Source organism: Nicotiana tomentosiformis, chromosome 10 (assembly GCF_000390325.3).
Source record: "Nicotiana tomentosiformis chromosome 10, ASM39032v3, whole genome shotgun sequence".
Classification (NCBI taxonomy): Eukaryota; Viridiplantae; Streptophyta; class Magnoliopsida; order Solanales; family Solanaceae; genus Nicotiana; species Nicotiana tomentosiformis.
Genome location: NC_090821.1, coordinates 40,592,677 through 40,736,855, shown reverse-complemented (window position 1 = coordinate 40,736,855; position 144,179 = coordinate 40,592,677). Strand labels below are relative to the sequence as shown.

At 39.9% G+C, this 144,179-nt stretch overlaps 1 protein-coding gene across 1 annotated transcript; it reads right to left on the bottom strand.

Moving 5' to 3' along the window:
* Window positions 1-75,091: 75,091 nt before the first annotated feature.
* On the bottom strand, window positions 75,092-75,649 carry LOC138900051 (uncharacterized). Its single transcript, XM_070186755.1, has one exon. It carries the CDS (start codon window positions 75,647-75,649, stop codon window positions 75,092-75,094), a length of 558 nt encoding a protein of 185 aa, XP_070042856.1.
* Window positions 75,650-144,179: the final 68,530 nt, after the last annotated feature.

The following is a 144,179-nucleotide window of genomic DNA, read 5'->3' as shown; positions in this document are numbered from 1 at the left end:
ATATATTTTAAAATTTTTATTTTCTTTCGTTCTCAATTGTGTAAATAAATTTTTGAGATTTTGATGTTAATATCAAAATTTTTATTACAACCAAATTGTTCTAATTAACTTTCTACTATGCTCAATATTTTATTATTCCAACATTATATATGCTTAAATACTATTTTTATTTTTTTAATTTATAAATAATATTTATTTATTCTAAGGTAAGTCCATAATATAAATTAAAAAGAGAAATTTTAATATTAAAAAGCTAAAAAAATAAAAAGAAGATCAAAGTTGATAATTTAGAGGGTAAAATAGGTATTTGGCGATAAAAAGTTTGACAAATTCAGTTGAGTGACCTTCTAGATACTATATGCATAGTTAAGTGATTTTGCTGTTACAAACGGAAGAAAAAGACTTTGATAGATAATATCGGATAGTTGAGTGACCATGTGAGTAATGAGCTCGTGTTTTAGTACCAAAAAGGAAAACAAAATTTCGACATTTAATACTTATTAACTACATTTGATAAGCTAAATCAAACGAACTGTTTCTTCTTCACTTCGTTTCTGAAATGGTCCATATTATAACAGCAGCTAGTACTATTTCTCCTTGAGCTTGAAAATGAAGGTAGATACATGCACATGCAAGTCAATACATGTTGAAAAAGACGTTATATACACGCGGATAACGTAAAGATTTTTACACTATCATTAATTATACGGAAAATGTCAAAATATGTTCTTGTACTATACGAAATTAAGCACATTTGCCCTTCGTTAATACTTTAGCTCAAAAATGCCCTTACCGTCACATAGTTGTCCATATATGCCCTTAGAGTCACACAGTTGGCCCATATATGACCTTTTCGAAACGGAATCCACTCAAACTAATTAGCTCTTTCGTTAATTGTATTAAAGTGTATTACAAACACTATTTCCTTTTTATTAATACTTGTGTTTCTTTACCTTTCTCTTTTTTTTCTTCTTTTTTCTTTTCTTCTCTTTTTTTCCCCTTTTTCTTTCTCCCTTTTCCGATTTCCTCCATTGCTGATGTCTTCTCCATTTTCGTCACCAATTTCACTTCACAAAACTCATGAATTCCACTTACTAAGAAAATTCTCCCATAAGGTAATCAAGTTCCAATTTCACTCGCCCTCTAAATAAACGAAATTAAATTATTCCAAAAATTATGGTTTAAACTTTAAAATAATAAAAATATCTCAATCTTTAACAATACTCAAAAAAACAAAATATTGAAATTATTTTCAGAAGGATAATTTAATGATTAAAAGCCCAAAGTTCAAGTTCTAGTGTTATAAATTTGAGTTGTTAGTCTTTTTTCATCTTTTTTCAGCTGGATATTTTTTATTTTTTTTATTAACTATGTAAATTAGGGGCGTACATGGAACGGGTTGGTCCGATTTTTATCAAAATCAAACCAAACCAATTATATCGGTTTGGATTGTTCGGTTTTGTTGAATTTTTTGGATTTTTTGTTGCATAAATATTATTTCAATCTTACTTTGTTAAATTTTTTAGAACTAAATATATGTTCAATAAAAATTAAAAAATTGACAAACATATGATCTATTAAAATATTCTTATGGGAGAAATTTCTTAGTAATTGGAATTCATGAATTTTATCAAGTAAAATTGGTGATGAAAATGGAGAAGATATCAGCAATGGAGGAAATCGGATAAGGTAGAAAGAAAAAGGAAAAAAAAAGAGAAGAAAAGAAAAAAAAGAAAGAAAAGAGAAAGGTAATGAAAAAAATACTAATAAAAAGGAAATAGTATTTGTAATACACTTAAATACAATTAACGAAAGAGCTAATTACTTTAGGTGGATTCCGTTTCGAAAATGGCATATATGGGCCAACTGTGTGACTCTAAGGGCATATATGGACCAACTATGTGATGGTGAGAGTATTTTTGAGCTAAAGTACTAACGAAGGGCAAATGTGCTCAATTTCGTATAGTACAAGGGCACATTTGGACATTTTTTGTTAATTATAATTTAACCTATTATAGTATATTAAATACTATTTTTATCAAATTATTAATTAATTCAAACTTATCATCTCATAAGTGAGTTGATTATGTAAATATTCTTTTACAATGATTAAACTCATAGTGTGGAAATTGAAACCCCTTTATATATTCTTTCACTTTCTTTTTCCCACAAGGTATGAGATGCTGGGAACAAAACAATAGATGCTTTAAAGCTGATTGAGTATGACAAACCTCTCACATATACAGTAAATTAGCCTTTAATTTGTACTATCTGTCATTATCTTCTTTAGTCTTTATTTATTATCACACATGCACAACAATGACTGCCATTCACTCAACTAGGGCTCTACTCAGTTTAGGGTAATGGGAAGTTTCTCTGTGGTGCTTTTGCCATAATTAAGTTTGAAACCAAAAGACAAATACATATCAAAGAAGAAAAACAAAATACATATCAAAGTGTATGGGCCATTGGATAAGAATCCTAGGTAAACTTATTTTTAAATGCTAATTCATATTTCTTCCCCCTTCACTCTATATAATTCGTTTTTCATTATGTCATATCACGTCTTTTATAAGGATTAAGTTTTATATATTGATAACGTGAATTAAGATTTTCAAATATTAGCAGTAAATTTTCATATGTAATAAAGAGTAACTTAGTTATCATTTTTATTAATTTTTCTATCTAGTAAATACTTTTTGGTGCGTAAAGCTTAAAATTCTTATAATAAAACTTTTGTGTGGTGATACCACTGATCCACAAAATAAGTTTCTCGAAATCGTGTCACTCGAACTGCTTTTCATAAAGTCGTGTCCTCTCTCTCTCACACCCACTCTCTCTCTATATATCTTCTATAGTGTTGAGCTTTGACATTATATAATCTAATTTTAATGAATTCTTGAAATCTATTCTGCGGATTGTATCACATTTTCATTGTTCTCATTCGAAATTCAGGCTAACGCCGTTTGCAAACAAGATAATTGGAGAGAGAGAGAGATTGATTTTGATTGATTAATTAGAGTTTGGCACCTTTATCTTTTCTAGGCTTAGATATACAATGACCTACTTTAACATACTAAATTAATTATACTGTACTAGCGTCATGTTTTTTGATTGGTTTATGGAATGTTAACCACAAATTGGCAGTAAAATACACCATTAATTAGTTAAATGAGTGGGAATATTGAGACGGATCAAGTTGAGAGCATTAATTCTTTTGATAAAATACTGGTTTATGGACAAGGGGGAGTTCACCCAATATAAGGCTTGTCAATTTGTATACACCAATAAAAAAAGAATTCTTGGGATCAGAGACAATGAAGAGGCAATTGTTTTTCAACACGTATTAAGAAAAAATAGTGCTATGTAGTTTATTGTACTTGGCATGTAGTGAGCTCTCCTTATTGGGGCTTAAAGATAAGATTGCGAAATCTTCTGAATTTTGATGCAATTATTGGAGACAAGCACATGAGGGGAACTTCTGATATGCTTGACATTAATTAAATTACTTACATTAATTTTTAATTTATTAACTGAGCATTAATTTTTGAGTCATTCTTCACCTCAATTCATATCTTAAAAGTTGTATTCTCCTTTTGTTTGCTAATGCAAAGAAGAAATGCAAGTGGATCAAAAATTTTAGGCTCTTTCTTTTGTTATTGCACTAGTTAGGGGTTTAACTGGAAAATCGCACCAAGCCGATTTAAAAACCCGACTAGGTTTGGTTTGATTTGGTTTGGTATTAAGGAAAAAAAACTGAACCCAACCGACATATAAATATATAATTATATATATATTTTTAAGATTTTATATTGAATTTTCCTTAAAAAATATTGAAATATTTTGGATCCTCTCATGTGTTAACCTTGAAAGTGTACATTAACAAAAATTATTGTTATACGACTAAGAAAATAACTATCATGTGTTACTAAAAAAATTCTCCCATTAGAATATTTTAATAGATCATATGTTTGTCAATTTTTTCAATATTTACTAAATATATATTCACTTTATCAAAACTTTATCTATAACTTTAACAAAGTAAGATTGAAATAATATTTATGTAACAAAAAAAACCGAAAATCCGAACCAATCTAAACCGATATAGTTGGTTTGGTTTGGTTTTGATAAAACCGAACTAACCCGGTACATGTAGTAATAAGCACACTAAACGCCAAAGTATTTGATTTCGAACTAAAAGTGCTGATTGCAATCAGTCGTGTGTTTTTTCCTTTTTAATTTTATTTTAAACCCATTTAGAAAACTATATACAACTGCTGTTGGTCAAGTATTTTCTCTAATAACATTCCTTATACGAGAATTCTTATCCCATTAATCATGCCATTGTTGACAGGGACGGAGCTACAGTCGTGAGTGCGGGTTCGGGCGAATTCAGTGACTTTTTTCGGAACCCTGTATTTGTATTGAAATATTTACTAAAGCTATATAAATATATACTGCCAAACCCAGTAACAAAAGGGGTCTTGATTCAATGATAAGGGTTATGGGTTCGCTGAAAAAGATGGAGGTTCGATTCCCTCTGAAAGTAGTGTTTTATTTTAAAATTTAGAACCCCCACACACATCAAATTTTAGCTCCGCCTACTGCTGCAAAATTCTTCACTGTATTTTCCGTAGAAACTACACTACACGTCCAATCTCATAGTCATGCCATTGCATGTGAATTCTACTTTCTAGCATAATTCTTAACCTTTTTTTTGTTAGCTTTTATTCTTTTTCAATTCCCTACAGCCTGATGAATCCTTCAGTTCTTGTCTGTATATACTGCGAGACCGTGAGTATATGAATGGCAGGTAGAATATACCTTAGTAGTTGATATATTTTATTATCTGAAAGTAGAGGATTACGTGGTTTATTTTCTACTTTTGGTCTTATATGTGGTGTACCCCATATATACTTATACTGGTCGTACAATATGTAATTGTTGATATTTTATTTACTAATAATTGGTACGTCCACGGTCCAACATGTTCAGATATTTACATAAATTCCTCTCCCCAATCAACATCTAAAAGGTGGAAGCTAAGGTGGTAATAGTGTGCATCCTGCTCAATTATTCAACTTTGATGTAGAACCAATTAAGGACCACTTTTGCTCACAATTGTTTTATAGGAATAGTATCTAATACATGAATCGAGCTAAATTACATCAGTGCCATTTTTTTTTGGGCTTTGAAATGGAACGTCCAATGGGCCATTACAATCGGCAAATTCAGGCCTATATCGTACAGTAATTTGTGACGACATGAAAATATTTAGAAAAGCATACATCTGCATAAAATAGGAAAACTATAAATAGAAAATTAGATTAATGTTGACCAATACATCAAGATTATCATATAAATATTCCGTCAATTGTTGTTAGAGGTGGATCACAAGCGCTCCAATTTAATATAATATCTTCACATAAATAGACGGTCCAATTCATTGTTAATTTTTTAACTGGTATACATAGATTATATACTAATTATGCACGGTTATATATGGAGTATACATATATTATATATTCAGTGTCTATTTTTTAATTTAAGCAATTGGGTGAACGACTATTTAGGTTAATTCTTCTTTAATATATTAATAATTAAATGGGAAAAATGTTCAAAGCATCACGAAATTGCTCAATTTTGTTATTATTACACTTTTGATAATCGAACTCTGGCTTGAAATGGATGGACTTCGAGTGTTTAAATTTTTGAGGAAAAAAGTTTAATTTACCCTTTAATATTTTATTAAGGTTTAAATTTTCCTTTAGTTGGGGTTCTGTTAGATATCTAGGGTAAAAACTAGCCTTTTTTCTCATAACGGAGTTAGTATAAGACCAAAGGTCCAAATGGAGACAAAGTTGCTCAATTTAGTATTATACATGGAGAATACTGAACTATGATTCTTGTTGAATGTGATATAAAACGGACAATGATAACAACAGGGTTAAAAACTAATAAAATTAAACTACTTTGTAAATTGCACTCTCATGCTTGCCTCCATTTATATGTTTATGTTGAGCGGATTTTTTTTTTGTTGACAGAATTAAATGGTGCTTTAACAATATGTGACTTGTATTCTTATATTTTAAATACTTCATTAATTAATGGCTTTAATAATGGAAAACTTTCAAAAATGACTACCTTTTAAGGAGCTTTTAACCATCCGTAGCTATATTTTATATATTTACGTAGCTAGTTTTGGACAATTCGATGTATTTGAGTGTATTGGAATACACTGTTAAGCTGTATTTTTTCTATATTTTTTTTCCATGTGTATTTGAATAAACTATTCAATTATATCCAACCTTATTTGATGTGGCAAGGTTGAATATATTTGACTGTATTTGAATATATTTACACAAAAAAAATGACGAAATGAAGAATACAGTCAAATCCGATCAAATCTCCGGCGAAAAAATAAAATACATTATATTTAAAAAGGAAGAATACAATCAAAACCAATCCGGCGAAATATAAAATACCACTGTATTTACACTAAAAAATGAAGAATACATTCAAGTCTTTTTAAAAATTAACTGTATTGAACTAAAAAATGATGAATACAGTCAAATATCTGACAAGAATACAAAATATATTGTATTTAAAAATGGAGAATACAATCAAACCCCGTCGGATCTCCAACGAAAATCCAAAATACACTTTAGATCTCTCACGAAAATACAAAATACACTCTATTTATATATCGATTTTTCGACGTGAAAGGTAGTGAAGAAGAAAGAGGCGACTTCTTTTTCCGGCGTGAAGAATAGTGGTGGAGGAATAAATCTCAGGTCAGACGAATACACTCAAATGTGAGATACAAAGAAGAAGAAACCATGGTTTCCGGCATCTCTATTGAAACCAGATCTGGTGATGCCTCTGATCTTCCTCCTCCATTATTTTCTCCGTCGGTAATGGATTGATCTCAACTTTATGATTTCAGATCTGCATCTGACGGTGGGTGACAACAATGTTTAAGGGAGAATCGCAGTGAAGGGGGTATACTGTAACGACCCGACCGATCGTTTTGAGCATTTGCACTTCGCTCGGTAGTTTACGGGCATGAGTAGCTTCGTATGATGTATTATGACTTATGTGAATCATCAATTTTGATTTTCAGGTTATTCGAAATCGGATTGGAAGAATGGATTTCATGGTTGAAGCTTTAAATTGAGAGAGTTGACCAAGTTTGATTTTTTGTGAATTTGAACCAGGAACAGAGTTTTGATGGTTCTGGTAGGTCCGTTGGGTTATTTTAAACTTAGGAGCGCGTCCGGATTGTGATTCGGAGGTCCGTAGTGGAATTTACCTTGAAAGGGCAAAATAGAATTTTTGAAAAGTTTGACCGGAAGTGGACTTTTTGATATCGGATTCGAATTGTGATTCCGGGAATTGAAATAGCTTCGTTATGTTATTTGGGACTTGTGCGCAAAATTTGAAGTCATCCCTGATTGATTTGCTATGTTTCGGCACGAGTTATTGAATTTGAAAGTTTAAAATTCATAGATTTTGATTTGAGGTGCGATTCGTTGTTTCGATGTTGTATGCGTGATTTGAGGCCTCGAGTAGGTCCGTGTTATGTTATTGGACTTGTTGGTATATTCGGACATGGTCTCGAGTGGCTTGGGTGAATTTCGGGCGAGGTTCGGATCACTTTCGTTGCATAGTGCATTATTAATGGCTGCTAGTTCTGGTGTGATAGCACCTGCGACTCGTATTGTGTAGGTGCGATGGTCACAAAAGCATTGTTGGAGTCGCAGAAGCGAGAAGAGGCTGGGCCAGGAAGACCGCAGAAGCGGATTTTTGTAGCGCACCTGCATACGCGCAGATGCGAGACTGGAAGCGCAGGTGCGAAAATCTTCGCAGAAGCGGAATTTGATGTCCGCTAGTGCAGTGGTTGCTGGGCAAGGCTATTTTCGCAGAAGCAAAGTTTTTACCGCAGAAGCGATGGTCGCAGATGCGACGATCAATCCGCAAATGCGAAATTGCTGGGCAGAATGTTATAAGTTCGAGGGTTGGTCATTTTTATCACATATTGAGCTATGGACTTCGGAATGGAGCGATATTTGGAGTAATTTTTATCACAAGGAATGGGGTAAGTATTCTCTACTCGGTTTGGGTTATATTTCATGAATCTACCTTCATTTTTGGTGATTGGATTGTGAATTTTAAAGAGGAAATTAGGGGTTTTGGCCTAAAGTTTCATAATATGAAAATTTGAGTTTTGAACATCGAATTGGATTCGGATTTGAGTGAAATTAGTATGGTTGGACTCGTAATTGAATGGGTTGTTGGATTTTGTAAATTTTGTCGGGTTTCAAGGTACGGGCCCGGGTTGAGCTTTTGGCCGGTTTTGGGCTTTTGATTCAAGATTGATCTTTTTTGATCGGGATTGGTTCCTTTAACATTGTTTGATGTACTTGAGTTATTTTTGGTTGGTTTCGAGCCGTTCGGAGGTCGGAACACGCGAGATGGAATTTTGGAGCATCGCTTGGCTTGCTCGGTGTTGGAATTAGCTTGTTCGAGGTAAGTAACTCTTCTAATCTTAGTGCTGAGGATATGAAACCCCGAAATACGTGTTATGTAGTTGGTATTGAGGTGACGCACATGCTAGGTGATAGGCGTGTGGGCGTGTGGGCATGCACCATGTGAATTGGGACTCTGTCGTTTCCATAGCACTGTATAGTGGTCGTACTTTGTTGATATCCGTATTTTCACCCTGTGATAAAGTAGTTAAGCTGTCAATCATGCTAGATATCATGTTTAGGCATTATGCCGATACTGTTTGGACCCATAGTGGTCGTTTCTTATTGTCATCTCACCGATTTTATTGATATTTCATACTCAGTCACATCCATGCATTCATACCATATCTCAGTCTCAGTTATTATTTATTGATACATCATATCATTATTGTCGGGCTAGTTTCATGACATTGTGAGCCCGTGAGAGAGACTGGAGACATTGATGACTGAGTGAGGCTGAGGGCCTAAGTGAGAGTGATATTTTGGGATCGGGCTGCACGCCGCATCATGTTATATTGATTACATTTTATGGAATCGGGCTGCACGCTGCAACGATATATTGATTACATTCTGTGGATCAGGTTACACACCGCAACAAGCTTTATGGCTACTTATATGATTTGGTCGGGCTGCACGCCGCAGCGATATAGTGCTTGGGTTGAAAGGAGCCCCTTCGGAGTCTGCACACCCCCACTGAGCGCAGTCGACTATAAATAGGGATCGGGCTGCACACCGCAGCGGGTATTGTACACCACTAAATGATTGAGTGTGCTCAGCATAGTGAGAGAGAATGCGAGACAGTGAGATTGAGTACTCTGAGAGTGTGAGTACATGAGCTCATTATCGAGATGCATTGCATTTGACATGCATACTTGAGATACATGCATAGAGGTGCATTTCCTTATGCTACCCAGTTTTGGGGACATTTATGATTTTACCTGTATCTTGACATGTAGGCATAGAGAAGTACTTTCCTCATGCTATATGAAAATTATACATCTTACTATTTGTTTAAAGGATTTTTGGAAAAAATCACAGTTTTCAAACTTACTCGTATATTGGCTTTTCGGTAAAAGATTTGGATTTTTATTGAGATACTTGAAAAGAAATGCCTATTTTTCTGGAACTGTGAACGAACTGAGCCTTTTATTTCTAAGATTCTTTTTTTGTTATTGTACTATGCTGTTATGAACTGTTGTGGAATATTGATGTTGGACCCGACCTTTTGTTATCTCGTCACTACTTTCAACCTAAGGTTAGGTTTGTTACTTATTGAGTACATGGGGTCGGTTGTACTCATACTACACTTCTGCACCTTGCATGCAGATGTTGGCTGTTGATGTTGTTGTGTTCGATGGGAGTTGGATTTGAAGATGTACCTGCATCCCGATTGTAGCTGCCTCTTGTTTGTGGTAGCCTTAGATCTATAAAACTATGTTTATCTACTTTTCAAACAGACAATGTATTTATTTTAATTTTCGCTTTGTAAACTCTATTCTTAGAAGTTCATGATTTGTACTACCAGTTCTTGGGGAATGTATCAGATTCAGATAATTTTTTTACTTAATTGCTTTATTGATTGTTATTGTTTAGTGGTTAACTGGCTTACCTAGCGGGTTGGGTTAGGTGCCATCATGACTAGTTGGATTTTGGGTCGTGACAGGTGGTATCAGAGCTCTAGGTTCATAGGTTTTACAAGTCATGAGCAAGTGTCTAGTAGAGTCTTGCAGATCGGTATGATGACGTCCATACCTATCTTCGAGAGGCTACAAGACATTTAGAATATACTTCCCATCTTTCTTTCCTTATCATGTGGCATTGATTCAGCTTGAAGCGTAATCCTTTGAATTCCTTCCACGCATTCGTATGCGCAAATGAGCGCTCGGTATCAGCTGTGCCACAATGACTTTTGATTCCATGGTTGAAGTTTGAGATATAATTTTGGCATGCTGACGATGGGCCAGTCTGGAGGACTTGAGGTCGGGTTTTGACTGTAGCCTAAGCACGGAGATTTCGATTATGTGAGCACATACTTTTGGGGCTTATATGTCCGTTGGTGTCCCTATTAGTGAAAAATGTGATTGGATGACTATGTGGTGAGTATGATGTGAATACGATATGTGTTCCGATTGTTCGAATGTGACGGGAAGAGTTTAATTGAGATGTAGCAAGGACTATTGGGTGTTTGATTTATGTCTTGATTTGGCGTATGACCTCGAGTTATGGGTGTGTTGAAGGACCTCTCATGTTGTTAGTTGTGGATTGATGTAGATTTTCATGTCGTGTTATGAGTTCAGACTCAGGGAGATTAAGTGATTGCTTAGTAGTTGTAGCTGTGAAAGGGTATAAGAGATGTCAGTTTGAGGCTAAGCAGGTGGGTTATCTCCTGTGAAGTGTCCAGAGGTTGTGTGATCCCTATGATATTTTGTAGAGAGTTCTCTTTTACCAGTGAATGATATATGTTGCAATTTGAGTTTGGATCGCTTGTGGAAGTTGGCTTAACTATCACGAGGATGAATGCGAGATTTGCAGATGATTTGAGGTATTATATGGTTTGTGTTACATGAGATTACGAAGGATTTAGTTGAATTTCAGTGCGGGATTCTGGCAGTAATAGAGTATGGGTATCGTGATGTTATCGAGTGTTTTGTTCTGTGGTTTTGAGACAAGTGGGGGAGTCTGCTATCGACGAGTTTATTGCACGGTTATGTGTTGTATTGGTTTCGGTTCGGGGTATAATGGTGAATCAGTTATGAGTTGTAGAGGTCAAGATCGAGGATGACTCGAGTAAAGGTATTTCTGGATACAAGTTGTATTACACTCTATGGGTATATGAGAATCATAAAATAGTTGAGTGGTTATTCACAAAGGATGTAGTGTACATGGATTAGGAATTTGCTCGGTTGCTTAGGAGTGTGGGTTACTCCCTTGGGTGTTGGTGTACTAATGGGGCACAGGTCGTTCGGTCTGTTTGGTCAGTTTAATTGAGATTTGAGTAGAGTGGATGACTCTCGAGAATGGTTCTGATGGATTCACGATTTATATGTATCGATTTGGAATTTTCAAGATTAGTAAATGGCTAGAAACTGAGAGTTACATTGGACAGTGTCGAGACTTGTGGCATTTTTATATCATTAGGGATTATGCATTTCAGTATCAAGAAGGTGAAGGAAACAGTTTTAGGTTCATATAAGGTCTCTTTAGAGTGGGTGTCTCGGGGTGCTTAAGAGGGAAGTCAACGGTTTATGGGCCTTAGGGCGTTGTGGTATTATACTAGGGTCTCATGTGTGGTGAATTTTTGTTTAGGATCGTGGTGTTCCAGCAAGGAGAAGTATCAGTTTGAAGGTAATTTGGACGGGACTTGGAGAAATAGGACAGCGTGGTAGTAGGTTGGATCAGCACAGTAATGGATATAATCAGTTCTTTGGGTACTTATGATGTGGCTAGTCTCCATAGGTGTTTCGTGGCAATGCTCTTGGGTTTTGGCGACTTGCGTGGCTGGGTTGAGTTAGAAAGATTAGGTTTGGATAGCTTGGTTATGTTCAAATGAACTTCAAAGAGTTCTCAATGGTTTTTACCACGGTTCGAGGAGTATATTTCTTACCGGCATGAGGAATATATTGCTTATTGGGTTTTTCTCTAGGATGAGATCAAATGGAAGGTTTCTGACTGATCGGGTATGTATTCTGCTTGTGACTCAGAGTTGATTATGAAATTCTTGTACTCTTCACAGGATGGCATGGTAGATGCGGTGTGTTGTGTGGGATTGAGATTTGTATGTGCAAGGTCACAGTTCAGTTTTGAAGGAAATGACATAAATTCGTAGGCAGCATGGACGGTTGCAGATGACTAGGTAAATGATATTACTAATCGGTATGGCCTGATGAGAGTATACATTTCATAAGGGGCAATGTGTTTTGATTTATGGATACTTCACTGGTATTGCAGCACTCTCCTGGTTGATCGACTACTGATATTCAAATTTTTCCATGTGGCACGGAAGAATTTTAGAAGTATTCCTCGTGGGATGATCGTGTATGAGAGACGTGTTAGACATTCTGGCGGTGGAGTTTGGGATCAAATATGGTGATTCATGTGTTCTATGGATTTGGAGACTGGGAGTTCTCAAGAGCATGCTGTTTTCATGGTTGTGGACTGTGAAGTCATGGACGTAGCTAGCTAGACGGTAGTATGTGTTATGATTCAGTCATTGTGGGCTATCGGAGGATTATTTATCCATGTGTGGGTGCCCGGAGTTGATTTAGGGGTCCATTGGTAGGCCCAATTAGGATGTGTATTCTACACCGAGCCAGATTGGTTGGCTCCATACTGCTATTATTGAGGGATTGTCATTCGGTTGTTGTTGAGCTTATTCGTGTTCTGTTGTGTTCGGTGAGTTACTCTTATATGCTACGAGGAGTTGTAATTCATTGGTTATAAGCACACCTGGTGCAGTTCTATTGGGGCCTTATAGCGGAATTTGCGCGAGAAGGGTATTTGGGTGATGCATGAGTGGTTGCGCATTGTTTATGTTCTTTAGGGTTTGTATGGCATTGTGTCATTTGCTTCTCCATGGTTATGGTAATGCACTATGAGTACTTGATGTCAGATTGTGCATAGTTATTGATTTTGAGCATGGTGGCTGAGGTTTTTCATATGGAACATTGTTTGGATGGGGTCGCGCATTACGGCAGAGTTATATTGATATATGATCCTTTGTGTTAGATTCATGTGTTATGGTTCTATGGTATGTGATGGGTTCTTAGTATTGCGTTGGGGTGGTACCCATCGAGTTTGCGGGGCAGTTCTTTTGTTTGAGTCATTTTCGTGATTGAGTACATTTGGAATGCTGCTTATTGGTGCACGAGTTGCACAGGTTGTGGCTTTAGATAGTATTGGTGTGGCATGCCAGTAAAGTAGCTGGTATTTGATAAGACGAAGTCATCGGATCTAGGATGGGTGCTATCGGATTTGATTGTGGTATATTTGGAAGGATAATATCGAAAGTCGGCTTGGAAATTTTCTATGGTTCTTGTCGAAGGAGAGGGAGTTCCATGACTGGTGGATCTGATGAATGGTTACGAGTTTCTGCGTGTTTTCTTCATCATCGGTAGTGTACGAAGGTTTGAGAATGGAGTCTTTTTTGATATGAGGTTTATTACTAGCATTGGGTTGTTTTGAACAACTACTGTGATTAGAAATCATTGCTTCGCGCATTTGAGCTATGTGGCATTTGAGTTTTGAGTATTTGGGTTATGGTTACGGCTTTTGGTACGACATGTTCATATTCATACAGTATGTAGGTTGGGGGATTCATATCTCATAAGAAATTTCGGATGTTGGAAAAAAAACTGGATTCTAAGGCTTGTGGGCTAGGTTGAATTAAGAAATTTCAGTTATGTGGTGTTATCAGACCTATATGGGATAGGGTGACGTGGGGCCACCCCCGGGTACGTGCATGGTAAGATGGAATAGTGATGTGGTGGCTTGGAAATAACTCCTGGCACGTTCGAGGACGAATGTATGTTTAAGTGGGGGAGGATGTAATGGCCCGACCGGTCGTTTTGAGCATTTGCACTTCGCTTGGTAGTTTACGAGCATGAGTAGCTTCGTATGATGTATTATGACTTTATGTGAATCGTCGGTTTTGGTTTTCAGGTTATTCGGAATCGGATTGGAAGAATGGATTTCATGGTTGAAGCTTTAAATTAAGAGAGTTGACCAAGTTTGACATTTTGTGAATTTGAACCCGGAACTGAGTTTTGATGGTTCTGGTAGGTCCGTTGGGTGATTTTGGACTTAGGAACGCGTCCGAATTATGATTCGGAGGTCCGTAGTGGAATTTGGCTTGAAAGGGCAAAATAGAATTTTTGGAAAGTTTGACCGGGAGTGGACTTTTTGATATTGGATTCGGATTGTGATTCCGGGAATTGGAATAGCTTCGTTATGTTATTTGGGACTTGTGTGCAAAAGTTAAAGTCATTCCGGATTGATTTGCTATGTTTCGGCACGAGTTATTGAATTTGAAAGTTCAAAGTTCATAGATTTCGATTTGAGGTACGATTTGTCATTTCGATGTTGTTATGCTTGATTTGAGGCCTCGAGTAGGTTCGTGTTATGTTATTGGACTTGTTGGTATATTCGGACGGGGTCCTGAGTGGCTCGGGAGAGTTTCGGGCGAGGTTCGGATCACTTTTGTTGCATAGTGCATTGCTGATGGCTGCTGGTTCTGGTGTGATTGCACATGCGATTGGTATTGCGCAGGTGTAATGGTCGCAAAAGTGCTAGTGGAGTCGCAGAAGCGAGAAGAGACTGGGTGAGGAAGACCACAAAAGCGAATTTTTGTAGCGCACCTGCATGCGAGCAGATGCGAGACTGGAAGCGCAGGTGCGAAAATCTTCGCAGAAGCGGAATTTGAGGTCCGCATGTGCGGGGGTTATGGGCAAGGTTATTTTTGCAAAAGCGAAGTTTTTACCGCAGAAGCGATGGTCGCAAATGCGACGATCTGTCCGCAAATGCAGAATTGCTGGGCAGAATATTATAAGTTCGAGGGTCGGTCATTTTTATCACATATTGAGCTATGGACTTCGGAATGGAGTGATATTTGGAGCAATTTTCATCACAAGGATTGGGGTAAGTGTTCTCTACTCGATTTTGGTTATATTTCATGAATCTACCTTCGTTTTTGGTGATTGGATTGTAAATTTAAAGAGGAAATTGGGGGGTTTTGGCCTAAAGTTTCATTATATGAATTTTTGAGTTTTGAACATCGAATTGGAGTCAGATTTGAGTAAAACTAGTATGGTTGGAATCGTAATTGAATGGATTGTTGGATTTTGTAAATTTTGTCGGGTTCCGAGGTACGGGCCCGGGTTGGGCTTTTGGCCGATTTTGGGCTTTTGATTCAAGATTTGATCTTTTTCGATCGGGATTGGTTCCTTTAGCATTGTTTGATATACTTGAGTTCTTTTTTGTTGGTTTCGAGCCGTTCGGAGGTCGGAACATGCGAGATGGAATTTTGGAGCATCGCTTGGCTTGCTCGGTGTTGGAATTGGCTTGTTCGAGGTAAGTAACTCTTCTAATCTTAGTGCTGAGGGTATGAAACCCGGAAATACGTGTTATGTGATTGGTATTGAGGTGACATACATGCTAGGTGACGGGTGGTGGGCGTGCACCATGTGAATTATCTCTCTATCGTTTCCATAGCACTGTATAATGGTCGTACTTTGTTGATATCCGTATTTTCACCCTGTGATAAAGTAGTTAAGCTGTCAATCATGCTAGATATCATGTTTAGGCATTATGCCGATACTGTTTGGACCCATAATGGTCGTTTCTTACTGTCATCTCACTGATTTCATTGATATTGCATACTCAGTCACATCCATGCATTCGTACTATATCTCAGTCTCAGTTATTATTTATTAATACATCATATCATTATTGTCGGGCTAGTTTCATGACATTGTGAGCCCGCGAGAGAGACTGGAGACATTGATGACTAAGTGAGGCCGAGGGCCTGAGTGAGAGAGATATTTTGGGATCGGGCTGCACGCCGCAGCATGTTATATTGATTACATTTTTATAGGATCGGGTTGCATGCCACAATGATATATTGATTACATTCTGTGGATCGGGTTGCCGCAACGAGCTTTATGGCTACTTATATGATTGGGTCGGGCTGCACGTCGCAACGATATAACGCTTGGGGTAAAAGGAGCCCCTTCGGAGTCTGCACACCCCCACTGAGCGCAATCGACTATAAATAGGGATCGGGCTGCACGCCGCAACGGGTATTGTACAACGCCAAGTGATTGAGTGTGCTGAGCATAGTGAGAAAGAATGCGAGACAGTGAGATTGAGTACTTTGAGAGTGTGAGTATATGAGCTCATCATAGAGATGCATTGCATTTAACATACGTACTTGAGATACATGCATAGAGGTGCATTTCCTTCTGTTACCAAGTTTTGGGGATATTTATGATTTTACCTGTATCTTGACATGTAAATAATAAAGAAGTACTTTCCTCATGCTATCTGAAAATGAAACATCTTACTATTTGTTGAAAGGAGTTTTGGAAAAAATCACAGTTTTCAAACTTACTCGTATATTGGCTTTTCGGTAAAAGATTTAGATTTTCACTGAGATACTTGAAAAGAAATGCCTATTTTTCTGGAACTGTGAACGAACTGAGCCTTTTATTTCTAAGATTTTTCTTTTGTTATTGTACTATGCTGTTATGAACTGTTGTGGAATATTGGTGTTGGACCCGACCTTTTGTTATCTCGTCACTACTTTCAACCTAATGTTAGGTTTGTTACTTATTGAGTACATGGGGTCAGTTGTACTCATACTACACTTTTGCACCTTGCGTGCAGATGTTGGCTGCTGATGTTGCTGTGTTCGATGGGAGTTGGATTTGAAGATGTATCTGCGTCCCGGTTGTAGCTGCCTCTTGTTCGTGGTAGCTTTAGATCTATAAAACTCTGTTTATGTACTTTTCAAACAGACGATGTATTTATTTTAATTTCTGCTTTGTAAATTCTATTCTTAGAAGCTCATGATTTGTACTACCAGTTCTTAGGGAATGTATCAGATTCAAATAATTTCTTTACTTAATTGCTTTATTGATTGTTATTGTAATTGGTTAGTGGTTAACTGGCTTACCTAGCGGGTTTGGGTTAGGTGCCATCACGACTAGTTGGATTTTGGGTCGTGACATATACGCACTACTAGAAAACTGCCAAGAGTCGTCCAAAGCATACCGATCGAAATCGGTCGGAAAAAGTATTGTTGACGGACAATTTTGACCCTCTCTTTTAAAATTAATTTATTTATACTTAATAATTTACGATTAATGTTTTGAAAGTATTTTCTATCAATAAATATTTATTTTACAAAATTAACCAGGTATTAGTAGTTTTGAAATTTATAACTTAGTATCAGTATTATGTAATTACAAATACACTTATTATTTTTAGATTATTTACATAAAATACACCACATAGGTTTTCTAATTAATTTAATGGATTATTTCTCAATTTAGTTAAATAGGTCACTATGTTAATAATTCAGAGTTAGTGTCATAATTTTGAAGATAAAGTATTTTACAAATAATTACAATAATTAGTAGTATATTTGATAATTATAATTTTACTATATTTTATTGGAAATTAATTAAGTTCAATTAAATCAATTTTAAAATTGGTTAATACCAAAAGTCTACAATTGCAATTCCTAATTAAAATACAAGTGACTATTTCCTAAATCAATTCCAGCCCAAAGACAAGCCCAATCCGAAAAATACCCAGTCCAAACACCCCATCTCTTTCCATCTTGGAAATCCGGGTCACTCTTCCTAAACCAATCATAACCTGCCACGTCACTTGCCTCTCTCACTCACCAAGAAAGCACAATCAATCTGGACCGTTGATCTATCAGATCAACGGCCCATGTTTTATCCCCATTGTTTCCTCTAATTTTAGAAACTTACCAGACTCAATCTCAGTCGTCCAAATCCAACCATCCAACGGCCGTGACCTTATCACATTTTAATTCTTTAATGCCCAAATTATCAGGGTCGTTGATCAGTAGATCCAAAGGCCAGATCCCATCTCTGTAACGACCCGACCAGTCATTTTGAGAATTAGCATTCCGTTCGGTATTATGACTTGCGTGTGTGGTCGAGTTTGGTTTTTCGGATGTTTCGGGATCAATTTGGAGGAACAATTCTTGTTTTAGAAGCTTGTGAAAAGAGTTGACCGGAGTTTGACTTTTATGTAGACGACTCCGAAATGGTATTTTGATGGTTCCAATAGCTCCATATGATAATTTTGGTCTTAGGAACGTGTCCGGATGTTGATTTGGAGGTCGGTAGGTCATTTCAACATGAATTGGCGAAAGTTGAAAAAAATGGAAGATTTTGGAAAGTTTGACCGGGATTTGACTTTTTTGATGTCGGGGTCGGATCCCGGTTCCAGAAGTTGGAATAGGTCCGTACTGTCATTTATGACTTGTGTGTAAAATTTGAAGTCAATCATAGTTGGTTTGGTGTGAATCGTCATTAGTTTTGGAATTCGAAAGTTCATAAGTTTCTTGGGCTTCAATCGATGCGTGATTCTTGATTCTAGTATTATTAGAGGCAATTTGAGCCTTCGAGCAAGTTCGTATCATGTTTTGGGACTTGTTAATATCCCATAGGGCTCGGGTGAGTTTCGGATGCTTGGATTGTGCCGCGCTCTTACTTGATATTTTGGCGTCGTTTCTTTTGGCATAAAGGGTACCACATTGTTCAAACGACCTTTGATTTGTGATTCTATTGAACCATCGGATCTGTATCGTAATTGTAAAATCATAGCAACAAGAATCATCGCATTCCAAGATCGTATGAGAGAGTTATTCCCATTTCCATGTCGGGAAAGACTGCTTTTTTAGGGTGTTTGAGGGAGCAGAGGCAAATCGCAGGTGTCAAATGCGATTTATAAGTCTCAGAAATACGATTTATAAGTCTCAGGTGTCAAATGCGATTTATAAATCTCAGGTGTCAAATGCGACTTGCATGGAGAGGTTTTTAAAATCGGGGGTTTCACCATTTTTAACATATTTTGAGTAGTAGACCTCGGATTTGGCGATTTTTGAGGGGTTCTTCACGTGTTCGATTGGGATAAGTGTTATATATCCGAAATTGATTTCATTTCATGATTTCATGATAATTTTGGTATTGTTGAACTCATTCCAAATGCGTATCCGGATTTGGTGAATTTTGTCGGGTTCCGAGGTACGAGCCCAGGGTTGACTTTTTAGTTTTTGTTGAAGATTGAAGCTTTATTATCCAAAATTATTTCCTATGAGTTTTATTTATGATTTGAAGTTATTTTGGCTAGATTTGAGCCGTCCGGAGGTTGTTTCACTTGAGAAGGTTATTTTAGAGTATCAGTCTAACTTTTTTGAGGTGAGTATCTTGCCTAACTTTGTGTGGAGGAACTACCCCTTAGGATTTGAGTCATTTGTGCTAATTGTGTCATGTGACGGCCGTGTACACGAGGTGACGAGTATGTACTCGGGCTTATTTGTGAAATTTTGACTGTTTGGGGCTCTTAGGTTCTTATGTTCACTAGGTGTGAAGTTGTTTTAGCATGTTAAATCCTCCATTTACTAAAGTCACCCTTACGCGTCTTATTTGGAATTGATTGATTCATGTTCTACCCTTGTTGCCAATTAAACTCTTATGTTCCTTAATTGAAGTTGTTGCCTCCTTATTGCCTTGTTGTCTTTTCCATAGTTGCTTAACCTTAATAGAGTTATTATTATTTCTTCCCTAATTGCTTAACCTTATTTGAAGTTATTATTATTTCTTCCGTAATTGCTTAACCTTAATTGAAGTTATTATTTATTTCTTTCGTAATTTCTTAACTTTAATTGAAGTTTTGCCATCCGTTTCATTGTTGACGTATTCTTATTTGGGGTCATTGATTCATGCTATCTCTCTTATTGTCGAATTGTACTTTGTGGAATCATTGATATACACTATCTCTCCCTTGTTGAGCTATTCTTGTTGAGATCATTATTCCTTGTTGTGTCTTTTTTTGTGAGTTCATTCTTCCGTTTCTTTGTGTTCTGGAGTTCTTGTGTTGATTTACTTGCCGTACTCTCGTGTTATTATTGTTGTTGCTGTTATACTCAGTGTTGTTGAGCCGAGGGCTATGTGTAGTTGTGGTATTTAAACTGTTTTGAAGAAATATTGTGGCATATGGGCACATATTGTGAAAGTCATTTTATTGTGTTGTTATCTTTTGGCACACGTGGTATTGTTGAGATGATTGTCTAGGGGTTTACACGTGAGTTGTCCGTGCTGTTATTATTATTGATATTTGCACATGCGGCGTGACAAGGCGGGCATTTACTTTATTGTTGCGCATGTGGAGAGACAAGGTGGGCTATGTCAGGAAATGATTTATGATGACTTGTGATAGCCTGGGGGTATGTGGCATCATTTGTGACTTGTGTGTAAAATTTGAGGTCAATCGAACGTGATTTGATAGGTTTCGGCATCGTTTGTAGAAGTTGGAATTTCCTTAGTTTCAATAGGCTTGAATTAGGATGCAATTCGTGTTTTTGATATTGTTTGATGTGATTTGAGGGCTCGACTAAGTCCGTATCGTGTTTTAGGACTTGTTGGTATAATTGGGTGAGGTCCTGGGGGCCTCGGGTGGAGTTCAAATGGTTAACGGATCAAATTTGGAGTTTGGATGATTGCTGAAGCTGGGAGTCTGCTGGTGTAATCGCACCTGCGGAGCTTTGATCGCAGGTGCGAGCTGTGTTGCGCAGAAGCGGCCAAGAGTGGAGCTGGGCAGTGCTCGCATGTGCGAAGAGCTTGCCTGCACCTGCAAAGTCGCAGGTGCGAAGAATTGAGCGCAGAAGCGGAAATGAAGATGGGGGCTGGGTCCGCAGAAGCGGTAGCGTGGCTCGCAGAAGCAAGTCCGCTGGTGCACTGTTATGGTCCACAGGAGCAGAGGGGACTGCAGAAGCGGGTGCTGGATAGCTTCCGCGACACCGCAAAAGCGGATAAGTGGTCGCAGTTGCGATGAGGCCTGGACAGTGTTTTAAAAACGAGGGTTCTGTGATTTTTACCATTTTTAACATTTCAAGCTCGAGATTTGGCGATTTTTAAGAGGATTTTCGGGGGATTTCTTAAGGTAAGTCACTTGTGGTCTAATTTACTCAATAATTATGTTTTCCCATTGATTTTCCCACCTATATTGTGTGGTTTTGAGGTGTAATTTAGGGGTTTGGGGCTAGGGATTTGGAGAGTTTCAATTGGGGATTTCGGTGTCGATTTGGTGTTGAATTTTGGTGAATTTGGTATGGTTGGACTTGTGGTTGAATGAGCTTCCAGATTTTGTGACTTTTATTGGGTTCCAAGATGTGGGCTCGGGGCCCGGGTTTTTTGCTGACTTTTGAATTTGATTCAGAACTTAGTATTTTCTTATGGAATTGATTTCTTTAGCTCGTGTTGGTTGTATCGAACTGTTTGTGACTAGATTCGAGGCATTCAGAGGCCGTTTCGCGAGGCAAGGGCGTGTTGGAGTAGATATTTTCACAGTTTGAGGTAAGTAACACTTCTAAACTTGGTTATGAGGGTATAAATCCCTGAATTACGTGTTATATGATTGGTATAGAGATGACGCACATGCTAGGTGACGGGCGTGTGGGCATACACCATAGAAATTGTGACTTAATTGTTCCCGTGGAGTTGCATAATCAAATAATCATGTCAATACCCCCACACCCTCCACATGTTAGAGAAATATAGCTGAGACTCATGTTCAAATCATACTTAGGCTAAGTGCCGATAGTTTTAGGACCCACAGAGGTCGTGATGCTGTTAAATTACTTGTTTAAATTACAATTATGTACTCAGTCACATTTATCATTGCATATTATATCTCAGTCTCTGTTGCCATTCATTGATACATCATATCATCATGTCGTGCTAGTTTTCATGACGTTGTGAGCCCGAGAGACTGGAGAGGTTAATGACAGAGTGAGGCCGAGGGCCTGATTTTGAGTGATATTCATGGGATCGGGCTGTACGCCATATCATGTTTTATTGATTTATGCCTGGATTTGGCTCATTATAGCGCTTGGGTTGAAGGGGCCCCTTCGGAGTTTGCACACCCTCAGTGAGCACAATTGATATTATATTGAGGGATGGATCTTCCCTGGGCATAGATCTTGCCTAATTATTTTTATTGAGGGATGGATCTTCCCTGGACTGGATTGTCCATATATAGAGTACTGAGTGATTGAGTATTCAGATAGTGTGAGTTCATGAGACTTCCATTGTTGTGCATCCCATACATCATGTACATTGGCATGTAGATATAGAGAGTTCACATTCCTCATATCATTCTGAGTTGATCTATCTTTCTTGTATTGAGTTATCTGTTGAACTTGAAAGCATGCCTACATTTATGTACTGTTAATTCAATATCGAACTGTACCTACTGAGCTCGTCACTACTTTCAATCTAGTTAGTCTTGTTATTTATTGAGTTGGTTGTACTCACGTTATACCTTGCACTTCGTGTGCAGATTCACGCATTTTCGGGCACGACGGTCGTTGATTGCGGACTTCGGACATTTGGAGATCATCGATGTAGCTTTTGGGCATTCGCAGACCTTGACTCTCCTCCCTTATCTTTCATGTTATTTATTTCAGTTTTATTCTATAGACGGTGTACCAGACTATATCTTTTTGTAGATTCTCATGTACTCGGTGACACCCTGATTTTGGGAGAGATTATGTATTGAGTTATGACTTCCTATCATGTTTTTAAAAGATGTTCCTTTAATTAAGCTGTTTTCATATCTTTCAAAGTTTTAAAGTATTGGAAATGTCTGAGTAGTCGGCTTGCCTAGTACTATGATAGGCTCCATCACGACGAGTTTGTTTTGGGTCGTGGCAGTACCTATGTGGTGTACTCATGCTATGCCTTTTGCACATTTTTGTGCAGATTCAGGCACTCGAAGTTTGTTGATCATTAGCTAGCTGATTGGGCATTGCTGTGGAGACTCAAGGTATACCTGTTGTTGCGTTCGAAGGCCTCAGAGTCACCTTCTGAAATTTTATTTTGTACTATTTATTTCTATTCCGGGATAGTTGTACATAGAGATATTCTAGTAAACTCAGTAGAGCTTATGACTTGTACTACCGGTTCTGGGATTGTAAGCTTTGTATAGAAAAAATTATGTTCATGTTTAATAGTTTCTGGTTGAGTTTGCCATTAATTCAGTAAGTATTAGGCTTACCTAGTCCTAAGACTAGGTGCCGTCAGGACATCCTACAGAGAGAACTTGGGGTCGTGACAAGTTGGTATCAAAGCTCTAGGTTCATAGGTGCTAAGAGTCATAAGCGAGTTTAGTAGAGTCATCGGATCGGTACGGAGACGTCTGTACTTATCTTCGAGAGGCTACAGAACTATTAGGACAGTTTCACTTCTTTCATTCCTATCGTGCGTATTTATTGATCTCAGAGTTTGAGCCTTTGTCATTCTATTCTCTCACAGATAGTGAGGACACGAGTTGCAGTTACTGATGACACTGCCCCCAGAGCCGGTGTTGCTAGAGGCCAGGGCAGAGGCAGAGGTAGGGGCCGAGGAGGAGCACGTGCTACAACTAGAGCACCTGTCAGAGTAGCTGTTGAGGAGCCGCCAGTAGCTCCTGTTGGGGGACAGGCACCAGAGGCGCCTGTTGTTGTCCTCGGACTTCAGGAGACCTTAGCACAGTTCCTAAGCATGTTTGGTACATTGGCTTAGGCGGGGTTGATTCAGGTTGCACCAGCTACTTCACAGACCGGGGGAGGATCTCAGACTCCTGCCGCCCGTATTCTCGAGCAGCAAGTCCATGTTGGTCAGGTTCCAGGTATCATGCCGACACAATCTGTTTTTCCAATTCAGCCCGTGGTTAGGGCAGCAACATATGAGGAGGAATAACTTAGGCTTGTGAGGTTCAAGAAGTATTACCCTTCTACCTTCAGTGGTTTGGCTTCAGAGGATGCACATGGTTTCCTATAGGAGTGCCACCGCATTCTCCACACTATGGGTATTGTGGAGACGAGTGAGGTTGTTTTTACTACATTCCAGCTTAAGGGAGCGGCATATTAGTGGCGGCGAACGTACGAGTTGGGTAGCCCGGCCGATGTAACTTCACTTTTATGGACTTGTTTCTCAGAGATGTTCTTGAGATAGTTTGTTCCCCAGACTTTTTAGGATGCCTGGCGCACGGAGTTTGAGCAGCTGTGCCAGGGCACGATGTCAATGTCAGAGTATGCCGTTAGATTCAGTGATTTGTCCAGATATGCACTTGCTTTGGTTTGTACAATTAGAGAGAGAGTCCATAGGTTCATTGGGGGGATCAGTCATGATATTCGGTTCAACATGGCTCGACAGTTGGAGACGGATGTTCAATTTCAGCAGGTGGTAGAGATCGCTCGCCGATTAGAAGGCATGCAGGACCAGGAGAGAGGGGACATGCGGGGTCAGGAGAGAGAGGACAGGGAGGCTAATAAGCCTCGTGGACCAGGAGGATCTACTAGTTAGCTTGGGGCGCAGGTCAGGCGAGTAGAGGGCACCCAAGAGAAGGAGGCCCGACCCGTTGATGTGCTTTCCACGGCAGGCTGAGGCCGTTGCACCAGATGGTGTCGTTACAGGTATGGTTTCGATTTTTATAGAGGAGCATCATTCTTATTTTGAATTGGTTCTGCTTATCAGGGTGAGTCCTCTTACTTGCTTCATATATGGGTGAGTTTAGTGATTTGTTACTCTGATTATGTGTTTTCCCCTATTGGGAGATTCTATAGTGGTAGCTCGTGTCTATCGTGTTGTTTTAATTCATTATTAAGAGCTATGAGACTAGATGTGACTTTTTGTTACCCATTACGGTAGGTTTTGATGTGATTTCTGGGTGATTGGTTATAATTTGTGATTTAGATGCTCTACCGGTGTGGGAGTTCAGTATGTGTTGTGATTTTGTTAGCGGAGGTGAATTAGTGGAAGGTTTTGGTTGGTATGATGGGTATACTACTTGTGATTCAAAGTTGAGGATGGGGTCCTCGCATTTCCATGAGGTTTGTTATGTTTGGACCGGATAGCATGCCGCGGTGGAGTTATAGTAGGATGAGATCCTTGTGGTTAGTTCATATGTTTTGATTCTCCCTTGTGAAATTTAATTCGTAGTTTGCTACTGATATGGAGTTGTGCCTGTCGGGCTTGTTTGATAGTTCTTTCATGTGTTTCCTTGTATATTCAGTCATATTCATGATGTACTTATTGGGTTTTAGCTTGCGAGGTGTGTGCCGAGGCGGCGTTAGATGTGATTTATTGATTCGGGTGAATAGTTGTGAGGTCTTCATGTTCCTTGCATCGTTGTCAGTGTTATGAAGGTTTGGAATAGGGTTCTAGCGAATATGAGGTTATTTGCCGGTGCTGGACTTGATTATAGGTAGCTATGGTGATAAGAGATGTTGTTATGGGCATTTGTATGATGTGTTACATCGTGTGGTTGTACCTGGTGGGTGTAGGCATGAGTTGTTGCAGCTGGTTGAGGCTGATACCGTGTGTCGGTGTGGGAATCAGGTCTTTTGGAAATGATCGGAAGGTGAAAAATTTGGTTCTAAGGTTTATCAGTGCGGGTGGAAGGAATAATTTTCAGTTGAGATGGTGTTGTCGGCCTTATGCTGATTGGGGTGACGTGGGGTCACCCGCGGGTGTATGTATGGTAAGTTCACGCAGTGATTTGATGACTTCAAAATAGTTCTTGGTACGTTCGAGGACAAATATTTGTTTAAGAGAGGGAGACTGTAACGACCCGACTGGTCATTTTGAGAATTAGCATTCCGTTCAGTAGTTTAAGGCCTCGAGAAACTTCGTATTATGTGATATGACTTGCGTGTGTGGTCGAGTTTGGTTTTCCGGATGATTAAGGATCAATTAGGAGGAACAATTCTTGTTTTAGAAGCTTAAGTGAAAAGAGTTGATCGGAGTTTGACTTTGTGTACACGACTCTGCAATGGTGTTTTGATGGTTTCAATAGCTCCGTATGGTGATTTTTGTCTTTGGAGCATGTCCGGATATTGATTTGAAAATCCGTAGGTCGTTTCGGCATGAATTGGCAAAAGTTGGAAAAAATGGAAGATTTTGGAAAGTTTGACCAAGAGTTGACTTTATTGATGCCAGGGTCGGATCCCGGTTCCGGACGTTGGAATAAGTCCGTAAAAGTCAAAATTTGAAGTCAATTGGAGTTGGTTTGCTATGAATCGACATTAGTTTTGGAATTCGAAAGTTCATAAGTTTCTTAGGCTTGAATTGATGCACCATTCGTGATTCTAATGTTGTTAGATGCAATTTGAGGCTTCAAGCAAGTTATTAATATCATTAAATTAGTAAATTGAATGGAAGAAAATGAGAAATTTTGTAATAATCTTTCAAAATGTAAAATGAGAATTGGAAGGGTGATTCGATGTCAGAAATTGATAATTTTGGTATGGTTGAACTCGTATAAGAATGGGTGTTTGGATTTTATGAATTTTGTCAGGTTCTGAGATGCGGGCCCGGAGTTAACTTTTGGGTTGACTTTTTAGTTTTTGTTAAACGTTTAAAGCTTTATTATCCGGAATTGTTTCCTATGGGTTTTATTTATGATTTGAAGTTATTTTGGCTAGATTTGAGCCGTCCGGAGGTTGTTTCACTTGAGAAGGTCATTTTAGAGTATCAGTCTAGCTTCTTTGAGGTAAGTATCTTGCCTAACTTTGTGTGGGGGAACTACCCCTTAGGATTTGAGTCATTTGTGCTATTTGTGTCATGTGAAGGCCGTGTATAAGAGATGACGAGTACGTACTCGGGCTTATTTGTGGAAATTTGACCATTTGGGGCTCTTAGGTTCTTATGTTCACTAGGTGTGAAGTTGTTTTAGCATGTTAAATCCTCCATTTACTAAATCCACCCTTACATGTCTTATTTGGAATTGATTGATTCATGTTCTACCCTTGTTGCCATTTAAAATCTTATGTGTCTTAATTGAAGTTGTTGCCTCTTTATTGCCTTGTTGTCTTTTCCATAGTTGCTTATTCTTAATAAAAGTTTTTATTATTTCTTTCGTAATTGCTTAACCTTATTTGAAGTTATTATTATTTCTTCCATAATTGCTTAACCTTATTATTATTTCTTCCGTGTTTGCTTAACCTTAATTGAAATTATTATTATCTCTCCCAAAATTGCTTAACCTTAATTAAAATTATTATTATTTATTCTGTAATTGCTTAGCCTTAATTGAAGTTTTGCCATCCCTTTCATTTTTGACGTATTCTTATTTGGGGTTATTGATTCATTCTATCTCTCTTATCGTCGAATTGTACTTTGTGGAATCATTAATACACATTATCTCTCCCTCGTTGAGCTATTCTTGTTGAGACCATCATTCCCTGTTGTGTCTTTCTTTGTGAGCTCGTTCTTCTGTTTCTTTGTGTTCTGGAGTTCTTGTGTTGATTTACTTGCGGTACTCTCGTGTTATTGTTGTTGTTGCTATTGTACTCAGTGTTGTTGAGCCGAAGGCTATGCGTGGTTGTGGTATTGAAACTGTTTTGCGGAAATGTTGTGGCATATGGGCACATGTTGTGAAAATCATTTTATTGTGTTGTTATGTTTTGGCACACGTGGTGTTGTTAAGAGGATTATCGGGGGGTTCGCACATGAGTTGTCTGTGCTGTTGTTATTATTGATATTTGCACATGCGTCATGACAAGGCGGGTTATATATGTGGGTTTGCGCATGTGGCGAGACAAGGCGGGAATATTATTATGCGCATGTGGCGAGACAAGGCGAGCATTTACTTTATTATTGTGCACGTGGCGAGACAAGGCGGCTATGTCAGAAAATGATTTGTGATGACTTATGATGGCCTGGAGGCATTGTTATTGTTGATATTTTTGTAGTGGTGTGCCTACCTTGTGTGAGTTATACCTTGTATATTTTGTGGTGATCGTTTCTTATGTGCCATTTATTGTCTCTACTCTTACTTGTTAACTTGAATTGGGATAGAACACTTGCATAAGCATGCACGTAATTAATCACCCATATCGATTTAAGAAGATGAATCCTTATGTTATTGATCATTTACATGTACTCCCATTTACTTGCCTTATGTGTGAGAGTTATTCTATTGGCACGTGAGTTGTCCGTGTGGTCATGAATTGTTATTATTGTTGGAACGTGAGTTGTCCGTGCGGATATTTGATATTGTCACTCCCTTGGCACGTGAGATGTCGATACAATTATTAATTGTAATGTAGGCACGAAACGCCAAGTGATTAGGGTTCATGAGTTGGGACCCGTGAAATGTGACTATAAGGTGAAGTACCTCGGGAAAGTCCTTGAACAAATCTTGTGAGAAAGTGGTTGATCTTATTGAGTGTTACTTGTTTTTCCTTATTTGGTTTCACTGGACTTATACTATATTCAGCTTACTCTACGACGTTATTACCTATTGTGTCTCATTGCTAATTGCTGCTTTTAGTTTCCTATTACCAGCATTGTTTCATTATTGTTATCATTCTTAGCTTTAGATTGATATTATTCCCTGTTAGTTTCACATTCATACTTGTACAAGTTATTAAGTCTAGTAGGTATCTTGACTGTCCCTTGTCACTACTCTACCGAGGTTAGTATTGATACTTACTGGGTACCGCTGTGGTGTACTCATGCTATGCTTTCTGCATATTTTTGTGCAGATCCAGGTACTCAGAGTTTGTTGATCAATAGCTAGCTGATCGGGCATTGTTGTAGAGACTCGAGGTATACCTGTTGTTGCGTTCGCAGGCCTCGAAGTCACCTTCTGAAATTTTACTTTGTACTATTTATTTCTATTCCGGGACAATTGTACATAGAGATCTTCTATTAAACTCAGTAAAGCTTATGACTTGTACTACCGGTTTTGGGATTGTAAGCTTTGTATAGAAAAGAATTCTGTTCATGTTTCATAGTTTTTGGTTGAATTTGCCATTAATTCAGTAAGTGTTATGGTTACCTAGTCCCTAAGACTAGCTGTCATCATGACATCCTACAAAGGGAAATTGGGGTCGTGACAATCTCCCTCTCTTAAACTTAAAGACCAGCCCCCAATACCCCTAACCCTAAATCATTTGCTTCAGAGATCGGCCGCCTCTCTTTCCCCTTTCGTCTTTATTCTGCCAAACTTGCAACCCCATCAATCTCCGAAAAACCTTGCACAAATCTGTGCAAGGTCAAAAATCGACCAAGAAATCATGTTTTTTTTCTTCCTAGCCGTGAATCCCGCCGATACCTTCTCCGTTTTGTCGCTTTATTTCAAAATCCCTCAAATCCGAACCCTAACCTTCAAAGAAGAAACATCAACTCACCCTCGATCTTTCAAATCCATGGCATGTATGGTCATTCGTTCTGTCTCAGTACTATGAAAGTCATCACTTTCTTTCAATTTTCATCATTTAATCTCAAAATCCCTACTCGAAGAAGTCAGACCAAAAGGGTGAAACTTCAACGCGCCAGATCTCTTCCTCCATCTTTTCATCGAAGCGAGTCTGAGACGCTAGCTGGCTTCAATGTTGATATTCGATGCCCAGAGGTCAAATGCAATGACCTCTGGGTATTAGGGTTCTGAGCAGTGGTCTCTCGTGCCTCAACGGTTAGCTTCCCTCCTCTCAGGTAAAATCCCTAATGATTTCCCCTCTGCTCACTCTAATTTCACTCGCCTATGCTTGCATCATCTAGTAGTCGTCATCTTCCACTATTGAATTTGAATTATGCTGAAACTCTAAGCCATTAATGGCACTATAAAAGGTCCTTTCAATGTTCTCACCTAACACACAACAAGAAAAACCTAACATCTTCAACCTACTGAGCTAACACACTCAATAGACACAAAAAGCTATCACGAAATTACTTAGAAAAATCTCGCTTTTAGTTTCGAGTAGTAAATTGAACTAGGGTTCTAATTAGTTTCTGGTTTCTCTCTAATTCTGAGTATTGCACTGGTCGGGTGAGTTCTTGATTCTATATGACTAAACAAGAGCCTTTTGTTTGGTTTGCTGCTCAAGAGGAGGTCAGTATACCTCCACCCTCTCTCTCTTAATTGTTTCATTTGAAAATCCTGAACGTGTTATCGTTTTGCTGATTAACTGCTTAGTTTATAATTATTATTCAGCCTTTAATTGTTTATTTTGGTTCACCATGACTTGTTAATAATCTATGATAAGCTGTTGTGTTTATCTAATGCTAATTAGGTAGCTGTGTGACTCTAATGACCTCAATTTCTATATTGAACAACCTATGTGTTTGAGTTGCTTAATCTGCCTTGATGATTTCTCACATCTGCCTAAGATTTCAGATCTTACTCTAATGTTCTGTTATAAGTCTTCATGATTCATCATGTTATATACTCCTGAGTTCTGTTACTCTGTATTTAGGTTCTGCTATAGTCTTCATGCTCAACATGCAACACCCTTCTATGTTGCTATCCTACACTAAGGCTTTTTTGTCCATCATGCCATACTCTTTCAGTTCTGTTATGCTACACTTAAGGTTGTTGTTGCAGACTTCATATCCATCATGCTATATTCTTTGAGTTCTATTATGCTACACTTAAGGTTGTTGTTGCAGCCTTCATGTACATCATGCCAGATTCTTTGAGTTCTGTTATGCTATACTTAGAGTTGTTATTGCAGTCTTCATTTATCATGCCGTGTTCTTTTAGGTTCTGTCATTCTAAAATTGGAATATTGTTAGATAAATTTAGCTTGGGTATATTTGAAAATACATAGGATAACCCTGCCTCACTAGGTTAAGGCATTAGTATCTGTATCCTAAAGCTGTTACAATTCCAAACTATGTGACTTATTTGTCTGTGAGATGTATGATTCTTGTTGTCTGATTTTTAGCAATCACAACATAAGTGTACCTATTGTTATATGTGCTTAGAAGTCTGATTTTGAAAACCTGTTCAAATGTGTCACTTAATGCTGAATTATAGGGTCTGTTTCTATGTGTCTATTTCTATATTATTCCGCTAAGGAAAGTAGGCTTCTGTGGTAGGAAATGTCATAGTGGTTGGTTTGCATTGAAAGGGTCTCATTAGCATTCAAACCTATAGGGAAGAGTTAGTCATTAGTGGTTAAAGGTATTTGAGAGTACATTTTAACTCTAGGTTGGGCTGCTCTCCCCGACACAAGCATTGCCCTGGGTCTTTAGACCCTTGGGAACTTTGAAGTGTCAGGGGATTCAAAGGGGGCATCGACCTTGAGTAGAACTCTCTCCCTGGCCTTTAATTCATTGACACTTATTGCTCTCTTTGAGTTTGGTGTTTAATGGCAACGAAAGGTATTCAATGCGGATCATTCACTATACACAACCTCCACATTAGCATGATTCCCTTAGCATTAGGTACTATCAGTAACCTCTTCTTTTAATCCTTGCTTAGTATGATTCCCTTAGCATTTAAACATTGTCAATGATTTCTATTTAGTCTTTGTTTACGAATTTTATATATAGATATGTATATAATACTGTTATTCTAATGACCTTCTCTTTTATTTTTGGGTATGTACAATGATTTGGGCCTGTTGAATTCTTTAAGAACTCAGGCCCAGGTTCAGCTCTACTATGGTCCAAGAGTCTACCGTCAATTGCACTATGTCATTGCTCATTGTTGTTTTTCCTGTTGTTATATCTCATTATGTATATGACAAGCATATATTGGATTGAATATTTATACTTATCTTTTAATTCATAAAATAACTTAGGCAAGCCTTAAAGAACTTAGGATTAAAAAAGCCTTAGTTAGCAATTAATTCTATAACCACTAATCACGAGCTTGTTATCAATTCATTATGCCTCGCTAACCTTCTCCTTAAAGATTTTTGAAGCCCAAAGGCTTAACAAAGGTGGCAGCCCTCTTTACAAAGAGAAAAACAGAATTGTCGCAATTTAATCTTCCAAAAAAGGGAATCAACTATTTCGAAGGATTAAGGTGCTGCTGCCCTAAAACAAGGGCTTTCATACAATTTTCTACTTAAAAACCAAGGAAATAAAGTGCTTTAATTTGGCTTCCACTTCACATTTATACAAACGTTCCATCTCTTAAAGTTCTTTTTTTTTCCAAGTATATATATACTAACATTAATTTCCCAAAGGCTTTTCTTTATATCTATCTTTTAAAACCATACTCTTCCTTTATAGATATTATATCCTAATGTTATGGTAAGCTGTACTCTTTTGAACACTAGTTAAAGCTTAGTACAAATAATTAGTCCAAATCTAGTTTAAGTCCTATGAAGCTACTCAGGTAGATTTTAAGGGGTGCCTAACACCTTCCCCTTAGAAGAACAAGAACCCTTACTCATAATCTCACCGGTTAGCAGACCAATAAAGAATATAACTTTTAGTAATTAAATAGGTACCCTAGTATACCTTTAAATATTAGGTGGCGACTCTCTTTCATCAACAACAGATAAACCACAAGTTGAATCTTGTTTTGACTAGTGCAAAATAGGGTGCAACAAGTATAATTTGGTCACAAAAGTCAAATGACCAATTTCAATAAAATATACCGACCACCATCGGTCAGTAAATATTGTCCCACAATATCGAAATACTGTATCATCTAACACATTTCACATTTTGTGATGACCCGATAGGTCATTTTGAGATTTAGCTTCTATTTCTGTGTTTCGAGACCTTGATTAGCTCCGTTTAGTGTTTCTCGATTTGCGTGAGAAGTCTGAGTCTTTTTCCAAAAAAATTATATGTGAAACATTTAAAAAATATGAAGTTTTGTCTTTAAAAATGACTTGAATTGACTATGATCAATATTTTATGTAAACAGATCCGAATCGGTATTTTGACGGTCCCGATGGGTCCGTATTGTAATTTAGGACTTGGGCGTATGCCCAGATTTGAATTCAAAAGTCCCTAACTTGTTTTGACTCATTTTGCCGAAATTTAGCATTTTTGAAAGTTGAAGAATTACTAAGTTTGACCGGAAGTTGACTTCTTAGCTAATGTGTTCGTATTTTGATGTTAAAACTTGCAATAGTTCCGTATTGCTATTTGAGACTTGTCTGCAAAATTTGGTCCAATTAGGAATTGATTTGACATGATTTGGACACTTAAAAGTGATTCTAGTGTTCTTGAGTTTTACTTTGAAAGTTCATTCGTTGTGAGGATTGATTCATAGATTTAAATGTTATTTTGGTGATTTAATTGCGCGAACAAGTTAGTATGATATTATTACACTTGTGTGCATATTTAGTTTGGAGCCCGAGGGGCTCGGGTGAGTTTCATACGTGTTTCAGATGAGTTTGGTTAAGGTTAGAATAGCTGGTGCTGATGCTCTGCTGCAGATCTCGCATTTGCAAGGTCTGGCTCACAAGTGCGAGCCTTGTTTTTGTGAACAATGATTCGCATTTGCGAGCATGGGCTGAATTGGGTGAAACTCGCATTTGCGAGATTTTGTTCGCACTTATGAATGTGGACCTTCGCATTTGCGAAGGAGGTGGTCGCAATTGCGATCATTGACCACCGTTGACTGCTTCACTTTTGCGAAGAGTTTGGTCACATTTGCAAGGGCTCTAGGTTTGCATTTGCGACCAAAATGTCACATTTGCGACGACTGTTCTTCCGAGATAGGCTTCACATTTGCGACCCCTTTCTCGCATTTGCGATATTTGCAATTGCTAACATGACATTGCAATTGCGACATCCGCAACTGGGTAAGAGGGGAAAAATAGGATTTAGCTCATTTCTCACAAACTCTCAACCCCAAACACCCTAGAGGCAATTTTCCAAGACACTTTTCTTCCTAAATGCATTGGTAAGTGACTTTAATCCATTTCTTTTTAATTACCCATTACATTTCATGAGATTTCAACATCAAATTTAGGATTTCCATGGTAGAAATTATGGATTTGGGTAGAATTGGAATTTTTTGTAAAATTGAGATTTAGACCTCGAATTGAGGTCAGATTTCAAAACAAATCACATAACTGGGCTCAGGGGTGAATGGTTAATAGGGTTTTGGTACGAATCTCGATTTTGACCAAGCGGACCCGAGGTTGACTTTTTCAAAAATGTTCTGAATTGAACTTCTTTCATTTGTGGGTAGTTTCTAAATCTTATTTTGAATCATTTGGTCAATAATTTGCTAGATTTGGTTGGTTTGGAGGCTTGTTCAAAAGGCAAGGCCGTGGTTGATTGATTTCTTGAGTGGCGGAGTGAGGTAAGTGTTGAGTCTAACCTTGATTTAAGGGAATTAGGAACCCTTGAACTATATGTCATGTGAATTACGTGCGTAGTGGCGTATATGCGAGGTGACGAGTGTATATAATAAAAATAATTGTTCTCATGTCTTCCTCGTATTTCATGAATTAAGTCACTCTATACCTTAACTGTTACATGCTTTAATTGCCTTCTATGCCGTAGTTTGTTACTTGTCATTAATTATTCTTGTATTACATTGTTCGTTCCTTCCATGGCTCCGTGATTAATTGCTACTTGCCTTAATTGTCTTACTTGCACACCTTAACTGTTATGTACTTGGCTTCTCTTGTTGCTTTTGTATTAATTGTAGCATTCTTTTGAATGGTATGGGTTCCTTTATTATTTTGCTTTCATATTCCCTAGTTGTAGAGGTTCTTGTAAATTAAGCTTTTGAATTAATTGCTTTTATTGACAATATTTGTGGATCGGGTTGCACGCCACAATGATTATGATATGGAGGAATAAGGGAGGATTTTGATATTGATTATAATGATATGGTGGGATCGAGTTGCATGCCGCAATGGTTGTGAATGTGATACTTGATATTGATAAATTATGATACGGTGAAATAAGGGAGGAATATGACATTGATTATGATGATATGGTGGGATCGGATTGCGCGCCGCAACGGATTTTATATGTGATTCTTGATATTGATAAATGATATTATGGTGGAATAAGGGATGATTGTGTATGTACGATAGGATCGGGTTGCGCGCCGCAATGGATTGTATATGTTGTACTCATTGTGTTATTATGTTAGTTTTCAGCCTTTTTATATGATATTTTGAGGTCTGATATTCTAGATTCTCTGGTTGCGAGGATGGATCTCATTTTTATAAATTAACTGCTTTACCGTCATTTCCCATCTCCTTCCCTATTATTATTATTATTATTATTATTATTATTATTATTATTATTATTATTATTATTATTATTATTATTATTATTATTATTATTATTATTATTATTATTATTATTATTATTATTATTATTACTGCTTATAGGTTATTGTAAGTGTCCCACCTTAGCCTCGTCACTACTTCGTCGAGGTTAAGATCGACACTTACAGAGTACATGGGGTCGATTGTACTTATACTACACTCTGCACATCTAGTGTAGATTTCGGAGTCGATCCTAGTGGCGGTCAGTAGATTGCTCGGATCCAGTGCTTGACAGAGACTTGAAGTACAGCTGCACAACGTTCGCAGCCCTGAAGTCCCCTTCTACATTACTCTAGTTATTTATTTTAATTCAGACAGTTATGCTTTCATTCAGACTATTGTTTGTAGTACTTTAGACGCTCGTGTATTCGTGACACCAGTTCAAGGATTTGTATTTGGATATCGCTGTTTATCAGATTTATCTACTTTATTTCAGTTAATTTAGCTTATTGATTTTCATTTGATTTAAATTATTAAAAATGGTTAATAACTACATCTAACATTAGCTTTCCTAGCAAGTGAAATGTTAGGTGCTATCACGGTGCTAAGGGTGGAAATTCCGGGTCGTGACAAGTTGGTGTCAGAGCACTAGGTTGCCTAGGTCTCATGAGTCATAAGCAAGCTTAGTATAGTCTGAAGGATCGGTACAGAGACGTCTATACTTATCTTCCAGAGGCTATGGCATTTAGAAATAATTTCCCTTATTTCCTTCTCTATCATTCGATTTTATTCAATCATTGATGATTGAATCATTCTATTCTTGTTCTCTCGCAGATGGCGAGAACACACACAATATCTGCAGCTGGATAAGAGCCAAAGCCTGACGCTACTACCAGGGGCAGAGGTCTAGGTAGAGGCCGAGGCAGAGGCAGAGCTCAGCCTAGAGCTCGAGTAGCAGCACCTGTAGTGGAGTCTCAAATTGATCATGAGGAAAAGGTCCCAGCTCAGACCATGCCCGTCAGACCAGCTTAGGTTCCGGAGGGATTCATAGCCACTCCAGTGCTTCAGGACACTCTAGTCCGCTTGGTGGGCCTTATAGAGAGTGTGGCCCAGACTGGTGCATTCCGGTGGCACCAGTCGTCTCTCGGGCTAGGGGAGGATCACATACTCTCGCTACTTAAACCCGGAGCAAGCGGCTCCCTTGTATCAGACTCCAGCAGCCCAGCCAGTTGGGGTGGTTCAGCCGGTTGTTGCGGCACAGATGGTGATAGGCCCGCTATGTGTTTTGAGGCCTTTTTGAGGTTGGATAAGTGTACCAAGCTCTTTCATGTTTATTTCAGTGGTCCACCTTATAAGGACCCACATGATTACCTAGACCGTTGCCACGAGGTGTTGCACAACATGAGTATAGTTGAGACCAATGGGGTCGACTTTGTAGTGTTTCAAATGACTGGTTCTACCAAGAGATGGTAGAGAGATTATATGTTGACTAGACCAGCTGGTTCGCCTGCATTTACCTGGAATCAATTTTCACAGCTATGTCTAGAGAAGTTCATTCCTATCATTCTGAGAGAGGATTACCGCATGCAGTTTGAGCGTCTTCAACAGGGTAGTATGACTGTTACCTAGTATGAGACTCGATTTGTGGAACTAGCTTGCCATACCATTATCTTGATCCCTACGGAGAGGGAAAGAGTGAGGAGATTCATTGATGGGCTCACTTTCACTATCAGGCTACAGATGGCCAAAGAGACTATATCTCTTTCCAGAGGGTCGTAGATATTGCTAGATGGATCGAGATAGTTCATGGTCAGGAGAGGGGGCTGGTGTCTGGTAAGAGGCCTCACCATTCTAGTAGTTTTAGTGGTTCCTCATCTAGAGGCAGGGGTACTTTTGGTAGAGGCCATCCTCCCAGGCCATTTCAGTTGGCGCTTCAGACATCCCACAATGCTTCAGAGAGTCGTGGTCCTTATGTATCTCATTCTAGGAAGCTAGCCTATAGTGCACCATTAGCTCCTATCAGTGCGCCTTCAAATCAGAGCTATCACCGTGGTTATCCGGCCTGTTTGAGTCAGCTTCAGCAGCCACAGCAGCAGGATGGATGTTTTGAGTGTGGAGGTACTAGTCATATCAGAAGGTTCTGTCCGAGATTGTTGAGCAGCATGCCACATCAGAGTTCTCGTGCCATGGTCCCGGCACCAGTTGCTCCACCGCCCACATAGCCAACTAGAGGCAGGGGTCAGGCAGTGAATGGTGGAGGTCAGGCCGTTAGAGGTGGAGGTCAGGCCGTTAGAAATGGATGCCTGTCAGCTAGAGGTCATCCAAGAGATGGAGGTCAGAGTGGTGAGGCCCTACCCTGATTTTATGCATTCCCAGCTAGACTTGAGGCCGAGTCATCTGACGCCGTTATCACAGGTATTGTTCTAGTTTTCCATAGAGATGCTTCAGTTCTATTTGATCCGGTCTACTTATTCCTGCGTGTCATCCTATTTTTCTTCATATCTGGTTGTGCTTCGTGATTCTTTGAGTGCCCCTGTGTATATGTCCACTCATGTGGGAGATTTTATTGTTGTAGATCTATTGGGAGTCTTGAGACTAGTATAGATCTCCTACTTCTTGATATGGTGGACTTAGATATTATTTTGGGCATGGATTGGCTGTCACCTTATCATGCCATATTGGATTGTCACGCCAAGAAGGTGACCTTAGACATGCTAGGTTTACCCTGATTAAAGTGGAGAGGGACTCTTGACCATTCTACCAGTAGGGTTATTTCTTATGTCAAGGATCGACGTATGGTCGAGAAGGGATGTCTAGCTTATTTGGCCTATGTTCGCGATTCTAGTAGGGTGGTTCTTTCCATGGATTCGGTACCAGTTGTGTGTGAGTTTCTAGAGGTGTTTCCTGCAGATCTGCCAGAGATGCCACCCAATAGAGATATTGACTTTTGTATTGATTTGTCTCCGGGCACTTAGCCCATTTCCATTCCACCATACCGTATGGCCCTGCCGGAGTGGAAGAAATTGAAGGAGTAGTTGTAAAATTTGTTTTATAAGGGATTCATTAGACCTAGTGTCTCGCCCTAGGGTGCGCCTGTGTTGTTTGTGAAGAAGAAGGATGGTTCAATGAGGATGTGCATAGACTATCGACAGCTTAGCAAAGTCACTATCAATAACAAGTATCTGTTGCTGAGGATTGATGACTTATTTAATCATCTTCAGGGTGCCAAAGTGTTTTCGAAGATTGATTTGAGGTCTGGCTACCATCAGTTGAAGATTAAGGCATCGGATGTCCCTATGATAGCCTTTCGGACTCGGTATGGGCATTATGAGTTCCTAGTGATGTCATTTGGGTTGAAAAATTCCCCAGCAATATTTTTGGATTTGATGAATTGGGTATTCAAGCCCTATTTGGATTCTTTTGTGATCGTATTCATTGATGATATCTTGATCTACTCCCGCAGTCAAGATGAGCATGAGAAGCATCTTTAGATTGTACTTCAGAATCTAAGAGATAGTGAGTTATATACCAAGTTTTCAAAGTGTGTGTTTTGGTTAGACTCAGCCGCCTCTTTGGGGCATGTTGAATCGGCAGAGGGCATAAAAGTGGATCCTAAGAATATTGAGGCAGTTCTGAACTGGCCTAGACCTACTTCAGCTACGGAGATTCGGAGCTTCCTGGGTTTGGCGGGGTATTATCACCGGTTCATGGAGGGGTTTTTGTTCATCGCATCCCCATTGACTAGATTGACCCAGAAGGGTGCTCCATTCAGGTGGTCAGATAAGTGTGAGTTGAGTTTTCAGCAGCTCAAGAATGCCTTGACTATAACTCCGGTGTTGGTATTACCCACATGTTCAGGATCCTATACGATGTATTGTGATGCATCTCATATTGGACTCAGTGCAGTATTGATGCAGGATGGCAGGGTGATTGCATACGTGTCACGGCAGTTGAAGGTTCATGTGAAGAATTACCTTGTTCATGACCTAGAGTTGGCAACCATTGTTCATGTGCTGAAGATTTGGAAGCATTACCTCTATGACGTGTCATGTGAGGTGTTCACGGATCATCAGAGTCAACATTATTTATTCAAGCAAAATGATCTCAACTTTCGGCGGAGGAGGTGGTTGGAGCTGTTGAAAGACTATGATATTACCATTTTGTATCACCCCGGGAATGCCAATATGGTGGCTGATGCCTTGAGTAAAAAGGCTTTGAGTATGGGTAGCCTTGCATATATTCCAACTGGTGAGAGACCGCTGGCATCAGATGTTCAGGCCTTGGCCAATCAGCTCGTGAAGTTAGATGTTTTAGAGCCCAGTCGTATTCTAGCTTGCACGGTCTCTCAGTCTTCTTTGTATGAGCGCATCAGAGAGCATCAGTATGACGACCCCCATTTTCTTGTCCTTACGGAACGGTGCGACACGGTGGTGACAAGCAGGTTACTGTTGGAGATGATGGTGTGTTGCGGATTTAGGGTCAGATTTGTGTGCCCAATGTGGATGAGCTACATGAGTTGATCCTTGAGGAGGTCTATAGTTCCCGATATTCCATTCATCCAGGTGCTGCCAAGATGTATCAGGACTTGCGGTAGCATTATCAGTGAGGGAGAATGAAGAAGGAATTAGTTACATGTGTTGCTCGGTGTTTGAATTGTCATCAAGTAAAGTACGAGCATCAAAGGCTTGGTGGTTCATTTCAGAGGCTTGAGATTCCTAAGTGGCAGTGGGAGCATATTATCATGGATTTCCTTGTTGGGCTCCCTCGGACTCAGAATAAATTCGATGCAGTATGGGTCATTGTGGACAAGTTGACCAAGTTGGCACATTTCATTCCAGTAGCAGTTACCTATTCTTTAGAGCGGTTGTCTAAGATCTATATCCGCGAGATTGTCCGTCTTCACGGTGTGCCTGTGTCCATCATTTCTGATGGAGGTACGCAGTTCACCTCGTACTTATAGAGGGCTGTACAATGTGAGTTAGGCACACATGTTGAGTTGAGTACATCATTTCACCCCAGACGGATGGACAGTCCGAGCGCACCATTCAAATATTAGAGGATATTCTTCACGCTTCCGTAATGGATTTCGAGGGTTATTGGGATCAGTTCTTGCCGCTCGCGGAGTTTGCGTACAACAACAACTACCATTCAGGTATTCAGATGGCTCCCTATGAGGCATTATATATGAGGCGGTGCTGTTCGCCAGGTGGTTGGTTCGAGCCGGGAGATGCTCAGTTGTTGGGTACCAATTTAGTTCATGATGCCTTGGAAAAGGTTAAGATGATTCAGGATCGAGTTCGCACAGCTCAGTCTAGGCAGAAGAGTTATGCCGATCGGAGAGTTTGTGATGTGGCATTCATGATTAGAAAGAGGTTATTGCTCCGGGTTTCACCCATAAAGGGTGCGATGAGGTTCGGGAAGAAGGGCAAGTTGAGCCCTAGGTATATCAGACCCTTTGAGATTTTTTAGAGAGTAGGTGAGGTGGCCTGCAGGCTTGCCCTGCCACCTAGCTTATCAATAGTTCATCTGGTTTTCCATGTCTCCAAGCTTTGGAAGTATCACGGTGATCCGTACCATGTGTTAGATTTCAGCTCAGTCCAGTTGGACAAGGATTTGATTTATGAGCAGGAGCCGGTGGCTATTCTAGTCCGGATTGTCCGGAAGTTGAGGTCTAAAAGTTATCCTTCAGTTAGAGTTCAGTGGAGAGGTCAGCTGTTTGAGGCAGCCATGTGGGAGTTTGAGTCTGACATGCGAAATAGATATCCACACCTTTTCACCAATCCAAGTACTTTTCTATGTCCGTTCGAGGACGAACGATTGTTTTAGGGGTGGAGAATACGATGACCCGATAGGTCATTTTGAGATTTAGCTTCTATTTCCATGTTTTGAGACCTTGATTAGCTCTGTTTAGCATTCTTCGATTTGCGTGCACAGTCTGAGTCTTTTTCCAAAAAATTTATATGTGAAAAATTTAAGAAAATGTGAATTTTTGTCTTTAAAAATGACTTGAGATGACTACGATCAACATTTTGTGTAAACGGAACCAGATCGGTGTTATGACGGTCTCGGTGGGTCCATTCGTGATTTGGAACTTGGGCGTCTGTCCGAAATTAAATTCGGAAGTTCCTAACTTGTTTTGACTCATTTTGCCAAAAACTAGCATTTTTGAAAGTTGAAGAATTACTAAGTTTGACCGTAAGTTGACTTCTTAGCTAACGAGTTCGAATTTTTATGTTAAAACTTGGAATAGTTCCGTATTACTATTTGAAACTTGTCTTCAAAATTTGGTCCAATTCGAATTTGATGTTAACATGATTTGGACACTTAAACCTGATTCTAGTGTTCTTGAGTTTCACTTTGAAAGTTCATTCGTTTTGAGGATTGATTCGTAGATTTAAATGTATTTTTTTGATTTGATTGTGCGAGAACATTTGTATGATATTATTACACTTGTGTGCATGTTTGGATTAGAGCCCGAGGGGCTCGGGTGAGTTTCGGACGTGTTTTGGATGAGTTTGGTTAAAGTTAGAATAGCTGGTGCTGGTGCTTTGCTGCAGATCTCGCATTTGCGAGGTCTGGCTTGCAAATGCGAGCCTCACTTTAACAAACAATTATTTGCATCTGCGAGCATGGGCTGGATTGGATGAAACTCGCATTTCCGAGAGTTTGTTTGCAGTTGCGAATTGTGGACCTTCGCATTTGCGAAGGAGGTGGTCACAGTTGCGATCATTGACCATTGTTGACTGCTTCGCTTTTGCGACCAAAATGTTATATTTGTGACGACTGTTCTTCTAATATAGGGTTCGCATTTGTGACCCCTTTCTTGCATTTGCAATATTCGCAATTGCGAACATGACATCGCAATTACGACATCCGCAGCAGGGTAAGAGGGGAAAACGTGATTTAGCTCATTTCTCACAAACTCTCAACCCTAAATACCCTAGAGGCTATTTTCCAAGAGAAGTTTCTTCCTAAATTCTTTTGTAAGTGACTTTAATCTATTTTCTTTCTATTACCCATTACATTTCATGAGATTTCAACATCAAATTTAGGATTTCCATGGTAGAAATTAGGGATTTGGGTAGAATTGAAAATTTTTGTAAAATTAAGATTTAGACCTCGAATTGAAGTCGGATTTCAAAACAAATCACATAACCGGGCTCGGGGGTGAATGCGTAATATGGTTTTGGTCCGAATTTTAATTTTGACAAAGTGGGCCCGTGGTTGACTTTTGTCGACTTTTTCAAAAATGATCTAAATTGAACCTCTTTCATTTGTGGGTAGTTTCTAAAGCTTATTTTGAATCATTTGGTCAATAATTTTCTAGATTTGATTTGTTGATTGATTGCTTGAGTTGCGGAGTGAGGTAAGTGTTGGGTCTAGCCTTGATTTGAGAAAAATAGGAACCCTTGAACTATATGTTATGTGAATTACGTCCGTATCGGCGTATATGCGAGGTGACGAGTGTATATATGCCGTAAAAATAATTGTTCCCATGTCTTCCTCGTATTTCATGAATTATCTCATTCTATGCCTTAACTGTTACATGCTTTAATTGCCTTCTATGCCGTAATTTGTTACTTGTCATTAATTTTAATTGTATTACATTGTTCATTCCTTCCATGACTGTGTGATTAACTTCTACTTGCCATAATTGTCTTACTTGCACACCTTAACTGTCATGTACTTGGCTTGTCTTGTTGATTTTGTATTAATTGTAGTATTCTTTTGATTAGTACGGGGTTCCTTTATTGTTTTGCTTTCATATTCCCTAATTATAGAGGTTCTTGTAAATTGAGCTATTGAATTGATTGCTTTTATTGACAATATTTGTGGATCGGGTTGCATGCCGCAACGATTGTGATATGGAGGAATAAAGGAGGATTTTGATATTGATTAAAATGATATGGTGGGATCGGGTTGCGCGCCGCAACGGTTGTGAATATGATACTTGATATTGATAAATTATGATACGGTGAAATAAGGGAGGAATGTGACATTGATTATGACGATATAGTAGGTTCGGGTTGCGCATCGCAAAGGATTTTATGTGATTCTTGACATTGATAAATGATATTATGGTGGAATAAGGGAGGATTGTGTATGTACGGTCGGATCGAGTTGCGCGCCGCAACGGATTATATATGTTGTACTCATTGTGTTATTGTGTTAGTTTTCAGCCTTTTTATATGATATTTTGAGGTATGATATTCTGGATTCTCTAGTTGCGAGGATTGAGCTCATTTTAATAAATTAACTGCTTTACCATTATTTCCTGTTTCTTTCCCTGTTATTATTATTATTATTATTATTATTATTATTATTATTATTATTATTATTATTATTATTATTATTATTATTATTATTATTATTATTATTATTATTATTATTATTATAATAATAATAATAATAATAATAATAATAATAATAATAATAATAATAATAATAATAATAATAATAATAATAATTATTATTATTATTATTATTACTGCGTACAGGTTATTGTAAGTGGCCCGCTTGAGCCTCGTCACTACTTCGTCGAGGTTAGGCTTGGCACTTACAGAGTACATGGGATAGGTTGTACTCATACTACACTCTGCACTTGTGCAAATTTTGGAGTCGGTCCTAGCGGCAGTCAGTAGATTGCTCGGATCCGGTGCTTGACAGAGACTTGAAATATAACTGTACAGCATTCGCAGCCCTGAAGTCCCCTTCTACATTACTGATGCGGAACCCAAGACCAAAAGATATATGATGTAAATATGGTAGGAAGTGAAGTAGGACAGTAAGAATTAGTATGGAATTGAAAGATAAAATTACAAAGTTGTGATGACCTGATAGGTCGTCTAGAATTTTAAACTTAATTCTGTGTTCTAAAGCCTCCAATAGCTTCTTTAGGCCTTTCTTGATTTACGTGCGCAGTTCAGGTGTTTTTCCGAAAGGCTTTTATGTTAAAAGTTGATAAAACATGAAATTGTGCTTTAAAAATCTATTTGAGTTGACTTCGGTCAACATTTTGAGCAAACAGATCCGAATCTATGTTTTGACGGTCCCGGTGGGCCCGTATCGTGATTTGGGACTTGGGCGTATGCCCGGAATCAAATTCGGAGGTCCCTAGGTCGAGTTATCGTTTTAGTCAAAATTTTGAAGTTTAAAGGCCTAATGAATCTAAAGGTTTGACCAATGTTTGACTTTGTTGATACCGGATTTGTATTTTGGTTCCGGAACTCGGTGTAGGTTCATTACTTTATTTATGACTTGTTTGTCAAATTTGGTGAGAAACGGAGTTGGTTTGACGTGATTCAGATGTCCAGTTGTTAAAATAGAAGTTCTAAAGTTTTCTTGAAAATTTCATTTGATTTGGTGTTCGATTCATAGTTCTATGTGTTATTTTAGCGATTTGATCGCGCGAGCAAGTTCGTATGATGTTTTTAGACTTGTGTGCATATTTGGTTTGGCGCCCCGAGGGCTCGGGTGACTTTCAGATAGGCTACAGAGTGAATTTGGACTTGGAAAATAGCTAGTGTTCTTCAGTTTCTGGTGCAGGCCTCACACCTCACAATTGCGAGGTCAAGCTTCGCATTTGCGATATGGCAGAATCCCTATCTGGTTCGCATTTGCAAGCTATTTCCTCGCATTTGTGAAGAGTAGCGAGGTATCAATGGTTCACAATTGCGACCAATTTCTTCGCAATTGCTAAGTGCGCTGGGGAAGGCAGTGTCCACATTTGTGATCAAAATGATCGCAATTGCAAAGAGTTCAAGTTCGCTTATGCAAACAAACCATCGCCATTGCGATGGCAGCAGAGGTGTGAGAACTTCACATTTGCGAAGGGTTTTTCGCATTTGCAAACCCTAGGTCGCAATTGCGACATCTGCGCCAGGACTTAAGCTAAGTTAGACGGGATTTCTCTCATTCTTTCAAAATTTCAAACCTAGAGAACCCTAGAGGCGATTTTCCCAAGAGCCCTTCTTTCTCAATTCATTGGTAAGTGATTCTAACCTATTTTCTTTTAATTTTCCATTTTATTTCATAAGATTTCAACCTAAAATCTAGGATTTTCATGGTGGAAATTGGGGGTTTGGGAAGAATTAGTAATTTTTGTAAAATTGGAATTTAGATCTCATATTGAGGTCGGATTTCGAAACAAATTACATAACCGGGTTCGGGGGTGAATGGGTAATCGGGTTTTGGTTTGAATTTTGCGTTTGGACCAAGCGGGCCTGAGAGTTGACTTTTGTTGACTTTTTTCAATAATGATCTAAATTGAACCTTTTTCATTCGTGGGTAGTTCCTAAGGCTTATTTTGAATCGTTTGGTTGTTAATTTGCTAGATTTGGTTGGTTCGAAGGCTTGTTTGAAAGGCAAAGCCATATTTGAGCTTTGAGTTGATCTTTGAGAGCGAGGTAAGTGTCGTGGTTAACCTTGACTTGGGGGATTAGGACTTGTTTGCCTATTTGCTACTTGTTGAAATGTTGGATACAATGTATATGTGAGGTGACGAGTACTTATGCATTGTTGTTGGGTTAAAGCATGCGTGTGGGACTTGTTTCTTGTCATTTCTTTCTTTCTTTGATCATGATATCCATGCTTAGACTGGTTAATTACTAAATTGATCATTCTTTCCGCATTTATGGACTATCTGTGATAATTGAATATTATTTCTGAAGAAGAGATTGGTGTTGTGGAACCATTATTGACATAAGACTTGATCTTGCTTATTCTATATCCCTGTTGTTATATGTTCATTGTTACATGGTAAGGGAGAGTGTTAATGCACGAAGGGTGATACCATGCCATAGTCGAGAGTTAATGCACGAAGGGTGATGCCGTGCCATATTTGAGAGTTAATGCACGAAGGGTGATGCCGTGCCATATATGAGAGTTAATGCATAAAGGGTGATGCCGTGCCGTATCTATTGTTTCATGATGAAATAGAGAGTAAAATCACGAAGGGTAATACCGTGCCGTATTTATCATTGTATAGTGAGATTGAGAGTAAAAGCACGAAGGGTGATGCTATGCCATTATTACTGTTTCATGGTGAGGCTGAGAGTAAAAGCACGAAGGGTGATGCCGTGCAGCTTTATTCATTATGTTTTGTTCATTTTGTTGGTAAAGGTTTATTGACTGATTCTTGTTATCATCTCCTGCTGTAGTTACCGTATCTTGTACCCCTTTCGCATGTCCCCTCCCAATTGTACTTGTTAATTCTTTATTTGTTGTTATTTTGTACATATATTTCTACCTGTACAGGTTTAATTACGTGGGTGTCCTGTCATAGCCTCGTCACTACCTCGTCGAGGTTAGGCTCGACACTTACGGAGTACATTGGGTCGCTTATACTCACACTATACTCTGCACTTCTTGTGCAGATTTTGGTAGTTGTCCCAGCTGTCCGTGAGGCGTATCAGCTTGGATTGGCATTTGGAGACTCGAGGTAGATCTGCTGGCATCCGCAAACCTTGAAGTCCCCTTCCATTTCCCCTATTTACTGTTCTTTTCATTCAAGACAGTTGTATTTAATTCAAATCCTGTTTGTAGAAACTCTAGATGCTTGTAAACTTGTGACTCTAGATCCGAGTTGTACTTAAATATTACGGGTTTTTATGATATTCCGCATTCCATATTGGTTTCATTTCGTTTAACTGTTTTTACTTATTTGAATTGATTAAAAATTGGTTTCAGGATCCTCTAATGTTGGCTTGCCTAGAAAGTGAAATGTTAGGCGCCATCACGGTCCCGAAGGTGGGAATTCCGAGTCGGGACAGAAGCTTACAAGGAGATTAGATCCCAAGATTAGAAGCGCAAGCAACCATGGATATATTAGATCCACAATCTCAAGAGCAGTAATCAAGTAACTTAATTTATCACCTAAGATAGAAGATTACTTACAAGGAGAAACTATCCATGAAGCAATCAAAGACAAGTTCTTGGTAGAACTTAAGGAGAACTCTCCTAAACTCTCAAAGAGATAAGTATATTTCATATAACACTCAAAGGTATGATGATCTTACAATGAAAGAGAGATGGCTATTTATAGAGCCATTTCAACTACTCTTTAGCAAACTAGAAGTATGAAAACAAATACTAAAATGGTCTTCAATGGTTGCTACATGCAATCTTCAACAATGGAGGCCTTAAAGTCATCCAAAAAATCTTATGGAGGCCTAAAAACATAGTCATACCATCTAACTACTTGCCGCACCTTTTAAATGAGTTCACAAGAATAATTCAATTCAATGTTTTCCACCAAGTATGAATGATTGAATCTCTTGTATTGGAAATCTCGGCATATTGGTGCAGTCTTGGTAGAAAGTCTATAATTTTGTCTAGGAGTGTTTAAATTGCACAATTCTTGATTCTTGAAAAATAAGACATATTAGGCTACATTTTTGGTAAGTTTTACAGCTAAATTCATCTTATGCTATTCCACAACTAATTTTGAATTTGACCAATGTGATTCTGTCCAGATTTGTACAGCTGTAGCTTATATGGCCATAACTTGACTTAGGAAGCTCTAAATTAAGAATGGTTTTGCTCGTTAGAATCTAGACTTCAATATATTTAATCATGATGAATTTTGTAGCCCAATTTGATATATAGTTGAACAGATTAATATTTGAATTTGGAACAATGTTCGGATAGTTTTGTGAATGTTAGATAGCATTAAGTATCACTCCTTTGATCCAATTCTCCCAATTATTCAACAAATGTTGCAAGCCTACAAAATAAAATAAAAACACATTCAAAGTAATATATTCTAAAAAAAAAGTACTAAAAAATATATTATTAAGAGAGAGGCTAAATAGTCAATCACAAGTTAATTTATCACCATTTTGATTAAGAATCATGATTATCTCCATTTAGGCTCACTTGAGATACGTGTATAAATTTTGGATTCTCATCCACACCTGTGAATTTCGATCTCATATCAAGTAGCTTCTTTACCAACCCATGCATTACTTCTTGAGCTTTTCTAGCTTTAGCTCTCGTGATTGGTCCAGATGGTAAACATAGATCCTTGATCGCAATTTCGTCGAGCGTGCTAGTATCATTCACCCGATCTTCAAAAGAATACGTCCTCGAATCTTCACCAACATCAAAGGGAGAAAGATAAAATACATTAAAAGTCTCACTTACTTGATCTCACCTGGGAAGTCGATCTTATATGCATTATCATTGATTCTTTCCAAGACTTGGAATGGTCCATCTCCACGTGGATGCAGCTTGGTCTTTCTTTTAGTTGGAAATCTTTCCTTTCTCATGTGTACCCAAACACAATCTCCTGGTTGAAAGGTCACACATTTCCTTCCTTTGTTAGCTTTCGATGCATACTGTCCATTTTTCTTTTCAATTTGTTGTCGTGCATGTTCATGGATTTTCTTCATCATCTCAGCCTTCCTATTACCATCTAAGCTAACCAGCTCTTTTACAGGTAAAGGAACCAAATCTAATGGTGTCAAATGATTAAAACCATATACAACTTCCAACGGAGAAAAGCCTGTAGAAGAATACACTGTTCTATTATATGCAAATTCAACATGAGGTATACAATCTTCCCAACTTTTCAAGTTCTTTGTAATCACAACACGCAATAAAGCATCTAACACTCTATTAACCACTTATATTTGACCATCAGTTTGGGGATGACAAGAAGTAGAAAATAATAATTTAGTTCCCAAATTACCCCACAAAACCCTCTAAAAGTGGCTAAGAAAATTTGCATCTCTATCGCTCACAATAGTTTTAGGAATGCCATGCAACCTAACAACATCCCTAAAGAACAAAGTAGAAACATGAGTAGCATCATTAGTTTTGTGACATGGTATGAAATAAGCCATTTTAGAGAATCTGTCAACAATAATAAATTTGCTATCCATCCCCCTTTTTGACTTAGGTAGTCCTAACACGAAGTCCATAAACAAATCAACCCAAGGTCCACTAGGTACGGGTAAAGGTGTGTACAACCCATGAGGCAAGAGTTTGGACTTTTCTTGCCTACACGATATGCATTGGACACAAATTATTTCGACATCCCTACGCATATGAGGCTAATATAAATGTTCGTGCAATATGTCCAAAGTTTTTTGAACACCAAAATGCCCCATAAAGCCTCCAGAATGGGCTTCTCTTACTAGTAACTCTCTTATAGAACACATAGGAATACATAGTTTATCTTCTCTGAATAAATAGCCTTCGTGTCTATAGAATTTACCAAAAGAAGTATCTCCACATGCTTCAAATATTTGACAAAAATCATGATCTTTAGCATACAATTCTTTAATATGTTGAAATCCCAACAACTTAGAAGTAAGAGTTGACAGAAGGGCATACCTACGAGATAGTGCGTTAGCAACTATATTTTCCTTACCTTGCTTGTATTGAATCACGTAAGAAAATTCTTCTATAAATTCAACCCAGTTGGTATGCCTTCGGTTGAGCTTTCCTTGGCCTTTAAAATGCTTCAAAGATTCATGGTCTGTCCGAAGAACGAACTCCTTAGGCCAAAGGTAGTGTTGCCATGTCTCCAACGACCTCACCAATGCATAAAGCTCCTTATCATATGTTGAATAATTCAATGCAGATCCTCCAAATTTTTCACTAAAGAATGCAATTGGCTTTTGATCCTGCATTAGCACAACACCTATCTCGATTCCTGATGCATCACACTTAACTTCAAAAGCTTTGTTAAAATCTGGAAATTGTAATAATGGAGCAGAATAAAGTTTTTCTTTCAACAAATTAAAGGCATTCTCTTATTCATTCCTCCACGTAAAACCCCTATCCTTCTTTATGACCTCTGTCAATGGTGCTGCAATAGAGCTAAAGTCCCTAACAAACCTTCGATAGAAACTAGCTAAACCATGAAAGATCGCACCCCGGTCACAGATTTTGGCATTGGCCAATCCTTGATAGCCTTTACCTTTTCATCATCTACCTCAATTCCTTTACTACTGACAACAAACCCAAGAAAGATTTCCTTATCTATACAAAATATGCACTTTTTCAAGTTAGCATATAATCTTTCTTTTCTAAGCACTTTCAAAACACATTTTAAATGGTTTACATGTTCATCAAGACACTTACTATAGATAAGGATGTCATCAAAATAAACCACAACAAACTTTCCAATATAAGAACGTAAAACATGATTCATTAAACGCATGAAAGTGCTAGGTGCATTAATTAATCCAAAAGGCATCACCATCCATTCATACAAACCATGTTTAGTTTTAAATGTAGTCTTCCATTCGCCACCAAGTTTCATACGAATTTGGTGATATCCACTTTTAATATCAATTTTAGAGAATATGCATGAGCCATGTAATTCATCAAGCATATCATCTATTCTAGGTATGGGATGACGATACTTTATCGTTATCTTGTTAACGGAACAATCAACACACATTCGCCAAGTTCCATCCTTCTTTGGCACTAAAAGCACTGGCACTGCACATGGACTCATACTTTCATGGATGTGTCCCTTTGCTAAAAGCTCCTCTACTTGCCTCTACAACTCTTTTGTCTCATCGGGGTTGCTTCGATAAGCCGGCCTATTTGGAATAGACGCTCCCGGGATGAGATCAATTTGATGTTCAATTTCTTGAATTGGTGGCAATCCAATTGGAACATCCTCAGGAAAGATATCCTTAAATTCCTGTAAAAGAGAAGAAGCAACACTAGGCAAAGGAGTGGTTAGTTCATTAGCGTTCAAATAAGATCCCTTATGCAAAAGAACCACAATGTGTGACCTAGATTTGTAAGCACTCATACACTCTCTGGATTTTGCATATAGGCTTATTTTACTCTCTTTTAGCTCATCTTCTTTTTCCTCACAAATGTTTTTCATTTTCTCTCCCTTCTTTTTTTCTTTCTCATTGGGTCTCTCAATTTTTACAAAATCATCTTTTTTTGTCTCTCATTTATTTTTTTCTCTTTTGTTTTTCTTATGCTCTTTTTTTTTTCTCTCTTTCCCCTTATTCCCATGAGAATCTCTTAACTTCATTTGATTTTCAAAAACTTGCTTCGGTTTTAAAGGTGAAAGTGTCACCTTTCTTCCATCATTTTCAAACTAATATCTATTCTTGTAACCATCATGCATTACATTCCTATCAAACTGCCATGGTCGGCCGAGCAAAATATGACATGCTTGCATAGGCACAACGTTACACAATACTTCATCACTATACTTCCCGATGGAGAATGGCACCATCACTTGCTTACTCACCTTCACTTCTCCACTATCATTCAACCAATGCAACTTATAAGGAGTAGGGTATTTTAAGCAATGTAAACCCAATTTCTCAACCATAGTTGTGCTTGCTACATTAGTACAACTACCCCCATCAATTATCATGGAATAAAGTTTTTCCCTTACCTGGCACCTGGTGTGGAAGATATTTTCTCTTTGCACAAGAACATCATCCTCCTTTATCTGCAAACTCATGAATCTCCTTAGCACTATCACTTCACCAATTAGAGGTGGCTCAACAACACTACCTTCTTCACCGTGAGGTGCGCTGTCACGACCCAAAATCCTAACCTTCCTTGATGGCACCTAAAGTGGTACTAGGCAAGACGACATTATGAAATAATTTTAACACTTTTAACAGAAAATGAATTAAAGTAGTTTAAATAATTAAAGTTCTCATAAACAGGGATAAAACCTATAACTCAACACGGAATGTCCCAACTATCGGGGTGTCACAGAGTACATGAGCATCTATACATCATAAGTCGGGAAAATACTGTCTATGATAGTCTGAAACTCAATACAATAAGAGGAAAGATAGGGAAGGAGAGACTAGGTCTACGAAATGTCGGGAAGCTACCTTGGAATCTCCAAAAGATCAACTGTGCGATGGAATCAACACCCGCCGTGTCCGAAAATATCTGGATCTGTACACGAAGTGCAGTGTGTAGCGTGAGTACAACCAACTCAAAAAGTAACAATACTAAATAAAGAACTGAAAGTAGTGACGAGCTTCACAATTATAGTCCAATTACATTAATTTCAACATAGGAAGATAAGCATGCTTTAAAGTTTGACAATTAAGACCAAAACAATTGATTCATGTCAAGTTCGATTGAAAGAAAAGATAATACCTCTCAAAAATTTTAGGACAGTGATATAAGACAACTGGAATGCAACAATAATGAAGTTAAATGCATCCTCACAGAGAAAAAATCACTCAGTCCTCCCATTCACTCCAACCTCACAATCACTCATGCCTTACAATCACTCATGTCTCACAGTCACTCATTCCTCTCAGTCACTCAGCATTCGGCACTCGGCACTCGACACTCGTACTCAGTAGGTACCTGCGCTCACTGGGGGTGTGTACAGACTCCAGAGGGGCTCCTTCAGCCCAAGCACTATAACAAGCCAATCACGGCATATATCAATGAAACATGCTGCAGCGTGCAACCTGATCCCATAAATATCCTCACAATCAGGCCCTCGGCCTCACTCAGTCATCAACCTCTCCAGTCTCTCGGGCTCTCGGAAGTCATGAAAATCAGACCAAACAGAAATAATATAATGTATCAACAAGGAACAATTGAGTCTGAGATATGATATGCAAATAAAACTGTGACTGAGTACAAAACAACAAATTAGCAGATAATTTAAAATGTACATGACCTCTGCGGGTCCCTATAGTGTCAACACATGGTCTAAACACGATTGCTAACATGATTTGAAGTACAATTTCTCTAATACGTGGAAAATGTATGGATAACAATAGATTATTCAACTGCACAGTTCCATGGAATTTGGCCGAGCCACAATTCCTACGATGCACGCCCAAACGCCCGTCACCTAGCATGTGCGTCACCTCAAAACCAAACACATGACACAAAATATAGGGTTTTGTACCATCAGAACCAAATTTAGAACTGTTACTCTAAGGCCCCGTTAAAATTTCCTAATGATTTAATATTTTAAAGTGCGACAACGGTATTCGGTAATAACGTATTCGAGTATCAAAGGAGACCTATGGGGTGGAACCGCATTATTTTGACTTCAAAATTGTTTCAATGATGTCGTTTCTTCGCGTATATAAGGTATCCCATTTAGAAAACTAGCTCCAAATTCAGTTTTTATTCATGCATTAGATCCTTATTGAAATTACGGAGCCATAGCAAAAAGAATCGTCAAATTCGGACATCGTATGAGAGAGTTATGCCCATTTTCGGGAGAAATAGAAAAGATTTCCCATCGCCAACACCCAGGATAGCGTGGGGCGCTAGCCCTGGCACTGCGATTTTTGAGGTTATGGAAATTGGGCCACAGGTAGCGCCCCACGCTGCCTGTGATGCCCAAAATGCTATATACTCATTCGGGGTTCATTTTACCCCATTTTGCTTGACCGAACTTTGAGGTTTTCCTCCACTCTCTCAAGACCTCCAACTCCCCCCATCTTCAAGGTGAGTAATCCCTACTAATTTGGTGTTTCATTCCATCAATTCCACCCTAAAACTAACTCAATCCTCCATAAAATACATAGATCTTCAAGAAATTTCTTCAAGAACTCAAACGAGGGTTTTTGCAAGATTTCTTCCAAAAGGTAATCCTACACCCTTAGACTTACATGTATGGATATATTATGAGAATATGAGTATGAATTAAGTATTGGAACCTATGGTATGGTGATTGAAAGCCATAAATTTCCAATTTAAATACATAACCATTGTAGAGATTGAAAGGTGATTACTTGATGATACTTTGTTAGTTGAGGGTGGATGGATGGTCATGTATATGATGTTTGGAGTTATGGATTGTTCAAGAATGATGGTAGGATAAATTATTGGTAAATGGTAGTAATTGGATGAACTAATTTTATGGGTAAGAGATGTAGAGATTCATGCCTACTAGGTGTTTGATAAAATGCATAAATGGTCTAAACTATGGAATTTGTTACTAATATTGGTTCCATTGGATGTTGTCATTGTAGATTGAAGTTGCTTAGTATAGTAGATCGTTGTAGAATCATTAAGAGAAGGATTGATGTATGTATGGCTAAACCCCCTTCTTCTTAGAATCGAATTCCACGGTGTTCATGTAATTGAAGTAAGACCTTGATCATTATTGAATTGGCTATTCCTAATGTGGTTGTGTCGAAGGATATATGTTCAATATTTATTTAAATGTTTTTATCATGTCATCTTGCCATTTGAGGATATGTTCAAAATGTGGAATATGTGTTAGAAATGTTATGACTTCATGTCAAGATCGAAATAAAGGTTGTTATGCAAAATTACATGAAAAGCCTCTATGTGCCTAAGATTCCCAATTTGTTGTGTTATGTGAACTTACTGTCTTGAATGGAAGCCTTATTGTTGTTGATAATGATTATGATAATGATATTTGAATGTGGAAAATGGACTGAAATTATGAAAACTGGCCAAGTGCCAAGAATGATTTTATAATCGTGATTACTAGTGCCAATGAATTGAAAGAATATGAAAGAATTATGATGTGAGATAATTAAAATTGTGGTTATGGTTGATGTCTCAAGTGAGATGGCCTAACCGATCGGGCCGTGATCGGACGCCATGCCGCACACATGGTGGTAACTGTGCTGGAAATGATAATTGAAATTATAGATATGGGTGTTGTCTCAAATGAGATGACCTAGCCGATCGGGTCGAGATCGAACCCCGTATAAGAACACGGTGGTATTGTGGATTGTGGCATATGGCACAAAAGATTACCCAACCTAATAAGATGGAAATTAACTTGAGAACTTATGTGAACCTTACTTGATGTTTTAGTATTGTTTTAAAGCTTTTATTGCCCTTTGTATTATTGTCCATTCTATTGAGACGGTGTTTTAGCTTTACATACTAGTACTATTCGACGGTACTAACGCCTCTTTTGCCGGGGGCGCTGCATCTTTAAATGGATGTAGGTGGTTACATAGCATACAATGTTGATCGCAGTTAGTGTTACATCATCATCTTCTCAGTAGACTCGGTGAGCCCCATTTCATTCCGGGGTCATGTATTGTACCTTTTGTTTATATTATGGTCACTTTTGAGGTATAGCCGGGGACTTGTTGCCGGCACCATCTTTACTCTCTTTTGTATCTTTAGAGGATCCGTAGAAACTATGTGGGTTGTATATGGGTGTTGGGAATGTTGAACTAGTTATGTTGTGTTTGATCACTTGTTCCATTCGAACTATAAGAAATATGTATTTTGAGACTTAAAGGCGCAATAGCTAATCAAATGATTAGCATCGTATGTATGAACTTTTTGCTGTATAATTTATGAAATCATGTCTTTTCTTGATTATGGGTGAATTAGGGAGAAAGAATCTAACAGGCTTGCTCGGCCGGGTTTACTCGGTTGAGCGCCGGTCGCGCTCCTCGGTTTTGGGGCATGACAAATTTGGTATCAGAGCCTAAGGTTTTAAAGTGTCCTAGGATGTCTCGGAGCCATGTCTAATAGAGTCCTTACTATCGGTGTGTTGTCGACCACATCTATAATTTGGATGCTACATGGGCATTTAGGAATAATACCCTTTTTTGATCTTCTGAATCGTGCGATGAAACTGGTTGTGAAAATGTTCTTCCTCCAACTCGTGCTTTGAGGTTCAAGGTAAATTTAAATGCTCTTTTGGTTTATTCCTTGTAATGTTGTCATGTGACATGGCGAATGGGTAAAGGCCTGAATATTAAACAGATGGCACATGTATCATGTTGAATGAATAGTATGACCATATGAGACAAGTATATAGTACCATGAGCATACTTTATAGGAGAAGGGTTCTAGAAGTGATTACCCACCTCCAAAGAGGCATTGACCTGATAAATGAGACCTAAGCTTAACTAGTACATGTGGATAGTGTGGGAACCATGTGTATGATTCAAAGATATAAATTTGTTACATAGGCACGTGATATATGAAAGGCATGGCCTGGAGAGTAATGATAAATGTGTAGGTCTCTCACGGGAGACAAGAAGTTATGAAATGAGAGTTAAGTGAACCCACAATGAGAAGACCCTAGCACTATGAATGTTATAAAAATCCCAGGAATGTGCGAAGTGATGTTTACACTCCAAAAAGGATATTGACACGAGGGATTTGGATCCCAAGCCTATGTGGCTGAATAAGAGTAGAGAACTTATGAGGTTAATACCATGGGGACTTAAATATCCCTAATATTCAATCATATACAAGAGGACTAGAGATGTGAAACATGTGTCCATCCAATTGCTAAATTCAAGACTTGTATCAAAATGTGAAACATTCACCCCAAGTGGGGAGGGAAGGGCCATGGTGAGGCTACTTAAGTGCAATAAAATAAGAGTAGGGCCATGTAGCTATGATGTTTGGATATTTTTTGAAGACAAGTGTAGTCTAGAAAAGAGATAATGGGTAACGTGATTCTCTGAAAGGATATGCTAATGATAGACAACTAGCACCCCAATAAGGTGGAAGGTTAAGGAAGGTAAATTCTCCATACATGGCAATGTGAATGACAGGGTCAACGATCCTAGAAACTAAGAGTATGTTTATAAAGGGATTTATACTTATTAGAGGGTCAGGAACAATGGAACCTAAGGAAGTACTACAGATCAAATTATGAAAGGCTTGCGAGTTCTTAGAATGAGTTAATCACAGATTTGCGAATTAGCTAAAGTTCCAAGGCTTTAAGAAATACGGAGTGAGTGGGAGAGATAAATGTGATGTGATAATAACCCAAGAGCGCATCTGGACTTGATGGAGAGTCTCTTAAGAATCTTACAAGCAAGGAAGTGTTAAGTGATACATGGATGAACACACTTTCCCACGAATATCCCAACAAGTGTCGAGAGGCGAGCAGGATGAATTTCCAACTAAGGGAAAAGACCACGTAGCGTATGGAAGAGCGCATAGCTATTCACTAACTGGGAAGAATGAGGCAAGAAGAATCAGAAGAAAATCTATAAATTGAGATGGTCATGGTTATCGCAAAATAGTTTGTATTAGAATGGTGGACTCGCCTAGAGCACAAGTGTTAATAGAAGATATAAAGGATCATCTGTAATGCAGCCGACTTGAGTGACGCCAAATATCAACTAAAATATTTAGAGGGAGTTCATGTCTACATATTACTTTGGAAAGTGAAACTACAGGTGATGAAGTGGTGGTATGATAAACCTCACAAACCAGGCACAATGATACTACGAGTTCATGGGAGGCAGACAAGTGTGTGGCACAATAAGGCTGCCAACTATGAATTAAGGGCAAAATGAATGGGAACGAATGCGCCAGTCACAAAGGAAATATAGTACCAACATATTGTCTAGACTAAAGGGGAAATGTTTGAAACATATTAAGAGAGGATGAACACTTGTTACGAACCAAACATGTTTAACATGATAACTCTTAGGCTGTAATACCAGGAAACACTATTGATGACTACAATACGGGGAATAAGGTGAGTTACTCATCGAGGATGGAATCAGGTGGACTAAGTCCTACACTTATAAGGATAACAAGAAGTCGTCGTTGAAGAATTAAGGAGGTTCTCAAGTTTCAGAAAAGGCCCTGTTTGGGCCAATGACTTTTGTTGAAGTGAATATATATGAAGGGTATTGATATGTGTTTTGGGAAGTGTTTAGCAGTAAAGAGGAATCGTGAGAATGTTCACCAGGGAAGTAAAGTGGTTTCTTAAAATCCTATAAGCCTTATAATGAGGAAAGAGGATGGCTAAGAAAGGTCTGAGCATGATGTTACTTCATATATTGAGGCAATGCCATGCAGGTTGATGTTATCAGGTGTGCGCGTAAGCTAGTAGATGTTTTTCATTTGAAACAGATGGTCCCATAAGAAAACTGACCTAGTAATGTCTTTTATTGAGAAATTTGAAAAAATAAGTTGCAAGTACTAATAAGATTGCAACCGTATCAAGGAAATTTTTGTAGAACTCAATTCCTAGGAGGTTATATGTAAGAGAAATGTGATATAGATGTTCGACTAATGATGAAATATGGAAAGATAATCATTTATGCCTCCAGGAAACTCAAGAATCATGAGACAAATAATCCAACAAATGACTTAGGACTTGTGGCTGTGATTTTTACATTAAAGGTTTGGCGTCGTTAATTGTATGGGGTCCAGGTGGACATATTCACGGACAAAAAGATCCTTCGATATATTTGCAAATAGAAAAAAATGAATCTAAGGTAGAGAAGATGGATTGAGTTCCGAAAGGATTACGACATCAATATTCTATATCATCCGGGGAAGCCAATGTTGTGGCGGATACTCTTAGCCGGAAATATATGTGCAGTTTGGCTCACTTGGAGGCATGTCAAAGGCCGTTGGCCAAGGAATTTCATCGATTGTCTAGTTTGGGGGTTCGTATTGCGGACTCTAATGAAGGAGGGGTAATTGTACAAAATAGGGCCGAATCATCGCCTGTTTTGGAAGTCAAAGAGAAGCAATACAATGATCCATTTTTGGTACAATTGAAGGAGGTGATTCAAAAACATAAAACTATAGCTTTTATCTTGGCATGTGTGATGCTACACTAAAGAACCAAAGGGCGTCTATATGTTCCAAATGTAGATGGTCTCCGGGAAAGAATCGTGACAGAGGCTCACACCTCTAGGTATTCCATGCACCCGGGTTCTACGAAAATGTATCATGATCTTAAGGAAGTCTACTGGTGGAATGATATGAAGAGGAATGTAGCGGACTTTGTGGCAAGATGTCCAAATTGTCAGCAATTGAAGGCCGAACACCAAAGGCCCGGTGGTTTGGCACAAAACATAGAAATTCCAATGTGGAAGTGGGAAATGATTAATATGGACTTCATGATAGGATTACCTCGTACTCCTCGTAAGTTTGACTCAATTTGGATAATTGTGGATCGACTCACGAAATCAGCACATTTCTTGCCGGTTAAGGCTACCGATACAGCGGAACAATATACTCAGTTGTATATCAAAGAAATAGGCAGGCTGCATGGTACTCTGGTTTCTGTCATTTCTGATCATGGAGCACAATTCACTGCTAATTTTTGGAATAAATTTCAGCAAGGTTTGGGTACTCAGGTGAATCTTAGCACAACCTTTCACCCGCACGCTGACGGGCAGGCAGAGCGGACTATTTAGACGCTTGAGGATATGTTGCGTGCTTGCATTATAGACTTCAAAGGTAGTTGGGATGGTCATTTATCACTCATAGAATTTGCCTACAACAATAGTTATCATGCTATCATTCAGATGGCACCATTCGAGGCTTTATATGGACGAAGATGTAGATCTCCCATTGGGTGGTTCGAAATTGGAAAAACAGAGTTGATAGGTCCAGACCTCGTGCATCATGCTATGGAAAAATTTAAAATCATTGAGGAGCGGTTGAAGACTGCTCAGAGTCTTCAGATGTCCTATTCAGATGTTCGTCGTATGGATTTAGAGTTCAAAGAAGATGATTGGGTATTCTTGAAGGTTTCTGCCATGAAAGGTTTAATGCGATTTGGTAAGAAAGGAAAACTGAGACTGAGGTATGTCGGACCGTACAAAATCATTCAGAGGATTGGTGAGGTGGCGTACAAACTTGAGCTACCACCTGAGATGTCGTTAGTGCACCCAGTATTTCATCTGTCTATGTTGAAGAAAGTTGTTGGAGACCCGACACTCATTGTTCCAGTAGAGACTATTGAGGTTAATGAGGAATTGACTTATGAAGAGATTCCAGTTTCTATGATTGATCGGCAAGTCCGAAAGTTGAGAAATAAAGAAATTACCTCCGTGAAAGTGTTATGGCAAAACCAGCAGGTTGAAGAAGCCACATGGTAGGCCGAGGAAGAAATCAAGAAGAAGTACCCTTATTTGTTTGAATAGCTATGTAATCGTTCTATGAAATTGTTCCCTGTGAATTACATATCATTTCTACAGCTTATGCTAAGGGTGTTCCTTTTCTGGTAATATATTTTGCTTTTGAAGCCACGACTGGTGTTGTTTTCATGTTTTATTGCGTCATTGGATTATGTATATGTTGTAGGATTGGTTTCTGAGATTCTCTGACAGGTGAATAGGCTTAGTCACAGGGAGACTCTAGCGAAATATTTGGAGTTAGTAAAAATTGGGAACTATTGGAGTGTGGATGAGGATTTAAGTCACATTGGGTGTCTATGGCGAATTCTAACCCTTATTCGAGGACGAATGATCTTAAGTAGGGGAGAATGTAAGGCCCCGTTAAAATTTTCAAATGATTTAATATTTTAAAGTGCGACAACGGTATTCGGGAATAAAGTATTCGAGTATCAAAGGAGACCTATGGGGTGGAGCCGCATTGTTTTGACACCAAAAGTGTTTCAACGACGTCATTTCTTCGCGTATATATGGTATACCATTTAGCAAACGAGCTACAAATTCAGTTTTTATTGAATAATTAGATTCGTATTGAAATTATGGAGCCATAGCAAAAAGAATCATCGAATTCGGACATCGTATGAGAGAGTTATGCCTATTTTCGGGAGAAATAGAAAAGATTTCCCATCGCCAGTGCCCAGGATAGCGTGGGGCGCTAGCCCTGGCGCTGGTATTTTTGAGGTTCTGGAAATTGGGCCACAGGTAGCGACCCACGCTGCTTGTGACGCCCGAAATGTTATATACTCATTCGGGGTTCATTTTACCCCATTTTTCTTGACCGAACTTTGGGGTTTTCCTCCACTCTCTCAAGACCTCCAACTCCCTCCATCTTCAAGGTGAGTAATCCCTACTAATTTGGTGTTTCATTCCATCAATTCCACCCTAAAACTAACTCAATCCTCCATAAAATACTTAGATCTTCAAGAAATTTTTCAAGAACTCAAACGAGGGTTTTCGCAAGATTTCTTCCAAAAGGTAATCCTACACCTTTACACTTACATGTATGGATATATTATGAGAATATGAGTATGAATTAAGTATTGGAACTTATGGTATGGTGATTGAATGCCTTAAGTTTCCAATTCAAATACATAACCATTGTAGAGATTGAAAGGTGATTACTTGATGGAATTTTGTTAGTTGAGGGTGGATGGATGGTCATGTATGTGATGTTTGGAGTTATGGATTGTTCAAGAATGATGGTGAGATAAATTATTGGTAAATGGTAGTAATTGGATGAACTAATTTTATGGGTAAGAGATGTAGAGATTCATGACTACTAGGTGTTTGATAAAATGCATAAATGGCCTAAACTATGGAATTTGTTACTAATACTGGTTCCATTGGATGTTGTCATTGTAGATTGAAGTTGCTTAGTATAGTAGATAGTTGTAGTATCATTAAGAGAAGGATTGAGGTATGTATGGCTAAATCCCCTTCTTCTTAGAATCGAATTCCACGGTGTTCATGTAATTGAAGTAAGACCTTGATCATTATTGTATTGGCTATTCCTAATGTGGTTATGTCAAAGGATATATGTTCAATATTTATTCTAAATGTTTTTATCATGTCATCTTGCCATTTGAGGATATGTTCAAAATGTGGAATATGTGTTAGAAATGTTATAACTTCATGTCAAGATCGAAATAAAGGTTGTTATACCAAATTGTATGAAAAGCCTCTATGTGCCTAAGATTCCCAAATCGTTGTGTTATGTGAACTTACTGTCTTGAATGGGAAGCCTTATTGTTGTTGATAATGATTATGATAATGATATATGAATTTGGAAAAAGGGACTGAAATTATGAAAACCGGCCAAGTGCCAAGAATGATTTTGTAATCGTGGTTACTAGTGCCAATGAATTGAAAGAATATGAAAGAACTATGATGTGAGATAATTGAAATTGTGGTTATGGTTGATGTCTCAAGTGAGATGGCCTAGCCGATCGGGCCGTGATCGGACTCCATGCCGCACACATGGTGGTAACTGTACTAGAAATGATAATTGAAATAGTGGATATGGGTGGTGTCTCAAATGAGATGACCTAGCCGATCGGGTCGAGATCGGAGTCTGTGTAAGAACACGGTGGTATTGTGGATTGTGGCATATGGCACTAAAGATTACCCAACCTAATAAGATGAAAATTAACTTGAGAACTTATGTGATCCTTACTTGATGTTTTAGTATTGTTTTAAAGCTTTTATTGAACTCCTGACTGCTTCCCCTTTGTATTATTGTCCATTCTATTGAGATGGTGTTTTAGCTTTACATACTAGTACTATTCGACGGTACTAAAACCCCTTTTGCCGGAGGCGCTGCATCTTTAAATGGATGCAGGTGGTTACATAGCAGACAATGTTGATCGCAGTTAGTGTTACATCATCATCTTCTCAGCAGACTCGGTGAGCCCCATTTCATTCCGGGGTCATGTATTGTACCTTTTGTTTATATTGTGGTCACTTTTGAGGTATAGCCGGGGACTTGTTGCCGGCACCATCTTTACTCTCTTTTGTATCTTTAGAGGATCCGTAGAAACTATGTGGGTTGTATATGGGTGTTGGGAATGTTGAACCAGTTATGTTGTGTTTGATCACTTGTTCCATTCGAACTATAAGAAATATGTATTTTGAGACTTAAAGGCGCAATAGCTAATCAAATAATTTAGCATCATATGCATGAACTTCTTGCTGTATAATTTATGAAATCATGTCTTTTCTTGATTATGGATGAATTGGGGAGAAAGAATCTAACAGGCTTGCTCGGCCGGGTTTACTCGGTTGAGCGCCGGTCGCGCTCCTCGGTTTTGGGGTGTGACAAATTTGGTATTAGAGCCTAAGGTTTTAAAGTGTCCTAGGATGTCTCGGAGCCGTGTCTAATAGAGTCCTTATTATCGCTGTGTTGTCGACCACATCTATAATTCAGATGCTACATGGGCATTTAGGAATAATACCCTTTTTTTGATATTCTGAATCTTGCGATGAAACTGGTTGTGAAACTGTTCTTCTTCCAACTCGTGCTTTGAGGTTCAAGGTAAATTTAAATGCTCTTTTGGTTTATTCCAAGTAATGTTGTCATGTGACATGACGAATGGGTAAAGGCCTGAATATTAAACAGATTGCACATGTATCTTGTTGAATGAATAGTATGACCATATGAGACAAGTATATAGTACCATGAGCATACTTTATAGAAGAAGGGTGCTAGAAGTGATTACCCACCTCCAAAGAGGCATTGACCTGATAAATGAGACCTAAGCTTAACTAGTACATGTGGATAGTGTGGGAACCATGTGTATGATTCAAAGATGTAAATTTGTTACATAGGCACGTGATATATGAAAGGCATGGCCTGGAGAGTAATGATAAATGTGTAGGTCTCTCACGGGATACAAGAAGTTATGAAATGAAAGTTAAGTGAACCCACAATGAGAAGACCCTAGCACTATGAATGTTATAAAAATCCCAGGAATGTGTGAAGTGGTGTTACACTCCAAAAAGTATATTGACACGAGGGATTTGGATCCCAAGCCTATGTGGCTGAATAAGAGTAGAGAACTTATGAGGTTAATACCATGGGGACTTAAATCTCCCTAATAGTCAATCATATACAAGAGGACTAGAGATGTGAAACATGTGTCCATCCAATTGCTAAATTCAAGACTTGTGTCAAAATGTGAAACATTCACCTCAAGTGGGGAGGGAAGGGCCATGGTGAGGCTACTTAAGTGCAATAAAATGAGAGTAGGGCCATGTAGCTATGATGTTTGGATATTTTTTGAAGACAGGTGTAGTCTAGAAAAGAGATAATGGGTAACGTGATTCTCTGAAAGGATATGCTAATGATAGACCACTAGTACCCCAAAAGGTGGAAGGTAAAAGAAGGTTAATTCTCCATACATGGCAATGTGAATGACAGGGTCAACGATCCTAGAAACTAAGAGTATGCTTATAAAGGGATTTAATACTTGTTAGAGGGTCAGGAACAATGGAACCTAAGGAAGTACTACAGATCAAATGTGAAAGGCTTGCGAGTTCTTAGAATGAGTTAATCACAGATTTGCAATTTAGCTAAAGTTCCAAGGCTTTAAGAAATACGGAGCGAGTGGGAGAGATAAATGTGATGTGATAATAACCCAAGAGTGCATCTGGACTTGATGGAGAGTCTCTTAAGAATCTTACAAGCAAGGAAGTGTTTAGTGATACATGGATGAAAACACTTTCCCACGAATATCCCAACAAGTGTTGAGAGGCGAGCAGGATGAATTCCCAACTAAGGGAAAAGACCATGTAGCGTATGGAAGTGCTTATAGCTATTCATTAACTGGGAAGAATGAGGCGAGAAGAATTGGAGGAAAATCTATAAATTGAGATGGTCATGGTTATCACAAAATAGTTCGTATTAGAATGGTGGACTCGCCTAGAGCACAAGTGTTAATAGAAGATATAAAGGATCATCTATAATGCAACCGACTTGAGTGACGCCAAATATCAACTAAAATATTTAGAGGGAGTTCATGTCCACATATTACTTTGGAAAGTGAAACTACTGGTGATGAAGTGGTGGTGTAATAAAATCAACAAACCAGGCACAATGATACTATGAGTTTATGGGAGGCAGACAAGTGTGTGGCACAATAACGCTGCCAACTATGAATTAAGGGAAAAATGAATGGGAACGAATGCTGCAGTCACAAAGAAAATATAGTACCAACATATTGTCTAGATCAAAGGGGAAATGTTTGAAACAGATTAAAAGAGGATGCACACTTGTTACGAACCAAACATGTTTAACATGATAACTCTTAGGCTGTAATACCAAGAAACACTATTGGTGACTACAATAAAGGGAATAAGGTGATTTACTCATCGAGGATGGAATCAGGTGGACTAAGTCCTACACTTATAAGGAAAACAAGAAGTCATCGTTAAAGAATTAAGGAGGATCTCAAGTTTTAGAAAAGGCCCTATTAGGGCCAATGACTTTTGTTGAAGTGAATATATATGAAGGGTGTTGATATGTGTTTTGGGAAGTGTTTAGCAGTAAAGAGGAATCATGAGAATGTTCACCAGGGAAGTAAAGTGGTTTCTTAAAATTCTATGAGACTTATAATGAGGAAAGAGGATGGCTAAGAAAGGTCTGAGCACGATGTTACTTCACGTATTGAGGCTATACCATGCAGGTTGATGTTATTAGGGTGTGCACGCAAGCTAGTAGATGTTATTCATTTGAAACAGATGGTCCCATAAGAAAACTGACCTAGTAATGTCTTTTGTTGAGAAATTTGGAAAAAAAAAGTTGTAAATACTAATAAGATTGTAACCGTATCAAAGGAAATTTTTTAAGAACTCTATTGCTAGGAGGTTATATGTAAGAGAAATGTGATATAGATGTTCCACTATTGATGAAATATGGAAAGATAATCATTTATTCCTCTAGGCAACTCAAGAATCATGAGAAATATAATCCAACAAATGACTTAGGACTTGCGGCTGTGATTTTTACATTAAAAGTTTGGCGTCGTTAATTGTATGGGGTCCAGGTGGACATATTCACGGACCAAAAGATCGTTCGATATATTTTCAAATAGAAGAAATTGAATCTAAGGTAGAGAAGATGGCTTGAGTTCCGAAAGGATTACGACATCAATATTCTATATCATCCGATGAAGCCAATGTTGTGGCAGATACTTTTAGCCAGAAATCTATGTGTAATTTGGCTCACTTGGAGGCATGTCAAAGGCCATTGGCCAAGGAAGTTCATCGATTGGCTAGTTTGGGAGTTCATATTGCGGACTCCAATGAAGGGGGGGGGGGTAATTGTACAAAATAGGGCTGAATCATCGCCTGTTTTGGAAGTCAAAGAGAAGCAATACAACATTTTTGGTACAATTGAAGGAGGGGATTCAAAAACATAAAACTATAGCTTTTCTCTTCGCATGTGTGATGCTACACTAAGGAACCAAGGGCGTCTATGTATTCCAAATGTAGATGGTCTCCGGGAAAGAATCATGACAGAGGCTCACACCTCTAGGTATTCCGTGCACCCGGGTTCTACGAAAATGTATCATGATCTTAAGGAAGTCTACTGGTGGAATGATATGAAGAGGAATGTAGCGGACTTTGTGGCAAGATGTCCAAATTGTCATCAAGTGAAGGCCGAACACCAAAGGCCCGATGGTTTGGCACAAAACATAGAAATTCCAATGTGGAAGTGGAAAATGATTAATATGGACTTCGTGATAGAATTACCTCGTACTCCTTGTAAGTTTGACTCAATTTGGGTGATTGTGGATCGACTCATGAAATCAACACACTTCTTGCCGGTTAAGGCTACCGATACAGCGGAACAATATGCTTAGTTGTATATCAAAGAAATAGTCAGGCTGCATGGTACTCCGGTTTCCGTCATTTCTGATCATGGAGCACAATTCATTGCTAATTTTTGGAATAAATTTCAGCAAGGTTTGGGTACTCAGGTGAATCTTAGTATAGCCTTTCACCCGTAGACTGATGGGTAGGCAGAGCGGACTATTCAGACGCTTGAGGATATGTTGCGTGCTTGCATTATAGACTTCAAAGGTAGCTGGGATGATCATTTACCACTCATAGAATTTGCCTACAATAATAGTTATCATGCTAGTATTCAAATGACACCGTCCAAGGCTTTATATGGAAGGAGATGTAGATCTCCTATTGGGTGGTTCAAAATTGGGGAAGTAGAGTTGATAGGGCCATACCTCGTGCATCATGCTATGGAAAAATTTAAAATTATTAGGGAGCGGTTGAAGACTGCTCAGAGTCGTCAGAAGTCCTATTCAGGTGTTCGTCATATGGATTTATAGTTCAAAGAAGATGATTGGGTATTCTTGAAGGTTTCCCCCATGAAAGGTTTAATGCGATTTGGTAAGAAAGGAAAACTGAGTCTGAGGTATGTTGGACCGTACAATACCATTCAGAGGATTGGTGAGGTGGCGTACAAGCTTGAGCTACCACCTGAGATGTCGTTAGTGCACTCGGTATTTCATGTGTCTATGTTAAAGAAAGTTGTTGGAGACCCAAAACTCATTGTTCCGGTAGAGACTATTGAGGTTAATGAGAAATTGACTTATGATGAGATTCTAGTTTCTATTATTGATCGGCAAGTCTGAAAGTGGAGAAATAAAGAAATTACCTCCGTGAAAGTGTTATGGTGAAACCAGCAGGTTGAAGAAGCCACATGGGAGGTCGAGGAAGAAATCAAGAAGAAGTACCCTTATTTGTTTGAATAGCTATGTAATCGTTCTATGAAATTGTTCCCTGTGAATTACATATCATTTGTACAGCTTATGCTAAGGGTGTTCCTTTTCTGGTAATATATTTTGCTTATGAAGCCACAGCTGGTGTTGTTTTTATGTTATATTGTGTCATCAGATTATGTATATGTTGTAGGATTGGTTTTTGAGATTCACTGACAGGTGGATAGGCTTAGTCACAGGGGAGACTCTGGCGAAATATTTGGAGTTAGTAAATATTGGGAACTATTGGAGTGTGGATGAGGATTTAAGTCACATTGGGTGTCTATGGCGAATTCTAACCCTCATTCGAGGACGAATGATCTTAAGCATGTGAGAATGTAAGGTCCCGTTAAAATTTCCTAATGATTTAATATTTTAAAGTGCGACAACGGTATTCGGGAATAACGTATTCGAGTATCAAAGGAGACCTATGGGGTGGAACCGCATTATTTTGACATCAAAAGTGTTTCAACGACGTCGTTTCTTTGTGTGTATATGGTATCCCATTTAAAAAACGAGCTCCAAATTCAGTTTTTATTGAAGCATTAGATCCGTATTGAAATTCCGAAGCCATAGCAAAAAGAATCGTCAAATTCGGACATCGTATGAGAGAGTTATGCCTATTTTCGGGAGAAATAGAAAAGATTTCCCATCGCCAGCACCCAGGGTAGCGTGGGGCGCTAGCCCTGGCACTGGGATTTTTGAGGTTCTAGAAGTTGGGCCACCGGTAGTGCCCCACGCTGCCTGTGACGCCCGAAACGCTATATACTCATTCGGGGTTCATTTTACCGCATTTTTCATGACCAAACTTTGGGGTTTTCCTCCACTCTCTCAAGACCTCCAACTCCCCCCATCTTCAAGGTGAGTAATCCCTACTAATTTGGTTTTCATTCCATCAATTCAACTTAAATCTAACTCAATCCTCCATAAAATACATAGATCTTCAAGAAATTTCTTCAAGAACTAAAAAGGGAGTTTTTGCAAGATTTCTTCCAAAAGGTAATCCTACACCTTTAGACTTACATGTATGGATATATTATGAGAATATGAGTATGAATTAAGTATTGGAACTTATGGTATGGTTATTGAAAGCCATAAGTTCCCAATTTAAATACATAACAATTATAGTTATTGAAAGGTGATTACTTGATTGAATTTTGTTAGTTGGGGGTGGATGGATGGTCATGTATGTGATGTTTGGAGTTATGAATTGTTCAAGAATGATGGTGGGATAAATTATTGGTAAATGGTAGTAATTGGATGAACTAATTTTATGGGTAAGAGATGTAGAGATTCATGCCTACTAGGTATTTGATAAAATGCATAAATGGCCTAAACTATGGAATTTGTTACTAATATTGGTTTCATTGGATTTTGTCATTGTAGATTAAAGTTGCTTAGTAGAGTAGAACGTTGTAGTATCATTAAGAGAAGGATTGAGGTATGTATGGCTAAACCCCCTTCTTCTTAGAATCGAATTCCATGGTGTTCATGTAATTAAAGTTAGACCTTGATCATTATTGAATTGGCTATTCCTAATATGGTTGTGTGGAAGGATATATGTTCAATATTTATTCTAAAAGTTTTTATCATGTCATCTTGCCATTTGAGGATATGTTCAAAATGTGGAATATGTGTTAGAAATGTTATGACTTCATGTCAAGATCGAAATAAAGGTTATTATGCCAAATTGTATGAAAAGCCTCTATGTGCCTAAGATTCCCAAATTGTTGTGTTATGTGAACTTTCTGTCTTGAATGGGAAGCCTTATTGTTGTTGATAATGATTATGATAATGATATTTGAATCTGGAAAAAGGGACTGAAATTATGAAAACCGGCCAAGTGCCAAGAATGATTTTGTAATCGTGATTACTAGTGCCAATGAATTGAAAGAATATGAAAGAACTATGATGTGAGATAATTGAAATTGTGGTTATGGTTGATGTCTCAAGTGAGATGGCCTAGCCGATCGGGCCGTGATCGGATGCCATGCCGCACACATGGTGGTAACTGTGCTGGAAATGATAATTGAAATTGTGGATATGGGTGATGTCTCAAATGAGATGACCTAGCCGATCGGGTCGAGATCGGACTCCGTGTAAGAACACGGTGGTATTGTGGATTGTGGCATATGGCACTAAAGATTACCCAACCTAAAAAGATGAAAATTAACTTGAGAACTTATGTGATCCTTACTTGATGTTTTAGTATTGTTTTAAAGCTTTTATTGAACTCATGACTATTTCTCCTTTGTATTATTGTCCATTCTATTGAGATGGTTTTTTAGCTTTACATACTAGTACTATTCGACGGTACTAACGCCCCTTTTGCTGGGGCGCTGCATCTTTAAATGGATGCAGGTAGTTATATAGCAGACAGTGTTGACCGCAATTAGTGTTACATCATCATCTTCTCAGCAGACTCGGTGAGCCCCATTTCATTCCGGGTTCATGTATTGTACGTTTTGTTTATATTGTGGTCACTTTTGAGGTATAGACGGGGCCTTATTGCCGGCACCATCTTTACTCTCTTTTGTATCTTTAGAGGCTCCGTAGACACTATGTGGGTTGTATATGGGTGTTGGGAATGTTGAACTAGTTATGTTGTGTTTGATCACTTGTTCCATTCGAACTATAAGAAATATGTATTTTGAGACTTAAAGGCGCAGTGGCTAATCAAATGATTTAGCATTGTATGTATAAACTTCTTGCTAAATCATGTCTTTTCTTGATTATGGGTGAATTGGGGAGAAAGAATCTAACAGGCTTGCTCGGCCGGGTTTACTTTGTTAAGCGCCGATCATGCTCCTTGGTTTTGGGGCGTGACAGTTACTTACCTCAATCCGAGCAAATTTCTAGTCCAACACACCCTTGCCTCACAAAACTGCCTCTGAATGCCTCGAATCTAGCCATAAACAATTCGATATAGTTAATACGGGCTAAAGGAATCAACTCCACAAGAAAATGCTAAGTTATAAATCAAAAGTCAAAAATCGACTCAAAAGTTGGCCCCCGGGCCCACGTCTTGAAATTCAATAAAAGTCATAAACCCCGAAAGTCCATTCAATCACGAGTCCAACCATCCCAAATTTATCAAAATCCGACACAAAATCGTAACCCAAATTCCCAAATCAAACTCTCCTAATCCCCTGCCTCAAAATCTCAATTTACACCTTAAATATACACCAAATAGGTGGGAAAATCAATGGGGAAGCAAGATTATTGATTGAAAATGTGCACAAGAGACCTACCTCAAGAATCCCTTCGAAAATCCTCTCAAGAATCGCCAAAACCCGAGCTCAAAATGTTTAAAATGAAGCAAAATCGCGAACTCTTGTATTTAAGTGTTCTGTCCAGCACTTCCGCTTCTTAGGAAACTTAACCGCTTCTGCGATGTTGCATAAGAGACCACTCACTCGCATCTGCGGCTTCGTCCGCTCCTGCGGTCTCTCACTCTGTTCCTGCGGACTCGCTTCGAGCCTCCAAGCCGCTTCTGCGGAACCCAGCTCCCCTGCCCAATTCCACTTTTGCGGTCCCCTTGCCGCATCCGCGGTCACGCAAGTGCGGCAAATCCCTCGTACATGCGGCCACCTGCACACACCCCTCCAAACTCGCCCCTACGCTACTTAGCCCGCACCTACAAGCTCACACCTGCGATCAAAGCTCCGTAGGTCCCGTTAAACCAGCAGAGTCCAGCTTCAGCAATCTCTCAACTTCAACCATTGATCCGTTAACCATCCAGAATAAACCCGAGGCCCCCAGGACCTTAACCAAACATACCAACAAGTCCTAAAACCTCATACGAACTTAGTCGAGCCCTTAAATCACATCAAACAACTTCAAAACACGAATCGTACCCCAATTCAAGCCTATTGAAACTAAGGAATTCCAACTTCTACAAACGATGTCGAAACCTATCAAATCACGTTCGATTGACCCCAAATTTTGCACACAAGTCACAAATGACATTACAGACCTACTCCAACTTCCGAAAATCGAAATTCGACCCTGATATCAAAAAGTTCACTCCCGGTCAAACTTTCCAAAAATCCAACTTTTGCCATTTCAAGCCTAATTTCGCTACGGACCTCCAAATCATAATCCGGACACGCTCCTAAGTCCAAAATCCCCTAATGGAGCTAACAGAACCATCAATACTCTATTTCGGAGTCGTTTACACATAAGTCAATATCCAGTCAACCATTTCACCTTCAAATTTTAACCATAAGACTAAGTATCTCAATTTATTCTAAAACCTCTCCGGACCCAAACCAACTACCCCATCAAGTCACATATAGAAAATGAGCATTAAATCTCACATATAAATCCTCACACGGAGCCATCTGAATGCTCGAGTGGTAGCTGTTGTTGTAGGCAAACTCTACGAGCGGCATAAATTGATCCCATGAACCCCCGAAATCAATGACACAAGTACGTAGCATGTCCTCCACTATTTGAATAGTGCGCTCGGACTGTCCGTCCGTCTGAGGGTGGAATGTTGTACTCAACTCAACCTGGGTGCCCAACTCTCCCTGTACCGCTCTCCAAAAGGGCGATGTAAACTACGTGTCCTGATCTGAAATGATGGACACCGGCACACCGTGAAGGCGAACGATCTCGCAGATGTAAATCTCATCCAACCACTCTAAAGAATAAGTAGTCCCAACTGGAATGAAGTACGAAGACTTGGTCAGCCGATCCACAATCACCCAAATAGCATCGAACTTCCTCGAAGTCCGTGGGAGCTTAACTAAAAATCCATGGTGATCCGCTACCATTTCTACTCTGGAATCTCTAGCCTCCGAAGCAATCCGCCCAATCTCTGATGCTCATACTTTCCCTGCTAACAGTTGAGGCACCGAGCTAAAAATCCCACTATATCTTTCTTCATTCTTCTACACCAATAATGCTGCCTCAAGTCTTGGTACATCTTCGCGGCACCTGGATGAATAGAATACCGTGAACTGTGGGCCTCCTCGAGAATCAACTCACGTAGCCTATCTACATTAGGCACACAAATTTGACCCTGCATCCTCAATACCCCATCATCCCCAATAGTAACATCTCTGGCATCACCATGCTGAACCGTGTATATAAGGACAAGCAAATGGGGATCATTATACTGGCGCTCTCTGATACGATAATATAAGGAAGATCGAGAAACCACACAAGCTAGAACCCGACTGGGCTCCGAGACATCTAATCTCACGAACTAGTTGGCCAAATCCTGAACATCAACTGCAAGAGGTTTCTCACCAACAGGAATGAATGCAAGGCTACCCATACTCACCGCCTTTCTACTCAAGGCATCGGCTACCACGTTAGCCTTCCCGGGATGATACAAAATAGTGATATCATAGTCCTTTAGCAGCTCCAACCATCTCCGCTGCCTCAAATTTAGATCCTTCTGCTTGAACAAATGCTGAAGACTCCAATGATGTGTAAACACCTCACAAGACACACCGTAGAGATCATACCTCCAAATCTTCAATGCATGAACGATGGCAGCAAACTCCAAATCATGAACAAGGTAGTTCTTCACATGGGGCTTCAACTAACACGAAGCATAAGCAATCACTCTACCCTCCTGCATCAAGACACATCCAATATCAATCCGAGAAGCATCACAATATACTATATAAGAATTAGAAGCTGAAGGTAGAACTAGAACTAGAGATGTGGTCAAGGCAGTCTTGAGCTTTTGAAAGATCTCCTTAGACTCATCCGTCTACCTGAAAATAACACCATTTTGGGTCAATTTGGTCAAGGGCGATGCAATAGACGAGAAACCCTCTACGAAGCGACGATAATAATCGGCCAAGCCGAGAAAGCTCTGAATCTTCGTGGCTAAGGACAGTCTGGGCCAACTCTAAACTGCCTCTATCATCTTCGGATCCACCTGAATCCCCTCACTGGACACCACGTGCCCCAAGAACTCCACTGAACTAAGCCAAAACTCATATTTGGAGAACTTAGCATAAAGCTTCTTCTCCCTCAACCACTGCAACATAATCCTTAAATGTTGAGCATTCTCCTCCTGGCTACGAGAGTATACCATGATTTCATCAATGAACACTATGAAAAACGAGTCAAGATAAGGCTGAAATACATTGTTCATCAGATACATAAATGTTGTTGGGGCGTTGGTCAGCCTAAAAGACATCACGAGGAACTCATAATGACCATAACGGGTCCTGAATACTGTCTTTAGAATATCCGAGTCCCGAGTCTTCAACTGGTGATACCCAGACCTCAAGTAAATCTTAGAGAACACCCTCGCTCCCTGAAGCTGGTCAAATAGATCATCAATGCGCGGCAAAAGATACTTGTTCTTGATTGTAACTTTGTTCAACTGCCTGTAATCAATGCACATCCGCATAGTGCCATTCTTCTTCTTCACAAATAGGACTGGTGCACCCCAAGGAGACATACTGGGTCTAATAAACCCCTTATCAAGAAGTTCCTGAAGCTGCTCCTTCAATTCATTCAACTCAGCTGGTGCCATACGATACGGAGGAATAGAAATGGGCTGAGTGCCCGGCACCAAGTCAATCCCAAAGTCAATATCCCTTCCAGGCGGCATGCCCGACAGGTCTGCTAGAAATACATCCGGAAAATCTCGCACCACCAGAACATAATCAATAGTAGGAGTATCAGCACCAACATCCCTTACGAAGGCCAAATAAGATAAACAACCCTTCCCAACCATCCGCTGTGCCTTCAAATAGATCAAACATAGTCTAGATAACCTCTCCACTCAATCATTATCAACCCCGGTATCACTAACATCACGGTCTGAGCGTGACAATCCAGAACAACATGATATGGAGACAACCAATCCATACCCAAGATCACGTCGAAGTCCGCCATACTAAGCAATAAGAGATCAACTCTGGTCTCTAATCCCCCAATAGTCACTACATACGACCGATATATACGGTCCACAACAATAGTATCGCCTACTGGTATAGATACATGAATAGATGAAACTAAGGACTGACGAGGCATATCCAGATAATGAGCAAAATACAATAATTCATACGAATAAGTGGAACCAGGGTCAAATAATACAGAGGCATCCCTGTGGCTTACTAAGACAATACATGTGATAACTATATCGGAAGCAACAATATTTGTCCTGGAAGGAATAGCATAGAATAAGGCCTGGCCTCCACCTGATCGGCCTCCCCCTCTTGGGCGACCTCTAGCTGACTGAGCCCCACCCCGAGCTGGTTGGGCGGGTGGTGAAGTAACTGGTGCTGAAGTCGCAGCTTGACTCCTCTACTTCACTGGACCTCCTGGGCGACGAGGACACTACCTCCACATATGCTCAAACTCCCCGCACTCAAAGAAACTCCCCGGTGCTGGTGGTGGGGACTGAAGGGAGCCCCGAACACCAGGATAACTGCTAGAAGGACCCGGTATAGATGAACCCTGAGTCGATGGAGCACGGGACAAACTCTAAGCTGGAAGGGCACTGAGAGATGATTGACCTTGATGAGAACTGTTTGAACCATGGCTGGATAATGCACCACGGTGAACTGGACGAGACGTTTGAGCGTGCCTATAAGTACGACCCCTGCCATGGTAGTACTGACCTCCAGAAGGAACACCGGTGAAACCAGCCGATCCATGAGGCTGCTTGGCCTCCCTTTCTCCATGCTCATGGCCATGGACCATCTCTATCTACTGAGCAATGTCAACCACTTCATCACAAGTAGCACCAGACACCCTCTCCCGAGTCATAAGAAATCGTAGCTGATATGTGGGGCCATCAATGAACCTCCTAATACTCTCCGTATCAGTGGGAACCAACCAAACTGTGTGATGAGCTAACTCAGAAAACCTCATCTTGTACTGTGTCATAGACATGCCCTTCTGACGGAACTGCTCAAACTGTCTATGCAGCTCCTCCCTGCAAGACTGTGGCACGAACTTCTCCAAGAAGAGAACAGAGAACTCCTGCCATGTAAGCGGTGCTGCACCGACCGACCTGCATCTCTCATAAGCCTCCCACCATCTGATGGCAGCCCCTGTGAACTGAAAAGTAGTAAACGAGACCCCACTGGTCTCCAGAATACCATCCATGTGAAGAATCCACTGGCACTTGTCCAAGAAGCTCTGAGCATCCTCTGACTCAGCACCACTAAATGATGGAGGCTGAAGCCTCCCAAATCTCTCAAGTCTCATTTGCTCATCATCATTCATAACGGGGACCACTTGGTCCTGAGCAGCTGCAACCATCTGGTTGTACTCACGCTACACCCTTCACTTTCTGTGCATATCCAGGTATTTTCGGACACGACGGGTGTTGATTCCATCGCACAGTTGATCTTTTGGAGATTCCAAGGTAGCTGCCCGACATTTCGCAGACCTTGTATCTCCTTCCCTATCTTTTTGTTTATTGTATTGAGTTTTAGACTATCATAGACAGTATTTTTTCGACTTGTGATGTATAGATGCTCATGCACTCTGTGACACCCCGATAGTTGGGAACTTTTGCTTTGAGTTTTGGGTTTCTATCCCTGTTTATGAGATCTTTTATTATTTAAACTACTTTAATTCATTTTCTATTAAAAGTGTTGGAATTATTTCATAATGTCGGCTTGCCTAGTACCACGTTAGGCGCCATCACAACAGGTTAGGATTTTGGGTCGTGACATGCGCCAACCAAATCATCTCTATCGTCATCCTCACTCTCCACATCCGTCTCAAAGCTCCCATCAACTTTTAAAATCATTGTCCTTATATTAGGACATTCAGAAGCAATATGCTCAACCTCATGACATTTAAAATATTTAGTATCTCTGTTTCTAGTATTAGTATGGAATAAATTAGTACCTTGAGCTTTTTTTTCCTTGATTTTTTCTTGTTTAGGCCTTTGGACAGCTCTATCATCTCCTGGCTTACTCCAATTTCCCCTCCAAGAAGTGTTGCCCATATCCTTTGATTTTTCCCAACTTGGACTAGGAGTAGGCTACTTGTTTTGACCCTTGAACTTGAGCTGCCTTTAGAATTTTACAGCCATGTGCACAAGTTCCTCCATCTCCACATAATATTTTAAGTCTACAACATTTGCAATTTCTCTATTCAGTCCACTAATGAGCCTTTACATAGTTACCTCACGATCCTCTTCAATGTTGGCTCTAATCAGGGACATCTCCATCTCTTGCTAATACTCCTCAACACCTTTTGTACCTTGGTATAAGGTTTGAAGCTTCCTATGAAGATCTCTATAGTAGTGTGAGGGAATAAATCATTTTCTCATAATAGATTTCATCTCTTCCCAAGAAGAAACCGGCCTTCCCAAATTTTTACTTCTATTCACCACTATCTTATCCCACCATGTTGAAGCGTAATCGGTGAATTCGATAATTGCTAATTTTACCTTTTTCTCCTCCGAGTAATTATGGCAATCAAACACCTTCTCAACCTTTCTTTCCCAGTCTAGATAGGCATCTGGATCACTCTTCCTTTGAAAGGAAGAGATGTTCATCTTAATACTACCCAAATTTCTATCAACCCCTTCTTCATTCCTAAGTCCCCTTTGTGGTCTTCCTATTCTTCTACCCCCTCTTTGACCATGTCCTCCCATATAAACATAGTCATTATCACTATCTTCTTCAATGACATCGAAGTGTTCTTCACCAACCCGTGGTTGTGCATGTGGTTGTTCTTGCCTCCTTTCGTTCCCTGGGACTCTTCTCCTATTTTCATTTTCTTCCAGCCTCTCTTCCATATTATCTAATCTCATACTCATCCTTGAAAATTCTCGTTGCATTGCTTGAATAGCAACCAATATATCTAGATTGGCATTTACACTTCCTGTGCTTTCACCACCATTGCATGCGTGCGACATGCTTATACAAAAAGAAAAAGTTAGGGCCTCATAACACTGCCTCACGTGTTTACACTCACTCAATGTCACACAACCCTCGTGTTTGTCCCTCAATAATTTTGGCTTTTTTTTTTAAATCTCTCCACTCATACCTTTTACTACTATAGAGTTTTCCTTTGTAGTTCTGCCAAGTAACTAAATCTGGACGACTCCAAAAGAACATTTCTATTGTAGAATTCTAATATAAAGAGCTCACATGTTGACAAGAGAAGAAACAATGATGCTAAAAAATAAAACTAAGGGAACAAAAAAATTCAACAAGAATAGCTGAATACACAGGATTGACTATATGGATTTAATCATAACTTAAGCTACATGACTAAAATGATTTAATTCAGAGAGACAAAAAAGATCACAATAGGTAGTATTTAAGTAAAATACTACTTGTTGAATAAGAAGAATAGATGACAAAAAAATCCAGAAACAAAAGACTGCTCTAGATTATAGTATTTTTGGACATATTTTTTGTTTTTTTGTTTTTCAAATAAAGAGATCAAAACTTGAACTAATATAAGATAATATAATCAACTAGGCTCTAATACCAAATGATGCGGAACCCAAGATCAAAAGATATATGATGTAAATATGGTAGGAAGTGACATAGGATAATAAGAATTAGTATGGAATTGAAAGAAAAAATTACGAAGCTTACAAGGAGATTAGATCCCAAGATTAGAAGCGCAAGCAACTATGGATATATTAAATACACAACCTCAAGAGCAGTAATCAAGTAACCTAATCTATCACCTAAGATAGAAGATTACTTACAAGGAGAAACTATCCTTGAAGCAATCAAAGACAAGTTCTTGGTAGAACTTAAGGAGAACTCTCCTAAACTCTCAAAGAGATAAATATATTTCATATAACACTCAAAGGTATGATGATCTTACAATGAAAGAGTGATGGTTATTTATAGAGTCATTTCAACTACTCTTTAGCAAGCTACAAGTGTACATGCAATCTTCAACAATGGAGGCCTTAAAGTCATCCAAGAAATCTTATGGAGGCCTACAAACATAGTCATACCATCTAACTACTTGTTGCACCTTTTAAATGAGTTCACAAGAATAATTCAATTTAATGTTTTTCACCATGTATGAATGGTTGAATCTCTTGTATTGGAAATCTCAGCATATTGGTGCAGTCTTGGTAGAAAATCTATAATTTTATCTAGGAGTGTTTAAATTGCATAATTATTGATTCTATAAAAATAAGACATATTAGGCTAAACTTTTGGTAAGTTTCACAGCTAAATTCATCTTATACTGAATTAATTTTTTGCCACCCAGGTTCTGTGTTATTTTTTCATAACTAATATAATTTTTCAAAAAGATTTGATGAAGTTCCCGACTGATATCGGTCGGTATTAGTTGTCAAACATATATAGATTATTATTATCTACGATCTACGATCTACATATATATATATATATATATATATATATATATATATATATATATATATATATATATATATATATATATATATATAGGATGGATCTATTAGATAATTAATTAAATATTAAATATTACTTATTTAAAAGCAATTTTGATAAATTGATTTTATAATTAAATTATTTTAAAAAAAAATTAAAATGAAAATACCGATTGATTTAGATCGGAAATGTTGTAGTCAAACGGTCAATTGGTCATTTAAATGTACCGACTACAATTTTTGGCCGAAGTCGGCCGAAAATCTTTAATTTAGGGCTGCAAGAGAGGGTTTCTTCTCCATTTCTCTCTTTTTCCTTTCTCTCATTCTCTCTTTCAAAGGTGCGATTTTACCCAAAATCCCACCCAAAATCAACTCATCACTCCCTTCTCATACATAATCAAAGCCCCCCTTCGTCTCTCCCCGCCCGCCGTCGCCGCCACCATTGCTCGCCGGCCACCACTGCCGCGCCACCACTGCTCGTCACCTCCGCTCACTGCCATTTTCACCCAAAATCATACCCCTCTCCTCTCTTTGAAGGTTAGTTATCTGTATTTGTTAATTTTAGTTATTTAAATTCTTTCAATTGTATAAACTAGGGTTTACTCTTATTGATTTTGGGATTTTGGGATTCTTTCAATTGATTTTTAATTCTTTAGATTTAGGGTTTACTCTTATTGATTTTATTTATGATAGCATGTAATGTACTTGGCTTAGCTAATTTAGAAGATATTATGTTAGAAGGTTATGATTATGCTTTGCTTAGCTAATTTTTATGTTTTCAATTTTATTGATTTAGGGCTTACTAAATTAGATTTAGGGTTTATTAATTATGGTTAATACTAAGTGATTTAGTCTAATTGAATGGCTTAACTAATTCATTGTTCTAGCTAGTAACAATATTGTATTCAAATTAATAAGTACTCAAGTTATTTAAATTTACTAAATTGTTACTAAAATTTATTATGTAACTTAAACTATAAATTAATTTGAATACTTAATTAATTTAACATTCAATTTATTTGTTCATTGTTTAGATGAAATATCGTAGTTGGATGTATAATAGGAATTATCTTAATCGTCAATTTTTGAGGGAGAAATTTATAGAAGGGGTTAATGAATTTATTAGGCATGCAATGTCACTTGAACCATTTCAGTTTGGAGGGATGATTAGGTGTCCTTGTGTGAAGTGCAAGTGTTTGCATTTTTTTTTGGCATCGAAGAATGTTAAGACTCATCTTTATAGAAAAGGGTTTATGGATAATTATTTTGTGTGGACTAATCATGGAAAGGTTGATGGTAGTGATGGTGTATTTCATAACTAGCCACAACCACAGAATCAACTTCAACAACACATAAGTTACACAAACTTGAGGATACAAATTGGAATTACCTTTGTTAGCATACATAGACATAAGAAGTAAGTTGAGTGCCTTATAAAAAGCCCTATCTGTCATAAGATTTTCTAACACAAATGAAATGCATATTAGGTAAAAGACAAAGAAATCAAACCCTTTGGAGTAACTCTCCGGGCTTCAATATCTATTTATTTATTTAGCAAAATAAAAATTGTTTTGAGTAACATCCACCATTAGTAAAAAGTTGGTAATTTGTAACAAATATACCACTATCTAATGCTTGGAGACGCGAACCGTGAAGCAAAGAGGAGTAAAGAATTATAAATTCTACAGTCTTTTTGTAACGACTCGAACGGTCATTTTGAGCTCTAGCGCGTAGTTCAGCGGGTTGAGGCCCTGAGCAGCTTCACTTCAGGTATTATGACTTGTACGCATGATCAAAATTTAATTTCGAGAAGTTCGGAGTTGATTTGGAAAGAAAATTCTCATTACGGAAGCTTTAAGTTGAAAAGATTGACTAAGGTGTGATTTTTGAGTAAACGACCTCGGAATCAGGATTTGAAGGTTTCAACAGGTTCGCATGATGATTTTGGAATTGGGCGTATGTCCAAATTCAGTTTTGGATGACCAGTGAGTGTTTCGACGCCTATTATGGAAGTTGGCATTTAGGAAGCATTTCATAAATTTGAGTTGAAGTGAATTTAAATGTTATCAATGTCCGTTTAGGATTTTGAGTCTGGGAATAGTTTCGTATGGTGATTCTGGTATTGGGAGCACGTCCAGATATGGATTTGGAGGTCCGTAGGTCATTTTGAGGTCATTTGGAGAAAGTTGGAATTTGAAGGTTTTTGAGAAGTTTGACCGGGAATGGACTTTTTGATATCGGGGTCGGATTCTAATTCCGGAAGTTGGAGTAGGTCTGTAATGTCAAATGTGATTTGTGTGCAAAATTTGAGGTCAATCGAACATGACTTGATAGGTTTCAGCATCAAATGTAGAAGTTTAATAGGTTGGATTGCTGGTTCTGGTATGATCGCAATTGCGATGTTTAGGTCGCAAATGCGGCCATCGCATTTGCGAGGAAGTGTTCACAATTGCGAACCTGGGCTGCTGATGGAATGGATCATATTTGCGACAATATGGTCATTTTTGCAAAGCCTGAAGAGTTCGCATTTGCGAACTCTGTATCGCATTTGCGATGAAGGCCAACTCTGTCAGGGGTCGCATTTGCGATGCTTTCTTCGCATTTGCGAAGGTCGAGCCAAGGGCTTTTTATTCCGAGACTTGCTCATTTCCCTTATTTCCCACTTGGACTTAGGTGATTTTTGAGAGCATTTTGAGAGGGGGTTCCATCATCATAAAGAGGTAAGTGAATTCTTCTAGTTGCGAGTTAAATACAAGGTTTATATATGAATTTAGACATGAAAATTTATAGAAATTTGGGATTTTGAAGAAAAACCTAGAAATAAGTATTTTTTGATTTTTACCGCGAGTTTGGGCATGGAATTGAGAATAAATAATATCTTTGAGTTTGTAATGTTATGGGTAATGTTTATCTTCAAATATTTTTAGAATCCGGGCATGTGGGCCCGAGGGCTGCTTTATCAATTTTTTGAGCGAAGTTGGAAATTATTATAAATTGATCAATTATGAGTATTAGAGTATGTCTTGATTGGGTTGCATCTTATTTGACTAGTTTTGGATCGACGGTCATCGGGTTGAGGTGTTAGGGCGGCGTTGGAGTCGGTTTTGGAACATTAGAGTGAGGTAAGTCTCCTGCCTAACTCTGTGAGGAGAAAATTACCCCTAGGTGTTGTATATTGATGTGTCCTACTTGTTGTGGGGGCCACGTACGCGCGAAGTGATGAGAGCCCGTACGTAGCTACATTCATGTTATTGTCCAGGTAGGATTAGGTTCACATCATGCTATAGCTGTATTATTTGAGCAGTCTCTCGCCTATTAAATTCCACTATTTTACATTACTACTTGAGACTAGACTTGCTATTGTTGAGACTTCACGAGTTCATGATTAGTCACCGAATAATTTTACTCCTCTTACGACATGTTTCTGTGGTATATATGTTTCATTGAAAGGTTTTTGTTAAAGAAATTACAACTCACACGTTTATTTGTGAGTGGGGTCAAGGACCCGTCAAAGCCTCTTATTCTTATGGGATCGGGCCGTTCGCCTCGGCAGGATTTGAATTCCACTTCTTATGGGATCGAGCCATTCGCCTCTGCAGGATTTATGTACCACACTCTCATGGGAGCGGGCCGTTCGCCTCGGCAGTTTAATAGATATATCTATGGTTCGGGTCGTTCGACCCTCGGCAGTGCACAGTTTAAATATTTATTTTGGATCGGGCCGTAAGCCTCGGCATTTCCTATATCACATTCCCATGAAATTGTGCGTAAAACTTGGCAAGAAGCCAGTGTATCTGTAAATTCCGGATTTGAATTATGGTAGCCACTTGATGAGTTTCACTATACCTATATATATGCTTCGGTTAAGGAGGGAATTTCTAATGAAGAGCTTGAGTTCCTCGTAAAGAGAGGGGATTTATACCATGTGATTTATATTTGTCTATTTCACTTACTTACTCTGCCTCATACTTGCTACCTTTTTACTGTACCTTATGTTGTTGGACCACTAGTGAGTGTTGATGTCGACCCCTCATCACTAATTCTCTGGGGTTAGGCTAGATAGTTACTGGGTACACATTACTTAAGTACTCATACTACACTTGCTGCATATTTTTGTGCAGGTACGTATATGTCTAAAGACCCTGTGAGAGCAGAGGCGTGTGTATATGCGGGGACCTAGGTGAGCTGCATTCCTTTTGTCGACCGCAGCCAGCATTCTTCTTAAGAGTATTTATATTTTTCTATCCAATTTGTATTCCGGCAGTTATTGTATTTTATTATTATTATTTTTTTTTTAGTTAATACTCATGCACTTGTGACACCGAATATTTGGATAATTATGGGTTGTTCAGTATTTAAATTGTTAAAAGTATTATTATTTACTTTGTAAATCCCCATGCTTTACTATTTAAATTGCAGAAAAAATATAATTTCAAAAATAATAGAATGAGAACCAAATTAAGTATATATTATTGGCTTGCCTGACAGTGGTGTCCGGCGCCATCATGACCTTAATGAATTTTGGGTCGTGACAACATGATATCAGAGCACTAGGTTCACGTAGGTCTCACGAGTCATGAGCAAGTCTAGTAGAGTCTTGCGGATTGGTACAGAGACATCTGTACTTATCCTCGAGAGACTACAGGGCTGTTAGGAGAACTTCCCTTCTTGATTCCTTATCATGTGATTTGATTCCTTTGAGGCTTATGCCTTTATTTTCTTCCTACTCATTCTTGTACGGTGTTGGGCACTCGTGTCAATTGGGCACCAAGGAGTTGCAGTGGTACTACAGACGTGGAGCAGGATGTTTCTCCCTGCATATCTGATTGGGCTATTGTTGTCGCCTTGCGGAAGGCCGTCCTATCATTTCAGCTCAGCATCAGTGTTTCCTATGGTTTTGATATTTGAGCATTGATTGTTATGACGATTCATGCGTTGTTATCACACCATGTTGGTGTAATGGTAGGGTTCTTGTTTATGTGACGAGGCAGTAAATGACTTGTAAGGAGGTTTACTCAGTGCATGATTCAGAAGTTCAGCATTTTATTTCCGGCGGAGGAAAGGCAATCAGGCTAGAAATGTTTAGATTTGGGTTGATGGAATAATGGTACTTGGTATTTTCGAGCGCGGTAGAGTTCTCAATTGTGATGCGGTGTCATCGTCCTTGTTGAACGCGTTAAGGTTCACCGATGTTATGGCCTTCTTCAAATCGCCTTTAGGGTAGGGTATTGTGAAATAGTGCCGGGGAAGCGGCTGTCAGAGATCGTAGTGTGCAGTGGTTCAGGATTGAATCGGTGTTCCGGGTGTTGAGGTATCAAGGAAGACGATCTTCGGGGAGGTTTAAAGTTGGTGGCTATCTATTGGTTCAAGTGCTACGGAGATAGATATTGATTTAAGGAAACAATTGGGCAGTGAAGGATGAGGAAGGACATGTGGGAGGTGTCTGGTAGTGGATAAATCTAGAAGGCCAAGTGTGAGAAACACAAGTCGAGTAGTCGTTCAAAGGAGAGGGTTCGACCAGAGCGGGAGAATGGAAGAGTGGCATATGGGTTCTGTGGTAGGATAGCTGCACGCCTTGAGGAAAGTTAGAGTGATTTGGGATTCATGGTGGACAGTGACTAGGTCTACGGGCGTAATTTTGGAATATTGGCTTCCATGCGGAAGAAGGTTGGATAGGACAGAAATGAGTTGCTTGATATGAAGAAGGATATAACATGAAATTGGAGTGGAATGTATTGTCGCACCTTTAGTTGATGTCCGCGAGGAGTGAGAAGACTTGTACAACTGGTGAATGAGCACGAGCTCAGAATAGTTTAAGGATTTCATAGTAAGAGTACTCAGTGCAGCTTCGTTGGAAGATAGTGGCATGTAATTTCCACAAGTGGTTTATCTCTTGTGACCAGGTTAGCGGTCTTGTGGTGTTGACATAGCTTCTATGAAGGATTCTACTGGCTATTCGGTAAGAGGTCGGATATGTAAATGTGGCTAGTGATTCAGAGCGTTCATGAAATGTTAACAGAAGGATTTCGAGGAATTTGGTGGGTTGATTGTGCAAGATCATGTTGATGGGGGAGAAGGAATCTTGGTGGGTTCCAGAGTTATGCAATGGTAGCTTCAAGCTAAATAAGAGAGCCCCACCGCCTACGATTAGATTGCATGGTTTTCTATTTGTGGGGGTTTATGGTTATCAGTATATTGGTGGGTTATTACGACTAGGGAAATAGGACATCAATGGTGATTTGAGCAGAGGATTTGAGGAATATGTGCTACAATGGGCCTTATCAATTTATGATCAGGCTTTGGGAGGACTCAAGATTTGTGCTTCGTGTAGAGGTGATTTACAAGAAAGGTGATTCGGCTAGGTGTCTCTTTGAGACGGTGTTCATATGCTAGCAGGGCCTTGGAGTTTATTATATTTGGGACCGAGTCAGAGTGGGTGACTCTCGACAATGGTCCTAGTGGATTCAAAAGTTAAAGTGCGGTATCTAAGGATTTTGATTCCGTAGTATGGCTGAGTATCGAGCTTTTGCAGCAGGTTATGAAAAAGGGCTTGGAGTGTTTTATGTTGTCTTCGGTATGCGATGTATCATTGGAGGAATAGGAGAAAATAACTTCGGATTCATAGGGGAATTATCAGAATGGGTGTACCCTATTAGTGGTTCATGAGTTATGATGAAATTCTTGTACTCTTGCGTATTGGCATGATTAAGTGCAGTGGGTAGCATGGGGATTGGAAGTTGAGGATCAAAGTTGCAGTTCGGTGTTGATAAGAATGTCAAGAGCTCGGATGAGCAGGGAAGAATTCAGATGTTTAGAGTGAGCTGGTATTGCCTTTAGCGTCACCCAAGGTCAGTGTCTCGTGTAAGGGGATTTGTGTTCTGATTTGCGGATTCTCGATTTGATTTACAGCCTTAGTATGACCGTTGATATGGATGTGCAGACTTGTTACTTGGTGCAGAAGGTCGTGGGAGTGTATCCCACGGGAAGATTGTATAAGTATGACATGTAATCACTGGATTGATTAAAGATTTAAAACCAAGTATGGAGATTTTTGTACTATCGCTAATGTGAGAGTTTTGGCCTGGAAGACGCTCTATTCATTTGGTTGCGGACTGTGGGTGTTTTTGCCGGATTGACGGTTTTTCTTGTGTGTCATGGGGAGAAAAAGGGGTTATTGTGGATCCTTGAAAGGTTATTAGCTTAGTGCGGTACGATCAGAATAGACTTGAGGTCCGTGGATGGATCTAAGTATGAATGTGGGCTCTATATCAGGCCGGATGTGTTAATTTAAGCATAACGTTGTTTTCGGAGGGGTCTCCTGGCCTTGGATGTTATTTCTGTCATCAGCTATTTCATGTAATACTCTATTGTGCCATGTGGGTTGTGAGACGGTTTAATTATTCGCACTCGTATTGAGATCCCATGTAGTTTGTGGTATTATGTGAGCAGGATGGCTCCCGTGATGTAGACCAGATATCGCACCTTAGTTGTACTTGAGTTTTATAGCGTATGACGCTACCCCTATCCGCAAGATTTGTATTATGCACTTGGCGTGCTTATGGTTGATATTCAGGCATTTTGTGAGTATAAGCATTACGGCTCGATGTGTGTTTTTGTTAGATTATTATGTGTGGATCAGGTGGCACACCGCCACGGGTATATGGTTGGATCAGGTGGCACGCCGCCACAGATATGTTGTTTGGATCGGGTGGCACGCCGCAACGGGTATCATGGTTGGATCAGGTTGCATGTCGCAACGGTATCATGTGTGGATCGGGTTGCACACCGCAACAGTGTGATGTTGAGTACAGTTTCCCATTTCTATTAGGCAGAATAGCCTGACAAACACTTTTACATATTTCCGTTTGTTATCCCGGTCCCTATATTCAATAAAGTTTCATCGAGACACTTATAATTGTTCAAAGTCAATATTTTAAACACCTTTGACATTGCGTGTCTCTCAATCACATGATGCTAGAATCCACATCATATAAAATATGCTACATCACCTTTTCTTTTTAGTTTTACATGAAAAAATAAATAATACCATCACCTTATCCATCACTGTCATGCCACCAGATCTGGTGAACACCATGAACACTCCCATTTTCAGTTCCTCTATAAAAAACCTTCTTCCAGCACTACCTAAATCCTGTCGGCGTTCAGCAAGGCAGTTATAAATATCACTCAAAACTTCTCTGCTGACCAAACCCTTTAGTCACTCTCTATGATTAGTGGATTTTGTCCCTCGTCCCTTTTTTTCCTTATAACTATACATTGATAGTGCTCACGGTCCCTCAAAGTTCCACCATGTGCGGCGGCAAACACTAGTGAGCCTGTTCAAACATCAAAGGAATCGCACTTCCGCGGCGTTCGGAAGCGGCCATGGGGGCGGTAAGCGGCGGAGATTCGCGATCCATGGAAAAAGCCTCCATTCCTTCACTCATCACTTCTCGTCCCTCTTCCATTAAATCACGCTTCTAGAAAAAGGATTCCTAATATTACACTCCATCAGATTTGGGTAAATTTAACTTCATACATATATAACAACAACCATAATAAAAAATAAAGATTTCTATCAATCAAATTGCACGATTTTATATTGAAAACAAACATTGACAAAGCAAAAAATAATGGCAAACAAAGAATTAACTAGATCATGCAAAAGGAAATCAGATCTATCAAAGCTATTTTGAAAAGAAAAAGAAAAAGAAATGGGGAAGGGGCTGGGGAAAGAACGAGAAGGGGAGAAAAAAGAAATGGAGCAAAGGGCAGGGGGAAGAACGAGTAGGGAAGAAAAAGAGAAAGAAATTAAATGGGGGATGGGCTGGGTTAAAGATGGGAAGAGGAGGAATAAAGAGAAAAATAACAGGGGAGGGAGGGGATAAACTGAGAAAGAAACTTACAGTATGTTTTTTTAATTTCTTTTATTTTTTTCGTTTTTATTTTAATCATTTTTATTCTAAAATTTTATATTCACGCTCCTTGAAACTTTGATAAACACAGGGACCGGGATGACAAACATGAATAAGTACAAGTATTTACTAGGCTATTCTACCTATCTATTATTGTGTGTTTTGCTTCTCGTTTTTCGAGGAAGGCTTATAATATCTTTTCGGTTGTTTAAATTAGTTATGTGGGTTGTGTAGTTCTTTCCAGAGTTTATTCCATTATGTATCATATTCGAGTTTGTAGCTTGTTGGCACATTATGGCATTATATGAGACTTTTGGCAGTGTCTGAGGTGGCTTATTGTCTGAGCAGTTTGTACTAGGTGAGATGAGATTATTGGACCTGGGATCAGTGCGATCAGATTTATATGAGGCACATTAAAGAGTAAATATCGATATTCAGTCCAGAATAAGGTAATGATTCTTGTCGGGAGGAGATACTCCATGAATTATGATTCGGCAGGTTGTTATGAGTTCCTACACATCTCTTCTGTCGTGGCAGTATTGTGAGAGTTGGAACGAGACTTATATGCTTCATGAGGTGTGTTGTGGGCATCAGATTCATGGAATTTTGGCTATTGTTGTCAGAGGATGTTATTATGGTCATGTGAATAATGCAATGCATGGTGTGAATTCGGTAAGAGTATACAATCATGTATTAGTACATCATTTTGTGATTGATAAGGTTTCGTATGTTGGGAACGGACTTGGTAGAGAATTTCCGATGTTGGAATTTGGCTCTAAAGCTAATTTGACTAAATAAAAGGGAGAATTTTCAGATTTGCTCAAGCTAATGTGCTTAACTGAGTTGTGGTAGCACGGGTGGGTGCACGAGGTGTTAAATAATGATTTCGGACAACTCCAGAGTAGTTCTTAGCACGTTCGAGGACGAACGCATATTTAAGTGGGAGAGAATGTAATGACTCGACCGGTCATTTTGAGCACTAGCACGTCATTCAGCGAGTTGAGGCCCTGAGCAGCTTCACTTAAGGTATTATCACTTGTACGCGTGGTCGGAATTTAATTTAGGAAAGTTCGGAGTTGATTTAGAAAGAAAATTCTCATTTCGGAAGCTTTAAGTTGGAAAAATTAACTAAGGTGTGATTTTTGAGTAAACGACCTCGGAATCAGGATTTGAAGGTTCCAACAGGTTCGTATGATGATTTTGGACTTGGGCGTATATCCGGATTGTGTTTTGGATGAACCGGGAGCGTTTCGACGCCTATTATGGAAATTGACATTTTGGAAGAATTTCATAAATTTGAGTTGAAGTGAATTTCAATGTTATCAATGTCCGTTTGGGATTCTAAGCCTGGGAATAGCTCTGTATGGTGATTCTGGTATTGGGAGCGCATCCGGATGTGGATTTGGAGGTCTGTAGGTCATTTTGAAGTCATTTGGCGAAACTTGGAATTTGAAGGTTTTTGAGAAGTTTGACAGGGAAGGGCCTTTTTGATATCGGGGTAGGATTCTGATTTCGGAAGTTGAAGTAGGTCTATAATGTCAAATGTGACTTGTGTGCAAAATTTGAGGTCAATCGGACGTGATTTGATAGGTTTCGGCATTGAATGTAGAAGTTTTAAGTTCTATGGTTCATTAAGCTTGGAATGCGGTGCGATTCATGAATTCGACGTTGTTTGATGTGATATGAGGCCTCAAACAAGTTCGTGTTATATTTTTAGACTTGTATGTGTGTTTGGTTTGCAGCCCTATGGGCTCGGGTGAGTTTCAGAGTGGCTTCAGAGTGTTTTGCTAAGAAGTTAGACTGCTGGTTCTGGTATGATCGCAATTGCGATGTTTTGGTCGCAAATGCGGCCATCGCATTTGCGAGAAAGTGTTCGCATTTGCGAACCTGGGCTGCTGAGGGAATGGATCGCATTTGCGAAAATATGGTTGCTTTTGCAAAGCCTGAAGAGTTCGCATTTGCGAACTCTGTATCGCATTTGCGATGAAGGCCAACATTGTCAGGGGTCGCATTTGCGATGCTTTCTTTGCATTTGCGAACCCCCTGTCGAAAATGCGAGATCTGCGATTGGAGCCAAGGGCTTTTTGTTCCGAGACTTAGCTCATTTCCCACTTAGACTTAGGCGATTTTTGAGAGCATTGTGAGAGGGGGTTCCATCATTATCTAGAGGTAAGTGATTTCTTCTAGTTGCGAGTTAAATACAAGGTTTATATATGGATTTAGACATGAACATTTATAGGAATTTGAGATTTTGAAGAAAAACCTAGAAATTGGTATTTTCGGATTTTGACCACGAGCTTGGGCATGAAATTGAGAATAAATCATATCTTTGAGTTCGTATTGTTATGGGTAATGTTTATCTTCGCAAATGTTCAGAATCTGGGTAGGTGGGCCTGAGGGTTATTTTATTGATTTTTCGAGCGGAGTTGGAAATTGTTATAAATTGATTAATTATGCGTATTAGAGTATGTCTTGATTAGGTTGCATCTTATTTGACTAGTTTTGGATCGACGGTCACCGGGTTAAGATGTTAGGGCGGCGTTGGAGTCAGTTTTGGAATGTCGGAGTGAGGTAAGTCTCCCGTCTAACTCTATGAGGGGAGAATTACCCCTAGGTGTTGTATATTGATGTGTGCTACTTGTTGTGGGGGCCACATATGTGCGAGGTGATGAGAGCTCGTACGTAGCTACATTCATGTTGTTGTCCGGGTAGGCTTAGGTTCACATCATGCTATAGATGTACTATTTGAGCAGTCTTTCGCCTATTAAATTCCACTGTTTTACATTACTACTTGAGACTAGACTTGCTATTGTTGAGACTTCACGAGTTCATGATTAGTCACCGAATAATTTTACTCCTCTTACGACATGTTTCCGTGGTATATATGTTTCATTGAAAGGTTTTGGTTAAAGAAATTACAACTCACACGTTTATTCGTGAGTGGGGTCAAGGACCCATCAAAGCCTCTTATTCTTATGGGATCGGGCCGTTCGCCTCGGCAGGATTTGAATTCCACTTCTTATGGGATCGGGCCATTTGCCTCGGCAGGATTTATGTGCCACACTCTCATGCGAGCGGGCCGTTTGCCTCGGCAGTTTAATAGATGTATCTATGGTTCGGGCTGTTCGACCCTCGGCCGTGCATAGTTTAAATATTTATGTTGGATCAGGCCGTACGCCTCGGCATTTCCTATATCACATTCCCATGAAATCGTGCGTAAAACTTGGCAAGAAGCCAGTGTATCTGTAAATTCCGGATTTGAATTAAGGTAGCCACTTGATGAGTTTCACTATACCTATATATATGCTCCGGTTAAGGAGGGAATTTCTAATGAAGAGCTTGAGTTCCTCGTAAAGAGAGGGGATTTGTACCACGTGATTTATATTTGTCTATTTCACTTACTTACTCTGCCTCATACTTGCTACCTTTTTACTGTACCTTATGTTGTTGGACCACTAGTGAGTGTCGATGTCGACCCCTCGTCACTACTTCTCTAGGGTTAGGCTAGATACTTACTTGGTACACGTTGCTTACATACTCATACTACACTTGCTGCATATTTTTGTGTAGGTACGTATATGTCTAAAGGCCCTGTGAGAGCAGAGGCATGTGTATATGTGGGGACCTAGGTGAGCTGCACTCCTTTTATCGACTGCAGCCAGCAGAGTCTCCTTCAGAGTTTTTACATTTTTTTTGTCCAATTTGTATTCCGACAGTTATTGTATTTTATTTTATTTTTCCTAGTTAATACTCATGTACTTGTGATATCGGATTTTGGGATAATTATGGGTTGTTCAGTATTGAAATTGTTAAAAGTATTATTATTTACTTTGTAAATCCCTATGCTTTATTATTTAAATTGAAGGAAAAATATGATTTCAAAAATAATAATATGAGAACCAAATTAAGTATATATTGTTGGCTTGCCTGACAGTGGTGTCCGGCGCCATCACGACCTTAATGAATTTTGGGACGTGACACTTTTAGCTAAGATAATATAGGCAATGAAAGACAACTTTTTGTCACTCTTCTTTATGCTACTATAGAAAGGTATATCTGTACACAAAGTGTAACGACCCGATCGGTCGTTTTGAGCCCTAGCGCACCTTTCAGCGGTTTGAGGCCTTGAGTAGCTTCACTTAAGGTATTATGACTTATACGTGTGGTCATAATTGAATTTCGAAAAGTTCAGAGTTGATTTGGAAAGAAAATTCTAATTTCGGAAGCTTTAAGTTGGAAGAATTGACTAAGGTGTGAATTTTGAGTAAACGACCTCAGAATTGGGATTTGAAGGTTCCAATAGGTTCGTATGATGATTTCGGACTTGGGCATATGTTCGGGTTGAGTATCGGATCACCCGAGAATGTTTCGGCCCTCAGTATGGAATATTTCAGCGTTTGAAGTGAGATTTTAATGTTCTCAATGTACGTTTGGGGTTCCAAGCCTTGGAGTAGCTTCGTTATGTCAATTATGACTTGTGTGAAAAATTTGAGGTCAATCAGACCTGATTTGATAGGCTTTGGCGTCGTATGTTGAAGTTTGAAGTTCTAAAGTTCATTAAGCTTAAATTGGGGTGCGATTCGTAGTTTTAGCATTGTTTGATGTGATTTAAAGGCTTGACTAAGTTCGTATGATATTTTAGGACTGGTTGGTATATTTGGCCGAGGTCCCGAAGGCCTCGGATGGATTCCAGATGGTTAACGGAGTGATTTTGGCCTTATGAAAAGGGCTAGTGGAAGCATATCTGGTGTAACCGCACCTGCGATGTTTTGGCCGCAGGTGCGGAGCCGTAAAAGTGGCACTGTGGCCGCAGAAGCGACCTTTGGACTAGTTGGGATGGCCACAGATGCAAGTGTATTTCCGCATCTGCGAGGGGTGCTCCGCAGAAGCAAAAAATGAGAGGGACAGTTGGGTCGCAGAAGCGTTGGGGTATCCGCACATGCGGGAGCACAAAAGCGCGTGGTTGGCCGCAGAAGCGGTCACGCAGAAGCGAAATGTTGTCTGCAGAAGTGGATTTCGCCTGGCTTGGAGGGAACCACACCTGTAATGGATTTTCCGCAGGTGCGACTGGTGTCTGCAGGTACGGAAAGTCGCTTGGCAGTAAGGTTTTATAAAAATGGGACTTGGCCCATTTTTCTTCGATTTTTCACTTGGTTGAGACGATTTTGGAGAGCTTTAAGGTGAGATTTTCATCAAGCAACACACAGTAAGTGATTCCCACCTATTACAAGGTAAATACATAGTTTGTATAAGGATTTAAACATGGAAATTAGTAGAAATTGTAGAGTTTTTGTAGATAACCTAGAATTTGGCATTTTTAGAATTTGACCACTAAATTGGACATGGAATTAGGTATCAATTATATATTTGAGTTCATGCTGTTATGGGTAAAGCTTATCTCCGAGGATTTTTGAAATTCTGGTGCGTAGGCCCAAAGGTATATTTTTATAGACTTTTCGAGCGGAGTTAGGAATTTGTTTCAATTGATTAATTTTGGGTATTAGAATATATTATGACTAGTTTGCACGTTGTTTGAATAGTTTTGGATTGACGGGCTTTGGTTTGAGGTTTTAGAGAGGCCTTGGAGCCGGTTTTGGAACTTCGGAGCGAGGTAAGTCTCCTGTCTAACTTTGTGAGGGGGAAACTACCCCTAGGTGATGTATTTGTTATGTGTTACTTATTGAGGGGGCTACATACGCACAAGGTGACGAGAGTCCGCGCGTAGCTAGATTCATGTTATGTCCGGGTAGACCTAGGCTCACACCATGCTATAACTGTACTACTTGAGTTGTTTCATGTCTATTAAATTCCTTTATTTTTATGATGCGGCTTGAGAATAGACTTGTGTAGAGTAATGGACTTGCCATCGTAGAGATTTGACGGGCTTCATGATTAGCCGCTATATAATTTTACTCTCCTGAAATTCTCCCGTGTTATGCGTTCTCATCGAAATGTTCCCTTAAAATCTATAACTCACACGACTATTCGTGAGTAGGGTCGAGGACCCGTCAAAGCTTCTTATTCTAATGGGATCGGTTCGCCTCGGCAGGATAGATACATCTATGGTTCGTGCCATTCGACCCTTGGTAGTGCGCACACTAATGGGATCGGGCCGTACGCCACAACACGATTTATGTACCACACTCTCATGGGAGCGGGCCGTTTGCCTCGGCAATAAAGTAGATGTATCTATGGTTTGGTAATGTTATGATGGATCTGGCCATACGCCTCGTCATTTCTGTGAAATACTATCATGAAATCATGCGTAATAATGAGAAAGAAGCCAGCTTATCTGTGAGCTTCCCCTAATTGAGCTATGACGACCTACCTGGTAAGGTCCACATTATATATACTATGATTGATGAGGTAACTACTTGCTGAGAGCTTGAGATATCTTTGAGAAAAGAGCTGTACCATGTATTTACACCTGTTATTTTTGTTTACTTATTCTGATTCACATATGTTTACTCCTAATACATCTGTCTTACTGGACCTCTAGTAAGTGTCAATGTCTACCCCTCGTCACTGCTTCTCTTTGGTTAGGCTAGATACTTACTGGGTACGCGTTGATTTACGTACTCATGCTGCACTTGCTGCACTTTTTGTGCAAGTACTTATATGTCTGATGGTCTTTTGGGCGCAATTGTGCGACTATTGCGGGAACTTACCGTGAGCTGCTTTTCATGTTACGCTCAGCAGCCTACAGAGTCTCCATCAGAGTTATTTATATTTTTTCTGTCTAAATTTGTATTCTAGACAGATGTTGTATTTTATTATACCTCCTAGTTGATGCTCATGCACTTGTGACACTAGGTTTTGGGGGTTCCTAGTTTTGTTAGTCGTTGCAGATCGCATAGTTATTAACATTTTCCCCTATATATTCCATTTTATACTATTTAAGTAATGGAAACTACGATTTCAAAATAATAAAATGAGTAATTAAATAATTCAATCATTGTTGGCTTGCCTGACGACGATGTTAGGCGCCATCACGACCCATAGTGGATTTTGGGTCGTGACAGCTTTGTATCAGAGCATTAGGTTCACTTAGGTCTCACGAGTCATGAGCAAGTCTAGTATAGTCTTTCGGATCGGTACGGAGACGTCTGTACTTATCTTCGAGAGGCTACATAGCTGTTAGGAGCACTTCCATTCCTTATTCCTCATCGTGCGATTTGATTCCATTGAGGCTTGTGCCTTTAGTTCCTTCCTATTCAATCTTATGCGACGCGAAGCGCTATTATCAATTGGGCGTTGAGGAGTTGTAGTGGTACTACAGATGTGGTGTAGAGTATTTTCCCTGTGTGTTTGGGCAGGCTATTATCGTCGCCTTGCGGAAGGTTATTCTTTGTTCCAGCTCAATATCTATATTCTCTATGGTTTCGAGACTATGCACAGATTGCTATGATGTCTATGCGTTGTTATCGCACAATGTTGGTTCAATTGTAAGATGCTCGTTTATGTGTTGAGGCAGTGAATGGCATGAAGAGAGGATTTCTCGGTGCATGATTAAGGGGTTAAACATTTAATTCCCTATGGTTTGGTTGTTTCGCGTGGAAGGGATTTTGGTCAGAAGCATTTTTGTGCTTCGCGAACGTGAGGATGCTTCTGCGTTCGTGAAGAAGGCACGCCTGTGCAGAATATAAGTTTAAAAAATGAGGGTTTTGAGTTCATAACACAAAATCGATTTGGGAGCTCGGTAGAAGGCGATTTTTGAAGAGATTTTTCACGTGGGTGTTTGGGGTAAAGTGATTCCTATCAAGTTTTGGATAATTTCCATAATTTTGCCTTTGATTCCATCATTAAATTTGTGATTTGGGATGGAAAATTGGGGAAAATGAAGAAGAGTTCTTAGGCTAGATTTTTGAGATTTTGAATGGGACTTTGATATCGGATTTGAGTAAGTTTGGTATGGTTAGACTCGTGGTTGAATGGTCTTTCGGGTTTTTTTGATTTTTTTCAAATTTCGATACGTGGGCCCGGGGGACGACTTTTGAGCCGATTTTTGATTTTGATTAATAACTTAGCATTTTCTTATGGAGTTGATTCCTTAAGACCGTATTGATTATATCGAATTGTTTATGCCTAGATTCGAGGCATTCAGAGGCCGTTTTGCGAGGCAAGGGTAAATTGGAGTAGAGATTTGCTCGGATTAAGGTAAGTAACAGTTCTAAATTTGGTTCTGAGGGTACGAAACCCCGTATTACGTGTCATGTATTTGGTTTTGAGGTCAGGTAAATGCTAGGTGACGGGCGTGTGGGCGTGCACCGTAGAAATTGTGACTTGGTCAAATTCCATGGGACTGTGTTGTAAATAATCTGTTGTTATCTGTTATTTCTCCATGTATTAGAGAAATTGAACTACAAATCATGTTTGGACTACGCGTGTGCATTGTAGGGACCCACAGAGGTCGTGTACATGTTGAATTATTTGCTAAATTGTTGTCTTATACTCAGTCACAATTTATTTGTATATTACATCTCAACCTCTATTATTCATTGTTGATGCATCATATCATTGCTACCTGGGCTGCTTATTATGATTTCTATGAGCCCGAGAGACTGTAGAGGTTGGTGACTGAGTGAAGCCGAGGGCCTGGTTGTGAGATATTATACTATAGCACGTAAGTTGTTCATGCATCACGTGATTTGTCCGTGCGGATCCAGATATTATGATACATTACGTGATTTGTCCGTACAGCACGTGAGTTGTCCGTACAGATCCAGATATTATATTATAGTACGTGAGTTGTCCGTGTAGCATGTGAGTTGTCCATGCAGATTATAGAGCTTGGGCTGAAGGAGCCCCTCCGGAGTCTGCACATACCCCAGTGAGCGCAGGTACCTATTGAGTGCAAGTGCCGATTGCTGAGTGCTGAATGCTGAGTGATGAGTGAATGGGAAGGTTGAGCGACTGTGGCCCTGAGAGGATGCATTTGATTTCATATTTGTTGCACTTAGTTTCCATGTATTACTGTCTTGATAATTTCTGAAAGATATTACACTCTGTTCAGTTGAACTTGACATGAAATTACTGTTTTGGCCTTAATTGTCGAACTTGAGAGCATGCCTACTTTCTTATGTTGAAATCACTATAATTGAACTATAACTGTAAGGCTCGTCACTACTTTTAGTTCTTTATTTAGTATTGTTACTTGCTGAGTTGGTTGTACTCACACTACACCCTGTACTTCGTGTGCAGTTCTAGGTGTTCCTGGACACAGTGGGTATTGATTTCCGCGCCCAGTTGATCTTCTAGAGATTTCGAGGTAGCTGCCGGCGTTTCGCAGACTTTGTTTCTCCTTCCCTATCTTTTCACTTATTGTATTTGGTTTTAGATTTTCATAGACATTATTTTTTTTCCGGACTTGTGATGTATAGATGCTCATGTATTCAATGACACCCCGATGTTGGGAATTTTCGCGTTGTATTTTGGATTTTCTATCCTGTTTATGAGAAGTTGTTATCATTTAAACTATTTTAAATCCATTTTCTGTTAAGTTTTGGAGTTATTTCATAAATGTCGGCTTACCTAGTACCACGATAGCCGTCATCATGACAGGTTAGGAGTTTGGGTCGTGATATGAAGCATCTGCAAAGAATACTACTTGCTACCCGATAAGAGGTCGAGTGTGTGACTGTGACTGATGATTCAGAATGTTCACAAAAAGCTTAACATAAGACTTCGAGAAATTTGACGGGTTAATGGTGCGGGATCATGGGAAATAAGAAGAAGGAATCATTGTGGGCTCTACATTATGTGATGATAGCTTAAAGCTAAGTGGGGGAGCCCCACTGTCTACAATTGGATCACGTGGTTGTTGGCTTGTGCAGCTTCTGGTTATCGGTGCATTGATGGATTATTTGTGACTAAGAATGGGAAACATCTGGTGTAATTCGAGTAGAGAAATTGATAGATGTGTGCTATATTCCGCCCTATCGATTCATGTGCAGGTTTTGGGAAGACTGATAGTGTATGCTTTGTGGATGTGATGTACAAGGAAAAGAATTCAGCCAGTTGCTTCTTTGAGAGGGTGTTCATGTGCTCGCAGAGTGTTAGAGTTGGTTAGATTCGGGATCAGATCAGAGTGGGTGCCTCTCAACAACGATCCTAGTAAGTTCAAGAATTAAGGTGCAGTGCCTAAGGATTTAGGGTCTGTTGTGTGGTTAAGGATCGAGTTTTGGCAGTGGATTACGAACGGGTCTTGGAATTTTCTATGTTATTATCGGGTATGCGGTGCTGTATTGGAGTAAAGGAAGAAATAGCTTCAGATTTGCAGAAGGTCTTGCAAAAATGGGTGTACTAGTTGGAGATGCTATTGTGCGCTTGAAGTGTATGAGATGATTCATGGGTATTGAGACGATGAGATCTCGCGATTCGGGTCACTCGGAATGAGTGCTATTATTATTTAAGATAGCTCAATAGTATATTGAAAAAAGTTGGTCGGTTAGTAATGGTTGAATCGGGATGGTCGTGGAAACGATCAGTTCCTTCATTGTGTAAAGTTATATATGTGGTTTGTGGTTGTACGTGTGGGCTGGGCAGCCCCCATGATCTGATTGAATTAGGAGGTATTGAATTTAAATGGCTTTGTTGTTTAAATGAATTCCGGAAGAGTTATGACGGTTTAGATCACGATTTGAGGTTGTATTTCTTACGATTTGAGAATTCAGTTGCGTGTTGCATGGGTTCTTCGAAAATGAGTTAAGTGAAAGGCTTCTAGATAATGAAGTGTTAATTCTACTGGTAGTTCAGGAGTTATGATGAATTAATGTATTATCGCGTATCGGCATGATGGGTGCAGTGGGCGGTATGGGAATTGGGAGTTTAGGATCAAGGTTGCAGTCCGGTGTTGATAAGAATGTCATGAGCTCGGATGAGCAGGGAAGAATTCAAATGTTTAGAGTGAACTGGTGTTACCTTAGTGTCGCATGAGAATGGCGTTTTGTAGAAGAGGCATTTTGTATTGATTGCGGATTGTGATTTGCTTTACAGAATTAGTACAGTTGGTGGTATGGATATGTGGACTTGGCTACCTGGGCGGAAAGTCGTAGGAGCGTTCCCCACGGGGAATTGTATGAGTGTGACATGCTAGTCACTTGATGGTTAAAGATCGAAACCAAGTATAGAGATTTTTGGTACTATCATTAATGTGAGGGTTTATGCCTGGAAGTCACTCTATTCCTTTGGTTGTGAACTGTGGGGGTCATGCCGGATCAAGACGGCTTGATTATTCACACGTGTTGAGGTCCCGTGTAGCTGGTGGTGTCATATGAGAAGGATGGCTCTCAAGATGCATGTCATTTATCACACATTAGTCGTGCTTGGGTTTTGTGGCGTATTGCGCTATCCGTCTCCCCAGAGTTATATTTCTGCACTTGGCGTGATTGTAGCCGATATTTGGTATTCCGTAGGTAGAAGCATTTTATCTTGATGGATATGTCCTTATTTATTGTTATGAGTGGATCGGGTGGCACGCCGCCACGGGTACGTTATTTGGATCGGGTTGCATGAAGCAACGGTATCATATTCGGATCGGGTAGCATGCAGCAACAGTGTTATGTTGAGTATGGTTCCCTATATCTATTCCTGCATATTTTGTTTCTCATCCTCTGAGGAGGGTTCATAACCTTTGTTCGACCGTTCTATTCGTTGCGCGGGCTGGATAATTCTTTTCCAGAGTTCGTTCCTCCTTATGTGTCACATTCGGGATGCAGCTTGTTGGCACATTGATGGCGTCATATGAGATCCGAGTCGGTGTTCGAGGTGGCTTACTGCCTGAGCAGCTTGTACTGGGTGAGACGAGATTATTGGACCTGAAATTTGCGTAACCAGCTTTATATAAGGTACCTAAAAGGGGAAAATATCATTATTCAGTTCAGAATGAGGTGATGGTTCTTGTCAGGAGGAGAGACTTCATGAATTACTGATTCGGCAGGTGGTTATGAGTTTCTACACGTCTCTTTTGCCGTGAAAGTATTGTGAGAGTTGGAACGGGATTTATACACGTCATGTGATGTATTACGGGCACCGGATTGGTGAAATTTCAGCTATTGCAGTCGGAGGATGTTATTTTGTGCAACCGACTTACGTGGTGCATGGTGTGATTTCAGCATAGATGCATGATCATGTTTTGGTACAGTGTGTGGTGATTGGTACGGTGTTCGTGTGTTAGAATCATGCCTTGTAAAGAAATTCAGAATTTGGAACTTGGTTATAAAGCTTGTTAGCTAAGGTTATAGGGTGGATTTTCAGTCTGGCTCAAGCTAGTGTGTCCAATCAGAATGTGGTGGCACGGGTAGGTGCACAAGGTGTTGTACAATGATTTTGGACAACTCCAGAGCAGTCCTTAGCACGTTCTAGGACAAACGTAGGTTTAAGTGGGGGAGAATGTAATGACCCAACCGGTCGTTTTGAGCCCTAGCGCGCCGTTCAGTGGTTTGAAGCCTTGAGATAGCTTCACTTCAGGTATTACTACTTATACGTATGGTCGGATTTGAATTTCGGAAAATTCGGAGTTAATTTAGAAAGAAAATTCTAATTTTGGAAGCTTTAAGTTAGAAGAATTAACTAATGTGTGACTTTTGAGTAAACAACATCGGAATCGGGATTTGAAGGTTCCAATAGGTTCGTATGATGATTTCGGACTTGGGCTACGTTCGGGTTGAGTATCGGATCACCCGGGAGCGTTTCAGCGCTAAGTATGGAAGGTTGATATTTTGAAAGATTAAGAAATTCCTATGTTTGGTTTGAAGTGGGATTTTAATGTTATAAATGTCCATTTAGGGTTCCGAGCCTTGGAGTAGCTTCGTTATGTCAATTATGACTTGTGTGCAAAATTTGAGGTCAATCAGATCTGATTTGATAGGTTTCGGCGTCGTATGTTGAAGTTTGAACTTCTAAAGTTCATTAAGCTTGAATTGGGGTGTGATTCACGGTTTTAGCATTGTTTGATGTGATTTAAAGGCTCGACTAAGTTCGAATGATGTTTTAGGACTGGTTGGTATATTTGGTCGAGGTCCCAGGGGATTCTGATGGATTCTAGATGGTTAACGGAGTGATTTTGACCTTGTGAAAAGGGCTGGTGGCAGCATATCTGGTGTAACCGCACCTGTGAGGTTTTAGCCGCAGGGGTGGAGCTGGTGAAGCGGCACTATGGCCATAGAAGCGACCTTTGGACTAGATAGGATGGCCGCAAATGCGAGTGTATTTCTGCATCTGCGAGCTAGCAGATATGAGGGGAGCTCCGCAAAAGCGGAAAATGAGAGGGGCAGCTGGGTCGCAGAAGCGTAGGGATATCCACACATGCGAGAGCGCAGAAGCGCGTGGTTGGTCGCAGAAGCAAATTTTGCATGGCTTGGAGGGAACTGCACCTGCGATGGATTTTCCGCAGGTGCGGAGCCGCAGGTACGGCCAGAGTCCGCAGGTGCGGAAAGTCACTGGGCAGTAAGGTTTTATAAAAACGGGACTTGGCCCATTTTTCTTCCATTTTTCACTTGGTTGGGGCGATTTTGGAGAGCTTTAAGGGGAAATTTTCATCAAGTAACACAAGGTAAGTGATTCCCACCTATTACAAGTTAAATACATGGGTTGTATAAGGATTTAAACATGCAAATTAGTAGAAATTGTGGGATTTTGTTAGAAAATCTTGAATTTGGCATTTTTGGAATTTGACCACGAAATTGGACATGGAATTACATATAAATTATATATTTGAGTTTGTGGTGTTATGGGTAAAGCTTATCTCCGAAGATTTTTGAAATTCGAGCGCGTAGGCCCAAAGGTATATTTTTATAGACTTTTCGAGCGGAGTTAGGAATTTGTTTAAATTGATTAATTTTGGGTATTAGAATATATTTTGACTGGTTTGCACGTTGTTTGAATAGTTTTGGATCGACGGGCTTTGGTTTGAGGTGTTAGAGAGGCCTCGGAGCCTGTTTTGGAACTTCGGAGTGAGGTAAGTCTCCTGTCTAACTCTGTGAGGGGGAAATTACCCCTAGGTGATGTATTTGTTATGTATTACTTATTGCGGGGGCTACGTATGCACAAAGTGATGAGAGTCCGTACGTAGCTAAATTCATGTTATGTCCGGGTAGACTTAGGCTCACACCATGCTATAGCTGTACTACTTGAGTTATTTCATGTCTATTAAATTCCTTTATTTTTATGATGCGGCTTGATACTAGACTTGTATAGAGTAATGGACTTGCCATCGTAGAGATTCGACTGGATTCATGATTAGCCACTATATAATTTTACTCTCCTGACAAAATTCTCCCGTGTTATGCGTTCTCATCGAAAAGTTTCCTTAAAATCTATAACTCACACGACTATTCGTGAGAGGGGTCGAGGACCCGTCAAAGCTTCTTATTCTAATGGGATCGGGCCGTTCGCCTCGGCAGGATAGATACATCTATAGTTCGTGCCGTTCGACCCTCGGCAGTGCGCACACTAATGGGATCGGGCCGTATGCCATGGCAGGATTTATGTACCACACTCTCATAGGAGCAAGCCGTTCACCTCGTCAATAAAATAGATGTATCTTTGGTTTGGTAATGTTATGATGGATCGGGCCGTATGCCTCGACATTTCTGTGAAACACTATCATGAAATCATGCGTAATAACGGGAAAGAAGCCAGCATATCTGTGAGCTTCCCCTGATTGAGCTATGACCCTACGTGCTAAGGTCCACATTATATATACTCCTATTGAGGAGGTAACTACTAGCTGAGAGCTTGAGATATCTTTGAGAAGAGAGCCGTACCACGTATTTACACCTGTTATTTTCGTTTACTTACTCTGATTCACATATGCTTACTCCTACTGTATCTGTCTTATTGGACCTCTAGTAAGTGTCGATGTCGACCCCTCGTCACTACTTCTCTTGGGTTAGGCTATATACTTACTGGGTACGCGTTGATTTGCGTACTCATGCTACAATTGGTGCACTTTTTGTGCAGGTACTTATATGTCGGATGGTCTTTTGGGCGCAACGGCACGACTATTGCGGGGACTTACCATGAGCTGCTTTCCATGTTACGCTCCGCAGCCTACAGAGTCTCCATTAGAGTTATTTATATTTTTTCTGTCTAATTTTGTATTCTAGATAGATGTTGTATTTTATTATATCTCCTAGTTGATGCTCATGCACTTGTGACACCAGGTTTTGGGGGTTCCTACCTTTGTTAGTCGTTGCAGATCACGTAGTTATTAATATTTTTCCCCTGTATATTCCATTTTATACTATTTAAGTAATGGAAACGACGATTTCAGAATAATAAAATGAGTAATTAAATCAATCAATCACTGTTAGCTTGCTTGACGGTGTTGTTAGGTGCCATCACGATCTATAATGGATTTTGGACCGTGACACAAAGTAACCGAAACTTTTGACATTTAACCGAAACTGTCTGCTTGCACTTTGAAATTTATATTTACCAATACTACTCTCTGATATCATTGTATCAAGAATCAGTATCAAATAGCTTCTCAAAACAAGAAGCGAAAATCAAATATTATTGTTTACGACGGTTCAACTCTAGTGAATCAAATTGTTTAACCAACTATGCAAAATGATATACTGAAATGATGAGCTTATATGATGTCAAACAATTTAAGAATATCTACTAAAGAAATATTGGCCAAACAGAACTGCCTCAGAATTTTGTTTTTGTATTCTTTTATTAATAAAATTTGAATGAAAAATGTTGCTCGATATAGTTGATGTGGAGTTATTGAATGCAACATGGTGCTCGAAAGATAAAGCAAACAAAATTGAAGCCCTGCTCCTTTGATTTATAAGCAAAAGAACCTATAGGAAGTTAGCTTCATTATCATAACCATAAATTGGGAAAAGACCCATGGTAAATTAACCAATTTATAACCAGGTACTCTCAATAGTAAAAAAAAAGGAACATGCATATGCAGAATGATGTGAAAATACTGGAATGCATATATAGAAAGCCAAAATTATAAAAGTGAAGACTCAAAAGAAATACATACCCTTGAACTCCAATGATCGGTAACAACAAAAGTAAATAGCAGAGAGATAATTATTACCTTTGTAAGTGAAGAAAATGAAGAATAAGTCTAGATGGGGCCATGGGGGACTCTGAGCATAGAATATTCGAGATGAAGAACATAAAGAGAATTTGAGAGAAACGAAAATTCCAAATAGAGAATGAATGAGGTGGCTGTTGAAATCTGTAACGACCCGGCCAGTCATTTTGAGAGTACTAGCCCCGAAACCCTATTTGTTTCTCATGCTATTTCATTTTTGGATTTTATGACTTGCCGGGAGGATTTGTTTTTGGTTTTGGAGTGAAATGGGACACATAGTCCCTAAGTTGGGAGTTTAAGTTCTAGGAATGACCATAGTTTGATTTGTATGAAGACGACTCCGAAATAGAGTTTTGACGATTCCAATAGCTCCGTAGGGTGATTTTGGTCTTAGGATCGTGTTCGGATGTCAAATTGGAGGTCCGTAGGTTATTTTAGCGTCAATTGGCGAAAGTTGGAAAATGGGAGGATTTTTAGGAAGTTTGACCGGGAGTGGACTTTTTGACATCGGGGTCAGATTCTAATTTTGGAAGTTGGAATAGATCCATAATGTCAATTATGATTTGTGTACAAAATTTGAGGTCAATCGGACTTGATTTGATAGGTTTCGGCGTCGGATGTAGAAGTTAAAGTTTTAAAGTTTATTAGGCTTGAATCGATGTGCAATTCATATTTTTAGCATTGTTTGATGTGATCTAAAGGCTTGACTAAGTCCGTATGATGTTTTAGGACTTGTTGGTAATTTTTGGTTGAGGTCCTGGGGGCCTCGGGTGTGATTCGGGTCATCGTCGGATAATTTTTGGACTTAGAGGATTTCTGGTGCTGGGCTGGTTCTGGTGTCTTCGCACATGCAGTGGGGTTGGCCGCAGGTGCGGTCTCGCATAAGCGAGCTTTGAGTCACAGATGTAGGGGCGAAGAGGATGGCCAGTGGTCGCAGATGTGACGTGAAGGCCACATAAGCGGAATCGCTCCTGCGGATGAGTGATAGTAGAAGCGGATGAGTATGCGTAGATGCGCACCCGCAGAAGCGGAAATGGGCGAGGAAGCTGGGACCGCAGAATCGGCTGGGAGCCCGCAAAAGCAAGTCCACAGGAGCAGATGAGGAGACCATAGGTGCAAGGTTAACCGTAGAAGCAGATAAGTTGTCACTTCTGCGACGCCGCAGATGCAGCTAAGTTTCCGCAAAAGCGGAAGTGCTGGACAGAACACTTAAATACAAGGGTTTGCGATTTTGTCTCATTTCAACATTGTGAGCTCGTGTTTTGGTGATTCTTGAGAGGTGTTTCAAGGGATTTCTTGAGGTAAGTCTCTTGTACTTATTTTTGAACAATAGCCTTGTTTTCCCATTGGTTTTCCCACCTAGATTGTGTGTGTTTAAGGTGGAATTTGGGAGTTTGAGACTAGGGATTTGGAGTGTTAAATTTGGGGATTTGAGAGGCGACTTGGTGTCGGATTTTGGTAATTTTGGTATGGGTGAACTCGATATCGAATGGGTGTTCGTATTTTGTGACTTTTACCCGATTACGTGACGTGGGCCCGGTCAACGTTTTAGGGCAATTTTTTGATTCTTTGCCAAGTCGTAGATTTATGATTTAAATTAGTTTCGTGTAGTTGTATTCATGATATATAATTGCTTTTGGCTAGATGTAGGCCATTCAGAGTCGGAAAATCAAGGGAAAGGCATCCTTATCGATTGATTGAGCGAGATTTGAGGCAAGTGACTTGTCTAACCTTGTGTGGGGGAAATCCCCTTATGATTTGGTACTGTTGTAACAATTGCGATATTTGAGCGCCGTGTACGCGAGGTGACGAGTGCGTACATGGTCTAATTGTAGAAATTTCGGTTCTTGCTGAGTTGTCTTCTTTTAAATCCCTTAACTGAGTTGCCTTAACATATGTAGTGATCATGTTTAGCCTAGTATCGCATGTCTACGTGCCTTAACTCTTACTTGAAATTTTTGCAACACGCTTAGTTGAATTAACTATTTCCCTTGATTTGAATTAAATCTTTAGCTGTAAGATTTCTTCCTGTAAATTCGTTGTTCCTTCGGTTATCAGCTGCATATTTACTTTGGGACTATGAGGCGGTACCTCGGGAGATACCCCCGTCTTTCATATTTACTTTGGGACTACGAGGCGGTACCTTAGAAGATCCCCCTGTCGTGCATATTTACTTTTGGGACTACGAGGCAGTACCTCGGGAGATCCCCCTGTTGAGCATTTACTCTTGGGTTACGAGGCGATACCTCAGGAGTGCCCTTGTTATTTACCTCTATTTTTTGTACTGTTATTTTCCGAAACTTCTCGTTGTTTAAATTCTCAGTCATTTCAAAATATTATTATATCTTCTGCCTTGCTTATTTTTAAACCAGTAGGGCCCTGACGTGACCTCGCCACTACTCTACCAAGATTTGGCTTGGCACTTACTGGGTACCGTTGTGGTCTACTCATACTATACTTCTGCACATCGTTTTGTGCAGATCCAGGTTCTTCTCACCAGACCAGATACCAGTGAGTTGGATCGCACGTGGAGACTTCAAGGTGTATCTGCCAGTGTCCGCAGACCTCGGAGTCCCCCTATATCATTATTATGTTGTTTTCCCTTATTCTCTTTAGACTTGATGTATAGAGATACTTAGTATTTGCTCTTAGAAGCTTGTGACTTATTTCTACCGGATTTTGGGAGTTGTAATTATTTAAATCGCAGTTTCTAACTATATATCATGTGTAGAGATTTGAGTTCATATTGTTATTCAGTTATTCCGCAATTGTTAGGCTTACCTAGTGTTAGAGACTAGGTGCCATCACGATATCCTACGGAGGGAAAATGGGGTTGTGGAAAGTTAGTATTAGAGCATTAGGTTCATAGTTGTTATGAGTCACAAGCAGGTTTGGTAGAGTCTCGCGGATCGGTACGGATACGTCTGTGCTTATTTTCAGGAGGCTATGGAATTGTTAGGAAAAGTTTCACTTCTTTGATTCCTTATCGTGCGAGATTTTGACTTCGAATTCTAAATTTCTGTCTTTCTATTCTCTCACAGATGGTGAGAACTCGTACAACTGGATCGGATGACCAGACACCCCCGCCCCCTGCTAGAGCCGCGAGAGGCCGGGGCTTGGGTAGAGGCTGAGGACATCCACGTGGTGCAACCAGAGCACCCGCACGGGCTGCTACAGAAGAGCCACCAGTAGCTCCCGTTGGAGGGCAGACACCTGAGATGCCTGTTACTACACCAGACCTCGAGGAGACTCTAGCCCAGTTTCTGAGCATGTTCAACACCTTGGCTCAGGTAGGATTGATACCACTTGCTCCTGCCACATCTCAAGACGAGGGAGGAGCCCAGACTCCCATCGCCGGTACCCCAGAGCAGCGAGTTCAGGTCGACCAGGTTCCAGAGATTATACCGATGCAGCCGTTAGCTCCAATTCAGCCCGATATTAGGGCAGGAGCTTCTGAGGTAGAGCAGCTCAGGCTCGAGAGGTACAAGAAGTACCACCCTCCTACTTTCAGTGGCTTGGCGTCAGAGGATGCCCAGGGTTTTCTTGAGGAGTGCCACCGTATCCTCCGTACTATGGGTGTTGCGGAGACTATTGGGGTTTCTTTCACTACGTTCCAGCTTAGAGGAGCGACTTATCAATGGTGGCACACATACGAGTTGGATAGTCTGGCTGAGGCAGCTTCACTCACTTGGACTCAATTATCAGATATGTTCTTGAGGAAGTATGTTCCCCAGAGTCTCAGAGATGCTTGGCGTGCAAAGTTTGAGCTGTTGCACAAGGGTGCTATGATCGTGTCAGAATATGCGATCCGATTCAGTGATTTGGCCAGGCATGCACCAGCCTTGGTTGCTACTGTTTGAGAGCGGGTTAGTCGGTTTATTGAGGGGCTCAACCTCAGTATCAGATTGAGCATGGCCCGAGAGTTAGAGATAGATATTGCATACCAGCAGGTAGTAGGGATTGCTAGGAGGTTAGAGGGTATGCTGACTCGGGATAGAGATGAGAGGGAGGGCAAGAGGTCTCAAGAGTCTGGCACTTATAGTGGTACTCGTGCCCCAGATACAGCTCGTCAGAGCATAGGTTATATGGGTTTCCATGTTCATTCAGCGCTCCAGCCGCCAGCGGTGCTTCGGCCACTACTAGGCCCCAAGATCCTTATTATGCACCGCTAGTGTCTAGTTTGCCTCCTGTATGGAGTGCTTTCAGTAGGTAGTCCAGTCGATCAGGCCCGAGCCAGCCGCAATAGCCACGTCCTCCGAGAGCTTGTTTTGAGTGTGGTGACACTCGTCATGTGGTGAGGGATTACCCCAGATTTAGGAGGGGTACACCTCCACAGATTCCTCAGGCACTGCGTGCTCCACCAAGTCCTCAGGCTATGGTTACAGCACCAGCTACCACTCCACCTGCACAGCCAGCTAGAGGTGGAGGTTGGACACGTAGAGGTCACCCTAGAGGGGGAGGCCAGGCCAGATACTATGCCCTTCCTGCTAGGACAGAAGCAGTTGCATCAGATTCTGTTATCACGGGTATTGTTTAGGTCTGTCATAGAGATGCATTAATCTTATTTGAACCACACTCCACTTATTCCTATGTGTCATCTTATTTTGCCCCGTATTTGGGTGTATCTTGTGATTCTCTGAGTTCACTTGTTTATCTATCTACACCCGTGGGTGATTCCATTGTTGTTGACCATGTGTATCGGTCATGTTTGATTGTTCTTAGTGGTTTTGAGACCAGAGCCGATTTAATATTGCTTGGTATGGTGGATTTCGATGTTATTTTGGGCATGGACTAGTTGTTGCCCTATCACGCTATCCTTGATTGTCATTCCAAGATGGTGATGTTGGCTATGCCAGGTCTACCGTGACTAGAGTGGATTGGTACCTTAGATCGTGTTCCTAGCAGGGTTGTCTAATTTCTTAAGGCTCAACAAATGATTGAGAAGGGGTGTGATGCGTATCTGGCCTATGTGTGGAATGTTGGTGTTGATACTCCTATCGCCGAGTCTGTTCCGATAGTGAGGGACTATTTAGATGTATTCCCGGTGGATCTTTCGGGCATGCCGCCCGACAAGGATATTGACTTTGGCATTGATTTGTTACAGGGCACTCAGCCCATTTCTATTCCACCTTATCATATGGCCCCAACAGAGTTGAAAGAATTAAAGGAACAATTGCAAGAGTTACTCGATAAGGGCTTCATTCGGCTCAGTGTGTCGCCTTGGGGGTGCTCCTATCTTGTTTGTGAAGAAGAAGAATGGTTCTATGCGAATGTTTATCGATTATCGCCAGTTGAACAAGGTTACAGTTAAAGGTGTTAACCGGACGGGCTGGTCCGAACTGGACACGAAACAAATAGCCCGTCGGATTATTATTCCGGGCTGGTTAATGGGTTGGGGTTCCAGGCTGGTAGTGGGCTGGGATTTTTCGGGTTTTGGTGGGCCCGTCCGGGTTCGGGCTTAACGGGCCCGGACCGGGCTGGGTTACTTTTTTTTTTAAAGTACATTTTGTTTTTCTTATTCAATGTTATTGATACTTAATTGTTTGCAAACTTTTAAGGCTTAGAATTAAACTTTATAGTTTAAAGTTTAAAGTTTTAAATTTGAAATTTGAATTTTAATATTTTAAAATTGAAGTTTGAAAGTAAGTGGCTACTGAAAATTATTTAATAAGACCAATAGGCAATACGTAAGGATCAAACTTCGAAAGTTTTCAGTTTATATTTTCATTGAATAATAAATAACACTTCAAATTAATTTGCAAGTTCTATTTTGATTTTTGTTTTTGAACTTGCAAATTAAAAGTTTACAACAATTATAAAACATAAAGAGTAAATCACATGCTTTGCATCATTTTTGTAAGTTTATCCATGTCAACATGAGGTTCTTGATTTACGGCATTGCTTGAATCAGAACTATAAACCATTATATCTCCAATTTTTTGGTTCTCCGCTTCATCTACCTCTTCATGCCCTTGATTTTGTCATTCTGATCTTATTCAATCTATGAAGCACACTAGAATTTCCAAAGCGTTGCTGCCCAATGAATGATGAGTATATCCTAGTTACTGCCTTACTTGGCTAAATGCGCTCTCTGATGCGACTGTTGAAATCGACACATTTAGCACGTCTCGAGCCATGGCCGAAAGAACAGAAAATTGATTTGAGTTGCTCCTCCACCAACCCAGTGGAAGAAATTCCTTTGTGCGGGGCTCCGGTGACTTTTGCAAGTAGAATTGGAGTTCATCAATGTTCCTGCTACTGGTTTGTTGATGTTCTCCTAGTGCAAACCAAATCAAATAATCTTCAACACCATCATTATTCTCCAAAGCACCGGATGCAGATGTTGAAACTGAACTTGAAGGAATATTTGCATCTACAGCAGCAGAAGCATCAACAATGTTAGCATAATAATTATATTAAGTTTGTAAATGTTTGTATAGATCATAAATACAAGTTTCAATATCAGGGGTTTCAATTGGTCCAATATCCATATAAACCTATAAATTAGTGATTAATTGGCGACAAGTGGCCATTTTGGTAGAAGAGTTTAAAATAGCACCAATTAGGTAAATATGGGGAATTGGGTAGAAATATTTTTAAAATTTTTCTAGCATAGATTCAACAACAGAAGTATATCCTTCTTTCTTTTTCAAATTATGGAGTAAAAGAGAAATTTCAGCAATATGAACTAAACCATTTGCAATAGTAGGATAATAAGCTCTAGAAAACTCAAGTGTAGCCACATAAAACTTTTGTAAATCTTTTACAACATATTCAGTGACATCCCAAGTTCTTGATGTTAACAAACAGTTAGGATCGGTACAGTGAGAATTAGCAACTTCAGTTATAGGCATTCTATATTTATGAAACATCTTAAGAATAAATAAATATAATTCCACCTAGTAACTATTTCTTCAGGCATGAGTCTTGGTTTTAGTCCATTTTGTACACATTTTTTCTTAAATGCATTTAATCTAGCACTTCTATTATTTCCTTGAATTACACCAACAACTCTTCTAACTAAAGTGATCTCATCTCTAAATAATTCAAGGCCACTCTTCACAATTAAATTATAAATATGACATGCACATCTAACATGAAATATTTCAGGAAGTGGTGGGTGTAGATGCAATTTTAATATTGTAATAGCAGCATTATTGTTAGAAGCATTATCAAATGACATACCCAAAACTTTTTCTGCAAGATTGTAAAATATAGCAACTTCATGGATATTATTACTTATAAATGCACCAGTATGACTTTGATCTTCAACATATTTAAAAGCAATAATACGTTTTTGCATACAAAAATTAGCATCTATCCAATGGTATGTAATAGTCAAATAATCATTTCCATTAACAGCACGACCAATATCAGAAGTAAGAGAAACTCTACAAGAAAGACTGGCGAATAAATAACGGATATATGTCTGATATTGTCCAAAAGCCGAAAGATATCAGCTCTACAAGTACTTATAGGAATACCTTTAAACAAATTCTTTGAATATAAGTAACAAGATATGGTGAAGCAGCAAAACTAAAAGGTAAACAGCCTAAAACAATCATTTTAGCTAATTCTTCCCGATCTTTCGCTATATCGTATTTACCCATTAAACCACCAGTACCCGAGTTAAGTTTTTGTTGCCTGCCTTTCTCATCAATACCCGATGCAATAGGGTGGTTATCTACCATGTGCCTACGAAGTTGACCCATTCCCCCTGCCTTACTTCCGATCTCATATTTATAAACTTCCTTAAAAATTTGACATCTTACATAATTTTTATCTTCTTCTAGTCTTTCAAAAAAACTCCAACACTTACTTCTTAATCTTCGATTCCTCTTCATAGGGAGGGGAGGCCTACCTGTATTACCACGACCTCCACCCCTAGTATTTTGAGTTTGACTAGCATTACTAGGTGTAGCTGGTAGTGTTTCAAGATTATCAGGTGATTGAATATCATCTGAATTATCATCTATACCATAATTTTCTTGAAGTCGCTCATAATCTACATTTAAATTTTTAGGTGAACTTTCAGAAATATGTGTAAAGCTACTAGAAGAACCAGCACCACCTCTTGATTTTTTAGAAGTTTTACTCTTACTACTATCACCCCTACCAGTACACGCTTTTTTGGCAGCTCTAAATATATCCATTATGTAAAATTAAATTAAGAAATTAAATTAATAATTTTAAATAATAAAATAAAAATATACACCAAAGAAGAGAGAGATGGAATGAGTGTACCGGAATTCCGGATGCCGCACTAAATTTGATATAAAACTTTAGTTGATAGACTGATACTTGATATTTGATGATATTGAATATTGATACAACACTTCACTTGAATACTTGCTATTTGATAATTATAATTTTGTAGTGACTAACGTAAATATTTGATGAAACTTAAAATAATAAGTAATTGAGAATTTAAGAGCAATAAGCAATATTAACAAGAGAGAATTGAGAGAGAATTAGAGTAGTAAGAGAGCAAATTGTGAGAAAAAATGAAGAAGGGGGGCTATTTATAGTTTTTAAAAGGTTAAAATTATAATTTATCAATTATTAGGGGTGGGGGGCTATTTTCTTAAGGGGGTAGGCCGAAATGGGTATTTTTGCAAAAAATGGCCGTTGCCCAGCAGTCATTTTTGAATTTGCCCGTTGGCAACGGTCCAGAAATTAAAAAATATATTACGACGGTAACCGGGCTGGACCGGGCTGTAGCCCGGTAAACACCCGGTAACGGGTAACCGAGCTAACTGGGTTTCGAGGCACCGATTACCAAAATGTGTACGTTCCCGCCCGACTCCCTGCCCAACCCGTCCCCAACCCCTATCGTACTGGGCTGAACCGGGTCAAATCGAGATGTGATTAGGCTGGCCTGGCCCAATTAACATGCTTAGTTACAGTGAAGAACAGGTATTCATTGCCACGTATCGATGAACTATTTGATCAGCTTCAGGATGCCAGAGTGTTCTATAAGATTGACTTGCGTTCAGGCTATCATCAGTTGAAGATTCGGGAGCTAGATATCCTGAAGACTACTTTTAGGACTCGGTATGGTCATTTTAAGTTCCTTGTGATGTCTTTTGGGCTGACCAACACCCCAGCATCATTCATGCACTTGATGAACAGTGTATTTCAGCCCTATCTTGACTCCTTCGTCATTCTGTTTATTGACGATATTCTGGTGTACTCCCGGAGTCGGGAGGATCATGAGCAGAACCTGAGGACTGTGCTTCAGACCTTGAGAGAAAATTGCCAGCAGATAAAGTATGAGCATCAACGACCAGGTGGATTGCTTCAGAAGTTAGAGATCCCAAAGTGGAAATGGGAGCGTATCACTATGGATTTCGTTGTTGGGCTCCCACAGACTCAGAGGAAGTTTGATGCAGTTTGGGTGATTGTGGATAGATTGACCAATTCAGCTTAATTCATTCATGTGGTTACTACCTACTCTTCGGAGCAGCTGGCTCAGGTTTACATTCGCGAGATTGTCAAGCTTCATGGCGTACCGGTATCTATCATTTCTGACCGGGATACACAATTTACATCACGGTTCTGGAGAGCCATACAACGTGAGTTGGGTACTCGTGTGGAGTTGAGAACAACATTTCACCCTTAGACGAACGGACAATCTGAGCGTACTATTCAGATATTGGAGGATATGCTTCGTGCGTGTGATTGATTTTGGGGGTGCTTGGGATCCGCTCTTGCCACTTGCGGAGTTTGCCTACAACAACATTTTTTAGTCGAGCATTTAGATGGTGCCGTACAGGCTTTGTATGGTAGATGGTGCCGATCTCCCGTGGATTGGTTCGAGCCGGGTGAGGCTAGACTATTGGGTACAGATTTGGTTCAGGATGCCTTGGAAAAGGCTAAATTAATTCAGAATCGATTCGTATAGCCAAGTCCAGGTAGAAGAGTTATACAGATCGGAAGGTTCGCGACGTTGCATTCATGGCTGGGGAGCGGGTCTTGCTCCGGGTTTCGCCCATGAACGGTGTTATGAAGTTTGAAAAGAAGGGAAAGTTGAGCCCTAGGTATATCAAGCCTTTTGAGATTCTTGAGAGGGTTGGAGAGGTGACTTACAGACTTGCACTACTACCTAGTCTCTCTGTTGTTCATCCAGTATTCCATGTTTCCATGCTCTGGAAATATCACGGCGATCAGTCTCATGTTTTAGACTTCAGCTCAGTCCAGTTGGACAAGGATCTATCCTATATTGAGGAGCCGAGGGCCATTTTGGACAGGCAGGTTCGAAAGTTGAGGTCAAAGAACATCGCTTCTGTGAAGGTTCAGTGGAGGGGTCATCAGGTCGAGGAGGCGACTTGGAAGACCGAGCATGATATACGCAGACGTTATCCTCATTTTTCACCACTTCAGGTATGTCTCTATACTCGTTCGAGGACGAACGTTGTTTTAAGAGGGGGAGGATGTAACAACCCGGAAGGTCGTTTTGTGAGTACTAGCCCTGAAACCCTATTTGTCGCTCCCTCTATTTCATTTTTGGGTTTTTTGACTTGCCAGGAGGATTCATGTTTTTGGTTTTGGGGTGAAATAGGACACATAGTCCCTAAGTTGGGAGTTTAAGTTCTAGGAATCGACTGTAATTTGAATTGTGTGAAGACGACTCCACAAAGGAGTTTCGACTATTCCAATAGCTTCGTAGGGTGATTTTGGTGTTAGGAGCGTGTTGGGATGTCAAATTGGAGATCCGTAGGTCATTTTAGCATCAATTGGCGAAAGTTGGAAAATGAGAGGATTTTTGGGAAGATTGACCGGGAGAGGACTTTTTGATATTGGGGTCGGATTTCGATTTCAGAAGTTGGAATAGGTCCGTAATGTCAATTATGACTTGTGTGCAAAATTTGAGATCAATTGGACTTAATTTGATAGGTTTCGGCGTCAAATGTAGAAGTTAAAGTTTTAAGGTTCATTAGGTTTGAATCGATGTGCAATTCGTATTTTTAGCATTGTTTGATGTGATCTAAAGGATCGACTAAGTACGTATGATATTTTAGGACTTGTTGGTATTTTTGGTTGAGGTCCCGGGAGCCTCGGGTGTGATTCGGGTCATCGTTGGATCATTTTTGGACTTAGAGGATTTCTGGTGCTGGGCTGGTTCTGGTGTCTTTGCACTTGCGGTGGGGTTGACCGCAGGTGCGGTCTAGCATAAGCGAGCTTTGAGTCACAGATGTGGGGGTGTGGAGGATTGCCAGTGGTCGCAGATGCGATGTGAAGGCCGCAGAAGCAGAGTCGCTCCCGCGGAAGAGTGATCGCGAAAGCGGACAAGTGCTTAGGAGGCCTGTCCACAGAAGCGGACGAGTATGCACAGATACGCACCCGCAGAAGCGGAAATGGGCGAGGAAGCTGGGAACGCAGAAGCGGCTGGGAGCCCGCAGAAGCGAGTCCACAGGAGTGGATGAGGAGATTGCAAATGCGGGGGTAATCGCAGAAGCGGATAAGTTGTCGCTTCTGCGACGCCGCAGATGCGACTAAGTTTCCGCAAAAGCGGAAGTGCTGGACAAAACACTTAAATAAAAGGGTTTGTGATTTTACCTCATTTCAACATTTTGAGCTCGGGTTTTGGCGATTATTGAGAGCATTTTGGAGGGATTTCTTGAGGTAAGTCTCTTGTACTTATTTTTGATCTATAACCTTGTTTCCCCATTGATTTTACCACCTAGATTGTGTGTGTTTAAGGTGGAATTTGAGAGTTTGTGTCTAGGGATTTAGAGACTTAAATTTGGGGATTTGAGTGGCAACTTGATGTCAGATTTTGGTAAGTTTTGTATGGGTGAACTCAATATCGAATTAGTGTTCGTATTTTGTGACTTTTACCCAATTCCGTGACGTGGGCCCGGGTCGACTTTTTAGGGCAATTTTTTGATTTTTGCTACGTCGTAGATTTATGATTTAAATTAGTTTCTTGTAGTTGTATTCATGATATGTAATTGCTTTTGGCTAGATTTGGGCCATTCGGAGTTGGAAAATCGAGGGAAAGACATCCTTATCGATTGATTGAGCGAGATTAGAGGTAAGTGACTTGTCTAACCTTGTGTGGGAGAAATCTTCTTATGATTTGGTACTGTTGTAACAATTGCGATATGTGAGCGCCGTGTACGCGAGGTGACGAGTGCGTACACGGGACAATTGTGGAAATTTCGGTTCTTACTGAGTTCTCTTCTTTTAAATCCCTTAACTGAGTTGCCTTAACATATGTAGTGATCATGTTTAGCCTAGTATCGCATGTCTACGTGCCTTAACTCTTACTTGCAATTTGTGCAACATGCTTTGTTGAATTATGTGTTTCCCTCGATTTGAATTAAATTTTTAGCTGTAAGATTTCTTGCTGTAAATTCGTTGTTCCTTCGGTTATCTGCTGCATATTTACTTTGGAACTACGAGGCGGTACCTCGGGAGATCCCCCTGTCTTGCATATTTACTTTGGGACTACAAGGTGGTTCCTCGGGAGATCCCCCTGTCGTGCATATTTAATTTTGGGACTACGAGGCGGTACCTCGAGAGATCCCCCTATTGAGCATTTACTTTTGGGTTACGAGGCAATACCTCGGGAGTGCCCCTGTTGTTTACCTTTATTTGTTGTGATGTTTTTCTGAAACTTCTCTTTGTTGAAATTCTTAGTCATTTCAAAATATTATTATATCTTCTGGCTTGCTTAACTTTTAAACCAGTACGGCCCTGACCTGACCTCGTCACTACTCTACCGAGGTTAGGCTTGCCACTTACTAGGTAACGTTATGGTGTACTCATACTACACTTCTGCATATTTGTTTGTGCAAATCCAGGTTCTTCCCACCAGACCAGATACTAGTGAGTTGGACCGCACGTGGAGACTTCAAGGTATATCTGCCAGCGTCCGCAAATCTCAGAGTCCCCCCTCTATCCTTATTATGTTATTTTCCCTTATTCTCTTTAGACTTGATGTATAAAGACACTTAGTATTTGCTATTAGAAGCTTGAGACTTATTTCTATCGGGTTTTGGGAGTTGTAATTATTTAAATCGCAGTTTCTAACTATATATCATGTGTTGAGATTTGAGTTTATATTGTTATTCAGTTATTCCGCAACATTGTTAGGCTTACCTAGTCTTAGAGACTATATGCCATCATGACATCCTATGGAGGGAAAATGGGGTCGTGACAAAATCTACCTTATGTTTGAAGTGTCAAAAATACCCTTGGTCGACCACTTTGGCTTTTCTATATAACAGAAACATAGTTGTTGGTAAAAGTAGTAGGTCGGTGGGGAATAACGTTCAACATCCTAGATACCATGAAATGGTTGCGGATGCTTTTGGGATGCACTTCGAGTTTGAACCCCATGAAAGTGTTGAACCAGCTCCTAACGAAGTGGCAAAATATTTTTATGAACAGTCAGAGGCCGCTAGTCGTTCACTAGGTGAAAGGAGTATGCACTCTCAATTGTCTGTTGCGGTTAGATTATTAAGTATCAAATCAGATACCTATATTTTTTCAAGCGGGAATGGATTCTTTCATTGTCCTTATGAGTAAACTAGTTGACCCAACTTTCAACATACCTAATGATTTCTATAAGGCTAAAAGATTGGTTTCTAAGTTAGGACTCTCGTCTATGAGAATCGATTGTTGTGAAGATGGTTGCATGTTGTATTATAAAGGTGATGCAAATTTAGAAAGTTGTACATTTTGTGAAAAACCTCATTTTAAGCGGGTTTCAACATACCTAATGATTTCTATAAGGCTAAAAGTTTGGTTTCTAAGTTAGGACTCTCGTCTATGAGAATCGATTGTTGTGAAGATAGTTGCATGTTGTATTATAAAGGTGATGCAGATTTAGAAAGTTGTACATTTTGTGAAAAACCTCATTTTAAGCGGGTTTCTAGTGGGAAGAGGGTTGCTGTAAAATAGATGCATTATTTACCTCTTATTTCTAGATTAAAGAGGTTGTACGCGTTGATGAGTTCCACTCCTCATAGGAGATGGAACTATGAAAATAGAAGGCCGCCCGATGTTATGTGTCATCCTTCAGATGGGGAAGCTTGGAATCATTGATAGGACGTATTCAAATTTTTCTAGTGAACCGAGGAATGTTCGGTTGGGTTTGTGTGTTGATGGTTTCACGCAATTTTCTATTTCTGTAACACCGTATTAATGCTGGCGAGTCTTTATTACGCTGTATAATCTTCTGCCTAAAATGTATATGACTAGTCCATATATTTTTTTAAATTGTGTTATTTTCGATCCCCACAATCCAAAGAGTTTGATTGATTTATATTTGCAACATCTAATTGATGAGCTAAAACAGTTGGGGTATGATGGAGTTGAGACACATGATATATCAACTAAGCAAAATTTCAACTTGCGTGCTAATTTAATGTGGACCATTAGTGATTTTCCTTCGTATGGAATATTGTTTGGGTGGATGACTGCTAGAAAGTTAGCTTGTCCTTACTGCATGAAAAATGGTAAAGCGTTCACTTTAAGACATGGCTGAAAGAAGTCATGGTTTGATTGTCATCGTCAGTTCTTGCCAGTTGATCATGAGTTCTGAAGGATGAAGAATGCATTAAAAAAGAATACAGTTGAACATGATTTGTGTAACGACACGACTGGTTGTTTTGAGAATTAGCGTTCTGTTCGGTAGCTTAAGGTCTCGAGCAACTTCATATTATATATTATGACTTGCGTGTGTGGTCGAGTTCAGTTTTCGGATGATTCGGGATTTATTTGGAAAGATGAATCTTGTTTTAGAAGCTTAAGTGAAAAAGTTGAATAAAGTTTGACTTTTGTGAAGACGACTCTGGAATGGTGTTTTGATGATTCCAATAGCTTCGTATGGTGATTTTGGACTTAGGTGTATGTTGAAAACGTCTACAACACACCTCAATAAGAGATATGACACGGTCGTATGCAATGATAATTGCCCAACTAAGAGTCGGGGTCGAGTCTACTGGGAGTTATGATGGGAGTTAGGAGTATATACTTGAAGCAAGCAAATGGGTTATCCAAGATTGCACTTCCACAACAAAGTTTTCTTTTCTATTTCTACTTTTACTCTAATGAATATAAGATAAACAAAATAGATTATAAATAAATATTTTTGAGGTTTTTCCAATTGGATTAAAGGCCTAGGGATGTGACCATAACCTAGGTGTTTGCCTAATGGGATAATGACGCTAATGTTTGTTTTGTTGATTGGGGTGTCTTATAGCTCTCAACTCTACGTTACCCACTTAATACCTCTCGGTCAGAGAGTCATTTTGCCCAATTTGGCTTTCTCAAGCCCAAATGGGTATCAACCAAAACAGTTGATAAGAGCTCAAGTCGGGTTATTACTATCTCTAGGTTTAACCCTTTAATTAGGTTAATCAATCTCTCAATTAATCCAATTCCTTGTTAGCTAAGTTATCCTAGACTAGGTCTCTCTTTCTCAAGTAGAGACTAAGTCAAATAGGCATGAATCAATGTTTGCAACCATTAATTCTAAAATTGAAGCATGAACTAAGCTAAATAATCAACATCCAATCATAAACAAGCACTAAATTAGATACTCATAAGGTTTACACACTAGGGTTGGGTCACGATCCTAGTAAACGTCTAGATACTCATAATGGAAATTGCAGAAAATATAGAAGAAAAGCTACTTAAACTCATAATGAAAGAGTACAATGATGAAATCTAATGTTAAAATACCAAAATAATGTAAAACTTCCTAAAGTAGTAAAGAAAAATGGCTACAACACCTTTAGATGTTCAAAACATGACCTAATTTTGTGAAACTCGCCTATTTATATAGGGCCAAAAATCTTGGACAAAAATGCCCCTTAGGAGGTTCTGCGGCCACACAATTCCATGTGCGGTACGCAAATATATTCAGCTAGCAGGAAGTGGAGTTCTGTGGCCGCACATTTCTGAACTGCAGCCGCGAGGCAATCTTCTGCGGCCGCACAATTTTGGATTGTGGCCGCGAGGCAATCTTCTGCGGCCGCACATTTCTTGTGCGGTCCGAAATTCACAAAGGCTCCTGGACTTGGTCTTTTTGCATACTCTCTGATCTTCGACTCTTAGTCCAGTTCTGCTGCCGCACAATTAATGTGCGGTCCGCATATTGCTGAAAGTTCATCTAAATTTTTCTTCTTGGTTTGCGGCCGCACATGGAATTCTGCGGTGTGCAATTTCTTCTGCGGCCGCAAAATTCCTTCTATGGACCACACATTTGTGCTTCTGTGCCCTTTATGGTCTTGTGCTTTGGAACACTCCTTTTTGAGTTAGATTTCATCTCGGGAGACCAAACTTCCAGCATTCCTACAATTTTGCATAATTTCATTAGTTTCGGCAATACAATTCAATACTTTCGGATTAAAACAAAAGCTAAAAGGTGCTAATAAGCAGTCAAAATCTCCACTTATCAACTCCCCCAAACTTAAGTCTTTGCATGTCATCAAGCAAATAAATTAGTTCCCACCTCCAAAAGTTAAGGTTCATTTCAGCGATTCAAAGGTGAGCCATCCACACATCAGTTGGTACCAACAATTACCGACACTACTAATGTATTATCAACAAGGAGACAAGTTAAATATTCATGCACATATAGTTCTAATGTGACATTTGAGCTTCAAGAATTGACTTTACTCGTCAAGGACTCTTGCTCTATCATGTAGGTCATGGTGGACTCCAAACTATTCCTCCTCTGCTTTCCATTTGTCAGGCTCACTTAAGAAATTTAGCACTCAATCCAAAGATTTATGAAAGGTTCACTTATCTCTCTTAAGAGAATGCCACAAGTACATCTTCAATTACTATAGGCTTGCCCCTCATGTAGATCGCCACTAATGTAAGCTCACTCGCCTTGAAATCAAGTAGGACTTCTTTTGGGATGTAATGAAGGCTTTTGTATTAGGGTCGGATACAATATAGGTGAGTGGCTACACCTTTCCTTAAGCGCTCCATCTTTCATTTCTCGGCTCACACTTTGACACTTCTTAGAGGCACTTTCTTTTCACTGGGGACAAGAGAGACTTAACATCACTCTTTCTTGTTCATTTCATTCTTTTTAATTTTTGTTTTTTTCTTTTGATTTCTCCATGTTTGGGATCATTACCTCTTTTTGGATCCATTCAACCCTTCCACTTATTCACTTTTTTCATTTTTCTTTTTGTCCTTTTCTTTTCTTGCCTTCTCTTCTCAAAGAAATCATTTCTTTTCTCTTTTTGTGCCTTGATACCTTTTTCAAGTTCCTCGTCTCTCCCCCAAACTTACGTTTTAAGCCATTTATTTCATGAGAGTGTTACGGAAAGCTCGGGTGCCAAGAGAGTGTCATGACCAAATGGGTAATGGCTTGTAACATGGTTATCAAATGAGAATGGCTAGAGGCTCAAAGGGTTGTCTAGGGATAATGACATTGATTGACAATAAAAAAACTCAAATGTCCCAAGGAGAGCCTACAATCACTTCTCAATCCAAGCAAAACTTAGGATTTTTCCTTGAAACACATTTGGGGCAAGTTCTAGACCCTTCGCACAGATACTTAGACTAGTGACAATTCATCTCACCCCTCACGCAATCGGATTGTTAAAGAGGACAGAGTCAAGGGCCCACAACGACCACATTTAAGTTTAAAGATCACTATGATCCAATTAAACCACTCGATGATTGCCAAAGTCAACACAAGAGTCACAAAGTCACTAACTAGAGCTATTTCTTTCAAAAACCTTGTCCCTAACCATAAACACATTGTTAAGTGTGTTGGTACCAAAAGAAGCATGGTTGACTCTTCGAGTATGACTTAATTAGGTCTGTTTATTCATTACTACTACTATTATTACCTAAACACAAAAATGGACTCATTCTCTTAAGAAGGTTGTCACGCCATCCATCGTTGGGACGAGTCACCCGGTTCACACAACAACTACCTTTGGAAAGAACCGTGGCATTATAAAAACCAAAGGCTTATTATCCACTAAAACATAAAGCGAAGCTACTAAATCAAACAAAGAAGCTACTAAATCCAATAAAGAAGCTACTAAATCAAACAAAGAACTAGTAAAGAAACAAAAATAAAGAAGCTAATAAGCAAAAACTATTGAAGGTAGAATGAATATAACTAATGAGAGAAAGAGAGAGAGAGAGAATATATACATAATAATAAAAGAGAAAATAATATCAAGTTATTACAGGCCAAATGTCTCAGAATGTATCAAATATAATCTATAAACTCCACCCCCCGAATAAAGATAAACATTGTCCCCAATGCTTAACAAAATAAGAGTAAAAGAGGGGAAAGAGTGAAGAAAACTCCCTATGGCTCCTTGGACATCTCTGCGTCCCCAGCAATGTCACCGCCCGTAGGCTCTTCCAACTAAATCTCATCATCCTCAACTATGGGTGTGGCTAGGTTGGTGAACATCTGTCGTTGCCTCGGCAGTGTCGGCAGCAAAGTATGGCTCCTTAGACTGGCCAGCTGGTGCAACCGGTGCTGTCGGTGATGTAGGATCTGGGCCTGAATGGTTTGGGTCAATCAGCATGTCAAAGGGGAGATCTCCAGCTGTAGCAAGCCTGGTCACCTGTCTCCGGAGCTTGTCCACTGACTTCTTGCTGGCTTGGGACTTTCTCATCTTCTTTACTTCTATTCCCAACTCTTCGATCACTGATCCGTGTTGTACCAAGGTAGCCATAATAGTGTTCTGTTTCTTAAGGAGCTTCTTCAATGTCTCTTCAACTGTCGGGGGAAATTGAGGTACTTGAACAGAAGACTGCGATGCAACAATACTGGATAAGTCAGATAGCTTTGCAGTGGCTGTCTGCATCTAGTTGTTGAGACTCGCAACACAGAAAGTGGGGCAGTAGGCATAGGCACTGGCTTCAAAACCGAGGTGGGAGCTGTGGCAGGAAGTGCAGTAGGGGTTATGGATGATGGCGGAGGCATAACTGCAGCACTGGAGGAAGGCTCAGCTGAAGTGGATGGAACATCAACTGCCTCAACAGCTACAATAGCTGGCTCATCAGACTGGTCCGCGGTGGTTGGAAGCTGAACTTTCTTCTTTGGATTTTTCGCATCCATCAGTGAATACCAAGTAAAAGGCTTATTCGGCCTCACCTTTGTGCCATAATCCCTCAATTCTACCCTTGCATCCGCGAGATATTCTGTAATAGTGTTGGGATACGGGTAGGACGAGTCATCTTGCCGAGCAATCACTAAGATGTTAGCCAAAATCATGTCCCCCCACATTGATAGGGTACCCAGCCATAATAGAAGCAACCAGAACTGCCCGAGGAATGGAAGGTATGTCTCATTCTGGCTCGGGTCCAGTTTGCTGCGGAAAAAGGTTTTCCACCCCTTCACTTCGAAACTCAGAGTGCTCCGATAGATAGGAATCCTAGTGGCAATCCATAGAGGTGGTGACCCTGGTGCTGCTAGAATCTCCGCTAACCAAGGTCGGGCTACGTCTCCCAATGCATACTTCTCCAAATATTCTTTTGGCTCAACATCTTCGAAGCCCAAGTGTGTGTTGAGTGTATGTTGATCAAATCTCACTTTTAAGTTACGTACTTTAGTCACTTTTGTCCTCTATTTGATGTGAGCCACATTTGCATAGAATTCCCGGACCAGGTACTCTTTGGCATCCACTACACTTTGAGTGAACCATATCCACCCCTTGCATTCCCTGAACTGTCTTAACACTGCTGGGTTGTACCTCTCCAATTCTTTCAATCGAAACTGTCGCTTAAGAGTTAGCGACCTCACTGGACACCATGTACGAAAGCTGGTGAATGCAGACAAGCTGACAAATCAGTCCTCCTAAACCGCTTTCTTCTTTGACCTTTCAAGGCCGGCAGCTGTAGCATCTTCCCATCTTCCATCATCGGGGATATCTTGAACTGGTGTAACCTGTGCCTCATGGATAGGTGTAGCCGATGGCTCAGAAGCCTGACTAGCACTCTCCGAGTCCTCGAAAGTGCTATGAGATGAGGATGGCTCGTCCCTCAGTTGGTATATCCCTGGCAGCCTCGACTGTATGACCGGATGCTCCTAAACAGTTGCTGAGTTGCCCTCGGATGCTTCCCTATACGGGACATATGAGCTCGTCTCGGAGAGATTTGCACCTCTGTTGGTGGTATCTTTCTTTGTAATTGTATTTTGTTGGCCAAGGGGTAGGGCACTCTTGCCTAGACCCCGAGAAGGTTCACCCCCCCCCTCTTTAGATGTGTCGCCTCGTCCCCTAGATCGAACCATTATCTGTATGAAGCAAAGGCGATTGTTAGTTGCAATTCAATGTTCAAACATACCCAGGAGGCATACAATTAAGAAATAAACTAGAAGACACAGTGACGGTACACAGTCAAAGCATGCTTGCAGGAAACAAGATCTGAGGTCCGCACAATTTTCTTGCAATCGCAGATTTGGACTTGCGGACCGCACAAATTTGTCTCGCGGCCGCAAAAGTGAAGTGATATCTGCATAGTTTCACTTGCGGCCGCACCTCTGAATCCACAAAAGTGCCAACTCTTTGATGATAGAGACTTGGCTGATGTGCGACCGCAACCTATTTTTTGCAGCCCGCACAATTAGACATGTGGCTGCATAATTGAGTCAAAAAGTGTGGACTCTCTGATGACAGTAAACAGGCTATTTTGCGGCTGCGATGGAAAATATGCGGTTCACATGTTTTATATTATGGCTGCAGATCCCTTCTTTCACTATGTTGCCCTAAAATCACAATCTGCAGACTGCACAATTTCAGGTGCGGCCGCAGAATTCAAAACTACGAACAGTCCAATTTTTTTCTATCTAGGTTTTGCAATTTTTGTGCAAATTTTGACATGGCAACAACATAGAGGTATGAAAATATGTTGACCTAGTCCCCATAGAGCATGTATTAGTTAACCCACTACAGATTTACCCTCATATGAATGCACAATTGAATTCTATTGACAAATGGCCTAAAAATGACAAAAACTCTACAAATTAAAAGAAAACGATTAGCAAGAAATTGAACTATACTAGATGAATGGGTGTGATGAGTGACTAAACAAAGATGTTGTATGTGTGTACAGATAGATTTACCAAGAAATTTCAATAGAGTATTGTTTTTTTGCTCAGAGAGGGAAAGAAAAAATGTATAGTAGCCTGTATTCCTCTATTTATACTACTTGGTTTTGCTAAGGGAAGGAAGGGCGAGTGTGGCCGCACAATTCATGTGCGGTCCGCACTCTGTTACCTAGTGACCTTAACTCAACACCTCGTCTGCGGTTCGCTCAATTTTGTGTGTGGCCGCAGATTTCATGTTGCGACTGCAGATTTCTTTTTCCGGTCGCACATCGACCTTTTCTATGACATACTAAACTTCAGAGAGTTGACATTTTCCACCTTTCATTTGTGCGGTCCGCAAGATATAGCAACTCCTCTCTCGATTCAGTCTCAACCTCACAATGTGAATCAATTTAAGCTCGGTGAGGATATGCAAGAGCTCGTAGTGGATTGGTATTTAGGAGAACCTCTCTCGATTATCCTCCTAACTAGGTCTAAACATTAATTCAACTAGCCTCTTTTGATTGCTAAGAAGAATTAATGAATTCAACCAACAAGATAATGTAGAGATATCACAAGTATGTCTTTCTCGATTACATGAACATGTGAATATAGATGCAATAATTAAAACGCCCAAACCAATTCAATGCATAAAACTAGAGTTATAATCCACAAACAAATATCAAAACACCAAATCCACCAAACCCTAAAGAGAACTACTCCAAAGATATGGAATAATTCATCACAAATATAAAGAAAACATAAAACGAACCAAACTCGTCTTGAGTGAGGATTAAATGATGAATCCCTTGTGCTTTCGCTTCTTCACCTTCTTTCTAGCCTCATTAGGTCTTAGATGTGTCAAAAGTCCATAAAATTATGTTTTTACATGTATTTATACTAAGTAGGATCAGGCCCAGACGAAAACACCTTTTCCTGCGCGAACTGGGATAATAACTCTGTAAATATTGCACAGGTGCGCCGCATGGTGCGACGCACCACGCAGGGCAGTTGTGGGAAACTTCAGAGAGCTTGTTCTAACAGGCTTCGGGAAATTTCGGCAGCCGCGGTGTGCCACGCGCCGCCCCACGCGCCGCGGCTGTGGAAGTTTCTTAGAGTCAAGCTTTTTCCTTGATTTTTGATATCCAGATGTAGTCCTCGACCCTCGAACACGATCCCGGCTTAATCCCTTGGGATTTTACTCAGACTTCAAAGCTCCAAATCACTTGAATTAGCTCCATAGCATATACATCACTAGAAATCACTCCTACAAGGCATAAAACACACAATAAGTGCAAAATATTGGCGGTTAAAGCTCAAACTTAATTAAAGTGCAGTAAATTAAAGTGTAATAAGCGACTAAAACATGAGATTATAGCCTACCATCAACACCCCATACTTAAACCATTGCTCGTCCTGGATCAATCAAACCACACTTTATATAGACACGACCTTATTTAGCAACTCCCCTAACTCATTAAACCAAGAATATTTGAAAGCACATTAGTGTAACATCCTCGCCTCAAGATTTGACTCAAAATCACCACGCATTATTTATAGCTTGCTCACTTACTCTAACACAGAGGTCAACGACATTACCTTTCCTTCATGAATCAAGTGCCCTCACAACAATAGAGAGTAGTTCCACACACCATCAAATTTAACAATAATTAGGAACTCAATATAGAAAGAATTCACTCACTCTCAGAAATAACATTCATATGCCACAAAAGATGAACCATAGGCTTGCCCGTAGTGTACTACTCAACTAATCGAGCTCATTCAGTCAAGGATCAAATAGGACTATAATTGGTTGTAATGTAGGTTGCGGGACGGGTAGGATATATTTAGGTATAAGAGTGACTACACCTCCTTAAGCACTTTAATACATACAATTTAACATTCAAAACCCCACACTTATGTCAAACCATACTCCACCTTAACATCATTATACATTAACTCCCACTTCTTTAAGCACCATTACAGCAAGAGTTACCACTTATCATGGAATATTTTGCACAATCATACAATATTTTTTTTCCCTTTTCAATTCAAGTGGCTTTTACTTTTTCAAAACACTCCACCTTTCTCCTTATTTCATTAGTTCCACTCAAAAGCCAAACCAACTACCCCACACATCAACTTTACAAAGTTCATAAAAAATTTGAGTGCTCACGAGAGGTACAAGGTTTGAATAGATGGTCAATTCAAACAAATGGGTGGGGCTTGTAATGTGGTTGCCAAAGAAACAAGATTATAGGCTCAAAGGGGTTAACTATGATACATAACAATTAGGTGGGTAAGAGCATATAACTAGTTCAATAAAGAAATGCCTAAATCACTTCCAAGACCGAACAACACTAATATTTCGCTTTGCAGACACACGGGGCAAGTTCTAGACATCAAATACAATGCACAGAATACACAAAACCTCTCACACATGGCACATAACTCACTCCAGATTGGATTATCAAGACACTCTAGTCAAAGCAGTTAAGCAAAGTTAAGATCATACAATTTAAGGTACTTATGCAAGAGTTAAAAACTAAAGCACTCACTATTCTCAAGGAAAAATAAATTCAAGAGACATTGCTTCCAATTCAAATCCTAATACAAGGTTTCCTACTATTCTACAAAACCAAAAACTAACTACACCCAGTTCAAACAAAACCCTTGGAAAAGAACCGCGGAACAAATAAAAACCAAGGAGGAATTAATACACTACCTAACAAAATAAAATCTTTTTGTGTTTCCCTTTCAACTTTAGTCCCTCAAGAAACCCATCGAATGATATCCATCATCGGGAAATGTCAAAAATTTTAAATTTTTATGGCTTTTATCATTTTTCTATCTCTAACTACTAAAACAACAAAGCTAAATAACTAACACAAATACATACAACATACAATTTTCCCCACCCCACACTTTAAGTTGTGGCATGTCCCCATGACACACAATTAAAAAGCATAAGGTAAAGGAAACTTCCCTGAATTTTCAGTTGGGGTCTGAGTCGAAGTCGGGCTCCATTCCGCACGCCCAAGCCTATGCACACATCCATACAGATAGCTTCTTCTCAACCTTCTTGGGGTACACCCCACACTTTTCTTTCACTACAACCTTCTCTTTTGAACCCTTCACCTTCCACTCAACACTTGCAGCTGGCTTCTCCTTTATCACCCCCGTCTCTACATTCATCTCGAATGTCACAATCTCTTCACCCACTCTAAGCATGAGTCTTATATCATGTATATCTAAAATTGCTCAACCCGTTGCTAAGAATGGTCTTCCTAAGATTAGGGGTATCTCCTTGTTCTTCTCCATCTTCACCACTATAAAGTACACTGGAAATACGAACTTATCTACCCGAACTAAGACATCTTCCACTATCCCCTCAGGTATTATAGTTGTTTGGTGTCATGACCCAAAATCCACCTAGTCGTGATGGCACCTAAACCAACCCGCTAGGTAAGCTAGTTAACCACTAACCAATTCCAATAACAATTAATAAAGCATTTAAGTAAAGAGAATTGTCTGAATGTGAATATGATATATTCCCCAAGAACTGGTAGTACAAATCATGAGGTTCTAAGAATAGAGTTTACAAAGCGGAAATAAAATAAATACATAGTCTATTTGAATAGTACATAAACAGAGTTTTACAAATCTAAAGCTACCATGAACAAGAGGCAGCTAAAGCCGGGACACAGGTATATCTTCAATCCAGCACCCGTCTAATAGAGCAACATTAGCAACCAACATTAGCACGCAAGGTGCAGAAGTGTAGTATGAATACAATCGACTCCATGTACTCAAAAGTAACAAACCTAACCTTAGGTTGAAAGTAGTGGCGAGCTTGTACCAAGGTCGGGTCCCAACTTCAATAACCAACAATAGTTCATAACAACATAAAACAAGTAATACCAGAAGTAACTCAACAATCAAATGCTCAACAAAAACATGATTTCTGAAAATAGTTCTCCCTTTCAAGTACTTCAATGAAAACCCAAATCGTTTACCAGTGTTACCAAAAATATGAATAAGTTTGAAAATAATAATTTTCCCAAAATCCTTTCCATAATAAATAAGATGTTTTATTTTCTTTCTAGATAACCAGTGTAAAACAAATGCATCACTATGCCCATCTGTCAACATGTGTGAGAAATCATGAATGATGTGATACCGTACAATGTGAGGAAACAAATACATGTCTATGCTTGTATGACATGTGTGCATGTCAATGCAATGTAACTCAGAGATGAACTCATGTACTCACACTCTCAGAGTACTCAATCTCGCTGTCTCAGCATTCTCTCTCACTATGTTCAAGGCTCAGCACACTCAATCACTCAACGCTGTACAATACCTGCTGCAGCATGCAGCCCGATCCATATATGGTCATAAGGTTCGTTGCAGCATGCAACCCGATCCACATATATATAGTCGTCTGCGCTGACTGAGGGTGTGCAGACTTCGGAGTGGCTACTTCAGAGCATGCGCTATATTGCTGTGGCGTGCAGCCCGATCCAATAATTAATATATATATATATATAGCCTAAAGGCTCGTTGCGGTGTACAACCCGATTCATATAAAATATAATCAATATAATATGTTGCGGCATGCAGCCCGATCCCAATATGTCACTCTCACTCAGGCCCTCAGCCTCACTCAGTCATCAATCTCTCCAGTCTCACTCACGGGCTCACAATGTCATGAAACTAGCCCGACAACAATGGTATGATGTATCAATAAATAATATCTGAGACTGAGATATGGTATGAATGCATGAATATGACTGACTATGAAATATCAATGAAATCAGTGAGATGACAGTAAGAAATGACCACTATGGGTCCAAACAATATCGGCATAAAGCCTAAACATGATATCTAGCATGATTGACCGCTTAATTACTTTATCATATGGTAAAAACACGGATATCAACAAACTAGGGCCACTATTCAGTGCCATGAAAACAACAAAGTCCCAATTCACACGGTGCACGACCACACGCCCGTCACCTAGCATGTTCGTTACCTCAATACCAATCAGATAACACGTATTTCGGGGTTTCATACCCTCAGCACTAAGATTAGAAGAGTTACTTACCTCGAACAAGCCAATTTGAACACCGAGCAAGCCAAGCGATGCTCCAAAATGCCATACGGATCAAACAACTCAAATATATCAAACAATGCTAAAGGAACCAAAAACTACCCCTTCCTTCCCTTACCTCCGAACAGCTCAAAAACTAACCAAAAACAACTCAAATATATCAAACAATGCTAAAGGAACCAATCCCAATCGAAAAGATCAAATCTTGAATCAAAAGCCCAAAATCGGCCAAAAGCCCAACCCGGGCCCGCACCTCGAAACTCGAAAAATTTGCAAAATTCAACAACCCATTCAATTACGAGTCCAACCATACTAGTTTCACTCAAATCCGACCCCAATTCGATGTTCAAAACTCAAAAATTCATATTATGACACTTTAGGCCAAACCCCCCAATTTCCTTTATAAATTTCACAATCCAATTACCAAAAACGAAGATAGATTCATGAATTATAACCAATACCGAGTAGAGAACACTTACCCCAATTCATATGGTGAAAATTGCTTCAAGAATCGCCTCAATCCGAGGCCCATAGCTCCCAAAATGTAAAAATGTCTAAAACCTTCGAAATAGAGTACTATATACACTGCCCAGACGTCCTCTTTCACGAACGCAGGAAAACCATCGTGTTCGAGATGAATAAAACTCACACTGCCATAAAAGTCTCTACGCGTTCGCGATGCACCCACGTGAACGCGATGAACACTGCTTCCAAAGCTTCGCGAATGCAACTAATTTTACGTGATCGCATAGAAGAACACTCAAATTCTCAGCTGCCAACCTCAACACTAAGGGAACATGATCCTCCATGCGCGAATGCGAAGAGGACTTGCCCCAACTCTACGCGAACGCAAGACATACTTCACGATAGCGAAGAAAAATTTTCTTCTGCCATCAAAATACACTACGCGTTCGCGACACTTGCCACGCAAACGCGATAAAGAACTGAGTCACCAGAAAACAGCAGAACACAGCAGTACCAAAATGAAGAAAAATGATCCGAAATCAATCTGAAACACGTCCGAGCCCCTCGGGACCCCTTCCAAACATACCAACAAGTCACATAACATAACACAGACCTACTCGAGGCCTCAAAACACACAAAACAACATCGAAATGATGAATCACACCTCAATTCGAATTCAATGGACTTTGAAACTTCAAACTTCCACAACCGATGCTGAAACCTATCAAATCACGTCTGATTGACTTCAAATTTTGCACACAAGTCACATTCGACATTACGGACCTGCTCCAACTTTCGGAATCGGAATCTGACCCCGATATCAAAAAGTCCACTCCCTGTCAAACTTTCCAAAATGTCAACTTTTGCCATTTTGAGCCAAATTCAACCACGGACCTCCAAATCACAATCCGTATGCGCTCCTAAGTTCGAAATCACCCAACGGAGCTAATGGAACAATTAAAACTCCGTTCCAGGTTCAAATTCACAAAAGTCAAACTTGGTCGACTCTTTCAAATTTAAAGCTTCTAGTTGAGAATCATTCTTTCAAATCAATTCCGAATAACTTGAAAACCAAAACCGACGATTCACATAAGTCATATTATATCATACGGAGCTACTCATGCCCTCAAACAACTGAGCGAAGTGTAAATGCTCAAAATGATCATTCGGGTCGTTACATCCTCCCCCACTTAAACATACGTTCGTCCTTGAACGTGTCCAGAGTTGTTCTCAAAGCCATCAAACCGCCGTATAACCTTACCATGCACATACCCGGGGCTGATCCCACGTCACCCTATCCCATACAGGTCTGATAACACAACATAACTGAAATTTCTCAATTCAACCTAGCCCACAAGCCTTCAAATCCAATTTCCAACATCCGAAATTTCTTATAAGATCTGAATCCCTCAACCTGCACACTGTATAAGTCTAAACAAGCTGCACCAAATGCCATAATCATAACTCAAAACTCAAATACCACATAGCTCAAATGCTCGAAGCAAAGATTTCTAATCACAGTAGCTGCTCAAATTAACCCAATACCAGTAATAACTACATATCAAACAGAGCCTCGTTCTAAACCTTTGTACACTACCAATGATGAAAGAATCATGCAAAACTCATAATCCTTCATCAGATCAACAAGTCATGGTACTCCATCTCTTTTGGCAAGAACCATAGTAAATTTCTAAGCCGACTTCCGATATTATCCTTCTAACCTTGCTGACATCAATTTCGATAGTATCCATTCTAGGTACCATGACCTCATCTCATCAAATACCAGCTACTCTACTGACATGCCATACCAACACTATCTAAATCCATAACGCGTGCAATCCGTGCACCAATAAGCAACATTCGAGATGTATTCAATCACAAAAATGACTCAAATAAGAGAACCGTCTCGCAAGCTCGATGGGTACCACCCCGACGCAATGCTAAGAACCCATCACACACCGTAGAACCATAACACACAAATCTAACACCAAGGATCATATCTCAACATAACTCTGCCGCAATGCGCGACCTCATCCAAACACTGATCCATATGAAATACCTCAGCCACAATGCTTAAAGTCAATAACCACGCGCAATCCGACATCAAGTACTCAAAGTGCATTACCATAACCATAGAGAACCAGATGACACAATGCCACATAAAACCCGAAAGAACATAACCCATACGCCATCAACCATGCAATACCCAATTACTCATCTCGCTCAAATTTCGCTATAAAGCCCAAATAGAACCACACCAGGTGTGCTTATAACCAACGGATCACAACTCCTCGTAGCATAGAAGAGTAACTCATAGATCATCTCAAAATACAAATAAGCTCAACAACAACCGAATGGCACATCCCTCAACAATAGCAGTATGGAGCTAACCAATCCGGCTCGATATAAAATACACATCCTAATTGGCTCTACCAATGGACCCCCAAATCGTCTCTGGTCACCCAAAAATAGATAAATAACCCTCCGAAAATCCACAATGACTGAATCATAACATATACTATCATCTGGCTAGCTTCGGCCAAAACCTCACAGTCTTCAACCATGAAACAATCTGCTCCTGAGAAATCCCTACCTCCAAATCAATAAAACACATGAATCACCATATCCGATTCCATCTCCACTGCCAGAATGTCTAACACATCTCTCATACATGATTATCCCACGAGGAATACTTCTAAAAATTTTCCGTGCCACATAGCAAAATTTGAATATCAGCAATCGATCAACCAGGAGAGTGCCGCAGTACCAGTGAAATATCCATAAATCAAAATACATTGCCCCTTCTGAAATGTATACTCTCATCAGGACATACCGATTAGTAATATCATTTGCCTAGTCATCTGAAACCGTTCATGCTGCATATGAATTTATGTCCTTCCCTTCAAAACTGAATTGTGACCTTGCACATGCAAATCTCAATCCCACACAATACACCGCGTCTACCATGCCATCCTGCGAAGAGTACAAGAATCTCATAATCAACTCTTAGTCACAAGCAGAATACATACCCGATCAGTCAGAAACCTTCCATTTGATCACATCCCGGAGAAAATTTCAATACGCAACATATTCCTCACGCCGGTAGGAAATATACCCCTTGAACTATGGTAAAAGCCATTGAGAACTCTTCGAAACCCATTTGCACACAACCAAGCTATCTGAACCGAATCTCTCTAACTCAACCCAGCCACGCAAGTTGCCAAAACCTAAGAGCATTACCACGAAACACCTGTAGAGTCTAGCCACATCATAAGTACCCAAAGAGCCGATCATACCCATTACTCTGCTAACCCAACCTACTACCACGATGTCCTATTTCTCCAAGTACCTTCCAAATTGGTTTCAAATATATACTTCTCCTTGCTAGAACACCACGATCCCTAACCAAAATTCACCACACAAGAGGCCCTAGTATAAAACCAGCACGCCCTAAGGCCCATACGCCGTTGAATTCCCTCGTAAGCACCCCAAAGCACCACAACCGAGATACCCACTCTAAAGAGACCTTATGTGAGCCTAAAATTATTTCCTTCACCTTCTTGATACTGAAATGCATAATCTACAATGATATAAAAATGCCACAAGTCTCGACACCATCCCATGCAAATATCAGATCCTAGCCATATACCAATCCGAAATTCTCAATTTCTATATATAATTCTTGAATCCATTAGAACCATTCTCTAGAGTCATCTACTCTACTCAAATCTCAATTGAACCGACCAAACTATAATAACCCGGCCGGTCATTTTTAGAGTTATAGCCCTGATCCCCTATTAACTGCTTCTCCCATATCTATTTCTGCTATTGTGACTTGCCGGGAGGTTTTATTTTGGGTTTTGGAGTGATTTGGGACACTTAGTCCCTAAACAAAAGCTTAAGTCTTAGGATTTTGATCGTAGTCGGAACTGTGTGATGATGACTCTGGCATGGAGTTTCGTTGGTTCCGTTAGCTCCGTTGGGTAATTTTGGACTTAGTAGCATGTCCGGATTGTGTTTTGGAGGTCTGTAGCTTATTTAGGCTTGAAATAGTGAAAGTCGAAGATTTGGACCAGTAGTGGAAATTTTGATATCGGGGTCGGATTTCGATTCTGGAAGTTGGAGTAGGTCTGTAGTGTTGAATATTACTTGTGTGCAAAATTTGAGGTCATTCGGATGAGATTTGATATGTTTTGACGTCATTTGTAGAATTTAGAAATTTCAAAGTTCATTAAGCTTGAATCCGTGCATAATCCATATTTTTGATATTTTTTGACGTGATTTCAAGGCTCGACTAAGTTTGTATGGTGTTTTAGGATTGGTTGGTATATTCGGTTGGGATCCTGGAGGCCTAGGGTGTGTTTTGGATGCTCAACGGGTCATTTTTGGACTTAGGGAGTTGGCAGATTTTTTGGTGTTATTGCAGACATTTTTCTTCATCGTGTTCGCGAGGGAGATCTAGCTATTGCGTAGGTCATCTGAGAGGTCAGTTAAAATTGCTCTTCGTGTTCGCGAAGATGAAGACGCGATCGCGTAAGTTTATAAGGCAGTGCACCGCGAACGTGTGGGCTAGGCCGCGTTCGCGAAGAAGAAGTGAGGCAGCAGTGGAGTTTGAGTGTTACTCTTTGCGGTCGCTTGAGGACAATCGCGATCGTGTAGGTGTGAGCAGCTAGTGCATCGCATTCACATGAGGTGTTACGCGTTCGTGTAGAGTAAATTTCTGAGGGAGCGAAGTTGTTCTTCGCGATCACGAGGCCTTTTCCGCGATCGCGATTAAGCAACCACTGGGCAGAATTTAAAGTACAAAAATGAGGGTTTAAGTTCATATCACAAAATTTTACTGAGAGCTCGGTAGAAGGTGAAATTTGTAGAGATTTTCGGAGGAAGTTATTGGGTAATGATTCCTAACTCCTTTATGATTAAATCCCACTAATATATGCTTGATTTCATCATTTAATTTCGGATTTGGGGTGAAAATTTGGGAACAATTGAGAAAAGTTCTTAGGCCGAATTTTGGGGTTGTGATCGAGCTTTTGGTATCGGATTTGAGTAATTTTGGTACGAGTGAACTCGTAAATGAATGAGTGATTGTATTTTGTGACTTTTACCCGATTCCGAGACGTGGGCCCGGGGTGGCTTTTTGGGCATTTTTCTATTTTCTTGCCTTAGCTTTGATTTCATTAGCTAGATTAGTTACTTGTAGCTATATTAACGTTATGTAATTGATTTGATTAGATTTGGGCCACTCGGAGTTGGATACCCGTGGCAGGAGCGTGATTTCAGATTTGATTTAAGCTTGGTTCGAGGTAAGTGGCTTGCCTAACCTTGTGTGGGGAAACTCCCCTTAGGATTTGGTACTGTTTGATATGTGAGCGCTGTGTACGTGAGGTACGAGTAAGTACACAGGCTATTTGTTGTAAAACTACGTTTTCACTAAGTCATAACTTATTTTTTCCTTAATTGAAACACACTAGCATATGTAACTATTCTGTTTCGACTAGAATAGCATGCCTACTTGTTTAACTGCCTATTTGAATTATGTGCAGCATGTTTAGTGAAATTACCTGCTTTCCTTGACTTGAACATAGCCTAAATTGTAGGATTTCTTACTGTAATTGATATTTTGGTTGGTTGCGCTGCATATTTACTTTGGGACTATGGAACGGTATTCCGGGAGATCCCCATATTTTGCATATTTATTTTGGGACTACGAAACGGTATTCTGGGAGATCCCCCTGCACATTTACATTTGGGAATACGAGACGGTATCTCAGGAGATCCCCTATTGTTATCCCTGTCTTCGGAGCTGTTGCCTTTTATTGATTCTATTCCTGTTAGATTTTCGTATTTATTTTACTGTAATATTTCATTCTGTCTTATCTCATTATATTTATACCAGTAGAGCCCTGATCTGATCTCGTCATTACTCGGCCGAGGTTAGGCTTGGCACTTACTGGATACCGTTGTGGTGTACTCACGCCCTTTCCTGCACATATATTTCGTGTGCAGATCCAGGTTCATCTTACCAGCCTCATCACTAGTTGCAGTCGCTACTGCTTATTGGAGACTTCAAGGTACATCTGCTCGCGCCCGCAGATCCTCAGAATCCCCCTCTATCCCCCTATGTTCATTTTTCCTTCTTTATATAGAAATGATGTATAGAACGGTTAAGACTTCTTAGTAGCTTGTGACTTACGGTATTCCGGGTTTTGGGAATTGTTTTGTACGTTTTCATAGGTGATAATTTTATATGCCGAGTGTTATTCAATTTCTTATTTGATATTTGTTACTGTTAGTAGTTAATGTTCATGCTTTAGTTTCACTCCCGCAAAAGTGTTAGGCTTACCTAGTGGTAGAGACTAGATACCATCACGATGGTTCACGGACGGAGAAATTGGGTCGTGACAAGTTGGTATCAGAGCTTTAGGTTTATAGGAATCGTGAGTCATAAGTCGGTTTATTAGTATCTCGCGGATCGGTATGGAGACGTCTGTACTTATCTTCGGGAGGCTATGGAGCTATTAAGAACAAACATACTTCTTTGGTTTCCTTGTCATGCGAGTTATTAGCATCAAATTCTAAAATAATTCTCTATTCTATTCTTTCTCATAGATGGTGAGGACCCGTACCAGAGAATCTGACGACCAGGAACCCGCGCCCCCTGCTAGAGCCACTAGAGGCTGGGGCCGGGGTAGAGTACGGCCACGCGGTGAAGCTAGAGCACCCGCACGAGCTGGGAGAAAGGATCCCCCAACAGTTTCAGCTGGAGGGCAGGCACCAGAGGTTCCTATTGCTGCACCAGCCCTCCAGGAGACTCTAGCCCAGTTCATGAGCATGTTCAGCACCTTAGCTCAGGATGGATTGATTCCGTTAGCTCCCGCCACATCTCAGGCAGGGGGAGGGGTACAGACTCCCGCAGCCCACACTCCTGAGCAGAGGGTCCAGGTTGATCAGGCCCCAAAGTTAATTCCTATGTCGCCGGTAGCCCAGGTTTAGCATGAGACTAGGACAACTGCTTCTGAGGTGGAGCAGCTCAGACTTGAGAGGTACCAGAAGTACCACCTACCTACATTTAGCGGATTGGCTACAGATGATGCTCAGGGTTTTCTGGAGTAGTGTCATCGTATTCTCTGTACAATGGGCGTAGCTGAGACGAGTGGAGTTTCTTTTACCACTTTCCAGCTTAGAGGAGCAGCCTATCAGTGGTGGCGTGCTTATGAGTTTAGTAGTCCGGATGAGGCAGCTTCACTTACATGGACTCAATTCTCAGACATGTTTTTGAGAGAGTATGTCCCTCAGAGCCTTAGGGACTCATGGGGCGCGGAGTTTAAGCAGCTATGCCAGGGTGCTATGACTGTGTCAGAGTATGCAGTCTGTTTCAGTGATTTGGCCGACATGCACCGGCCTTGGTTGCCACAGTTTGAGAGAGGGTTCGACGATTTATTGAGGGACTCCACCCCAGTATCAGGATTAGTATGGTTAGGGAGCTAGAGATTGATATTCCTTACCAGCAGGTTGTGAGTATTACTGGGAGATTGGAGGGCATGCTTGCCCGAGACCGAGAGGAGAGAGAGGCCAAGAGGTCTCGAGAGACTGGTTCTTATTCTGGAGCCCGTGCCCTAGCAGCCCGCCATGGTAGGGGTTATATGGGTCACCCCATTCATTCAGCTCTTCCAGCTACCAGTGGTGTTCTGGCCCCTTCTAGGACCCAAGAGCCATATTATGCACCGCCAGTATCTAGTGTGCCTCCTACTCGGAGTACTTTTAGCGGCCAGTCCAACAGACCTAGCCCGAGTCAGTCACAGCAGCCACGCCCTCCGAGGAGTTGTTTTGAGTGTGGCGACACCCGCCATATGGTGAGGGATTGCCCCAGACTTAGGAGGGTTGCACCTTCACAGACTTCTCAGCCACCACGTGCTCTACCGGGTCCTCAGGCTATTATTCCAGCACCAGCTACCGCCCCGCCTTCTCAGCCAGCTTGAGGTGGAGGTTGGGGAGGTCAAGGTCACCATAGAGGGGAAGGCCAGGCCAGGTATTATGCCCTTCCGGCTCGTACATAGGCAGTTGCTTCCGACTCTGCCATTACATGTATTTTTCCAATCTGTCATAGAGATGCGTCGGTATTATTTGACCCAGGCTCTACGTATTCATATGTGTCCTCTTAGTTTACCCCACATTGAGCCTTATCTTGGGTTTCTTTGAGTTCCCCTATTTATGTGTCTACTCCTGTGGGAGATTCTCTTGTTGTGGACCACGTGTATCAGTCGTGTTTGGTTGCTCTTAGTGGTTTTAAGACCAGAGCCGACTTATTATTACTCATCATGGTAGATTTTGATGTCATCTTGGGCATGGACTTGTTGTCGCCCCATTATGTTATTCTTGATTGTCATGCTAAGACCGTGACGCTAGCTATGCCAGGCTTACCGCGATTAGAGTGGAGAGGTACCTTAGAGTATACTCCCCGCAGAGTTATTTTATTTCTTAAGGCTCAATGATTGGTTGAGAAGGGGTGCAACGCGTATTTAGCTTATGTGAGAGATGTCAGTATTGATACCCCTACAGTTGAGTTAGTTCCAGTAGTGAGGGATTTCCCAGATGTGTTTCCAGTTGATCTTCCGGGCATGCCGCCCGACAGAGATATTAATTTCGGCATTGATTTGTTGCCGGGCACTCAACCCATCTCTATTCCTCCATACCGTATGGCTCCTCCTGAGTTGAAGGAGTTGAAGGAGTTGAAGGAGCAGTTGCAGGAGTTGCTTGATAAGGGCTTCATTCGGCCCAGTGTGTCACCTTGGGGTGCTCCTGTTTTGTTTGTGAAGAAAAAGGATGGTTCTATGCGTATGTGTATTGATTATCGCCAGTTGAACAAAGTCACAGTGAAGAACATATATCCCTTGCCTCGTATTGATGACCTATTTGATCATCTACAGGGTGGGAAAGTATTTTCCAAGATTGACTTGCGATCAGGCTATGCCTCACCCCTTTCTCTCGCGAAATCGGGTTTCGACATTGACAACTCTATTAGAAGGAAGAAAGGGTTATTAAAAGAGAGAGTCGCCACCTAACAGATTGAGGTGCGTTAGGGCACCTATTGCAAATGACTCGGGTTTACTAGTTTACATCACCAAAGATCGGGTAAGGGCTCAAATTACCCTGAGCAGAAGGTGTTAGGCACTCCTCGAGGTCCACAACTGTGGCTCCTGACCAAACTCAAATCATGTGAATTAGTCAGTTAAGGTGAAACAGGAAAAAATAAATCCAACAGTGTAGCAATTATCACCAACAGAAGCAGAACTTGAGGATTTCTGGCCTTGGCTTCCAGCCGGCCAAGAATTAAAAGCACAGAATAATATTGCTAGAGATAACAGGAGTGAAAGATTTTGTTTATAGTAGTGAGAAATTTCGAACTCTAAAATCTCTTTTTTTTATTCAGAGGGGAAGTGGGAGGGGTTCGAATAGTACTCCCTCTCTTAGCCTTAAAAGAATTGCTCACTTAAATACCGAGGTCAATGTTTAAATCAGTAGGGTTGAACCCTAAATTTTAGGTGGAAATACACAAAATCAATAGGAAATAAGGAAAAGAATCACATAAGGCACACAAGAGATTATTATAAAAAAGGAATACTGAATCGAACCAGATTTGGTTTAAGTAAAAATGATCGGAAACCCTAATTTAGGTAAACCCCAAAATCAACAGAGAATAATGGCAAAGAATCACGTATTAACACATAAAGACGAACGTAGACAGGGATTATTCAAAAAAAAAATGAAATTGAACCAGATTAGTTCAAGTAAAAAGGGGCTGAAAGCCATTTTGGGTAAAACACAAAATCAGCAAAAATAAAGTTAAGGAACACATATTAGCACAAAAGTAAACACATATAGGAAATTATTCAAAAGGAAACCTAATATCAAACCAGATTTGGTTCAAGTAAAAAGGGTTTGAAACCATAAATTAGGTAAGTCACAAAATTGGCAAAAAATAAGGAGATCCATAAGTAATAGAATGAATATAGACGAAAATAAAATGTTAAAAATCAGAGTTTGAACCAGATTGGGTTCAAATCAAAGAAAAATCTAGAACCCTAACTTTAGGGCTTAGTGAGAACCAAGTGAGATATGAGAGAATCATTACAAATAACGTACTTGGACTCGAGGTTGTCCAGATTCAAGAGGTAAATATAAATTGGACGGAATCACAGCGGGGTACTTGCCATGTTTAGGCAAGTACCTAAGTTATTCCGAAAAGTATCACCAAATAAAGGTAAAACACTAAAATGGTAAAGGAATAGGGAAAGAATCCCATTAGGACCGGGATTCGGGGGAATTTGGGTGAGGCGGCGGCGTTAGGGTTCATCAGCGGAGGGGAAATGAGGGCGGCTTCTTTAGAGAAGTGAGGATTAGGGTAGAGAGGAGGGGATATAAGGGAAGGGGGTCGTTATTTGTGGGTCGTTGATCAAATATGATCAACGGCCAGGATTTAGGCAGATTGGGGTTGGGTTTTAATGAATGGGTATGGTATTGGGCTTAGGGTATTGGGCTTAGGCAAATTGGGTTGGTTTGGGTAGTTTTAGGTCCGAATTTAATTAAAAAATTGGGCCAGATTTTTAAATACCCAAATTTAATCAATAAATAATTTGTAAAAAATAATAAATAAATAATAAAAATATTATTTGTACATAAAAATAAATAAAAACAGTTATGTAACATTATAAAAGTATAAAAAGGTTATTTTGGCATAAATAAAGTAATTATAAGTACATATAGGCTATTATTGCAAATTATGCAATTTAGCATAACAAAATGCAAATGTAATTATAATAAACACACTAAAAATATTTAAAGCCTAATATGGGTGTAAAGGATGAGTTTAGATCATGAAAATAAATTGTGAGGTAATTAATGGGTATTTATGTAATAAAAATGCGAAAATAAATTGATTTAAAGCCTTTATAATTATAGAAAATTATGAAAAATACTTGTACATGCTTGTAGATCAAGTGATGGGGTGCACTACTTTGAAATTATATATATATTTTGGAAAAATATGAGGAAAAAATTGGGTATCAACAGGCTATCATCAGTTGAAGATTCGGGAGCTAGATATCCCGAAGACTGTTTTCAGGACCAGATATGGTCACTATGAGTGTCTTGTTATGTCTTTTGGGCTGACCAATGCCCCAACAGCTTTTATGCACTTGGTGCACAGTGTGTTCCGACCCTATATTGATTCTTTCGTCATCGTATTCATTGATGACATTCTAGTGTATTTCCGAACTCCAGAGGATCATGAGCAACACCTAAGGACAGTGCTTTAGACTTTGAGAGAAAATAAGTTGTATGCAAAGTTCTCAAAATATGAGTTCTGTTTAGACTCCGTGGCATTTTTGGGTCATATTGTGTCGAGTGAGGGGATCAAGGTGGATCCGAAGAAGGTGGAAGCAGTGCAGAGTTGGCCCAGACCGTCCTCAGCTACAGAGATCCAGAGTTTTCTTGGGTGAGCGGGGTATTGCCGTCGGTTTGTTGAGGGATTTTCTTCTATTGCAACACTTATGATCAGGCTGACCCAGAAGGGTGCTCCATTCGGGTGGATAGAGGAGTGTGAGGAGATCATTCAGAAGCTCAAGACAACTTTGACCACAACCCTAGTATTGGTATTGCCTTCAGGTTCGGAATCTTATACAGTTTATTGTGATGCGTCGCGAGTTGGCCTCGGCGCGGTGTTGATGCAGGACCGTAGGGTGATTGCCTATGCATCCAGACAACCGAAGGTGCATGAAAAGAACTATCATGTCCACGACTTTGAGCTAGCAACTATTGCCTTGAAGATTCGGAGGCACTATTTGTACGGCGTTCCTTGTGAGATCTACACTGATCACCGGAGTTTGCAGCATATGTTCAAGTAGAAAGATCTTAATTTGCATCAGAGGAGGTGGTTAGAGCTGCTTAAGGATTATGACATCACCATTTTGTACCACCCAAGGAAGGCCAATGTGGTGGCCGATGCTTTGAGTCGTCGGGCAGAGAGTTTGGGGAGTTTAACATATCTACCAGCAGTAGAGAGGCCCATGGCATTGGATGTTCAGGCCTTAGCCAGCCAGTTTGTGAGGTTGGATATTTCTGAGCCGTGTCTAGTATCGGCTTGTGTGGTCTCTCGGTATTCTCTTTATGATCGTATCAGGGAGTGTCAGTATGATGACTCCCATCTGCTTGTCCTTAAGGACATGGTCCAGCGCGGTGATGCTAAGGAGGTCACTATTGGGGAGGATGGTGCATTAAGGATGCAAGGCAGGTTATGTATGCACAATATGGACGGTTTGTGTGAGTTGATTCTCCAGGAGGCTCACAGCTTGCGGTACTCCATTCATCCGGGTGCCCCGAAGATGTATCAGAACCTGAAGCAGCATTATTGGTGGAGAAGGATGAAGAAGGACATAGTAGAGTATATGGCTAGATGTCTAAATTGCTAGCAGGTGAAGTATGAGCATCAGCGACCGGGTGGGTTGCTTCAGAAGATAGAGATTCCGGAGTGAAAATGGGAGCGGATCACTATGGACTTCGTTGCTGGACTCCCACGGACTCAGCAGAAGTTTGATGCAGTTTGGGTGTGGACAGGCTGACCAAAGCAGCTCATTTCATTCCTATGATGACTACCTATTCTTCCGAGCAGCTGGCTCAAATTTACATTCGTGAGATTGTCAGACTTCATGGCATACCAGTATCTATCATCTCTGACTGGGGCATGCAGTTTACATCGCGGTTCTGGAGAGCCGTACAACAGGAGTTGGGTACTCGGGTGGAGTTGAGCATAACTTTTCACCCTCAGACGGAGGGGTAATCCGAGCTCACTATTCAAATTCATGAGAATATGCTCCGTGCGTGTGTGATGGAGTTTAGAGGTTCTTGGGTTCAGTTCTTACCACTTGTGGAGTTTTCCTACAACAACAGTTATTAGTCCAGCATTCAGATGGCACCGTATGAGGCTCTATATGGTAGGCGGTGTCGGTCCATAGGGGGCTGGTTCGAGCCGGGCGAGGCCAGATTATTGGGTACGGACTTGGTTCAGGATGCTTTGGAGATGGTGAAGGTAATTCAGGACAGACTTCACACAGCCTAGTCTAGACCGAAAAGTTATGCAGACCGAAAGGTTCGCGATGTTGCATTTATGGTTGGAGAGCAGGTCCTGCTTCGGGTTTCGCCTATGAAGGGCGTTATGAGGTTCAGAAAGAGGGGCAAGCTAAGCCCAAGGTTTATTGGCCCCTTTGAGGTATTGCGGCGAGTTGGGGAGGTTGCTTATGAGTTTGCCTTACCTCCCAGCCTAGCAGGAGTTCATCCTGTATTTCATGGTTCAATGCTCTGGAGGTATCACGGCGATCCGTCTCATGTGTTGGATTTCAGCTCAATCCAGTTGGACAAGGATCTATCCTATGTTGAGGAGCCAGTGGCTATTTTGGATAGGCAGGTTCGGAAGCTGAGGTCAAAGAATATTGTATCGGTAAAGGTTCAGTGGCAGGGTCAGTCGGTCAAAGAGGCGACTTGGGAGACCGAGCAGGATATGCACAGCAGTTATCCTTATCTTTTCACCACTTCAGGTATGCCTCTATACTCATTCGAGGATGAACGATTGTTTTAAGAAGGGGAGGATGTAACGACCCGACCGATCGTTTTTAGAGTTATATCCCTAATCCCCTATTAAATGCTTCTCCCATATCTGTTTCTGCTATTGTGACTTGCTGAGAGGTTTCATTTTGGTTTTTAGAGTGATTTGGGATACTTAGTCCCTAAACGAAAGCTTAAGTCTTAGAATTTTAACCGTAGTTAGAACTGTGTGAAGACAACTCTAAAATGGAGTTTCGTC

What these genes read in the sequence shown, in the direction of transcription:
- LOC138900051 (XM_070186755.1), bottom strand. Translation starts at nt 75,649, where the DNA reads ATGGTTGCAGCTGCTCAGGACCAAGTGGTCCCCGTTATGAATGATGAT.